General features: G+C 45.7%; 5 protein-coding genes, 1 long non-coding RNA gene and 1 pseudogene across 7 annotated transcripts; 3 read left to right on the forward strand and 4 right to left on the reverse strand.

The window, feature by feature from the left end:
- Positions 1-4,699: 4,699 nt before the first annotated feature.
- LOC100281473 (uncharacterized) lies at positions 4,700-7,566 on the reverse strand. The gene is made up of 8 exons (NM_001196170.2): positions 6,933-7,566; positions 6,297-6,823; positions 6,118-6,168; positions 5,925-6,032; positions 5,585-5,680; positions 5,399-5,500; positions 5,260-5,319; positions 4,700-5,151 (listed from the first exon to the last, which is right to left on the reverse strand). Exons 1-8 carry the CDS (start codon positions 7,456-7,458, stop codon positions 5,086-5,088), a joined length of 1,536 nt encoding a protein of 511 aa, NP_001183099.1. The 5' UTR covers positions 7,459-7,566; the 3' UTR covers positions 4,700-5,085.
- A 243-nt stretch (positions 7,567-7,809) lies between these two features.
- LOC100272874 (ankyrin-3) lies at positions 7,810-10,748 on the forward strand. The gene is made up of 3 exons (NM_001147327.1): positions 7,810-8,458; positions 9,539-9,713; positions 10,233-10,748. The coding sequence occupies exons 1-3, from the start codon at positions 8,345-8,347 to the stop codon at positions 10,442-10,444; spliced, it is 501 nt and encodes a 166-aa protein (NP_001140799.1). The 5' UTR covers positions 7,810-8,344; the 3' UTR covers positions 10,445-10,748.
- Positions 10,749-11,991: 1,243 nt separating this feature from the next.
- Positions 11,992-13,642, reverse strand: LOC103628261 (AP2-like ethylene-responsive transcription factor CRL5). Its single transcript, XM_020538007.1, has 2 exons — positions 13,523-13,642; positions 11,992-12,602 (listed from the first exon to the last, which is right to left on the reverse strand). The coding sequence occupies exons 1-2, from the start codon at positions 13,640-13,642 to the stop codon at positions 12,069-12,071; spliced, it is 654 nt and encodes a 217-aa protein (XP_020393596.1). The 3' UTR covers positions 11,992-12,068.
- Positions 13,489-15,599, reverse strand: LOC100285722 (uncharacterized). The gene is made up of 4 exons (NM_001158613.2): positions 15,240-15,599; positions 15,048-15,167; positions 14,830-14,886; positions 13,489-13,776 (listed from the first exon to the last, which is right to left on the reverse strand). Exons 1-4 carry the CDS (start codon positions 15,396-15,398, stop codon positions 13,714-13,716), a joined length of 399 nt encoding a protein of 132 aa, NP_001152085.1. The 5' UTR covers positions 15,399-15,599; the 3' UTR covers positions 13,489-13,713.
- Positions 15,600-23,311: 7,712 nt separating this feature from the next.
- LOC103626507 (uncharacterized) lies at positions 23,312-24,531 on the reverse strand. Its single transcript, XR_002261958.2, has 3 exons — positions 24,428-24,531; positions 23,457-23,614; positions 23,312-23,378 (listed from the first exon to the last, which is right to left on the reverse strand). It is a non-coding gene; the product is annotated as an uncharacterized lncRNA (long non-coding RNA).
- Positions 24,532-26,853: 2,322 nt separating this feature from the next.
- On the forward strand, positions 26,854-34,294 carry LOC103626508 (protein ENHANCED DISEASE RESISTANCE 2). Of its 2 annotated transcripts, XM_008646920.2 has the most exons (23): positions 26,901-27,435; positions 27,521-27,595; positions 27,705-27,758; positions 27,843-27,908; positions 28,263-28,363; positions 28,443-28,498; positions 28,604-28,720; positions 28,810-28,850; positions 28,938-29,038; positions 29,114-29,209; positions 29,298-29,362; positions 29,450-29,521; positions 29,652-29,707; positions 29,771-29,807; positions 29,917-30,119; positions 30,298-30,361; positions 32,544-32,689; positions 32,785-32,886; positions 33,053-33,097; positions 33,185-33,325; positions 33,415-33,510; positions 33,735-33,836; positions 33,960-34,294. In XM_008646920.2, the coding sequence occupies exons 1-23, from the start codon at positions 27,121-27,123 to the stop codon at positions 34,143-34,145; spliced, it is 2,337 nt and encodes a 778-aa protein (XP_008645142.1). In that variant the 5' UTR covers positions 26,901-27,120; the 3' UTR covers positions 34,146-34,294. The 2 variants fall into 2 exon arrangements, with proteins under 2 accessions (XP_008645141.1, XP_008645142.1); XM_008646919.2 differs by having other exon boundaries at positions 26,854-27,435; positions 29,652-29,807.
- Positions 34,295-41,926: 7,632 nt separating this feature from the next.
- Positions 41,927-98,171, forward strand: LOC103628262 (ruBisCO large subunit-binding protein subunit beta, chloroplastic-like; annotated as a pseudogene).
- The last annotated feature ends 46,008 nt before the right edge of the window (positions 98,172-144,179 follow it).

Here is a 144,179-nt window from a genome sequence, read left to right on the forward strand (position 1 = left end):
TCTAGAGCATATGATATACATGTGCATAAAGGTTCAACACAAACCAATAAAAGATTGAATAAAGGGTTCAAATTCAAAAGGAGCAAGAAACTGAGTGTGCCCTGGTCTGGCGCACCGGACTGTCCGATGCACCAGGACTGTACAGCCTTCAACTCGCCACTCTCGGGTTTCTCAAGGCGCGCTCCGCTATAATTCACCGGACTGTCCGGTGTGCCACCGGACTGTCCGGTGCACCAGCGGAGTAACGACTATCCAGCGTAACGGTCGACTGCAACGGACACCCTGCAATGCTACAGTGCGCGCAGAAGTCAGAGCAGTCGCTAGAGGCGCATCGGACAATGAACAGTGCATGTCCGGTGCGACACCGGACTTTCCGGTGCCACTAGAAGACAAAGCCTCCAACGGTCAGAAGCTCCGGAACCCTAACGTTGGGTGACGTGGCTGACGCACCGGATAGTGTCCAGTGGCGCACCGGATAGTGTCTGGTGGCGCACTGAACTGTCCGGTGCGCCCATCGACAGCAGCCTGCCCCAACGGTCATTTGGTGGTTGAGGGCTATGAATACCCCCAACTACCACCACTCCAAGAATTCCACACATTGCATTCAATACAAGAGCAATAGACTTCACTCCAAGACACAAATCAAAGCGATCGATCCGCTCAAAGTCCCAAATTCAACTCTAGCGCATTAGGGCTTCTGAGAGGATCACTTGTGTTTCTTGTTGCTCTTGTTTGCTTGGTTGGCTTTCTTTTCTTTTCATTTGTTAATCTCAAGTGCTTTGTAAGCAAGGCAAGAGACACCAATTGTGTGGTGGTCCTTGCGGGGTCTAAGTGACCCGTGAGAAGTAAGAAGAAAGCTCACTCGGTCTAAGTGACCATTTGAGAGAGGGAAAGGGTTGAAAGAGACCTGGTCTTTGTGACCACCTCAACGAGGACTAGGTTCTTTAGAACCGAACCTCGGTAAAACAAATCACTGTGTTCATCCGCTTTTATTTCTTGGTTGATTTGTTTTCCCCTCTCTTTCAGACTCGAATTTAATTCTAGCGCTAACCTCGGCTTGTAGTGTGTGCTTAAGTTTATAGTTTTCAGATTCCGCCTATTCACCCCCCCCCCCCCACTCTAGGCGACTTTCAACCACTCGATCTCGAGTTGCTCATTTTTGTGAACATTACTCTTTTGTGTCTTCTATTGAGCCATACAAGATAGAGGATGCACTTAGAGATCCGGACTGGGTGGTGGCAATGCAAGAGGAGCTCAACAACTTCACGAGGAATAAAGTATGGCATTTAGTTCCACGTCCTAACCAAAATGTTGTAGGTACCAAGTGGGTATTCCGCAACAAACATGATGAGCATGGTGTGGTGACTAGGAACAAAGCCCGACTTGTTGCCAAAGGTTATTCACAAGTCGAAGGTTTGGATTTTGGTGAAACCTATGCACCCGTAGCTAGGCTTGAGTCAATTCATATATTACTTGCCTATGCTACTTACCATGGCTTTAAGCTATATCAAATGGATGTAAAGAGTGCCTTCCTCAATGGTCCTATCAAGGAAGAGGTATATGTTGAGCAACCTCCCGACTTTGAAGATAGTGAGTATCCTACACATGTTTATAAGCTCTCAGAGGCGCTTTATGGGCTCAAGCAAGCCCCAAAAGCATGGTATGAATGCCTGTAAGACTTTCTTATCACTAATGGCTTAAAAGTTGGAAAAGCTGGCCATACTCTCTTCACTAAAACTATTGCTAAAGACTTGTTTATATGCCAAATTTATGTTGATGATATTATATTTGGGTCTACTAACAAGTCATCTCGTGAAGAATTTAGTAGAATTATGATACATAAATTCGAGATGTCTATGATGGGGGGGTTGAAGTATTTCCTTGGATTTCAAATCAAGCAACTCCAAGAGAGCACCTTCATCAGCCAAACTAAGTACATTCAAGACATTCTCAAAAAGTTTGGACTGAAGAATGTCAAACCCATCAAGACACCCATGGGAACAAATGGGCATCTCGACCTCGACATGGGAGGTAAGTCCGTAGATCAAAAGGTATAATGGTCGATGATAGGTTCTTTACTCTATTTATGTGCTTCACGACCGGATATTATGCTTTCTGTATGCATGTGGTAAGGTTCCAGGCAAAACCTAAGGAAGTTCACCTTAGGGCCATGAAAAGAATCATGAGATATTTAGTTTACACTCCTAAGTTTGGTCTTTGGTCCCCCAAGGGATCTACCTTTGATTTAATTAAGTATTCTGATGCCGATTATGACGGATGTAAAATTGACAGGAAGAGCACATCAGGGACTTGTCAGATTCTAGGAAGATCTCTGGTGTCTTGGGCTTCAAAGAAACAAAACTCAGTAGCTCTAACCATCGCCGAAGCCTATATTGTTGCAGGCCATTGTTGTGCACAATTACTCTGGATGAGGCAAACTCTTAGGGAATATGGCTACAAGTTGACCAAAGTCCCTCTCCTATGTGATAATGAGAGTGCAACCGCATGGCGGATAATCCCGCTGAACACAGCCGCACTAAGCACATAGACATCCGGTATCACTTTTTGAGAGATCACCAACAAAAGGGGATATCAAAATTTCTTATGTTAGCACCCACAACCAATTAGCCGATATCTTTACCAAGCCCCTAGATGAAAAGACTTTTAGCAAGCTTAGGAATGATCTAAACATCCTTGATTCTTGGAACTTTGATTGAAATCTTGCATATATAGCACATTTATATACCTTTGATCATGTCTCTTTCATTTAGTACGAATGCAAATTTATTATTCTTCTTGTGCCAAGGCTAAGACTAATGTGCTTCCATGAGTATCTCTGTGATTAGTCTTAGATTGAAAGGGAAATGGAGTATTTGACAAAGGCAAGGCTTGCACTACAACTCTGTCGGTATTATTTATCTTTTGCCCTCCTCATAAACTTTCATTCATATTCATTGGGGGAGAATTAATAGGCCTCTCAAGTTTCTTCATTTTTGACGATTAATACCAAAGGGGGAGAATTAGTAGGCCCAAAGCAAAAGGATCGCACCACCACCCCTATTTTTCAAAAAAAAAACTATTTCACAAAGAGGGAGAAAATATTTCAATTACAAAATAAAACCCTCTTGACAGCTAAGGGGAGAACTTCTTTAAGGGGAGCTTTTATTTAGCCAAAGCAAAAGCATTTGAAACAGAGGGAGATTTTTCAAAATCTTGAAAATGCTCTTTGAAATCATACTCTTATACCATTGGTTATTTGTAAAAGAATTTGAAAAGGCTATTCCAAAGGATTTGCAAAAACAAGCTAAGTGGTGCAAATGTGGCCCAAAATATTAAAATAGAAGAAAGCAATCATACATACTTAGAAATACTTTCAGTTGGTTTAAATTCAAAGAAACTTATGAACAATTGTCAAAATGCAAACTAGTTACAATTCTACACTTTATATTTGCTTTGGTTTGTGTTGGCATCAATCACCAAAAAGGGGGAGATTGAAAGGGAAATGAGCTTGAAACATTTCCTATAATCGATTTTGGTGTTTGACGTCCATCACAAACCACGTGGACTAACTAGTTTGCCTAATTATCATTTATCTCAGGTGCATAAAGTTCAACATAAACCAACAAAGAAAATAAGTTGGGAACTCTTCAAAGTTTGGAGCAAAGCCAAGCATTGGTGATGCCAGTGGCGCATCGGATAATAATGTCCGATGTGCACCGGACACTATCCGGTGCCTAGGCCAAGGCACCTACGAATTGGTCGCTCTCGGGTTTTTCCCAGAGTCGCTCCACTATAATTCACCGGACTGTCTGGTGTACACTGTACATGTCCGGTGCGCCAACGGAGCAATGATCAACTGCACACAATGGTCGACTGCAGTGAACAATGCACAATGCACGGTGCAGAAGTCAAAAGTCAGAGCTGCGAAGTCAGAACGCACCGGACTGTCCGGTGTGTCACCGGACTATCCGATGCCGCAAAAGGACAAAGGACTTCAACGGTCAACCTCTCCAAACCCCAACGAGCAGCTGACGTGGCACGCACCGGATAATGAACAGTGCCATGTCCGGTGTGCCATCGACGACAACGACTAGAATAGTGATTGGAGTTATAAATACTCTCCAACCACCACCATCCAAGCAATTCAAGTTTTCTGAACTCCACATTCAAGACAAGAGCAAAATAGTCTACACTCCAAGACACAATTAAAAGATCAAATCCTCTCGAAGTCTCAAACTCAACTCAATTACTTAGTGACTTGAGAGAGGGTATTTAAAGTTTCTCTTTGTTGCTCTTGTTGCTTGGATTGCTTTCTACTTCTCATTCTAATTCTTCTAAGTGCTTTGTAAAGCTAGCAAGAGACACCTAAATGTATGGTGATCCTTGCGGGGTCTTAGTGACCCAAGTGATTAAGAAGAAGCACTCGAACGGTCTGTGTGACCGATTAAGAGAGGGAAAGGGTTGGAATAGACCTGACCTTTGGGGTCTCCTCAACGAGGACTAGGTTCTTTAAAACCAAACCTCGATAAACAAATCGTCGTGTTCATTTATCTAATTTGTATCTACTTATACTTGTATGTAGATGTGGTGCCAATAAACCAAACGGATGGTATGTAAATGCCACAATTAACAAGACAATACAGCTGTAGCATTCTGGGATGAATAACCCGTCCTACTACTTTCTCACCTGTCCAACCAGTTCAGGAGAAATTAATATTCAATTAAATTTATCATCCAAACAACAGTATGTAGGGAGAAGAAGCTATGGTAACAAAACAAAGGCACGACGAGGCAATTCTGATCTTGACCTTGATTTATACAAGAACCCTCAAATGTGTTTCTGTCCCCAGGTTCATTCAAGTTCTACAAACAAAGGGTCAGGGAAATACCATCTATTTATCCGATTACTGTTGACACTGACATTCTTGCCACTTCAACATCAATGGTCTGGTCAACATCACCACCAAAAGTCCAAAACAAAGAGGGCTCACGTTGGTTGGACCTGGCATTTGCCTCTTTGGTCTTCTCATGGCAAAACCTATACAGGCTCCGCTCGCCTCTGTGTCCTCCAAACAATCATGATGATCACAATAAATATGACTCGACGACAGTACGCCCAAACTTCTGTTGGACATCCTTCGGGGTTTCAATCTGGAAGCAAAATGATTGAAAAATTTGAGAAGATGATCTATAAACAAATAAATATCAAGGATGAGGAGATTGAATTGGGCAGATTTTGAGCAAGAAATGGGCACATACAGCATTCAAAGCTATGAAGAGAGCTTTAATCACATTAAGTGGGTTCCTTGATCCGATAATCTGCAGAAGAAAAAAATAGAAAGGAAATCACAATTTTGAAAAAGGACTGATAGTGATAGCTGGGACTCAAGAATCACACCTTTGTCTTGACATTGCTGAAACCAGCCAAGTACAGCACAGTCTCAACAGTCCTACCAGCAGCAGACATTCCACTCCTCATTGGCCCAGGCCAGAGATATATCTTAAGATACACAATCAGGTCCACCAGAGTTACCACAGCAGGATTGACAAATATAAGAGAAATTCGGTATTTCCATGTGTTCACCTTTGTTTTCTCATATTTGGCCTGGATAGCATGAGCGATTGTGTGATCCTCGTATCGCTCCATGTAGTGGAGATTCTGGAAGCATTTCTCATACGCCTGGTGAAAAGAATAATTAAAAAAGACACTTCCTGTCAGACCTAGATGCCTCAGTTGACTCAGCTAATTCCGAATGAAGCATGAAACCAGTTGCTCAACCATCTAGCATACATGAGAGATCCCAGGTAACTATCACATATTTCTGAGATCAACGATTCTACACACACACACACACAATGCTACTGCCTTAAATGGCACCATGAACGAGTTTAGTAATTTGTTTGGAAAGGTAAATCATCCATACTCTCTGTATTGCAATCTTGGCTGTTGGGCCTTTAGCCTTAGCGAAGCCAACAACACCATTGTAATTTCCAGTGGCCAATAGCGCTGTGAATTTTGCTATTTGGCCTCCCTGATAAACAAGATGTAAAATTAGGCAACAGAGTTGGCGAAAAGACTAATTATCAGTTGAAGTCACTCAAACAAAGAACGATAACCTTTGTGACTTTGCATGTCCTGTTAACATCGATAACTTTCACATCAAAACCCTGTAAGGTGTGTCATGATGATATCCATGTTAGCACATAAAGCAACATGAAAGACATCGATGGAAGATATATCCAATCAAAAGATTGCTAGGCTGATTGGACTATTTTCAATTGATGATTCTACTTACTTTTCTGTACATAGGTCTCCTGCTCTTCTCGGACAGGGAATTGCGTTCCTCCACCAAATCCTTGATTTCCTCCTCCAAAGCTCTGCCTTTCTTACCGAAGGTATGATCCAACAGTTCTAGCTTCCCCTCAATCTTCTTTTCAATAGCATCGAGTTTATCTATGAGAATATCATCCCTCTCCTTCACATCATTGAATTCCTCGTCGACATCCTCAAGTTCTGCCCCTTGGATCATCTGCTTCTCCTTATCAAAGCCGGCATTGAGCACGACATCCTCAGGAGAACCAACCTGCTGGTGCTGGATGATCCCAAAGTTTGCAGGGTTACTGGGGTCGTAGGCTTCCTTGATTTCCATGATCCTGACGGCTCGGTTGAGCTTCTGAAGGAGAACGAAGCGCTCTTTCCCCGTGGCATCCTTGAGACGGTTCATCATGTCGCCGATGACCCTGTACTCCAGTGGCAGCTTGAGATGGCGCTCCTCAAAGTTGTTGATTTTGGTCATCCATTTGTGAGCCTCGTCTAGGGTGTCTGTCACATTTGGCCATGGCAGCAAAAGACAGAGAATTGTTGAAGGAATAAACGAGGCGGAAATGGATGGAGGACGGGATGAGATGAGGCTGGTAAGTAGGTTCATTACCGGCCTCTGCGAATGATTGCAGGAACTCCTCATGGCGCTTGCACTTGCGCTCGAACTCGTCGACGCGCTGCTTGATGGCATCGGGCGTGTAGCGCTCGTCGTCCTCGTCGCTGTCGGAGTCGGTGGGCTCCCAGAAGCCTTCGCCGGCGGCCATATCCTTGGTCTTGCGTCGCTCGAGCTTCTCAATGAGCGGCTTGACGCCCATGTAGTCCTCTTCGTCTTCCTCCGGCTCTTCCTCCTGGTCTTTGCCGTCCTTTGCGCGGCGGTCCTGTCGCTCCCGCTGGCGCTCGCGCTCGACCTCAGCGAGCAGCTCGTGCACGACCCACTCGCTCTGGAACTTCTGGTGGGGCCTGGCGTCCCCGGATGAGGCGGAGAATGCCAGGTGGCGGCGCGGCGGCGTGATCCGCGAGCCTAGGTGATGGCCGTGGCGTGGGAGTGCGGTGGAACCCGCGAGGCTATGCGGACGCAAGGAAAGGAGGCGGACCCACGCCGCGGCGGCGCGGGAGCGTGCGACGGCGGCGGCCATGGCGGCGGCGGCGGAGAGAAGAAGGAGAAGAGGGTTTTTGCCGGCGGGTGGGATTCTGCACCGCAACAAAATGGAGTGGGAATCATCGTCCGTCGCAACCGTAGCGGAATGAAATCTAGGTGGGCCCTTCATGGGCCTCCATTTCCTAGTCCATGGGCTACCTCTTGCGTCATCTGAGCAGCACGGGCACCCGACGAACCCTGGCTTGGTCGGCTCGGGTCGTTTCCGTTTTGGCCGCTCGGGGGCAATTCTGTCTATCCATCCACAAATAGAAGTTTGTCTCAGAAAACAAAAATAAGAAGGATGGGAATTGGATTCTGATTTGTTGTTCTTCTTCCTAAATAATAAATTCTAGGGTTTGCCTCTTCCCTCTCGGCTCTCGCTCCCACCACCACCACCAGGCAGACGCAGATCGGCGGCGGGATAGGCTAGCAATGATCCCCAATTCCGACTTCCTCTAGACTGCCTGGCGGTCGAATTCCGATTCGATTGGAGTAGGGAACGAGAAGGGAACAAATACACCGGCACCACCACCAGACCAGACAGCACGTGCCTCCATACTATGGTTTACGCCCCGTGCCGCTCATCGACGCCGCCGTCTTCCTCGCCGATGCTCCACAAGAACCTCCGCGCCCTCGGACCCGGCTTGAATCCCTTGGCTCCCTTCGGCATGGGCAACTACTCCCGCTAGCCGTTTCCTCCTATCCCTCTTTCTCCGATTCCGATCTCTGAGTGCTTCCGCCTCCGCCCCCGGCCGCTTCCTCCATCGGAACCGATCCCCGCTATTTTACTCCCGTTCGTTTCATTGTTCCGTTGCTTTGGATCTGAGTCTCGAGATCCTCCCCTGTCCTGCTGCTCGAGGAGCCGCCAAGGATACCAAAATACCATGGTGCAGGTGCGCAGGTCGCTCAGCATGAGCCGCCTTCGGAGCTGCCACGACGCGGACGACCGTGGCTGGAACCCGCTCCATGTTGCTGCTCGCAAGGGAGACCTCAAGGAGGTAACCATCATTCATACATAACCTCTCTACCTTTGTATTTCTCTTAATGATTGATGATACATTGCATGCTATACCAAACTAGATTAGATTGTGAACCCATAAACTAGATTAGATTGTGAACCCATACAATTTACCAAAACGTTTGAAGGGGGAAAAGGAGCCCGCCATTGTATTGATTGATGATCTGGTATATAAAATATTGCCAAAGGTGGCCAGCAAATGTCCAACTTAGGGCTAGTTTGGGAATCCCATTTTTCCAAGGGATTTCTATTTTCCTAAGAGAAATTAGTTCATTGTTCCTTAGGAAAATAGGAATCCCTTGGAAAAATGGAGTTCCCAAACTAGTTCTTATTATGTGTAATATACGATGGAAATAGAGTGTAACCGTTTCTATCCATATCGTCAGATACCATATACAGATTCCAGCACGTGTTGGTTCACATGGATTGTGTGCATGCATCACACACAAAATAACACTAAATACATAAAATTGCACTCAGGTCAAGGCAACCAGTATTTCAGGAATCCTTTTTGTCACCACCCTGAAGCTAAGCAGAGCAATCCAAACAAACAACTACTTCTAGATGTATAATTAGTTTTGTTGGCCGTCACCTTTATAATTATATATCAAAATTCTGTGCCCATCTTAAGCCCATATGACCATGTTCAAAATTCTACTATCTCGAATCGTTCTGAATTAGCTGGTTCTCAATTCTAGTTTTTCATCAAATATTGTTCCAATCTTCATCTGTGACTGGCTGTACATAACTATTTCCCTTTTTCTTATTCCTTGATTTCATGTGCTTCCACTAGCAATAAATATACTGCGTTGACTCATTTGGCAATTGTTATAGACACATTTGGGAAGAAATACCACTGTTTTTAGTCCTTTAGAATGGTATTCATCCTAGGCCTTTACAATGATACTCATCCCTGGATATATATTAACCTTCATTAGTAATGGTGTCTTTCTATTTCTCTTGTTGCCTGTTGGTGCGACGGTGCCTAGTGCCAAATGTTTTTGCTTACTCACCTATCTAATTAGATAATAAATATGGTTTTCTCTCTCTCTCTGCCTAGGTCCGACGTCTCCTGGATGAGGGGGGGATGGATGTGAATGCACCTGCATGGGGACCAAAATGTCCTGGTGCTACCCCACTCCATCTGGCTGCTCAGGGTGGGCATGTTAAAATCATGGATGAACTACTGGAGCGTGGTGCCAATATTGATGCTCGAACAAAAGGGGCATGCGGCTGTAAGTTCACACTTCCTCTGACCCATTGCTAGAGAGCAAAGGTTTTGAGTATGCACATTTCGGTGTCATTAATCTTGTTTCCTGTTGGAGTTGATGCTGCTTCATGAACATATCATTCCACCATATGCTGTCTGTGCTATGCAATGACTATGAATCCGCGTAGTTGTCCTTCCATCTATTATCGGCGGAATTGCAATCCCCCTCCACCGAGACCTGGATGTTACATTCTTGTGGACAAGTATATGCAGTAGTGATGCCTCCCTGGTTATTCTGGGCCTCAAATTCATTCAGTTTCAACCGAAGTTGCATCCTAATGATTTAACATGGTTTCAGTTCATGCCTAAGGACATACGTGTCAGTTTTTGTATGGTAGAAACTATTTCTTGATTAAATCATATATATGCCTCTACTTCTCTAGCAATAGTGGGCGCAAAACATGCTTATACAGAATAACGATATGAGTGGACCTGTTATTTTTATCCTGGGAGTCTGATTGGCTCTTTTCTTGGTTGAGCACAGGGACTCCTCTACACATTGCTGCCAAGGAAAGGAACAAGAAGGCTGTGAGATTCCTGATTGAGAATGGAGCATTCCTTCCTCCTGAGATGAATGACCATAGGTTCAATCCCCCCCTCCATTACTGCTCTGGGTTAGAATGGGCGTATGAGATGAAGCGCATGCAGGATGAAAGCGATTCGCCTGGCGAAACTTCGTTGAGCTCGGATAACTAGAGAGAAAGCAGCAGGTGCATGCAGCTTGAGAACGATGAAGTTAAGTCAAGTCATTGAGTACATTTGCTTGATGTCTGGATGATGGAGATGTTCTGTTCTGTGACTTTAGAATAATTGTTGAGTGGTACCTGTAATATACGACGAGTGATTTGTTGAATAATAATCATACACTAGTGTATAGCGCGCACATGCGCGCATGCCGTTCTGTGGTGTAAAATCTTGTTATAAGCATGTATAACTTGATATTGTATCGTGAACATGCATATATGCAGAGTAGTCATTATTGAGACATGAGTATCAGATCAAATTTAGCATTAAAGTAACGTGCACCAAGAGCTTAAGCAAGCAATGGTGCTAGACTTAGCACATTTCTTAAGATTTCAAAGAGTGGAATGAACTCAACATAAATTCATCCTAACAAACATGTCCTAACCGTTCCTTCTTTAGTTCTTCAGCTACTCCTTTGAAGGCATAAGAATAATCAATTGCAGTATGAACAGTGTAAGGTAAGCGATTACGACAACATTGTTCTCAACATATGGATATTTTGATTTTACAATTCTTTTCCAATGTCCAACATCTGTAGGTATCTGCTTTATTTTTGGGGGTGGAGCTAGCAAAGTTGTAGATCCAATTTTGCACCATTATAACAGGATATAAAGAAAAAAAACAACACCTATCGCGATTAAAGCCTTATTTGGTAGTATACAACCACTAACCAGTACCCTCATCTTCCTACCCTCATCTTCCTGATGAGCTATATGATTTCTCCACTCATGTAGAACCTAAAATTGTGGGGAGAACAAGATATCTGAGATAAGAAATTGGATACAATAAGATGTCTTAATATGAATTTATAAAGGTAAAAATGTCCAAAAGTTACCAAGTCTAACAGTGATTAAAAACATATATATGAACAAACAGTAGCATGGAGAGCGCGCGCGGGCCGGCCCCATCCCCACCACCCTCTGGTGGACGTCCGGACCCTGCTACGCTGTGTCTTCTGCCATGCTATGTGGTGTGGCGTGGGATCTGGAGCCGAGCGAGCTACTGGTGGCGGGCCGTGGCCCTAGGGTTCAGATGACGCGGAGGGTTACAGGTTTCGGATCCTGCCATCCTCTAGAAGCAACCAGGCTACGCCAAATGTCGTGTTGTGCGGTGGCCGTTGGAGAACAATCTAATGGCTGCAATTTTAAAGGCGACGTGGATCTCACCAAAGCAGCCGTTTTGAACCAGCTTTGTAATATAGTAAATGAGTGAGAAGCTATAACTTAGCAATAGTAGTGGATTAGTTGTGGATATATTTTGGAGGAGACGCGCAACAATCTCCGGCCCCATTTTACAAAACCCCTCCTTCGGCCACGTCGCAGTCGCCAGTCCTCGACGACGGAGCCGGAGAAGGAGGAAACAGCAGAGGTCGCGCTGCGCACTCCCGCCCTTCTATCATATCGCCTACTAGCATCACTAACCAATATCTCTGATGGCTATTACCTAATTAACTTGCTGCCTTCCAAGAACCCTAATCCCTTAAATTAACTAACTGAGATCTGAAGAAGTCCAACAACGAGTCGAGAGAGAGATGGACATGTGACTCGATCGTGGATCGATCGACTGATACGGCCTGTCAGGCGTTGAACACGGGCATGTGCGCGATGGAGACGGCGGCCCTGGCCGACGCCGCCGTGGACGCCCAAGAGCCGAGCGGGCTGACCAGCTTGGCGGCGTGTGCCGGCGGCGGCTTGGAGAAGAGCATGGACAGGCCGCGGTCGGGGCAGCCCTTGTGGTAGTTGCCGTTGCCGATGCTGGTGAGCAGCGACGACGATGCGCTGGACACGGGAACGTGTTGCGCCGCGTGGCTGTGGTGGCCGCCGTCCGCGGCGGTGGCCACCAGGTCGTGCAGCACGGAGAAGCAGGCCTCGCCGGAGAGCACGTCGTGGTGGTGCTGGTGCTGGCTTCCGTCCCTCGGCGGTGGCGGCGGCGCCGCGGCGGCAGCAGCCTGCTGCACCAGGGCAGCCGTGGCCATGACGCCGCTGTCGGGGTCGTCGTCCTTCCTGCGGCGCGTGAGGTCGGGCAGCAGCAGCATGCTGCTGGCCATGATCCTGTCGGCGTCGTAGCGCGTGATGTCGGGGTTGTCGCCAATGATACTGTTGTGGGCGCACTAGAAGCGTCCATTGGAAATCGAACGATTCTCAATTTTCTGATGACGTGGATAGCCTCGTTGCTTCCGTTTTGAACCGGCTTTAAAGATCTGCTATTGCACTTGATCTGCAATCTGCTACTTCGAATTACATGTGATTTTGGTCCTAAGATTTTAATAACATCTGAGCAGATATATTCTTATGTTGTTTTTGTTCTGAAAAAGCGAAGCATATGAAGCAGCAACAGCATACTATGGCCCCTTTGTTTGGGTTTTTTTCAGCTTATAGCCATCAAAAGCTATTGCAGATAAATGTTAAGCTTTTCAGCTCACTTAACTAAAATCGTTTTGGTAAAAATCGTTTAAAATCAACATGAACATAGAATTGATCGAGTCCTCACGATAGTCGGAATCCATAGATTTCTAGATACTAAACCCTTTAGACCACTTAATCTTCCTCCGCATATAATCCTCACAATATTTATGCCTGTTTATTTCAGCTTTTTACAGCTCTTAGCCACCAAAACTGCTGCAGACTATCAAACACTCAGCTTTTCGGCCAACTTCTATAAAAATCGATTTGTTAAAAACCATCCAAATCATCATAAACACATAATTTGTGGAGTGATTGTAATAATAGTATGAATTCATCAATTTCTAAATCCTATCTTCATTTGCATGTAATCCCAACGATAGTCAGATTCTCTCCACAGCTAGATTCTTCCCACACTCAGGTAAGAAAAGAGCTAAACCAAACAGGATCTTAGATTCTTTCTACAGCCAAATTCTCAAAAAAGCTGGTGAGAAAAACAATTCGTTTATTAATGTATTTATTTTATATGTGTGTCTAGATTCATTATCGTTTATTTAAACATAGACATAAAAATCAAGAGCATATTTTGGAATATTTTGGGACGGAGGGAGTATTATCCAAATCAGACCCTCAATAGCAATATAGCATCGTCGAAACTGTCCACAGTCTTCTCGTGCAAAGTTACACAAAGTCCTGCATCTATGCTGTAAACATGAACTGCTGCTGATAAGCTACCCTTAACAACCATATAGCATCGCTGCTCAAGCAAAGTTTTTGCAACTAGGGCAAAAGCTTGATTTGCCACATAGCGCGACAGATCTACCTCCTCACAGGGGGTGCACCACCTCGTCCAACAGGACCACCGCCACGACCAGCAGCAGCCTACATCAAGTGGCAGGGAGAAGGTTAGAACATATATGTATAGCGGCCAGCATATGGGTATCCGTTTGGGTAAACTGCTGGACGACGCGTTGGGTTACCCATAATTCTATGGAAAGTCAATCTACCCATCCCACCCCATATGGGTATGGATATAAATAAACTGCTGGAGTTGGTCTAAGTGCACACAAATGAAAAGATCCAAATGTGTGCAGGCATATATCAGATCCATGCAAATACAAAGATGCTTCACATTTCCAAATTTCCCGTGTGTTCAAATTCCCATATGTGAAGGTGCTGATTGGTAGGCAAGACATATGAACTGAGATACATGCCTTGTTTTGATCAAAGCCAGAACAGTTCATGTTCTTTCTTGCTTTCTTGTGCAAAATAAACTAGACTGTGTAAATACATTTGTTCTAAATTTCATGCTGCACTCACACATTTTCTGGACAGGAAGATTTCAAGATCAAACAGTTGAAACAGAGAAGGCGACTTTGAACACAAGATACTCTTTTCGTTTCTAGTGTAAATTCACAAGCTCAAGAGGAAGTAGACTATTACCTATCTTGAAGAGAGGGCGGTAAGCAAGGAGAACATTCAATGGTAGAAACACCGTGTCTCAGATTTAACACGAGATCAACTACAGGAGAAAGACATTCTAATATGTGCAGAAGCAATAAGTAAGGAACACGAACAGTCTAGCTAAGAGATGCCTCAAGCTGCTCGCCTTGGTTCAAATGATCATGCAAATAGTGACGTGTGAGAATTGCGGCAACAGGGATTGAACAACACTGTCAAAGGCATGCCTGGATATGAAGAATTGCTCTACGATGTTCTGTGACTTTAGTAAAAGCATGCCCAGAACTAGAATTTGGATAATGTTGCATGTGCTGGACTGCATCCAGCATCACGTACTACATCTACAAAGCAGTTGAAGATTTATTCACAGGAGCTAAGAATCTTGTAAATCCAAAATTTATGGATTCACTGAATGAATAAAATCCTTCAAGATTAACAAGTGGTGCTTGTGGAAAGAAAGCAAGAGCTGATTACCCTAGCCCGCATGGCGACCGCGCGGCCTCGGCCGACACCAACAGCTGAGCCTTTACCCTGCAGGAAGATGAACCATGGTAGCAATTAACCATGTGCTGGTATTTCTTTAGATGAGAAAGAAATTGGAGCAACGGCGTCCCAAATAAATACTTCTAGTATTGAAGAAACTAGAGTGGTGATGTGAACAAGAAGGGAAGAGCAGGTGTAAGAGTGCCAACCCTAATCCTGGCCTCAAGGCGCTTGAACATTGGGGCGTTCTTGAGCATGTCGGGTATAATCATGAACCTGACCCTGCTCCCCCTGATGAAGACGTGCTCCAGCTGCGACACCTTGCCGTCCTGGAATTATCAATCCATTGGTTGAACATTATTCGACTGAGATTATTGAGAGACGAGGCAAACCAAACCAACCTTTGCCGTGAAGGTGATGTTTTCGAGCTGGCAGTTCCAGTTGTCCTCGCACTCGACCATGGAGCCGCGGTAGACCTCGCCGGTCTTGAGCTCGACCGTGACGACGTGGCCCGCCGCCTCATGCAGCAGCTTCACCGGGATACCGAGGCTGCGGCTCATCGTCTAACTGGGCGGTCAGGCTCGCACGCGGCTGGATGAAGCCCTTGCCCTGTGGTGGTAGGCTCGGACGGAGCAGGAGTCGGAGGCGGCGGCACGGCGAGGGTTTGGTTTGGTTGGGGGATTTCTCTGCTCCCTCCGCCTCCAAACAACTCAAGTTTGCTTTGTTTAGTCTTGGGCTGGACCGATTCTCTATTGTTGGAGTTTCAGCCCACTCGATTAAGGGCACGACTGTTTCAGCTTATAGATTACTAGGTGAGTGCCCGTGCGTTGCAACGGAACCGTATAATAACACGATAATCAAAGAATGAGATAGAGATTTACCTGTTTCCATTATACGAGTGTACTGAATATACATGTAAATGAAACAATTCCTGAACTAATGGACCAAAAACTGAAACCTGTATCCTGTCCAAGAATTGTACACCACCAATCAAGTAATCTCTTCCCAACTCATCAGTCACAACCTCTAACCTAGGGCCTAATGAATCAATCTGTATCATAGTGCAAAATGAACAAGAATTTGGCTCACTGTCCTATACAGGGCATGGCGATTCTGTATCTTCTCTAATGCACAAGGCATGGCGTTTTAGTCACATACAACTGGACGATCGATCATCCACCAACGCGGTGCTGCACAGGCTACTTCACCAGCAGCCATTAGACCAGGGATAACAGCATCTGGATTATCACCCTTGATATCCACTACCTGTTATGCAGAATAGCAGAATATATTTCTATTACAATACACGGGTTTTGACCCATATTTGTTTACTACATGCTCAATACAAACCTCCTTATGGTAGTTCGTTGGGATACCACCCATATTGTAGTGCACAGTAGGCAAAACTGGAATGGGCTCCTTGGTGACGTCAACACCAGCAAAAATAGCAGCAGTTTCAGAAATACCAGGGAGCCTTTCTTTGAGTACCTCAGGCGGCAGATGGTTTTGATGCAAATAAATGTGGTCCTTCAATGGCCCTGTAGTAATCAGATCAAAAGATAAGTTCCAAACAGAGGAAGAAAAAAATAGGCACCTAGCAAGAATACATACCTTCACTATTTCTAAGGATACCACCCTCACCACGAGAACCTGGTGACACAACGAGAACAGGACACAAATTCTGGTAAGAACAAAGAAAACATATACATGTAAAAGGACCTTCTAGTCTAAGCTCCCTTCTAATACACAACAAGAATTATAACAACTAAATTAAGAACCTTTGAGATACTGTTTTGCAGTTCACAGAAGTTGCTAATGTTCCAATAGCAAATTGAACACCTTCCCATACTCAAAATTACGAAAACAGAACCCATGACAAAACAAACAGAAAATTGACATAAGGCAAACTATATTAACCGTAATGACATTTTTAAGAACCATTCAGTTTCAGTCAAATATACCTTGGTCATCCTCTGGCCCAGAAACGTGATCGAACTTAAAGGGCTTCCTTTCTTTTTCACTCGGACAAACTGCAGCTCAGTCTCGTGTGATGGGTCAATCTCAACAACAGATAAACACCCATGGTTGACCTCATCAGAGCTCAGAGGTCTGCATCTGCAGAACACCCTAATGTTACCTCTTAGCTCAATAAGCTCATTATACAGACGTCGCCTCTCTGCACACTCGTCTGTGTACTTCTTCTTCAGGCCATTATATCTTGGTTCACACTCCTAGGAACACTTGACTACCTGCTTCTTGTACCTCTCTATGAGGTTATTATACTTCTCCCCTACACACGAACAAATGACAAAACACAACAGATAATAATAGGAATCAAAATGCTTCAAATGCTTAAGCAAAGCACGTGTATGACAGTTGCGTGTACCTAGGAAACGGAGGGCAGCAGGGCGGTCAGGAGTACTAATCTCCTTCAGCCACGGTGACAAGATAATGGAGTCCTCTCCTTGATCCCCAAACTCCTGAAGAAAAAACACAATGAAATCAGAAGCGAACAGCCCTACCATATTTCTATGTCTTATGAATTGGAAGGAATTGAAAAAAATTATGAAGAATTTTGACTTGCTATGGATTGAAAACCACCCAATCTTCTCCAATCCATATGGATTTTGTTACAGTTCTTGTGACGCTCGATGGTTACGGGTCCCCGAGAAGCAGGTGCGATGGAAATCTCCAAGCACAAGCACCTCTTTTTATGGGCGCCAATCGGATGGATGGGACCACGGCTTCTTCCCCATCCTATCTATCCTATTGGGTGGAACTCTCGACGCTGGCAACCCACAGGTCAAGCAAGGCGTCTCTTTTCTTTATGGCGCGAAAGATTGGGTCATGGCCTCATTTTGACCACAGTTACTCCACTATATAGCAGAGCAGAGCCAATCGGCGAGAAGTCTGGCTTTGATTCTGCATAGTGCAGACCCAGGCTGATCTGCTTCAAGCAAGAGTCTGCATGCTGGTGGTGCTTGCAGAAAATAAATTTCAGAACACCACTGTGGATCAGAAGGGCATAATAATTACTTTACTTAGTCGATTTGTCGGTTAGCTTCCATTTGTCTCAAAGTTATCTGTAAGAGGAGATGTTGGATATTAGTCTCCAACTCTCCATTAGCATTGACATGAATTGGTCACCCCCAATCAATAGGGCATTTTATATATTGCGCCACTTTTTACTCACAACTTCACTCTGAAACAAATTGTAAGATCTTTGATCAGCGATGATGTCTACAGGCTAGAACAACACCAGAGTTCTTTAACCTCAAATCTAGCTAGCGGTCCATGTATGGCATCCTTGGAATAGCAGGCGCCATGAGCCAAAGCCTAGAACGAAATGAGCTATCACGAGCCCTTCTTGCATCTAGACAAAAGGCCCAGGTCGCACTCCAGCTTCCTTGCAGAGACAATGGAGGGTCCATCAAAAAGTCATGAGAGGCCATTGGTGTCATGGTGTGCATGCAGTGCAGGCAACTTCTGTTGGCGTGGTTCTTGTGCGCAACCAAACCAGACACCTCGCACCAGTCACCATTGCACAAAGACAAAGAGCCATCGCCTCTGCTGCCTTGTAAACAACCTTTCTTTAGCGGCCAGCCATGACAGATCCAGATCTGCCTGCTTCAGCGGTCAGTACCATGCTACTAAAAATAGCCAGGCGAGATGAAGTACGAGGCAGCTCTACTTGGTTGTTTGTGACCGGCCGGATTAGCCGGCAACCACTGGCTGCAAAATGCCATAAATAATTGTAGCTAACTGTTTTGACTATAACTCGACATATTGTTATTAGATGATGATGATGATACTGGAATGGCAGATGCCAAGTTAGTGTTATATATGAGTGATGAATTCAAGAATGTAATAATTTATTAGGATTGTTTGGATAGTGAGCAAAAGATCACACCAGACCAGACATATATATAGCTTTGGTTGCACTCATGGCTAATGTTTTTTTACGGGAACGGATCGGTAAGGCACCTCATCACAAATCCTCCGATTATTTCTCCTCAGGGCTGATTTTTGGCCTGAAGCAGTTTAAGAATTTTGGCCTAAATGTGTGTTGCATTCAGGATTTGTTAGCGGGAGATATTTACACTGATACACAAAGCAAGAGATATTTACACTATTACTATGACAACAACACTACCAGGAAACAAAAATAGAAGGGTTGAAATAGACAGTGGAATAGGAATGTGATACGATTCAGCATGTGCGAGAACAGTCTCAGTATTCGTGACACTCCTTGCAAGCAAGGAATTCAACATCTAAAATGCTAATGATCTCAACAGTTATGCAGCATGTTACCACACTTGGGACATGTAATGTGAATGTGGAGAGGTCAATCCGATTAACACCAGTTGTTACTTAGAATTTATGGTCCGGACACTGGATTGCCAAAATTTGCATCCCAGTATTGTCAAACATCGAACCAAGTGTGGTAACATTATTCTTTCACTTGTATTACTTGCAAAAAAAGGATAACAAACACTTCTTATATCTGAATGAGCATTAAACATAAGTGGTTTGCTCAATTGTGTGTTCAAATAAATACACACAGATTGAGCACTGAGTTTTGGAAAGAAAATTAGAGGAAGCAGGGATATATTGTTATAAAGGGTACTTACAAGGTTTGGAGCATTCCCCTTGAAGGTCAGTATTCAAACATCTGATGACTAAATCAGCAAGGCAGTAAAATCAAGCAACAGTTAAGCTAGCCTCGCTAACTTACAGAGACTAAGGACTAAATCATGCCTACTGACAGAAACAGAAAAAATCCGATTATGAAAACAACAACAGAATAAACTAAAGCAAATAATCAAATCTGACAGTGAACAAACTGAAAGGGAACAAGAATATAAAGAAACAATTATGGTGATGGCAAACATTCACTACCTTGTAAATGTAGCCCTTTATTCTTTTTAGCACTGATTCGTCCATTATTTCTGTCAAAATATAACAAGCATGCTAAATGCAGGTAAGGTAGAGACAGACCTGGTTCTTGGAGATCACGTGTTTCGACTCAAAATATAACAAGCATGCTAAATGATGAGCAAGAGACCCTGAAAAGTCCCTCTTACACGGAAGCCATCACTTGATTTTGAGACTGCTTGCTTTGAACCTGAAGGGACAAAGTCTTATGAGTGGTGAACAAACAGGAATCATAATCAAAATAAAATTTAATAGATTATCAGTGCATGGAATACAAGAATTGCACATGCATTTGTCTCCGACCAACATCTACTGGATAAGTGAGGGTTTGTCCAAATAGACCAGCGGCTAAAGCTCCGCAAGAGAGCTTCAATATAACAGAATCCTTGTTAATCCTATGGAACTTAAGATTTCAGATCTTCATATATGTAGAACTTTAAGCCAGCATATAGAAGAATACCAATAAGAGTTGGGCCTGCAATTCATTTAAAGGATCTTTAATCCTACCATCATGTTGTAATAATATAATCTAAATAAATACTACAAACATCTAAGTAATGTAATTTAAACTAAAATTTTCAAGATATTCATATGTTAACTCATGTTAAATTAATATGTTAAACCCAGACAATAGTGTTTATGTTCAACTATTAAACCAGCACTTGCATTTAAAGTAACTAAACACGTATAAGTAGAACTTTAAGCCTGCATATGGATGAATACCAATAAGAGTTGGGCCTGCAATTCATTGAAAGGACCTTAATCCTGCCCTCATGTTGTAATAATATAATCTACATAAATACTACAAACAGCTCAAGTAATGTAATTTAAACTAATATTTCCAGGGTATTCATATGGTAATTCATGTTAAATTAATATGTTTAAGCCAAGGCAATAGTGTTCCCGTTCAACTATTGAGCCAGCACTTGGCATTTAAAGTAATTACACACCTTGTTTTCAGCAAAACCAAGAAAGAACCCAAGATGCCTATTTGGTATAAACCTAAGCCATTGTCAAGCAAAGTTATCCCCCGCGTCCATCGAAGGTGGTTGTATGGTGGTCTATCTCTGTCTTCAATAATTTCTATCTCTGTGAGTAAAGCAGGGCATCTTTGACATAAAATGCTCTTCGACAAGTCACCCCTTCGCCTCCCAGATGATAAGCTAGAAGAGGAGGAAATGAGTTGAGATTTGAGAAAAAGGAAGGGCCTTGAGTGCCGCTGCAAAGTCATCCCCCACGTCCAAAACAAGTTCCCCAATTCTTAATAACCAAAGAGTTGCACAGAACTAAGCGATTGGAGGGAAATTCACCTCTGCTCACCATGGTCCCAAATCCCCATGCACCTCGGCATGACAGCATTAGGCAATGCAGGTTGAGAACCCCACGCGTCGGCTGACCATCAGGCTTGGTCGCCGCCGAGCCAAGCCGCATGGATTCCTGAACGCCTCAGGGAGCCATCAGCAAGGGTCGCCATCCGGCTGACGAACCTGGAGGTGGTGGCAGCGGCGTCTGGTTGCGAACGAACCCTTAGGGGGGCTACGACCCACGCGCGGCGGACGGAGGAGCGGCTACGGCTCGCGTGTGGGGAGGCGGTGCTGCGGCGGCTGCAAAGGGAGTAACGAGAGACAACAGGTAGGGTTGTTCGCGTGGTGGACGCTCAGAGGGTGCGAGGTGCACGCGGAGGTGGGCAGCGAACACGGACAGTAGAGATTATCGGAAGGCAGAACCAAAAGGAGGCAGACTACCCTTGCAGCCTTAATAAGTAGTAGAGATATATAACGAAAATATCAAATTTGGTAAATAGACATGTCATATGCATAGTACTATCATATGAGAAGTGCGAGAAGGATGTGCAAATCAGACATCATTAATCTCAACTTCCCCATCCTTTTTACTAAAAAATGAACAACATTATTTAAAGGTACTATGCGCTGCTATTGAATAAGCAGAACCACTCTAGATATCTGATAGACAAAAGAACTAAAAATTACATCCATGGCAACACGCCTTCAAATTACTAATTTCGAAAATTTAGAGAGAACACATCGATATAGAATAAATTAAGAAGAGCTAATCATAAGGCTCACCAATTTCTCCTTTGAATAGTAACAGATCCGAGGCAAGCCTACAACTGATGTTGCAACTCAATCAACAATAGAATCCACAAAAAGACCACTTGTGTACCTAGGAATATAAAGCATGGTTATTTAGACAACGTACCAAAATTAAACTGGCTTACAAACAGAGGGAGTAACTGGCAGCCACAACAAACAGTGAACAACCTAGCGTATACTCCATTATTGGGAAGATAGTTTAAAGAACTTCTGTTTTTTCATATTATGCGCAGTCATTTAATTTATAGTATTAAACCTAGAAGTATCTTCTGCAAAATGCACAGGGACTTGAGAGAGGAAGGAAAACATAAAACAGACATGACGGTCAGGGAAACAACAGTGACTCTGATTATATCAGACTGAAGCAGGTGAAAAATATCAGATATATACCTTCTTGCCCTGTTCTTCTCTTTCAGCACTTTCTTTCTTTTTCAAGTCCTTGTCAGAGCCCTACAATCGTTCAAAACCGGCTGTGACCAACATGGGTAAAAAAGAGAGGAAAGAGCAGTATGCACACACGTAGCGTACCAGCTTGATAAACACTTCATCGCCATCCTTTTTAACTGACAGTTGGTTTGTTTTAACCGATGCCCTACGATTATGTTTGGTCTTCCGATCACCCGGACACAGCCAGCGCTGTCGATTGGCAACATGGGGCAGCTCGCCGTCGACCTTCTCATATCCTCGTCGCGGGCGAGGCGGGTGGCCTACCTCGACGAGCCCTCCGTGCTGCCCTGCGCCGGCAACGACGCCTTCGGCCCTGACGACGTCGGCGACCTCGCACTCGCTCTCGAAGGTTGGGTGCTCGATCCTTGTTGTCACTCTGTGCTATTCCATGCTGTTTCAGCGTTGCTGCTTGCGTTCCTTCTGTTAGTCTCTTTATTTCCTGAGCACCAACTGCTCGATAAAAATCGTTAGCGCTCTGCTGGCGCTGCAAACAGTTCTGTTATGCGCACAAGATGTCTGATGGAGTAACCTACTGAGTTTCAGTTGGAGTACGATGGCCCTTAGTATTTTTCGTTTAATCTACACACACCTTAAGTTATAAACATACATCGAGTCAGTCTGACCACCTCTCTCTCTTCCTCTTGGCAGCTTATGAATCTACATCTCATAAGCTGGCTTTCATTCAGCAAAGGTCTCCAGTTACTACAGTACGTTGATCTCAACCTTTAGTTGTATGGTGGTATTGGACCCTGTTTACTTCAATCTAATTGATACATATTTTCTTTTGTAATTACCTTTTGGTTGGGACAAGGAAAATGGATGAAGCTTTAGCGCCAGTGTGCCACTGTATCTGATAACTATATTCCATCTTTCTTTGTTAAATTACACGAAGACATTAATTTGCTTTGTGTTGTTAACTTCAGACTATGTGACTTGCAAACTTATATCAGACTGAAGCAGGTGAAAAATATCAGATATATATACCTTGTTGCCCCGTTCTTCTCTTTCAGCACTTTCTTTCTTTTTCAAGTCCTTGTCAGAGCCCTACAATCGTTCAAAACCGGCTTTGACCAACAGGGGTAAAAAAGAGAGGAAAGAGCAGTATGCACACACGTAGCGTACCAGCTTGATAAACACTTCATCGCCATCCTTTTTAACTGGCAGTTGTTGCATGGCCTGTACTCCTTGTCAATTTCAACTTTTCTCTACTCAGCCTTAAGGGAGAGTAAAGCTTTTCGTTTTTCCTCCAGTACCTTTTCATATTCCTCCAGAGTCATCTCCTGCGTCATGGTCGGAGCAAACATCATTCCACAGACTACTTTATTTTGATGCAAAAAAACATCCCAACTTAATTCCAGCAAGTATGCAGGTTCTGGATTGATCAAAGCATCATTTTTTCTCTAGATATATCAATTGTGCAACAAAAACAGTTCATTCAATATTAAGTGGCATCACATCACATCTGATGCATCAAATCATGAACTGGTATGAGTGAAAATGAATATCAACAATCCATTTCTTTTGTGTGTGCTACAGTTGGTCATATCCAGAAACATTGAAAACAGCGAATCAATGGCTCACCATAGTCAAAGTTAGGTGCTAGTACAATATCTGAGATACAACATGAATCTCGCATAACTGGAAAACTGACGTGAAAGCATACACTCTAATATATGGCCATTGCATTCGGCAGAGAAGAGCAAAAAGTAATGGATCGAAAAGCAGAAGAGACTCTAAATACAAAAATAATGCAATCACCAAGAAGCGCCCCATGTTGGCACTGTGGCACAACAGCACTGATTTTAAAGCAAAAGGTTCTAGAATAAATAACTATACTACCGAGCAAGGATTGACATGAATGAAACTAAAAGAATCACAAAATATTTCCACCAATCTACTACACATTTTTCCATATATATAAACAAATGTTAAGAACATTGTAAGTGTCACAGTACCCAAAATCACAAGACGTGCTAGGCAAGTTAAAGGGTGCTACCATCACCCTTACATAATGTGCTAGGCATACTACAACCATACACATTGCAACGCGGAATATGGTAGCAAGAGCATCTTAGTACAAACCAGAAATATACCTTATCCTCAGGTTCCTTTTCTTCTTCTTCATTCTCCGCGCCCTCCTTGTCCTTCTCAACCTCAGACTGTGGTGCATCTTCAGGTTTCTTCTCATCCTACACTGAAATTGCAATGAACAGGACGTCACAAGTCAGCATACATTTGTTTGTCCTTCGCTGCGCGAACAAGTATTATTATTACACAAGCAAAATGTCTACAAAGATTTCATCACACTATACAAATGGTACCGGCTTTCACCAGCTCATGCTCAACCAACCTAATCATCCCCGTCCTATCCGATGACTCTGGTCAAGATTTCACTCGCCAAAAATTTCCTGGTACCATAAAGAATATTAATTCCAAACTTAACCATCTACAACTCCAATGAGGTTTCCGCCTCTGCTTACACATGAACATATCAAATCATCATCTAAGCTCTCTGCCAAAAAAACATTTCAGTAGCTTCCCATTGGTGGCATTATGTAAACCTTTAACCAAACAAACCACTCCATATGGTAGGAGCATTATGTAAAATCAGTAACCTGGCCACACGATAGATTGAGATGTCGTCGCCCTACGAGCCAGCCGTGTCGCGAAGAGGAGGATCTCGTACAGATCCATGGCACGCAACCTATCACCCATCGCCATCGTGCTGCGGATCCAGTCTTCTCCCTCGTGCGTGAGGCATTGGCTGGGAGGAGTTTTAGGGTTGGGGCGGCGGCTGGGAGGAGTTTTAGGGTTGGGGCGGGGTGGAGCAACGCCTGGTGCCTGTCGGGGGTGGAGACCGCACGATGACCAGGGGCACCGGATCCGGGGAGGAGGGGCGGGGGTGCCGAGGCAGGCCGTCTCGCCGGAAGTAGAGCACGACAGCGTTGGCGGTTGAGGAGTTTTAGGGTTCGAGGCGGGTGAGGGCGGCAGGGCTTTGTTGGGCGACCCGCTCACGATGTCTGCGCGGGGGGCGCCTGTTGCGGCGAGCGCCATGGGGGGTGGGGGAGGGGGCTCTGGCGACACGGGCAGATGCGGGCGGGGCACGGTGAAGGTGCGACATTGATGGGAGACGCGACGCGGGGATTGGGGAAGGGGATGACTCCGGCGGCGAGCTCCTGGTCTCGGAGGAAGGGCCGCCGCCACGCCGGAGAGCGTGCTGATGAGATCCTCGGAATGGAGTGGAGGTGAACGATCCGCGGGAGAGCGGCGTACTGAAGGGGGAGGCAGGGCGGCGGCGGCTCACGTGGGGTGGGGGAGTGGGAGGCGGGGGGACGAACGTGGGGTGGGCGGGCGGACGGTGTAGATTTACGGAAGCGAGTGGACGGTGCAGATTGGCTGAAGGCAGAACCAGGGGAGGCAGCCTACCCCTTAGAGCCTTAATAGGTACTCCCTCCGTTTCTTTTTATTAGTCGCTGGATAGTGCAATTTTGTACTATCCAGCGACTAATAAAAAGAAACGGAGGGAGTAGTATAGATATAATCTGGATTGTAATCTAAATTATATATTCTAGATTATAACCTAGATAGATTATAATTTATATGTAGGTGTTTGATAGTCTAGATTATACAAATGTAGATTATTCATACAGACAACATTATTCTTGTTTGTTTATATGAGGTGAGGAAATAAGATGACATATATTGTAATTTCTATTTACATAATCATGGGTAGTGGGTCTTTTACCAAAAATAATCTCAAATAAGTTACTCTTGAGAAGATTATGAGATTATCATAATCTGGGCTTTAGATTATATAACCTGAACCCATAATCTATGTGTTTGTTTAACTGTTGGATTATTTGCGCTGAATTATATAATCTGGAGAAATTATAATCCGAAACAAACATGGCCTTAGTTTCATGTCTCGCTCTTCTAGATATTTTACTTCTGCTTTTGAATGTTTTGATCAGAATTGAACATAAGAAGATGGATGAGACACACGAAATAGTGTCCTGTTTTTGTGTGTACGTGTGCAATAGACGAGAAAAGACAAAAAAAAAAGACGACCAAACCATGCAAACCTAGTGTCACTACAATTTCAACACTAGAGAGATAGCACTAACAAATTGTGCAAGAGAGAATGACCTTAGCTCTAGCTAGAGGCAAAACAAACAAAAATCTCATCCAGAAAGTAATAAAATCTAATCGAGAGAAGATAAAGATAAGTGAGGATGTGGGTGAGATGTTTTCATTCAAACAAAGTATGCGTCTTCAATAATCCTCACCATATTATTTACCGTTGATAACAAAGATGTATGTATGTAGTAAGTTAGTAACTTTGTTAATTTTAAAATCTGCTCGGCTATTTTTGGCGTTGGTATTTGTGTTTAAAAATGAGTACTTTTTTCGAGTTAAAAATAGAATAGCATCAAGTTATTTTTGGCCCCCACACTAACAGACAGAGAGACGAGGAGAGAAAGGAGCGCTTGACTGGCCATGGCAACCGCCCGTGCTGAGTGCGCGCATCTCTCGCGCCGCTACCCCTCCAAACCCTCCGTTGTCGTAGCCATGCCCAATGCCTTGCTCCTCCTCCTCCCGTGTCGCCACCTGCCGTGTCATACCATCCATCCACCCACCCAATCATCATGCACTCGCATTCTTTACGAATCATATCGATGGACTACTCTTCCGGTTGATCGGAATCAAGAGCGGTGGTGGGAGCATTGATCAGAGAAGGAGAGAGACGTAGGTGATCCCTTGTTTGTCACACGCGCGGGTGCCCAAGATGCTCGGTTCGTCGGCGTCCAGGCGGGAGAGCAAAACCAGCAACCTCTTCTGGGCCGCCGCCATGGCCTTCCGGGACGCCGCCAACAAGACCACTGCCATCGAGCCGGCCAAGGCGGTACCCAACAATATGCTCGACGCCACCAAGCCCGCCGAGCCGACCACGACAGTGTCCAACGCCGCTGCCGTGCGCCACGAGGGTTGGATGGTGCGCTATGGCCGCAGGAAGATTGGCACTTCCTTCTTCCACACGCGCTACTTCCTGCTTCATAGCAAGCTGCTCGCGTACTACAAGAAGAAGCCAAAGGACAACATGGTAAGGCATGATTGATTTTCTTCTGGTCTAACATCATCTCGTTAGATCTTATGGATGCAATTTGTGGAATTATATATGCATCCAGGTTCCACTCAAGTCGCTGCTAATAGACGGGAATTGCAGGGTGGAGGATAGAGGGCTCACAACATACCATGGCCAAGTGGGTTCATTTTTATTGTGACTCCATCTCTTCCTTTTGTTCTATTAATTGCTTATTAATTGATTTCTATATATAAGTTATCATACCTTCTTTCTGTTTTTTATTTCAGATGATTTATGTCCTGTGCATTTATAACAAGAAAGAAAAGGAGCACCAGATAACGGTATGTTCTATAGCCCAACCCTTCAACATATATATCCCTGTTTTGTACCTACACCGTCAGATCACAAATGAACTCAATTCACAGATGGGCGCTTATGATATTGAGGATGCAATGACATGGAAAAAGAAGATAGAGCTCATCATTGATCTGGTGTAGTATCAGTCTGTGCTTACCTGTTTTTAATTTTATAAATTTGATGCAGTATTTGTGAGACATGTCTGAACAAAGATTGAGTTTCAACACCCACAATAATCCTTTTCAACTATAGAACAAAGCTTGAGTTTAAACACCAACAATAATCCTTTTCAACTATAGAGTTAGGATGTGCTATGTGCTTAATTAGATCCCCTGCCTATCTCATATTCTTAAAACGAATGCAACTGAGCAATCACAATGGACCACTATCCAGTATTGTATCTGAACTCATTTTGGATTGCAGCAAGTTGCAATGTCCTAGTTATTTTTTATTGAACAAAATATTTTCCCTTTTTTGCATTTGTGCAGCAACAAGACTCTATCACAGCTAAGAACCGTAGAGCCTTTGCTTCAGTGGACTTTGACAGGGAACTTGGAGGACAGTTTCTGTTTTCAGATCATGACAACACGTAAGTGACATTCCATCTGTCAGATTATCTTCTTCTAACCCTTTCTATGATTTAGCTAGAATATTTGTTACAATTCTAGAGCGGAAGATGACGACGAACGATCCACTTTGACTCACAGGCCTACTATAGGGAACGGTAAAAAGATACATTAATGATTACACAGTGCAGTTTACCGTTGTTATAATATTTATTTTCAGTTTTGAACATTATAGAAATCCACAATGTCATTTCTGGTGCTAGGCCCTCCTGATTCAATACATGACTGGACCAAAGAGTCTGACATTGGTGTGACCAATCAGAACGACCCCATTCAATTTTGCTCCAAGAAGAATTGGCGACTACTTAGATGCCAAAATGGCAAGTCTTTTCATTTCTACCCTTGGGTCAATAATCCTTCCTCTTAGGATTATTTGAAGCTGAAGTTGTCACTGTTTTGGTATTGCCAGGGTTGCGCATATTTGAAGAACTTCTGGAAGTAGATTACCTTGTATGCTCCAACTTCTCCGGGTTTTTTGGTGATTTATATACTGTCTAAAACCTAATTATTTTTTATTTTTACTCTCTTGTGCTGTAGGCACGAAGTTGCAGCCGAGCTATGAAGGCTGTTGGTGTAGCTGAAGCCACATGTGAAGCCATTTTTGGTCTTGTAATGAGCATGGATGTAACAAGATACGAGTAAGTATGTTTTTTCTAACATTCTATTTACCTTACCATTGATTTTTATCTCTTGTTCTTCATTATTCATTATAGGTGGGACTGTAGCTTTCGTCACGGTAGTTTAGTTGAAGAGGTTGATGGTCACACTGCAATACTATATCATAGGTTGCAGCTGCACTGGTGCCCAATGTAACTAAATTCTCAACATTGTCAACTTATGATTTGATTTTGCTTCTGACTGTTGCCAACTGATTTTATATCACCATTAACTATTTAGGTTAGTTTGGCCTCGGGATCTTTGTTATGCTCGATATTGGCGTCGTAATGATGATGGAAGTTACGGTAATTGTTTGATTGTTCTTTTTTACTATCACCTTAATTTGATGTCAGCAATGCCTTCTCTTTGACACATTGTGTGCACATATGCAGTTGTGCTGTTCCGGTCTATAGAACATCCTAATTGTGGTCGGCAACGAGGATTTGTGAGGGCATTCATTGAAAGTAATTTTCTTTCGGCACATATTAAACCTTCATCTACCTTAGAGTATGAAACACTTCAAATATAAACTAGACAATAATGTCAGCTTCTGGTCCTTTGTTTTTTCTTTTCCTAACATTTCTGCAAGCACAGGTGGAGGTTTCAAGATTTCTCCTCTCAAGTGTCACAATGGAAGACCTCGTACTCAGGTACAACACCTTATGCAGATTGACCTGAAGGGATGGTTCCTGAACTACACTCTTTCCTTTCAGTACCATTCTTTGCTGCAGATACTGAACTGTGTTGCAGGTATTAAAGTATTGTTATTTTAATGCCATAAACTAAGTTTGTAGTGTGACAACATAGTCTGGTCTCCAACTGATTCTTTTTGGTCCTTATGTTCTGAACCTACTCCCAGGATTGCGTGAATATTTTTCCCAAACAGATGAAATCCATATAATCCCAAGAATTCATGTAATGGAAACCATGTTTGATGTGGATTCAAAGCCAAAATTTCATAAGCTTCAAGAAGTTGAAACCAAGGAAAATAAAAACATGGGAATCATTGATGAAGAATCAGATGATGATGATGATTATCAAGTTCCTGAAGCTAATATAGAGGTGCTTGCTGTACTAGACCACTCTATGAGAACACTTCTTATGACTTCTTAGTAAAAATTGTAATGATGTCCAACCCTATTGAGTTCCATATCCTTAGATATAACCTACAATTTCAACATGTTCTCCCTGTCATATGTTTTTGAAAAAAAGTTTAACATGTTTTCTATCATCATACCAGACCTTGACCAAAACCAATATACAGGAAGACCCAAACACATCTGACAATGATAACAAGCACACAGGTTTGATTCCCCATCTTACCCTATATTATTCTGTTGGTTTATTCTCATGTCTACTATCAAGTTATCGGGACATGTATCATTACTTTTTGCTATAACAGTGATAACTGTAGAAGGGTGAATTGTTGATTGTATTGCATAGAGGTGGACTACAATATATAGATACAGGGAACCCTAACCCTAATAGGCCGGCAGCCCAACAGTGGTGCCGGCCCACACACACTTACACACACATAGTCTAACATCCCCCCGCAGTCGCAACAAGGGCACCACACACGATGGGACTGGAGTAGAGGTCGAAGGTAGGAGCCGACGAGTTGAAATCCCCCCGCAGTCGCAGCGTCGTGATGGTGCGAATCTTGCGGCTGGAGTAGAGACCGGTGTGTGCTCCAAGAAGACGATAGCCCCTAGATGCCGAGGTAGCCGAAGTCGAGGTGGTCGCGGTCGGAAGACGCGCAGCAAAAGCCTGATCTTCGGGAAGGGTCGACGTTCGAGCGTCAAAGGTCGGTAGGGCGACACATCAAAAAGGCACCAGCAGGCCGACCTTCCTGCTTCTTCGATCGACCAGACGTCAAGGAGCCCCGCCAGGGAGGCCGACAGCAGCGCACGCGGCTGCGCTGGTCAAGGTGTCCGCGCCCGCGGCAGAAAAGAAGGGGAATGTCGGATCCGGCCGGGAAGGCCACGGCAGCGACGGATCCGGACGGGGAGACGCGATCCAGCCAAAGGGACGGCGGATCGAGCCGAGAAGGACGCAACAACGTGGATCCGGCCGGGAAGGCCGCGGCAGCGACGGATCCAACGAAGGCGAGGAAGGGGAGGGCGACGGGGCGGTTCCAGCCAGGCAGGGGCCTGCGCCGGACCTAGCAAAGGGTGTTGACGGCACCAGCGACGGGAGAAGCTCGAAGGGGAGGCGCTGCTGGGGCGTCAGCGCAAGCAAGTAGGAGGTAGCAAGCGCGATGACAAGGGGCTGCATGGGCAAAGACGCCGACACAGGGGAGAGGAGCGCAGGGGAGGCGGCGACTGGGAGAAGGAGGCCGCCGGCTGAGAAGTCCGCGCCCGCGCCTTGGGCGGAGCTGGGGAAGGGGGACCCGGCCGCCGCTGCTCCACTAGAGGGCGCGCAGGCAGGCGAGCCGGGCCGCCGCTGCACCACAGGAGGGCGCGCAGGCAGTGCGGGTGGAGGTCCCGTCGAGAACACCCGGCGCCGTGGAGGTCGGAGACCGCGCACTGCCGAGAGGCCAGCGGTCAGTGAGGGAGGGAGGAGAACACCCGGCGGATCTGGGCCGGCGGCTGACCCGCGTGCACGCCAAATGGGGGGGAAAGCGGTCGTCGCGGAGGGGCAGAGGCCCAGCGCGGCGGGGTCCGGGGCGGTGTTGCGCGGGCCCGAGGCGGATCTGGGCCGGCGGCTGCCCGGCGCGGCCCCGCACGGCGGCGCGGACACGACCCTCCATGGGCGGCGAGGGCGCGGCCGGTCCCGGGCGTGGGGGCGCGCGGGTTCCTCCCGGCGGCGCGGTAGCCGCCGTCCCGGCCCCGACGCATGCGCAGCGGCCAACACAGGCCCGGCGGGGTGCGCGACCCGCCGATGGCCGCCGGGAGGAGAGGGAAGGAGGAGAGGAGTCGCGGGCGCGCGCGGTCGTCCCGCGGCGGCGCGGGCTCGGCAGGGAGCGGCGCGGGCGCGGTCGGTGGTGGCGAGCGCCGAGGCGACGGCGACGCGGCGGAGGTTGACGTGGACGCGGCGGTGCCACTTGCGCCAGATCTTGGTGGGCGCGAACGAGGCCGTGGGGTCGTCGGGCGCGAGGAAGGGCGGCTGCGGCTCCACCGTGGCCGGGCGTTGGCGGCTACGCGGCCTGGGCGCGCTCCTGGCGCGGTTGCGCGGGATGGCCGGGTCGCGCCCGCGCCCTGGCGGGAGGAAGGGGAGGAGGCAGCGGCTGCAAGGGAGCCGCCCCGGGAGGGAGGGATGAGCCTCCCGGGGCGGCGGCTGGACGTGGGGCAGGCGGTGTAGGGGTTGGAGGAGACCTAGTCCTCTGATACCATATAGAAGAGTGAATTGATTGTATTGCATAGAGGTGGACTACAATATATAGAGACACAGGAAACCCTAACCCTAATGGGCCGGCAGCACAACAGTGGTGCCGGCCCACACACACTTACACACACATAGTCTAACAATAACACATCCTTGTTACAGATGAGCCTCCAGAAAAAATTGATTTATCTTGTTTTTCGAGTATTCTTCATCGTGATCCCGAGGAGAAAAGCCGTAATTGTTGGACAGTACCTGATAGCAAAAACTTTAAAGTTCGTAGCAAGAATTTCCCACAAGACAAATCAAAGGTCAAAATCTTCCAACTTCATAATTCATTGTTTGGCAGTACCTAGAAAAAGGCTTGCATGAATAACTTTTATACACACTTGTATCCAAGTTACAGATACCTGCAGCAAGTTATCTAATGGAGCTTGCAGCCATTGACTGGTTTAAGGACACCAAACGTATGGATAACGTTGCTAGGCAGAAGGGTTGTGTTGCTCAGGTAAACAAAGAACAACTTAGAACCTTCTGAAGGTTTACCAATTGGTAAAATGACAACAATTGTTAGAAGTAGGATGACTGAACGTACTGAGTTTATGGTTCCTTGTGTAATCCACGCCCTCAAAACCAATGCTTACTTGCATCTGCCCATTTTGCCACTTTCGTAGGTTGCTGCTGAGAAAGGGATGCATACATTTATTGTCAACATACAGGTAAGTTGAAATTCACTAAGACTTGTCTTATTATCTTTATTGTTGTCATATTTGAGGGATTTTGGTGAAGTTAGTGTCCTCTCGTAGATTCCTGGATCAACTCAGTATAGCTTGGTCATGTATTTTGTCACAAATACCTTGAAGAAGGGATCATTACTACAACGTTTTTTTGATGGCGATGATGAATTCTGCAATAGCAGACTAAAGCTTATACCATCCGTTCCCAAGGTCTTCTCTCACACAACAATTATCCACGGTGCAGCAGTAGTTTTGTATTATTCGGTTCCTATTTACTTAACAGTATAAAAATTGTTCAGGGCTCCTGGTTAGTGCGACAGAGTGTTGGAAGCACCCCTTGTCTGTTGGGAAAGGCTGTTGATTGTAGTTACGTTCGAGGTCCTGCATACTTGGAGGTGAATCATGTTTATAACAACTAAAAGATTTTGTATTTTGTATCTGTGGAACGAGCTATGCATGCATAGTATGTTGTTTCATCTTCACATCCAAAAGGCATGGAAGGACACAAAGATGGTGTGTTTGAGTCGACCCTTTTGGGTTGGATGTTCTGCTTAGCGAACAATGAGGCTGCATACTAATATTGCAAAACGAATCCAACCTAATTCGTCTCATCTTTTAGGTGGACGTTGACATTGGATCTTCGGCGGTAGCAAATGGAGTTTTGGGTCTTGTTTTTGGTGTGGTGACAACATTAGTAGTTGATATGGCCTTCCTAATACAGGTGACTCTAATAGCTACCCTGGTCATCTTTTTTATGTTAGTATTCTACTGAGATCAATAATAGTGCAATGCATGTATTGATCTTTGCACTAACTGACTGGTATACTTTGAACCTTCTCGTCAGGCCAACACATATGAGGAGCTACCAGAGCAAGTGATAGGCGCAGCTCGACTGGCTCATGTTGAACCGGCCACAGCAGTAGTTCCTGATCTTAGCAACACATCAAATGACAGTAGCAACAGCAACGACGATAATAGCAACAACAACATTGGTTCCTCAGAGGATGATGTGTCCAAGAAAACAAACTGATTTTATTTTAATTTAGTATCAGGGTGTTTTGTTGGTTATCACTTTAATTATATCTGCTAGCTAGTCATTCAGGTAAAGTTGTGTACTAACCTCAGACAATGGAATCCAGAGAGCTCGAGAGGAGAGCCGATAATATATATTTTTGTGTCTGTCCTTTAATAATTATTGGGAGGAACTGGTGAGCAAGGTTAACCTCCTTGAAGGCCCTCATACAGTGACAGAGCCCGATTCTAAACAACGGTGATTTCTCAGGAGACTGTGTAACAGCTACAAAGCCTTCCATTGGCTCTCTTGACTAAAATCTATTAGCTCTCTTGTTTAGATGCACTAGAGTTAGTTTTTAGCTACCTGGCTATTAGCACCTGTAGTCAAAAGCCCTAAGTTTAAGTATTTCTTGGCCAACGCTCCAAAGTATTATGGGAATGTTTAGATGGTGACCCGAGCCGGACAATGATCCAGACCCTTAGGAAGATGAAATCAACTGCCTGGTCCATTCTGCCTACATGCTCTATATCTGTTTCCTAGGAGATGGAAACAAGTCAGCATCTGAGCAATGCCTTTTTGGCATTGGTAGGACTAGGAGACATGCCTATCTTTATTTCACATTTGCCTTTATCTTTGAACTACTCAAGTTTACAATGCATGTGATTTGGATTATCAGTCTAGGCTTAAACAAACTGAAATGCTACTTTAATTTGCTTTTTTCTTTGTCTTTTGAGCTTAATAACTTGCTAGGTCTTGAAGGAAGGCATATGCTATTGGGCCTGCAACTGTCATTCAATCTTGGCGTTGCACTTACTTTCTTTAATTTTGCTATGCCAAAATGGGGTCAACAAGCTTGCAGATCTCGTTGGGGTAAGTCTTGGACCAAAGGGGTGGAATGTAGTCCTAGAGAGCAAGTATGGCTCACCTAAGATTGTCAATCATGGTGTCACTGTGGCAAAGGTGGTGTGTGTTGAGCACTAAATTGAGCGGCCGGACGGTCCGCACCGATGGTCCGGACGGTCCGCGCGTACGCAGAGCCACTTAGGATCCTGAGTTTCTTACTACAGTTGTTGGCTAGATTTTCGGAATTAACTCGGGGAATTTATTTGTAACGGGTCCAGCCCCCCTCCTCTATAAATACAGAGGATTATGGCCGATTAAGTGTCATCAATCGAATCAATAATCAATTTATCTCGCATTTATTTCTTGTACATTTAGGAGTAGTTCTAGTCTAATTCTAGTTTAGCCTTCCAATCACCAAATTCTCCATTTCTCTTCGACTCTACGGCGATTAGAGAACTCTAGGTCGGCCTGTCGAGCCTAGACAACACTTAGGGTCTCTCCTCCCCGACGGGGTCTTCCCGGGAGCGAGATCCAGGCGCCGCCGGCGACCTTCGCCGCCCTTGTGCATGCGTGGACCGTCCGGTCTGTAGGCGCGGACCGTTCAGCCCGTCAGGCAGAAAACCCTAGCCCTACCCCAGGTCGCGGACCGTCCGGCCCCTGGTCACGGAACGTCCGCGCATGTGCAAAGAGCACCGCCGCCGGTTCTCACGTAGTGATTGACGCTCGAAAAGGCACCAACACACTTTTGGCGACTCCGCTGGGGATAACACATATAAACTCATCAGATCGACCCTTAATGGCCAGTTCAAGGGATAGCTCTGGCATCTCTCCCAGCAATATCATAGAGCCGACTTGGGAGACCTTGCCGGCTGACGAACAGCTCCAGTTCGAGGAGCACAAGGAGTAGCTGATCCAAGAAGCAAAGGCGAAATTCCTGGCCAACTTCAAGGTGGACAGGAACAACAAGGTCGTTCGCAACGGGCGACTGATCTGGCTTCGCTCCGACCCATAACGGATACCCCCAATGTAAGTAACACCAACAAGTTCCAATCTCTTAAAGCTTACATAAATGAACAACGAGAACAAATCCAACATATCGTAGGGGGTATACAAAAAGATTATAAAAGGCTAGTACAAGCGTTTGACAAATCCATTGTTGCAAATTTTCCTTCGCACGAAGTTGAATTGGAGGAAAATACATGTAGGCTACAGGTTGTCATGACCAGTCACAACCCCTTTATGGGATGTCGATGGACACATACTCTGAGCAGCCACAAATCGCCAGTAAATTAGTCGATCTGCACATGTCCGGACCGTCCGCACGTGAGCGCGGACCGTCCGGACCAGCAATGGTCGGTCCCATTTTTAATGAGTTATCGAGATATGCGTCCGAGCCGCCACATGTTGCACAAGCCCTAAACCACCCAGACAGACGGTCCGCATATGATCACGGACGGTCCGCATATCCGACCAGACGGTCCCGTATCCGACAGGACGGTCCGGCACAAGGTTGATTGAGGAGAATTGTTACATAAATCCTCGCCTGTCCCAGCAACACTTCCCATCACACTATACAATGCATCAGTCCATTAATACAGAATCTCAAGCCCGTGGGGGTGAGTACTTTCTGGCCCCACTTAGAAGGCCGGAAAGAAATGGTCAATCCTATAAACTATATAGGGCAAATAGTAATGCACCACAGAACTCAAACCAATGGGGGGAAGACAACAAACTAATGTTCAAACAACCTCACCTATGATGGGACAAAGAGTCGGTGGTCTCCCGCCGGCTGCTATTGACATAGTAAGGGAAGAAATAGCTGGGGCGTTCCGAGATAAGCTCGGAGTAAGCATGGTCCCTGGGGGGCAGTCATATCGGAGGCCTTATGACAACCGATTTGACCACCACTCATACCCACAGGGAACCAGGATACCCGAATTCGCAAATTTTTCGGGTGCCCAAGGAAAAGGCACACGTGAACACATAGGCCAGTTTCTAGCACAATTTGGAGAATTGGCCGACACAGTGGCGTTCCGCGTGCGTTTATTTTCGTTATCTTTAACAGGAACTGGATTCGCATGGTACGCCACATTACCCCCTAATTCTATTTTGTCATGGGGGATTTAGAACAAAAATTCCACGATCACTTCTTTTTGGGTGATTATGAATTAGATTTGGTAGACCTAGTTGCCCTGCGACAAGGGAAAGACGAATCGGTTAATGAATACATCCAGAGGTTCCGGGATACAAGAAACCGATGCTTTCAAATTCATTTAGCAGAAAAAACAACTAGCAGGATTAGCCTTTAATGGACTGTGATATTATTTAAAAGAAAGATTAGAAGGTATCCAGTTTTTTACGCTAGCACAATTACATCAGAGAGCTTTGGCTTATGAAAGCCGAAGCAAAGAAACTACTAAAACAATTCGTCACAACGTGCATATAGTAGATTACGACCAAAGCAGCTTGGGTGACGAATCAACAAAAGTATACACATCTGAAATGGTTTGGCCAAAGCAGGCCAAATCCTCGGCTTGTTCCTCCTTACATCCGGTTCAAAAGAAACAACAAGAGGAGGTTAAGTTTACATTTAATGTTGGTAAATGTGACAAAATATTTGATGAATTACTCAAAAATGGCAACATTAAAATAAATCATATTGTTCCATCTGTCGATGAGCTAAAACGTCGTGCATACTGTAAGTGGCATAACTCATTTTCTCATACCACTAATGATTGTAATGTATTTCGACAACAAGTTCAATCGGCCATTAACGAGGAACGATTAAAATATCAGGAAATGCAGGTGGATATAAAGCCCTTCCCGGTAAATGTGATCGACTTCGAGGGCAAGAGGGTCCTAATTCGGCTAAGCACAGCCGATAAGGGCAAAGGCAAAGAGATAATCATCGGCGACGCGCGGGAGGCCGATGGGAATAATAATTTTTCTTGTAGGAAAGTGGTGGCTGAGAAGAATCTTGATGGAGAAGAGACCCTTAAAGTGACCATCATAACCTCCGGCACTGGGAGGCAAGCACAGACCAAGAAACGGGCGCAGGAACCCGTACTGCGCAGCACGGACGGTCCGATGCCTAGGCGCGGACGGTCCGGGACGACGCCGGACGGTTCGGAGAATTCCAGCAGATGGTCCGGCAATACTCAAGACCCACAATGTCTGCGTACCTTCAAGCCATGACGACCAGAGATAGGTACGTGAAAAACTAATACATTTAAGGCAGCTGGCCGGCTGGTCAAATCTGGCCCAACCTTTGATCAATTATTATCCAAATATGTAAAAAAGAAGGTCGGTCCAAGTGACCGGCCAGCGAAGCGACCTCGCTCACCCACTCAAGAGCGACAGCAGGTAAGACCGATTGGACCACCTCACCAATCAGAAAGAATGGCAGGTCATAATGTCCAATTACGGCCCAACATACCTGCATGGACACCTCCACTCCCATGTCTACCTATGTCGTATCCATATACATACATACCACCACCATATACCCCGAATCAAATATGGAGCATGCCACCATATCCATTTGGGATGCCATAGTACCCCGCTTGGGGGCACCCCAAACATCCGTATTCAGCAGGTTGGCACCTCCAGTACAAGACCGATTGAGCGCCACTCAATCCGGTCACCAGGCACCAGCCCAGCAAGATTGTCGGACCACTCGGCCGCAAAGGCTGACCAATCCGACAGGGGGCATAGACCTACAGCAACCGAAAGAACGACAAAAAAGGAGATCATCAAAATAGGTACAACATATATCGTCATACAAGAAAATAATGAAGGGCCGATGCTTTTGGTGAATCGGCCAACACAACCAAAAAAGAAGATACGGTTACTATCAAAATAGCCGATCCAAAATACTCCATGCCTCGATGGTGCCCATCGGGATTGACACGGTCCCAAAAGAAAAAATTACAACTCCTAAGAGCGAAGGAGAACCAGGAAAAGGAGGCGGAAAAGATATTTAATGACACACATCCACAGTACCCACCACCGCAAAAGAGGTGGAAGCCAAAGGTCGTTGAGATAAATCAAACGGCCACAAAGACAGAGTGGAGTTTCTTGGGTCAAGGAGATAATGGAGTGGAGAGTACCCACTACAGTTACGGAGATTCGGAGTTTCTTGGGACTTGCAGGATATTATCGGAGATTTTTTGAAGGATTTTCTAAGATTGCTAAGCCTATGACCTCGCTTCTGAAGAAGGGAAGAGAGTTCAAGTGGGACGAGAAGTGCCAAGACAACTTTGATCAATTGAAGAAGAGATTGATGTCACCACCAGTGTTGGTTATGCCAGATCTACAGAAGGGATTTGACATTTATTGTGATGCATGTGGCCAAGGCTTGGGATGTGTGCTCATGCAAGAAGGACATGTGATCGCCTACACGTCTCGTCAGTTGCGGAAACATGAGTTGAACTACCCACTCATGATTTAGAACTAGCAGCCGTTGTGCATGCACTTAAAATTTGGAGACATTATATCATGGGAACCAAGTGCCAAGTGTACGTGGATCATAAGAGTTTGTAGTACATATTCACTCAGAAGGATCTCAATATTAGGCAACGCCAATGGTTGGAGCTTATTAAGGATTACGATTTGGAAATTCACCATCACCCAGGCAAGGCGAATTTGGTTGCAGATGCCTTGAGTCGAAAGGAGCACGTCCATTCAGCTATTGTTGCCCAGCTACCCGATGAGATTGTTGAGGATTTCATGAGACTTAACCCGGGGATAGTTGCTCACATTGAAGGAGTTACTATTGAAGTGGAACCTACCTTGGAGCAAGAAATCCGCAAAGGACAGACTGGCGATGCTAGGATACAAGAGATCAAGGATCTTATTACGGAAGGTAGAGGTACGGAATTCATGGAGGATGAGCAAGGCACTGTATGGTTCAAGGACAGGATATGTGTTCCTGAAATTGATAACCTTTGAGAAACTATACTAAAGGAAGCCCATGACTCACATTATTCTATTCATCCTGGGAGTACCAAGATGTATCAAGATTTGAAGCTGAAATACTGGTGGTATGGATTGAAGTGAGATGTGGCTAGACATGTGGCTATGTGCGAGGTGTGTCAAAGAGTTAAGGCCGAACACCAAAGACAAGCTGGACTATTATACCCATTAAAGATACCCGAATGGAAGTGGGAAGAGATTGGTATGGATTTCATTACTGGATTGCCTCGCACCTCGAAAGGATATGATTCTATATGGGTTATTATGGATAGATTGACCAAAGTGGCTCATTTCATTCTGATCAATTGGTAGAGTGATATATGGCTCGGATTGTGTCTCTACACGGTGTACCAAAGAAGATCGTTTCGGATAGAGGATCACAGTTTACCTCCAGATTTTGGAAAAGTTTTCATGAGAATATGGATACGAAGTTGAATTTTAGTTCGGCCTACCAACCTCAGACTGATGGACAGACTGAAAGGACTAATCAAGTGTTGGAGGATATGTTGAGAGCTTGTGCCCTTCAGCATGGTAGTAGTTGGGACAAGAGTCTACCTTATGCTGAGTTCTCATATAATAATAGTTACCAGACCAGTCTGAAGATGTCACCGTTCGAGACTCTATATGGTAGGAAGTGCATGACTCCTCTATATTAGGACCAGATTGGAGGAAGATAGTTCTTTGGACCTAAACTTATTCAAGAGGCAGAAGAACAAGTCTATATAATCAGGGAGAACTTGAGGGTAGCTCAGACCAGGCTAAAGAGCTACGCTGATAATAGAAGAAGACCACTGGAGTTTGAGGAAGGCGATCATGCGTACCTCAAGATGTCACCACTTCGTGGAATGAGGAGATTTAAAGTCAAGGGCAAATTGTCCCCTCACGTTATTGGACCATTCAGAGTTTTTAGGTGAGTTGGAGAGATGGCCTATCAACTCGAGCTACCTGATAATCTATCGGATGTACATGATGTCTTTCATGTGTCACAACGGAAGAAGTGCTTCAGGGTACCTGAAGAGCATCTATCAGTGGAGGATCTTAGTGTTCAAGATGATCTGACTTATGCTGAGTATCCTATCAAGATTCTTGATACACTGACTTGTGTCACGAGGAAAAAGGTGATAAAGATGTGCAAAGTACAATGGAGTCACCACGGAGAAGATGAATCTACTTGGGAGAGAGAAGAAGAGCTTCACATAGATTTTCCCCATTTTTTCCTAGTCCTTCCTAATCTCGAGGACGAGATTCTTGTTAAGGGGGGTAGGATTTGTAATACTCAAAATTGTATAAAAGGAATATATAGAGGATTTCCTCATTTTATGTGCCTTATTTGCATCATGAAAAGAGCATACATAAAATTAAGAGTGATTAATTAAAAACAAATGATACAAAAATAAAAGAAAGTGCATCTTGTTGGAGTTTTATGTGTTTGTGCATTACATAAAATAATAAGGATAAAAACAAAAAGATAATAAATACTAGAAGTGGAATTAAACCCTAAATTTGAAAGTAGGGTTTTAAAAATAAGAAAGAGAGAAAGGTGATATAAATAATATATATAATTATATTCCTAAAATTGGTATTTTAACTTCACAAAAATCATAGAGAAATAAATTTGGCACAAATTCGAATTTAAATTCGAATTTGAACTAAACTTAGAAATGAAGAAAATAAAAAGAAAATAGAAAGAAAAGGTAAAAGAAAAAGAATAAAAGCTTCTTGGGCCGACTACCTCCATTCAGCCCATTTCCCCTCTAACCCCGCACAGCCCAACTCCCAATTCACCACGCGCGCGCTTGACACCCTCTGCCATGCGGGCCCCTGGGGTCAGCCATCTCCGCGCGCGAGACCGCACACTATCGCGTGGGGCCCAGTTGTCTGTCCCTCCGGCGCGCGCTGTTGTGATGTGTCGCTGGCAAGTCGGCCCCAATGTCAGTTGCTTCAACCGCTCCGCAGACTCGCCTCAATGGAGTCTGGCCATGGCAGAGTGCGTTGTGAACCCCGGAGCATGTTGCGTGGACCCTTTCATCTCCCCCGGTCGTTATAAGGTGGCCCTGGTCGCGGTCCTCCCCTTTCTTTTCGCCTTGCGCGCACCAGTAGCCACACCATCGTCGAGCTCTAAGAAGGACGCTGCCGCCGCGCCATACCCTGATTTGGGGGTGTTCCGGTACCAGGGTGGGTGTCTGGAGCTTCCTCGCGTGGGAGCAAACATGGTAGCGTCAACCTGGGAGATCGGCAGCCACCGTCGCGCCCGTAATTGCTCGTCGTCGCACTTCTGGACGGTGGATCTACATGGTGCGAGGGCAGCTGTCTCCGTCACCTGGTTTCTGGTGAGTCACCTTATATCCATTTTGCCTTAGTTCAGTGATCAAGTAGCATAAATCAGGGCGTGTGCTGGTGCGGGGTGACGCCGGGGCGGGTTGCCGGAGTTTCGCCGCCCTGGCCTACGCGTCGCCGTGCTTAGTCGTTGTCGGGTTCGTGTGAGGAGGGAGCGCATGCCCCGTCAGATCTTGATGGACAACGTGGATTAAGAATAGAATACCAGTTCGGCTTGGACTTGTCCTGGCCGTTGGATTGTTGACGTATGGGCGAGATCAGATCGTGCTTATAATAGATCGCAACCCTTGATCGCGGATCCGATGAACCAGATCACGTACCGATTCATTAAAGACCAGATCTAATCCAGAGCGCTGAATTCTAATCGTACGGCTATCACGCACGCATACCCCTTTGCCATACGCGCTTTACAGAAAAGCCCCCGCAGAATCACGAAACCAACCCGCCGTCCATTGGGGGCGTTCGTCTGAGTCTTAGGATTAATTGCATCAGGGCCCCTGAGCTTTCCAGGAAATGTGGCCCAGTCTAGAAAGGATTAAAAATAGAGAAATAATTATAGAAATTAGTTTTTAATACAAAAACAATTCTAGAAACTTGTAAAATACATAGAAAATTTATTTTTAATCCAAATTGATCCATTCCAGTCTCTAAAACTTTGTAATATTATTGTCTATCATTTAGTGTCTCTATTTTGGCATAAAAACAATAAGAAAATTAATTTCTCATTCAATCCTATTTCAAGCATATAAAACCTTTGGAAATTCATAACTTAAAATCCATAACTCCAAAATTAATGATTCCTGTTAATTTTTGCTATACTATGTATGTATTGTGTTGATGCGAGTAGACGAGCAAGCCACTGTGGATCCTGAGGTTCAGCAGATAGAAGTAGCTGAGCAGGAGCTCATTGAAGGCAAGTTGTGCCCTTGATCACTTCCTTTTTACCCAGTCATGTTCTTATTAATCATAATGATCTACATAGGTTAATTTTGATGGGACCCAATAGGTTACCCTAGATTTGACTATCTTTATACCTTGTTTCACCACTGGTTTTACAACTAAATTTTTGGGTAGTACATGCTATTGCTTTATGTGGTTTTGGGTATAGAGATATTTATTATTCATGATTACACTTTTTATTATATGTTTATTATTTATTGTTCATGATAAGATCATTATGTTAATGGGAACATGGAGAACCACCCGGGAAAATAGTGCTACCACAAGGGTTTAATGGGACGCCCTTGGCTGATTAACTAGGAAAGCTTGTGGATGACCACCTTACCCGAAAGGGGCAAGGGCAGTAGGGGAGTGGTCAGTGTAGGGAGGTCCTTGGGTTGATTTTGCTGTGATGGCGGTCAGGCGAGGGATTCCTGCACTGGAGCTTCCTATAAACTGTAGCGGGTTTTCTAAAGCTGGTGGAACTTTGTAAAGGCCTCGTAGTGTTGCCCTGCCTCGCCTCCTCGGTAGAGGTGTATGGGATTGGCCGTCTCTTGGCAGATGGGTAACATGACTTGTGGGTAAAGATGTGCAACCTCTGCAGATTGTAAAAATGGTATACTAGCCGTGCTCACGGTCATGAGCGGCTTGGACACTCACATGATTAAGTTATGGAACTTAAACTCAATTTGTCATTTCATTGCATTGGGATTATGAAAGTTCCCTTTGCCCGGGAACAAGATCTGGATGTCGCCTAGAGGGGGGGTGAATAGGCGAATAATAATTATCACTTTAAAACTTAAATTCTTACTCTACTCGAAGGCTGGATCGCAGTGGAATGAAAAACCCTTCGAGTACGTTGCAGCGGAATAGAAGATCATGTCTTAGAATGTCATGAACTTCAAATATAACTTGTACCACAAATAAGTATTGAAGCACAGATATAAATGGTAAGAAAGAAAGAGAATAAGCACACAGACGTAGGGATTTATCCCGAGGTTCGGCCAAGCCTGAAATGCTTGCCTTGTCCTCGTTGGAGTTAGCCACACCTGGGCTTGGAGTCTATTTCAACTTCTTTCTCCGTTTGCTCAGATCTGTCAGTATGACAGATAGAGCCTTCCACTATGTTGATATTGGTTACAACAACGCTGTGGCTGCTTACAGTCTTCTTGACATCACTCCGGCAGAGTAACAATGCGCTCAAGACTTTGCTCTAGCTCTAAGCAACACTTCTCCACTCTCTAAAGGCTTATAGCTTTGCCTCTACACAAACTAGAGAGATATACACGAGAGGGAGAGAGAGAATTGATCCAAATGATGTATACAATTGTTGGCTGCACTTGTGTCACTGTTGGAGGCGCCTAGGGGTCCCTTTTATAGACCCAAGGGGCCTAGGAGCTGTTGGAATTCCTTTTAGAAGGCAATCCTTGCATTCTGTCGGGTGGTGCACCGGACAGTCCGGTGCACCACCGGACAACTCCTGTAGCTTGTCCGGTGTGCGATCTCCTTCCATATCGGGCTCAGCTGACCGTTGGAGCAACGGTCCTCTTGGCTCACCGGACACTGTTCGGTGCTCCAACTAACCGTTGGCTCAGGCCACGCGTTGCCCGCTGATTGCGCTGCCGACCGTTGGCGTGGGCGTCGTTGGCTCACCGGACAGTCCGATGCACCACCGTACATTCCGGTGAATTTTAGCCACGTCGCCTTCCTCTTTTCCCGAGAGCGCCTAGTTGACGCCGAGCCAGCCTGGGGCACCGGACACTGTCCGGTGCGCCACCGGACAGTCCGGTGTGCCAGGCTGGTGCTGGTTTTGGCTATACAAAGCCATATCTTCTCCAACTCTTTTCTTCTTTTCTTGGCACTGTTTCTAGCACCCAGATAACCATGTTAGTGAACAAAACAATTTACTGAGTCCAGAAACATACCTTGTTCACTTCTAGAGCTTGATCTTGAGCTTTATGACTTACACCACATTATTGTAGATGTTACCTCATTGGTTGTAAGTCATGTCCTTATGTAGTGATCCTTGATGCACCATAACTCTTCTTAACTCGATCAACCTTGACTTTGCAAGTCTTCTTCTTCACCCCTGGCTTTGGGTTCCTAGTCTTCTTGACCTTCTCCCGTGCACTCGGTACCTCGAAGCTCTTCTTGCCTCCATCCTTGGCTTGATCGGTTGTCTCTGAGTTACGCACATCGAGTCTCACTTAAGCAATGTCCATCTTACTTGTGATGTCCATTATCCGGTCTTTGGACCATCACATTATTGTTCACTTGTGTTGAACCCTGTTAGCTTTGCATTAAGCACCTGTTCAACACTTAGCACACTTTTTAGTCCTTTAATTGGGTTGTCATCCAAACACCAAAACCTACAAGAGAGCTTTCAATCTCCCCCTTTTTGGCGATTGATGGCAACATAATTAAAGCTTACACAAGAATAAGATTTAAAGCACAAGCTTTGAATTCTAAGTTTATAGAATGCTCCCCCTAAATATGTGCTTACATTAAAATCTCATCTTTGGCCTTATATGCCAAATTGCACATACTTAGGCTAATTCGAAGCGTAACTATACCTTATCACCAGTGGGATACATTGTGTCAACAATTAAACCGTGATACGTATAACACACAAATGCACAGAATCAGAGTTAAACACCATTTAAATGGATATACCATAGGAATATCAACCTACCACTATTCACATTTAAGATACCAATTTAAAGCACCAGAAGCACATGAATATCTATTATAGGACAAACACAATAGATACCAATTGATTCATGTCAACGGAAGCACTAATTATGCATTATCACCATATAATACAACAAGAAGCATATGATAAGTATTATCAACAAAACTAACACATTCTTCCTTAAGATCAAAGGAATTCAAGGAAACCATTAATCTTCACCCTCTTCACACTTAAGATAAGCTTTCCTCTTAGGTCGAGGTAAGCTTTAATGCACAAATTCTCCCCCTTTGACATCAAACACCAAAATCATATTCAAGCAAGAATGTACGATGATGTTAAGGGACAACAGGGTATTAAGCAGGTAAAATGCAACACACTAACATTACTCCCCCTTACACATTAAACATATGCAACATAAGCATTGGAGGAAAATTAATATACAAATACGCAAGAGGTCAATACCTCCTTTTGTACCTTTACCATGTTATGGTGTACTTTCCATCTAGGTAGTCGGAGTTCCTTTTTCCATCAATTTAAGATTTCCATCTTGAAAGTTTTATCTCTACGGAGCTCCTTCACACTTGTGGCTGGTCCTTTATCCTGACCTTTTCTTGTTGCTAAGACACCAAAGCTTAGAACAAGTTATAGTATTGTGGCACAAGATGAAGCTTCTACTCTAGTGATTACCAAAAGATACCAATTGAAGCATACTACCAAGGCTACTAATTGAAAGATCATCACTGTCATAGCTCCATGATATTTAAAGATAAGCATCTAGGATCATCAACTATTATAGAGCACGAGCAATCTTTAAATATGCAATTACTCACAACTTTAGATACCAATTACTCGACTTGTGGAGGTACCCAAGTCCTAATTGCTCCATTTCTTGCTCATCTTCCCTTTTCCACCTTGAGACTATATAGGATCACTTAAGAAATTGTTAGTCTCAAAAGACACAAGTTATGTTTGCTCCCCCTAAAGTTGTGCATCAAGTATTTGAATGACTCGCACCTTGCACATTCTAGTGTCCTTAGAACTAGAGGGGATCACAACATTCCTTGGTCTAGGCATAATATATCAATTGCATCACAAAAAGATACCAATTGAATAGATGACATAATTCAACTTATGACTAGTGGAAACAATGCATGCCTCAAGATATATAACATTTTAAAAGCAACGTAGGCAAACTTCACACATGACGATCATTGCAACACATATACCAATTGAAAAACGACAAGATCATGCATATAAAGCACAATGTCTAAGCACACCATGATTAAGAGGTATTTTCTTAGGTACACCAAAGGAAACAACATTTTAAAGCACAAGGCACCTCAGCCAAGATAATACCAGTTGAAAGGCAAGAACATAACTATGATCACAATCAACGAAACTTCAAGATATTCAATGAAATCGCATAGTTCCATTCTTCATACCTTTGCCTTTTACCTGAATGACATGAGATTCATTCTTTTAGGTAGTGTGGAGTGAGAGCACCTGTTGTCACCAATTTAGGGCTCCTTTTGCTCATGCACCTCATAGCTCGAGAAGGTGCATTAGAGACATAACATGGATTTCTTGTTTTGGTATACACAGAGTACCAAGACAAAGTAATCATGTAAACATGGACTAAACAAAACTTCTCATGCTTGCACATAGGTTAATCATTAAACATCACATAACATGACTTACAAAAAGATACATGTTTATCCACATACACCAAGAGAGTTAATCATGGTTGATATATCAATTGAAAAGCTATCCATTGAATGATTCAGGAGATATAACCTATAAAGCACACAGTCACGATTGAGCAAGCATGATTATGATCTTTGGAAATCATGTATCATTAATTGAAGGGTATTCAACACAAGCAATCTCAAAAGCATAACTACTCCAAGGATAGGCATAGCACGACAATTCAACTTAAAAGCAACACTGATTATAAATAATGCACTTAAGATACACGGGTACCGTCCTTTGGAGAACGAGTTGCAGATTCTCATCAAGGTCCTTTGCTTGATTCACCAATAATGATTGAGGACCGCTACACTTTATTTAACTCGAGATGAACATGAGATTAGTATTGCACAATAATTCAACCTTGGGTCAATAAATAGACAATAAAATTGACAGCTTAAGCATAGAGTTTGAATTAACCATCTTAAGCTCTCCCAAGGTCTCAAGTCCATCTCGAGGCACCTGCATGGTCTAATTGGCACAGTTTGGTACCCATCTCATGATGGGTCCATAACGTTCATCTAGAAGACCCTTTGGTACCCAAATAGCAGTTGTGCTAGTTCTAGGTGATCTCGTTACTGATCTAGCACAAGTGTATGATTTGGGTCTCCTAACCGAATAATATTGAGATAAATTTACTTGCTTAGGAACCTTACCCTTATTACATACCTTAGGTAGATGACCATGCTCACCCCACATGTAGCTAAAACGTCGCTCAACCTGACATGACGCTTGCTGTTTCTCTTTTCTCTCAGTGAGGGTCAGCCTGGAGGGTGCACATGTTTGATTTATCATGAACGGACATGAAGTGATCATATGGTCCTTGTCATTGCATCCAAAACATCTCCTTATCCCTTCATCCTTGTCTTTGTGTGGACAAGATGCAATGAGGTGGCCTGACTCATTGCACTTGAAGCACCTTCTTTTTCCTATTCTCTTTTTGCTCTTGGATAACATAGAGAGATGATCAGTGCAAACAACATGACTAATTGAATCTTTACCTTTTTCTTTGTTCATGTTGATTGCTCCACTTGTTGCCTTAGGAGCTTCTTTCTTGCGGAGTTTGACCCTTGCTGCGGTTCCTCCTTCCTCAAGCTTATTCACCACATGTTTGTAAATATCTTGAGGAAGTCGAGCATGGCGTCTTCTCCTCAATTGTCTTTGTTTCTTGTTCTCAAGCAATTTTCTTTTTGACCCTACAGCTTGTTTCTCAATCAAAGACTGGCCTTTCTTGGGGCAGTAGAGGTCAGCACATGATAATACTTTAACTAATTGATCACTTGTGCAAGAATGAGGTTCACATGAGTTTAAACTAGTAATTAATACCTCATGAGCAATATCGAGCATGATATGGTCATCAACTAATTTACTATGAGAGTATGACAACATATCATACTTTTCACCTAGAGCAAGCTTTTCTAAGTTCATCATTTCTACTTGACTTCTAAGCATAGAATTCTCAGTTTTAAGTTGAGCAACATCAGATAATACATCATGATTATTTCTTTGCTCAAATAAAACAGATCCATACCATTGGACCAAATTATCATGAGAGCACTTTAGCTCCTCATGTTCTTTGGTCATCTTCTCCAGGCTTTCGTTGGTTTTGATGAGAGTTTCCTCTAGCCTGAGAAGCGTCTCGCCTTGTTCCTTGTTCCTCCTCAATAGCTTAACCAAGAGCACTTTGTCTTCTTTGTTGAGATGGGTGTAGAACTGGCGTATCTCCTCTTCTTCCACATCGTCGGTCTCATTTTCCCTGTCATTATTATCAGTGGAAGCAATACAGGAAAAGTACCTTGTGGTGATGAAGACTCATCCTCGCTATCATCCTCATATTCCTCCTCATTATCGCTTCCGTCTCCACTATCATTGTTAGCAATAAGACATTTATAACTAGTGGGAGACACATCTATCAGTGAGGTGGATTCATCGTTTGGTTGCAATTGTTTTTCTTCTCCCTTTGAAAGGTTAGTACCACAAGCAACATAGGGAGTAGAAGTAGTAAAATTGGACTCAAGATATCTTATTTTAATTCTAGTCCATAGATCATGAGCATCAACAAATAGATCACTATCACTACTCATGATGGAAAAATAAGCACATCTAGAAAGAGAGTCAACTAAGATGTTGCAAGCATGGTGATTGAGAGATAGACATCTTAGTTCAGCATTAGAAGGATTTTTACTAATATCAGAGGGAAAAATACTTCTACTAAAGATCTGTCTCAAATCAGGATCAATATGCATGAAAGCATTATAAATAGATACATACCAAGATTTATAATTAGAACCATCGCCTAGAAGAAGTTCTAGAGTTACCTCTTGTGACAACATCGTCATCTCCGGACGGCTAAGCCCACACTGGAGAGGCCTAGCTCTGATACCAATTGAAAGTTCCCTTTGCCCGGGAACATGATCTGGATGTCGCCTAGAGGGGGGTGAATAGGCGAATAATATTTATCATTTTAAAACTTAAATTCTTACTCTAGTCGAAGGCTAGATCGCAGTGGAATGAAAAACCCTTCGAGTAGGTTGCAGCGGAATAGAAGATCCTGTCTTAAAATGCCCTGCACTTCAAATATAACTTGTACCACAAATAAGTATTGAAGTGCAGATATAAAGAGTAAGAAAGACAGAGAATCAGCACACAACACAGAGCATAGCACACAGACGCAGGGATTTATCCTGAGGTTCGGCCAAGCCTGAAATGCTTGCCTAGTCCTCGTTGGAGTTAGCCACACCTGGGCTTGGAGTCTATTTCAACTCCTTCCTCCATTTGCTCAGATCTGTCAGTATGAAAGATAGAGCCTTCCACTATGTTGATATTGGTTACAACAACGCCGTGGCTTCTTACAGTCTTCTTGACAGCACTCCGACAGAGTAACAATGCGCTCAAGACTTTGCTTTAGCTCTCAGCAGCACTTCTTCACTCTCTAAAGGCTTATAGCTTTGCCTCTACACAAACTAGAGAGATATACACGAGAGGGAGAGAGAGAGAATTGATCCAAATGATGTATACAATTGTTGGCTGCACTTGTGTCACTGTTGGAGGCGCCTAGGGGTTCCTTTTATAGACCCAAGGGGCCTAGGAGCCGTTGGAATTCCTTTTAGAAGGCAATCCTTGCCTTCTGTCGGGTGGTGCACCGGACAGTCCGGTGCACCACCGGACAACTCCTGTAGCTTGTCCGGTGCGTGATCTCCTTCCATATCGGGCTCAGCTAACCGTTGGAGCAACAGTCCTCTTGGCTCACCGGACAATGTCCGGTGCACACCGGACAGTCCGGTGCTCCAACTAACCGTTGGCTCAGGTACGCGTCGCCCGCTGATTGCGCTGCCGACCGTTGGCGTGGGCGTCGTTGGCTCACCGGACAGTCCGGTGCACCACCGGACAGTTCGGTGAATTTTAGCCACGTCGCCTTCCTCTTTTCCCGAGAGCGCCTAGTTGACGCCGAGCCAGCCTGGGGCACCGGACACTGTCCGGTGCGCCACCGGACACTGTCCGGTGCGCCAGGCTGGTGCTGGTTTTGGCTATACAAAGCCATATCTTCTCCGACTCTTTTCTTCTTTTCTTGGCACTGTTTCTAGCACCTAGATAACCATGTTAGTGAACAAAACAATTCACTGAGTCTAGAAACATACCTTGTTCACTTCTAGAGCTTGATCTTGAGCTTTATGACTTACACCACATTATTGTAGATGTTACCTCATTGGTTGTAAGTCATGTCCTTATGTAGTGATCCTTGATGCACCATAACTCTTCTTAACTCGATCAACCTTGACTTTGCAAGTCTTCTTCTTCACCCCTGGCTTTGGGTTCCTGGTCTTCTTGACCTTCTCCCGTGCACTCGGTACCTCGAAGCTCTTCTTGCCTCCATCCTTGGCTTGATCGGTTGTCTCTGAGTTACGCACATCGAGTCTCACTTAAGCAATGTCCATCTTACTTGTGATGTCCATTATCCTGTCTTTGGACCATCACATTATTGTTCACTTGTGTTGAACCCTGTTAGCTTTGCATTAAGCACCTGTTCAACATTTAGCACACTTTTTAGTCCTTTAATTGGGTTGTCATCCAAACACCAAAACCTACAAGAGAGCTTTCATATTATTTTATTATTATTTTTACTTATTATTACTAAGGTTTGGTATTTACTTACACTTAGTAATTGCTATTAAAATTTTGACCAACTTATAAAAGCAATGCTCAGCTTCAGCCTTTTTTTTATTGATCAGCCTTACACTTCACATGAACTCTCACCTTTGGTGAGTTCATGCACATTATTCCCCACAACTTGTTGATCTATGATCGTATGCGAGCTCACTCTTACTGTCTCACACCCCCACTCCCCATAGGAGAAGAACAGGTGGTCGAAGAGGAGCCGCCTAACACTGAGGCTTTCGACTTGATCTAGGTGGTGTCTCCCAGTTAGCTTTCTGGCGCCAAGGATGGATTTTAGATCCTGTTATATTTATCTTTTATTTTGTAAGACTTCCGCTATGTAATAAGTACTCTGATTATATTGTGACACTTATCTCTATACACTATGTTGTTATATATGTTGTCTTCTTTGGCGCATGTATGAGATGCACCTGACTTTGTCCCTTAAAACCGGGTGTGACAGAAGTGGTATCAGAGGAAATGTTGACTGTAGGACGAAACCTAGATAGAATGGAAAAAACCCTTATCTACTTACCTTATTCTGATTCCTTCTATACTTACCTTACTCTGATTGTCTCTATACTTATCTTGATTATGTCTCACCTTCTACTGTTCTACTCTGATCATTCTTATCTTTTCTACTCCAAGACATGATGGATTTCACACCTTGGAATCCTACACTTATGATCTTTTTAAGAGATAGGAGGCCTAAGACAAAATTATAACTATTTTCTATATTTAAAAATGTTGGTTGATTGTTCTGATGATCAATGCCTGATTTGCTTCTTTGATTGATTGGAATAGTATAGACGGGCATCTTAACATGTACCACCATAAGGTAATGTATTAGCTTTAGTAGGTGACACACTTAGCTAATAAATTCCCCAAAGTAACATGCTTCGTAATTACATGCCTTGTCTACAAGCCTTTCTTTCGTACCCTATGTTTCTAACCCAGATGGGCTACCCCTATAGTGTTAGAAGAGAGCACTATAGACGTGATCCTTGGTATGTCATGGTTAAGAAAGGCAAAGGTAGTTTATACACTGTGCTAAAGGAACCATTGAACTCATCAGTTCCAAAGGAGAAAGATTTGAAGTTGGAACTGCAGTAACTACCGCCACCGGACTAGCGACATTCTTAGTAGATGGGAAGTTTGTTGGTGACAACATTCGTGTGGTTAAGGATTTTCCGGATGTCTTTCCAAAGGAGTTACGAGGGATGCCACCAGATAGGGAAGTTGAGTTTGTCATAGATCTCTTACCTGGGACTACTCTTACTTCCAAACGGCCATACGAGATGTCTGTAGAAGAGTTAAAAGATCTTAAGGAGCAGTTGATAGAGTTGCAAGAGGCTGGGTACATCTGACCGAGTTCTTCACCTTGGGGAGCAACTGTTCTATTTGTACAAAAGAAGGACGGATCACAGCAGATGTGTGTGGATTATAGGTCCCTTAATGATGTTACCGTGAAGAACAAGTACTCGTTACCCCGCATTGAGGGTTTATTTGATCGGATGAGAGATGCTAGGGTATTCTCGAAGATTGATCTCCGATCGGGTTACCATCAAATGAAGATTAGGCCATCGGATTTTCCCAAGACAGATTTCTCAACCCGATATGGATTATATGAGTTCATTGTTATGTCGTCTGGATTAACAAATGCACCAGCTTATTTTATTAATTTGATGAATAAGGTGTTCATGGAGTATTTGGACAGATTCGTCGTAGTATTTATCGACGATATTCTTATCTATTCTAAGAGTGAAAGTGATCATGAGGAACACCTGAGATTGGTGCTACAAAAGCTAAGGGATAATCAACTCTACGCCAAGTATGGCAAATGCGAGTTTTGGATTGGTGAGGTGCCATTTCTTGGACATATCATTTCTAATGGAGGGATATCAGTGGATCCTGCTAAGGTCAAGGAGATAATGGAGTGGAGAGTACCCACTACAGTTACGGAGATTCGGAGTTTCTTGGGACTTGCAGGATATTATTGGAGATTTATTGAAGGATTTTCTAAGATTGCTAAGCCTATGACCTCGCTTCTGGAGAAGGGAAGAGAGTTCAAGTGGGATGAGAAGTGCCAAGACAGCTTTGATCAATTGAAGAAGAGATTGATGTCACCACCAGTGTTGGTTATGCTAGATCTGCAGAAGGGATTTGACATTTATTGTGATGCATGTGGCCAAGGCTTGGGATGTGTGGTCATGCAAGAAGGACATGTGATCGCCTATGCGTCTCGTCAGTTGCGGAAATATGAGTTGAACTACCCACTCATGATTTAGAACTAGCAGGCGTTGTGCATGCGCTTAAAATTTGGAGACATTATATCATGGGAACTAAGTGCCAAGTGTACACGGATCATAAGAGTTTGTAGTACATATTCACTCAGAAGGATCTCAATCTTAGGAAACGCAGATGGTTGGAGCTTATTAAGGATTACGATTTGGAAATTCACTATCACCCGGGCAAGGCGAATTTGGTTGCATATGCCTTGAGTCGAAAGGAGCATGTCCATTCAGCTATTATTGCCCAGCTACCCGATGAGATTGTTGAGGATTTCATGAGACTTAACCTGGGGATAGTTGCTCACATTGAAGGAGTTACTATTGATGTGGAACCTACCTTGGAGCAAGAAATCCGCAAAGGATAGACTGTCGATGCTAGGATACAAGAGATCAAGGATCTTATTACTGAAGGTAGAGGTCCAGAATTCACGGAGGATGAGCAAGGCACCGTATGGTTCAAGGACGGGATATGTGTTCATGAAATTGATAACCTTCGAGAGACTATACTAAAGGAAGCCCATGACTCAGATTATTCTATTCATCCTGGGAGTACCAAGATGTATCAAGATTTGAAGCTGAAATACTGGTGGTATGGATTGAAGAGAGATGTGGCTACACATGTGGCAATGTGCGAGGTGTGTCAAAGAGTTAAGGCCGAACACCAAAGACAAGCTGAACTATTATACCCATTAAAGATACCCGAATGGAAGTGGGAAGAGATTGGTATGGATTTCATTACTGGATTGCCTCGCACATTGAAAGGATATGATTCTATATGGGTTATTATGGATAGATTGACCAAAGTGGCTCATTTCATTCTGGTCAAGACTACTTATAAGGGATCTCGATTGGTAGAGTGATATATGGCTCGGATTGTCTCTCTACACGGTGTACCGAAGAAGATCGTTTCAGATAGAGGATCACAGTTTACCTCCAGATTTTGGAAAAGTTTTCATGAGAATATGGATACGAAGTTGAATTTTAGTTCGGCCTACCAACCTTAGACTGATTGACAGACTGAAAGGACTAATCAAGTGTTGGAGGATATGTTGAGAGCTTGTGCCCTTCAACATGGTAGTAGTTGGGACAAGAGTCTACCTTATGCTGAGTTCTCATATAATAATAGTTACCAGGCCAGTCTGAAGATGTCACCGTTCGAGACTCTATATGACAGGAAGTGCATGACTCCTCTATTTTAGGACCAGATTGGAGGAAGACAGTTCTTTGGACCTAAACTTATTCAAGAGGCAGAAGAACAAGTCTGTATAATCAGGGAGAACTTGAGGGTAGCTCAGACCAGGCTAAAGAGCTACGCTGATAATAGAAGAAGACCACTGGAGTTTGAGGAAGGCGATCATGCGTACCTCAAGATGTCACCACTTCATGGAATGAGGAGATTTAAAGTCAAGGGCAAATTGTCCCCTCGCGTTATTGGACCATTCAGAGTTTTTAGGCGAGTTAGAGAGATGGCCTATCAACTCGAGCTACCTGATAATCTATCGGATGTACATGATGTCTTTCATGTGTCACAACTGAAGAAGTGCCTCAGGGTACCTGAAGAGCATCTGCCAATGGAGGACCTTAGTGTTCAAGATGATCTGACTTATGCTGAGTATCCTATCAAGATTCTTGATATACTGACTTGTGTCACGAGGAAAAAGGTGATAAAGATGTGCAAAGTACAATGGAGTCACTGAAAGTCGCCTAGAGGGGGGTGAATAGGCAAATCTGAAGTTTATAAACTTTAAACACAATCTACAAGCCAGGTTAGTGTTAGAAATAAAAGCGTGTCCGAAAGAGAGGGAGAAAACAAATCACAAGCAAATGAAGAGTGTGACACGGTGATTTGTTTTACCGAGGTTCGGTTCTTGCAAACCTACTCCCCGTTGAGGTGGTCACAAAGACCGGGTCTCTTTCAACCCTTTCCCTCTCTCAAACGATCACCTAGACCGAGTGAGCTTTTCTCCTCAATCAAATGGGTCACTTAGACCACACAAGGACCACCACAACTTGGTGTCTCTTGCTTTGATTACAAAGGTGTTGAGAACAAGAAATGGGGAAGAAGAAAAGCGATCCAAGAACAAGAGCTCAAAGAACACGAGCAAAAACTCTCTCTCTAGTCACTATTTGCTTGGAGTGGAAATGGGACTTGGAGAGGCTTTGATTCTATTTGATTTGTGTCTTGTATTGATTGCACTAGCTCTTGTATAGAATGTGAAGTCTAAAAAACTTGGATGCCTTGAAGTGTGGTGCTTGGGGGGGGGGTATTTATAGCCCCAACCACCAAAGTGGCCGTTGGAGAGGCTGTCTGTCGATGGGCGCACCGGACAGTCCGGTGCGCCACCGGACACTGTCTGGTGCGCCAGCCACGTCACCCAACCGTTAGGGTTCGACCGTTGGAGCTCTGACAGGTGGGACCACCGGACAGTCCGGTGGTGCACCGAATAGGTACTGTTCACCGTTCGGTGCGCCTTCTGGCGCTGCTCTGACTCTGCGTGCTCTGTCCGTGCACTGTTCACCTGTCAGCCGACCGTTGAAGTCGACCGTTGCGCTTGGAAGCCGTTGCTCCACTGGCACACCAGACAGTCCGGTGGCACACCGGACAGTCCGGTGAATTATAGCGGAGTGGCTCTCCAAAAACCCGAAGGTAGCGAGTTGGAGTTGATCCACCCTGGTGCACCGGACACTGTCCGGTGCGCCAGACTAGGGCAGCCTTCGGTTGGTTTTGCTCCTTTCTTTTTGAACCCTATCTTGGACTTTTTATTGGTTTGTGTTGAACCTTTGGCACCTGTAGAACTTATAATCTAGAGCAAACTAGTTAGTCCAATTGCTTGTGTTGGGCAATTCAACCACCAAAATCATTTGGGAAAAGGTTTGACCCTATTTCCCTTTCAATCTCCCCCTTTTTGGTGATTGATGCCAACACAAACCAAAGCAAATATATAAGTGCAGAATTGAACTAGTTTGCATAAGGTAAGTGCAAAGGTTACTTGGAATTAAACCAATTTTATTTTCATAAGATATGCATGGATTGCTTTCTTCTTATTTAACATTTTGGACCACGCTTGCACCACTTGTTTTGTTTTTGCAAATGTTTTTTGGAAATTCTTTTCAAAGTCTTTTTGCAAATAGTCAAAGGTATATAAATAAGATATCGAGAAGCATTTTAAAATTTGAAATTTTCTCCCCCTGTTTCAAATGCTTTTCCTTTGACTAAACAAAACTCCCCCTTAATGAAATTCTCCTCTTAGTGTTCAAGAGAGTTTTTACAAATTGAAAGAAGATCAAATATTTTAGATACCAATTTTGAAAAACTCCTCCTTATAATATAGATATCAAATGAGATAGAATTTCTTAGAGGAATACTAATTTCAAAGATACCAATTGAAAAACATTTAAAAACTTAAACTTGTTTCTAATTTTTTTGAAATTGACATGGTGGTGCGGTCCTTTTGCTTTGGGCTACTACTCTCTCCCCCTTTGGCATTAATCGCCAAAACGGAGTCTTTGGAGCCCTTTTTAAATTCTCTCTCCCTTTGGCAAACAATATATGACTGAAGGATTATACCAAAGTGGAGAGCGATGCGGAGTGACGACGAAGGGTAAATAATACGATGGAGTGGAGTGGAAGCCTTGTCTTCGCCAAAAACTTCATTTCCCTTTCAATCTATGACTTAGTATGAAATATACTTGAAAAACACATTAGTCATAGCACATGAAAGAGATATGATCAACGGTACATAAATGAGCTATGTGTGCAAAGTGATAGTCGCCTAGAGGGGGGGTGAATAGGGCGAAACTGGAATTTACAAATATAAACACAACTACAAGCCGGGTTAGCGTTAGTAATAAAGAAAACGAGTCCGCGAGAGAGGGTGGAAAACAAATCGCAAGCAAATGAAGAGTGTGACACGCGGATTTGTTTTACCGAGGTTCGGTTCTTGCAAACCTACTCCCCGTTGAGGAGGACACAAAGGCCGGGTCTCTTTCAACCCTTCCCTCTCTCAAACGATCCCACGGATCGAGTGAGCTTTCTCTTCTCAATCACTTGGAACACAAAGTTCCTACAAGGACCACCACAAGATTGGTGTCTCTTGCCTCAATTACAAGTGAGTTTGATCGCAATGAAAGAATCAAGAAGGAAGAAAGCAATCCAAGCGCAAGAGCTCGAAAGAACACAAGCAAATCACTCTCTCTAGTCACTATGGCGTTGTGTGGAATTTGGAGAGGATTTGATCTATTTGGTGTGTCTAGAATTGAATGCTAGAGCTCTTGTAGTAGTTGGGAAGTGGAAAACTTGGATGCAATGAATGGTGGGGTGGTTGGGGTATTTATAGCCCCAACCACCAACTTGACCGTTGGTGGAGGCTGTCTGCTCGATGGCGCACCGGACAGTCCGGTGCACACCGGACAGTCCGGTGCCCCCTGCCACGTCATCACTGCCGTTGGATTCTGACCGTTAGAGCTTCTGACTTGTGGGCCCGCCTGGGTGTCCGGTGCACACCGGATAGGTACTGTTTGCTGTCCGGTGTGCCAGTATGGGCGCGCCTGCCTTCTGCGCGCGCAGAGCGCGCATTAAATGCGCTGCAGGTAGCCGTTGGCGCGAGTTAGCCGTTGCTCCGGAGTTGCACCGGACAGTCCGGTGCACACCGGACAGTCCGGTGAATTATAGCGGACTAGCCGTTGGAGATTCCCGAAGCTGGCGAGTTCCTGAGGCTGACCTCCCTTGGCACACCGGACACTGTCCGGTGTACACCGGACAGTCCGGTGAATTATAGTGGAGTCGCCTCTGGAAATTCCCGAAGGTGGCGAGTTTGCGTTGGAGTCCTCTGGTGCACCGGACATGTCCGGTGGTGCACCGGACACTGTCCGGTGGCACACCGGACAGTCCGGTGCGCCAGACCAGAGGTGCCTTCGGTTGGCCCTTTGCTCTTTTGTTGAATCCAACTCTTGATCTTTTTATTGGCTGAGTGTGAACCTTTTACACCTGTACAATCTATACACTTGGCCAAACTAGTTAGTCCAATAAATTTGTGTTGGGCAATTCAACCACCAAAATTAATTAGGGACTAGGTGTAAGCCTAATTCCCTTTCAATCTCCCCCTTTTTGGTGATTGATGCCAACACAAACCAAAGCAAATATAGAAGTGCATAATTGAACTAGTTTGCATAATGTAAGTGCAAAGGTTGCTTGGAATTTGAGCCAATATTAATACTTACAAGATATGCATGGATTGTTTCTTTCTTAAATAACATTTTGGACCACGCTTGCACCACATGTTTTGTTTTTGCAAATTCTTTTGGAAATCCTTTTCAAAGTTCTTTTGCAAATAGTCAAGAATAAGATTTTGCAAAGCATTTTTAAGATTTGAAATTTTCTCCCCTGTTTCAAATGCTTCTCCTTTGACTAAACAAAAGCTCCCCCTAGAAGAGATCCACCTCTTAGTGTTTAAGAGAGTTTTGATATACCATTTTTGAAATACTACTTTCTCCCCCTTTTGAACACAATAAGATACCAATTGAAAAATATTCAACACTAAGTTTTTGAAATTGGTGGTGGTGGTGCGGTCCTTTTGCTTTGGGCTCATTTCTCCCCCTTTTTGGCATGAATCGCCAAAAACGGAATCATTAGAGCCCTCGAAGTGCTATCTTCCCCTTTGGTCATAAATAAATGAGTTAAGATTATACCAAAGGCGAAGTCCGGTCCTTTTCTTTGATGCTCATTTCTCCCCAAAGAATAGAGAGTTGCTTGGAGTGATGGCGAAGTATGAGTTACGGAGTGGAAGCCTTTGTCTTCGCCGAAGACTCCAATTCCCTTTCAATATACCTATGACTTGGTTTGAAATAGACTTGAAAACACATTAGTCATAGCATATAAAAGAGATATGATCAAAGGTATATAAAAGAGCAATGTGTGCAATTTAACAAAAGAAGTTCCTAGAATCAAGAATATTGAGCTCATGCCTAAGTTTGTTAAAAGATTGTTCATCAAGAGGCTTGGTAAAGATATCGGCTAATTGATCTTTAGTGTTGATGTATGAAATTTCGATATCTCCCTTTAGTTGGTGATCCCTAAGAAAATGATACCGAATGGCTATGTGCTTAGTGCGGCTATGCTCGACGGGATTGTCGGCCATTTTGATTGCACTCTCATTATCACATAGCAAAGGGACTTTGGTTAATTTGTAACCGTAGTCCCGCAGGGTTTGCCTCATCCAAAGCAATTGCGCGCAACAATGGCCTGCGGCAATGTACTCGGCTTCGGCGGTGGAAAGAGCAACCGAATTTTGCTTCTTTGAAGCCCAAGACACCAAGGATCTTCCCAAGAACTGGCAAGTCCCCGATGTGCTCTTCCTATTGATTTTACACCCCGCCCAATCGGCATCCGAATAACCAATCAAATCAAATGTGGATCCCCTAGGATACCAAAGCCCAAACTTAGGAGTGTAAGCCAAATATCTCAAGATTCGTTTTACGGCCGTAAGGTGAGCTTCCTTAGGGTCGGCTTGGAATCTTGCACACATGCATACGGAAAGCATAATATCTGGTCGAGATGCACATAAATAGAGTAAAGAACCTATCATCGACTGGTATACCTTTTGATCCACGGACTTACCTCCCGTGTCGAGGTCGAGATGCCCATTAGTTCCTATGGGTGTCTTGATGGGTTTAGCATCCTTCATCCCAAACTTGGTTAGAATGTCTTGAGTGTACTTCGTTTGGCTAATGAAGGTGCCCTCTTGGAGTTGCTTTATTTGGAATCCTAAGAAATATTTCAACTCCCCCATCATAGACATCTCGAATTTCTGTGTCATAATCCTACTAAACTCTTCACAAGTAGACTCGTTAGTAGACCCAAATATAATATCATCAACATAAATTTGGCATATAAACAAGTCATTTTCAAGAGTTTTAGTAAAGAGTGTAGGATCGGCTTTACCAACTTTGAAGCCATTAGCAATAAGGAAATCTCTAAGGCATTCATACCATGCTCTTGGGGCTTGCTTGAGCCCATAAAGCGCCTTAGAGAGCTTATAGACATGGTTAGGATACTCACTGTCTTCAAAGCCGGGAGGTTGCTCAACATAGACCTCTTCCTTGATTGGTCCATTGAGGAAGGCACTTTTCACGTCCATTTGATAAAGCTTAAAGCCATGGTAAGTAGCATAGGCCAATAATATGCGAATTGACTCAAGCCTAGCTACGGGTGCATAGGTTTCACCGAAATCCAAACCTTCGACTTGGGAGTATCCCTTGGCCACAAGTCGGGCTTTGTTCCTTGTCACCACACCATGCTCATCTTGCTTGTTGCGGAAGACCCATTTGGTTCCTACAACATTTTGGTTAGGACGTGGAACTAAATGCCATACCTCATTTCTAGTGAAGTTGTTGAGCTCCTCTTGCATCGCCACCACCCAATCTGAATCTTGGAGAGCTTCCTCTACCCTGTGTGGCTCAATAGAGGAAACAAAAGAGTAATGTTCACAAAAATGTGCAACACGAGATCTAGTAGTTACCCCCTTATGAATGTCGCCGAGGATGGTGTCGACGGGGTGATCTCGTTGGATTGCTTGGTGGACTCTTGGGTGTGGCGGCCTATGCTCTTGCTCATCCTCCTTTTCTTGATCATTTGCATCTCCCCCTTGATCGTTGCCATCATGTTGAGGTGGCTCATCTTTCTGAACTTGTCCTTCATCAATTTGAGCCTTATCCTCATTTTGAGTTGGTGGAGATGCTTGCATGGAGGAGGACGGTTGATCTTGTGCTTTTGGAGGCTCTTCGGATTCCTTAGGACACACATCCCCAATGGACATGTTCCTTAGCGCGATGTACGAAGCCTCTTCAATTCCTATCTCATCAAGATCAACTTGCTCTACTTGAGAGCCATTAGTCTCATCAAACACAACGTCACATGAGACTTCAACTAGTCCAGTGGACTTGTTAAAGACCCTATATGCCCTTGTGTTTGAGTCATAACCAAGTAAAAAGCCTTCTACAGTCTTAGGAGCAAATTTAGATTTTCTACCTCTTTTAACAAGAATAAAGCATTTGCTACCAAAGACTCTAAAATATGAAATGTTGGGCTTTTTACCGGTTAGGAGTTCATATGATGTCTTCTTGAGGATTCGGTGTAGATACAACCGGTTGATGGCGTAGCAAGCAGTGTTGACCGCCTCGGCCCAAAACCGATCTGAAGTCTTGTACTCATCAAGCATGGTCCTTGCCATGTCCAATAGAGTTCTATTCTTCCTCTCCACTACACCATTTTGTTGAGGCGTGTAGGGAGAAGAGAACTCATGCTTGATGCCCTCCTCCTCAAGGAAGCCTTCAATTTGAGAATTCTTGAACTCCGTCCCGTTGTCGCTTCTTATTTTCTTGATCCTTAAGCCGAACTCATTTTGAGCCCGTCTCAAGAATCCCTTTAAGGTCTCTTGGGTTTGAGATTTTTCCTGTAAAAAGAATACCCAAGTGAAGCGAGAATAATCATCCACAATAACTAGACATTACTTACTCCCGCCGATGCTTATGTAAGCGATCGGGCCGAATAGATCCATGTGTAGGAGCTCCAGTGGCCTGTCGGTCGTCATTATGTTCTTATGCGGATGATGAGTGCCAACTTGCTTTCCTGCTTGGCATGCGCTACAAATCCTGTCTTTCTCAAAATGAACATTTGTTAGTCCCAAAATGTGTTCTCCCTTTAGAAGTTTATGAAGATTCTTCATCCCAACATGGGCTAGTCGGCGGTGCCAGAGCCAACCCATGTTAGTCTTAGCAATTAAGCAAGTGTCGAGTTCAGCTCTATCAAAATCTACCAAGTATAGCTGACCCTCTAACACTCCCTTAAATGCTATTGAATCATCACTTCTTCTAAAGACAGTGACACCTATATCAGTGAATAGACAGTTGTAGCCCATTTGACATAATTGGGAAACAGAGAGCAAGTTGTAATCTAAGGAATCAACAAGAAAAACATTGGAAATAGAATGGTCTGGAGATATAGCAATTTTACCCAAACCTTTGACCAAACCTTGATTCCCATCCCCGAATGTGATCGCTCTTTGGGGATCTTGGTTTTTCTCATATGAGGAGAACATCCTTTTCTCCCCTGTCATGTGGTTTGTGCACCCGCTGTCGAGTATCCAACTTGAGCCCCCGGATGCATAAACCTACAAAACAAATTTAGTTCTTGACTTTAGGTACCCAAATGGTTTTGGGTCCTTTGGCATTAGACACAAGAACTTTGGGTACCCAAACACAAGTCTTTGACCCCTTGTGTTTGCCCCCAACATATTTGGCAACTATTTTGCCGGATTTGTTCGTTAACACATAAGATGCACCAAAAGTTTTAAATGAAATGTCATGCTCATTTGATGCAATAGGAGTTTTCTTAGGCAACTTAGCACGGGTTGGTTGCCTAGCACTAGATGTCTCACTCTTATACATAAAAGCATGATTTGGGCCAGAGTGAGACTTCCTAGAATGAATTCTCCTAATTTTTCTCTCAGGATAACCGGCAGGGTACAAAATGTAACCCTCGTTATCCTGAGGCATGGGAGCCTTGCCCTTTACAAAGTTAGACAATCTTTTAGGAGGGGCATTAAGTTTGACATTGTCTCCCCTTTGAAAGCCAATGCCATCCTTAATGCCCGGGCGTCTCCCATTATAAAGCATACTTCTAGCAAATTTAAATTTTTCATTCTCTAAGTTATGCTCGGCAATTTTAGCATCTAAATTTGCTATATGATCATTTTGTTGTTTAATTAAAGCCATATGATCATGAATAGCATCAATGTTAACATCTCTACATCTAGTACAAGTAGATACATGCTCAACAATAGATGTAGACGGTTTGCAAGAATTAAGTTCAACAATCTTAGCATGTAGAATATCATTTTTATCTCTAAGATCGGAAATTGTAACTTTGCAAACATCAAAATCTTTAGCCTTAGCAATCAAATTTTCATTTTCTAATCTAAGACTAGCAAGAGAAATGTTCAATTCTTCAATCCTAGCAAGCAAATCATCATTATTATCTCTAGGGTTGGGAATTGAAACATGGCAAACATCTGAATCAACCTTGGCATTTAAACTAGCATTTTCATTCCTAAGGTTGTCAATCATCTCACGGCAAGTGCTTAGCTCACTAGATAATTTTTCACATTTTTCTACTTCTAGAGCATAAGCATTTTTAACCTTAACATGTTTCTTGTTTTCTTTAATTAGACAATCCTCTTGGGAATCCAAAAGGTCATCCTTTTCATGAATAGCACTAATTAATTCATTTAATTTTTCCTTTTGTTCCATGTTAAGATTGGCAAAAAGAGTACGTAAGTTATCCTCCTCATCACTAGCATTTTCATCACTAGAGGTTTCATATTTAGTGGAGGATCTTGATTTTACCTTCTTCCTTTTGCCGTCCTTTGCCATGAGGCACTTGTGGCCGACGTTGGGGAAGAGAAGTCCCTTGGTGACGGTGATGTTGGCGGCGTCCTCGTTGTCGGAGGAGTCGCTTGAGCTTTCGTCGGAATCCCATTCCCGACAAACATGGGCATCGCCGCCCTTCTTCTTGTAGTACCTCTTCTCCTTTCTTCTCCCCTTCTTGTCGTCGCCTCGGTCACTGTCACTTGATATAGGACATTTAGCAATAAAATGACCGGGCTTACCACATTTGTAGCAAACCTTCTTGGAGCGGGACTTGTAGTCTTTCCCCCTCCTTTGTTTGAGGATTTGGCGGAAGCTCTTGATGACGAGCGCCATCTCCTCATTGTCAAGCTTGGAGGCGTCGATTGGTTGTCTACTTGGTGTAGACTCCTCCTTCTTTTCTTCCGTAGCCTTGAATGCGACGGGTTGAGCTACGGATGTAGATGGATCATCAAGCTCGTTGATCTTCCTCGAGCCTTCGATCATGCACTCAAAACTTACAAAATGCCCGATTACTTCCTCGGGGGTCATTTTAGTATATCTAGGATTACCACGAATTAATTGAACTTGAGTAGGGTTAAGGAAAATGAGTGATCTTAGAATAACCTTAACCACCTCGTGGTCGTCCCACTTTATGCTCCCAAGGTTGCGCACTTGGTTCACCAAGGTCTTGAGCCGGTTGTACATGTGTTGTGGCTCCTCCCCTTTGCGAAGCCGGAATCGACCGAGCTCCCCCTCGATCGTTTCCCGCTTGGTGATCTTGGTGAGCTCATCTCCCTCGTGCGCGGTTTTGAGCACATCCCAAACCTCCTTGGCGCTCTTCAACCCTTGCACTTTGTTATACTCTTCTCTACTTAAAGAGGCGAGGAGTATCGTTGTCGCTTGAGAGTTGAAGTGCTCGATTTGGGCCACCTCATCCTCATCATAATCCTTATCCCCTACGGATGGTACCTGTGCACCAAACTCAACAACATCCCATATACTTTTGTGGAGTGAGGTTAGATGAAATCGCATTAAATCACTCCACCTAGCATAATATTCACCATCAAAAGTTGGTGGTTTGCCTAATGGGACGGAAAGTAAAGGTGCATGTTTAGAAATGCGAGGGTAGTGTAGGGGGATCTTACTAAACTTCTTACGCTCTTGGCGTTTAGAAGTTACGGAGGGCACATCGGAGTCGGAGGTCGATGTTGATGAAGTGTCGGTCTCGTAGTAGACCACTTTCCTCATCCTCTTTTGCTTGTCTCCGCTTCGATGCGGCTTGTGGGAAGAAGATTTTTCCTTCTTCTCTTTGTGGTGAGAAGAAGATTTCTTCTCCTTCCCTTTGTTGGAGGAGATCTTCTTCTTCTCCCTTCTCTTGGTGCGGGACTCTTCCGATGAAGTGTTCCCTTGGCTTGTAGTGGGCTTTTCGCTGGTCTCCATCTCCTTCTTGGCGTGATCTCCCGACATCACTTCGAGCGGTTAGGCTCTAATGAAGCACCGGGCTCTGATACCAATTGATAGTCGCCTAGAGGGGGGGGGGGGGGGTGAATAGGGCAAAACTGAAATTTACAAATATAAACACAACTACAAGCCGGGTTAGCGTTAGTAATAAAGAAAACGAGTCCGCGAGAGAGGGTGGAAAACAAATCGCAAGCAAATGAAGAGTGTGACACGCGGATTTGTTTTACCGAGGTTCGGTTCTTGCAAACCTACTCCCCGTTGAGGAGGCCACAAAGGCCGGGTCTCTTTCAACCCTTCCCTCTCTCAAACGATCCCACGGATCGAGTGAGCTTTCTCTTCTCAATCACTTGGAACACAAAGTTCCTACAAGGACCACCACAAGATTGGTGTCTCTTGCCTCAATTAAAAGTGAGTTTGATCGCAATGAAAGAATCAAGAAGGAAGAAAGCAATCCAAGCGCAAGAGCTCGAAAGAACACAAGCAAATCACTCTCTCTAGTCACTATAGCGTTGTGTGGAATTTGGAGAGGATTTGATCTATTTGGTGTGTCTAGAATTGAATGCTAGAGCTCTTGTAGTAGTTGGGAAGTGGAAAACTTGGATGCAATGAATGGTGGGGTGGTTGGGGTATTTATAGCCCCAACCACCAACTTGACCGTTGGTGGAGGCTGTCTGCTCGATGGCGCACCGGACAGTCCGGTGCACACCGGACAGTCCGGTGCCCCCTGCCACGTCATCACTGCCGTTGGATTCTGACCGTTGGAGCTTCTGACTTGTGGGCCCGCCTGGGTGTCCGGTGCACACCGGACAGGTACTGTTTGCTGTCCGGTGTGCCAGTATGGGCGCGCCTGCCTTCTGCGCGCGCAGAGCGCGCATTAAATGCGCTGCAGGTAGCCGTTGGCGCGAGTTAGCCGTTGCTCCGGAGTTGCACTGGACAGTCCGGTGCACACCGGACAGTCCGGTGAATTATAGCGGACTAGCCGTTGGAGATTCCCAAAGCTGGCGAGTTCCTGAGGCCGACCTCCCTTGGCACACCGGACACTGTCCGGTGTACACCGGACAGTCCGGTGAATTATAGCGGAGTCGCCTCTGGAAATTCCCGAAGGTGGCGAGTTTGCGTTGGAGTCCTCTGGTGCACCGGACATGTCCGGTGGTGCACCGGACACTGTCCGGTGGCACACCGGACAGTCCGGTGCGCCAGACCAGAGGTGCCTTCGGTTGGCCCTTTGCTCTTTTGTTGAATCCAACTCTTGATCTTTTTATTGGCTGAGTGTGAACCTTTTACACCTGTACAATCTATACACTTGGCCAAACTAGTTAGTCCAATAAATTTGTGTTGGGCAATTCAACCACCAAAATTAATTAGGGACTAGGTGTAAGCCTAATTCCCTTTCACAAAGTATCAATCAAAATTTCGAGAATCAAGAATGTTTAGCTCATTCCTAAGTTTGGTAAAGGTTTTCTCATCTAGTGGTTTGGTAAAGATATCGGCTAATTGTTCTTTGGTGCTAACATAAGCAATCTCGATATCCCCCCTTTGTTGGTGATCTCTCAAAAAATAATATCGAATGGCTATGTGCTTAGTGCGGCTGTGTTCAACGGGATTATCCGCCATGCGGATTGCACTCTCATTATCACATAGGAGATGGACTTTGGTTAATTTGTAACCATAGTCCCTAAGGGTTTGCCTCATCCAAAGCAATTGCGCGCAACAATGGCCTGCAGCAATGTACTCGGCTTCGGCGGTAGAAAGAGCTACTGAATTTTGTTTCTTTGAAGCCCAAGACACCAGGGATCTTCTCAAGAACTGACAAGTCCCTAATGTGCTCTTCCTATCAATTTTACACCCTGCCCAATCAGCATCTGAATATCCTATCAAATCAAAGGTGGATCCCTTGGGGTACCAAAGACCAAACTTAGGTGTATGAACTAAATATCTCAAGATTCTTTTCACGGCCCTAAGGTGAACTTCCTTAGTATCAGCTTGGAATCTTGCACACATGCATACGGAGAGCATAATATCCGGTCGAGATGCACATAAATAGAGTAAGGATCCTATCATCGACCGGTATACCTTTTGATCTACGGATTTACCTCCCGTGTCGAGGTCGAGATGCCCATTGGTTCCCATGGGTGTCTTGATGGGCTTGGCATCCTTCATTCCAAACTTGGTGAGTATGTCTTGAATGTACTTAGTTTGGCTAATGAAGGTGCCCTCTTGGAGTTGCTTGACTTGAAATCCTAAGAAATACTTCAACTCCCCATCATAGACATCTCGAATTTTTGAATCATAATCCTACTAAACTCTTCACAAGTAGATTTGTTAGTAGACCCAAATATGATATCATCAACATAGATTTGGTATACAAACAAATCATTTGCAATTGTTTTAGTAAAGAGAGTAGGATCAGCTTTGCCGACTTTGAAGCCATTAGTGATAAGAAAATCTCTTAGGCATTCATACCATGCTCTTGGGGCTTGCTTGAGCCCATAAAGCGCCTTTGAGAGTTTATATACATGATTAGGGTACTCGCTATCTTCAAAGTCGGGAGGTTGCTCAACATAGACCTCCTCCTTGATTGGTCCATTGAGGAAGATACTTTTCATGTCCATTTGATAGAGCTTAAAGCCATGGTAAGTAGCATAGGCAAGTAATATACGAATTGACTCAAGCCTAGCTATGGGTGCATAGGTTTCACCGAAATCCAAACCTTCGACTTGTGAATAACCCTTGGCCACAAGTCGGGCTTTGTTCCTTGTCACCACACCATGCTCATCTTGCTTGTTGCGGAAGACCCACTTGGTTCCTACAACATTTTGGTTAGGACGTGGAACTAAATGCATACCTCATTCCTCGTGAAGTTGTTGAGTTCCTCTTGCATTGCCAACACCCAATCCAAATCTCTTAATGCGTCTTCCACCCTGTATGGCTCAATAGAAGACACAAAAGAGTAATGTTCACAAAAATGAGCGACACGAGATCGAGTGGTTACCCCCTTATGAATATCACCGAGAATGGAGTTCACAGGGTGATCTCGTTGTATCGCTTGGTGGACTCTTGGGTGTGGCGGTCTTGGACCCTGATCATCTTCCTTGTCTTGATCATTGTCATCTCCCCCTTGATCATTTACCTCCTCTTGAGGTGGCTCATCTTCTTGATCCTCATTCTCATCATTTTGAGCTTGATCCTCATCTTGGGTTGGTGGAGATGCTTCCATGGAAGATGAAGGTTGATCTTGTGCTTGTGGGGGCTCTTCGGATTCCTTAAGACACACATCCCCAATGGACATGTTCCTTAGCGCGACACATGGAGCCTCTTCATCATCTAGCTCATCAAGATCAACTTGCTCTACTTGAGAGCCGTTAGTCTCATCAAACACAATGTCACAAGAAACTTCAACTAGTCCAGTGGACTTGTTAAAGACTCTATATGCCCTTGTGTTTGAGTCATAACCAAGTAAAAAACCTTCTACAGCCTTAGGAGCAAATTTAGATTTTCTACCTCTTTTAACAAGAATAAAACATTTGCTACCAAAGACTCTAAAATATGAAACATTGGGCTTTTTACCGGTTAGGAGTTCATATGATGTCTTCTTGAGGATTCGGTGAAGGTAGAGTCGGTTGATGGCGTAGCAAGCGGTGTTGATTGCTTCTACCCAAAACTAGTCCGAGGTCTTGTACTCATCAAGCATGGTCCTCGCCATGTCAAGTAGAGTTCTATTCTTCCTCTCCACTACACCATTTTATTGAGGTGTGTAGGGAGAAGAGAACTCATGCTTGATGCCCTCATCCTCAAGGAAGCCTTCAATTTGAGAGTTCTTGAACTCCATCCCATTGTCACTTCTAATCTTTTTGATCCTTAAGCCAAACTCATTTTGAGCCCGTCTCAAGAATCCTTTTAAGGTCTCTTGGGTTTGAGATTTTTCCTGCAAAAAGAACACCCAAGTGAAGCGAGAATAATCATCCACAATTACAAGACAATACTTACTCCCGCCGATGCTAATGTAAGCGATCGGGCCGAATAGATCCATGTGGAGTAGCTCAAGCGGCCTGTCGGTCGTCATGATGTTCTTGTGTGGATGGTGAACACCAACTTGCTTCCCTGCTTGACATGCGCTACAAACCCTGTCTTTCTCAAAATGAACATTAGTTAGTCCCAAAATATGTTCTCCCTTTAGAAGCTTGTGAAGATTCTTCATCCCAACATGGGCTAGTCGGTGGTGCCAGAGCCAACCCATATTAGTCTTAGCAATTAAGCAAGTATCGAGTTCAGCTCTATTAAAATCAACTAAGTACAGCTGACCCTCTAATACTCCCTTAAATGCTACTGAATCATCACTTCTTCTAAAGACAGTAACACCTATATCCGTAAAAAGACAGTTGTAACCCATTTTGCATAATTGAGAAACAGAAAGCAAGTTGTAATCTAAAGAATCTACAAGAAAAACATTGAAAATAGAATGGTCAGGAGATATAGCAATTTTACCAAGTCCTTTGACCAAACCTTGATTTCCATCCCCGAATGTGATAGCTCTTTGGGGATCATGTTTTTTCTCATATGAGGAGAACATCCTTTTCTCCCCAGTCATGTGGTTTGTGCACCCGCTATCAATGATCCAACTTGAGCCCCCGGATGCATAAACCTACAAAACAAGTTTAGGCCTTATTCTTAGGTACCCAAACGGTCTTGGGTCCTTTGACATTAGAAAAAAGCACCTTGGGTACCCAAACACAAGTCTTGGAGCCCTTGTGTTTGCCCCCAACATATTTGGCAACTACATTGCCTGATTTATTAGTTAAAACATATGAAGCATCAAAAGTCTTAAATGAAACAATAGACTCATTTGATGCAGTAGGAGTTTTCTTTTTAGGCAGTTTAACATGAGTGGATTGCCTAGAACTAGATGCCTCACTCTTATACATAAAAGCATGATGAGAGCCAGAGTGAGACTTCCTGGAATGAATTCTCCTAATTTTGTGCTCGGGATAACCAACAGGATATAAAATGTAACCCTCGTTATCCTGAGCCATGGGAGCTTTGCCCTTAACAAAGTTAGACAATTTTTTAGGGGCATTAAGCTTGACATTGTCTCCCTGTTGGAAGCCAATGCCATCCTTAATACCAGGGCGTCTCCCACTATAGAGCATGCTTCTAGCAAATTTAAAATTTTCATTTTCTATCTCATGCTCATTAATTTTAGCACTAAGTTGAGCTATGTGATCATTTTATTGCTTAATTAAAGCTAGGTGATCATGGATAGCATCAACATTAAAGTCTCTACATCTAGTACAAATAGTAACATGCTCAATGGTGGATGTAGAGGGTTTGCAAACATTTAATTCATCAATCTTAGCATGTAACATGACATTTTCATTTCTAAGATTGGAAACAATATCATTGCAAATATTTAAATTTTTAGCCTTAGTAATCAATTTATCATTTTCTATCTTAAGGCTAGCAATTGATTCATTCAACTTGTCAATCTTAGCAATCAAATTAGCATTATCATTTTTAAGTTTGACAAGAGAATCATCACAAACATTTAATTTCTCAACCTTAGCAATTAATTTAGTATTCTCATTTCTAAGGTTGGAAATAGTATCATGGCAAGTGCTTAGCTCACTAGTTAATTTTTCACATTTTTCTACTTCCTGAGCATAAGCATTTTTTAACCTTAACATGCTTCTTATTTTCCTTAATAAGGAAGTCCTCTTGGCTATCCAAGAGTTCATCCTTCTCATGAATAGCACCTATCAATTCATTTAATTTTTCTTTTTGTTGCATGTTTAGGTTGGCAAAAAGGGCAAGCAAATTATCTTTGTAGGAAACGGGTGACGCCTAAGAGGGGGGGGGGGGTGAATTAGGACTTCTAAAACTTTAACTAAACTAGGCCACAATTAAATCCCTAGAGCAAAACCTATGCAAATAATCAAACTAGAAAGTGCAAACTAGGTTTTTTCTAAGTGTTGCTATCTCTACCGCAATGGCTAAGTTTCAATCTACACTAAATAAGTATGTATACAAGATTGAAACTTAAATGCTTAATATAAATGCGGAAACTTAAAGAGAAAAGTAGAGAAGCAAACTCTCGTGGATGACGCCGGTATTTTTACCGAGGTATCCGGAACCACGCAAGGTCCCGACTAATCCTCGTTGGTGCCCCTACGCAAAGGGAAGCCCACGCGAGGGCCAAGCACCTCGGTCGAGTAACTCCGTAGAGAGCCACGGGCCTTCTCCACGCGCAAGTGGTGCTCCGCTTCCGGCTCCTCTCGGACGCTCCCCGCCGTCTCCACTATCGAGCTTCCGGCCGAAACGCCGCGGGCCTCGTTCCCTCCGGTACACGGTGGCGGCCGTGACACAAACACGGTTGTCACGGTCTCGCAAGACTCTCGCCCCACTCGATACAATTTCAACGGCCCACGCAAGAGCCGAGGGGTTGTGTGGTTTGTCTAAACTCACTCAACTAACTAGGATTCACCTAGAGCAAGCGCTAATGCGGTCTAACTAACCTAAGCACTTCGCAAAGCACCTACGCTAATCACCGAGTGATTCTATTAAGCACTTGGGTGTTTGAGCACATGGAAATGTCTACAATATGCCTTGGTATGTTGCTTGGGCTCCCACACCTTCAAATGGTTGATTGGATGAAGTATATATAGGCCCCAACTCAACTAGCCGTTGGAAAGCAGACTATTGTAAGGGTGGCACACCGGACAGTCCTGTCAGCCAACGGTGCGCCAACTGTGTGCCAACTGTACGCCAACGGTGAGCCAACGGTGCGCCAACAGTGTGCCAACGCTGTGCAGCCAACGGCTAGTTCTGACACACCGGACAGTCCTGTCAGCCAACGGTGCGCCAACTGTGTGCCAACAGTGCGCCAACGGTGAGCCAACGGTGCGCCAACAGTGCGCCAACGCTGTGCAGCCAACGACTAGTTCTGAGCTAGCCGTTAGGTGCACCGGACAGTGAATAGTGACTGTCCGGTGCACACCGGACAGTCCGGTGCCTTCTCTCAGAAAACTCTGTTGGATGTCCTGTGCGCCAACTGTGTGCCACCGGTGAGCCAACTGTGTGCCACCGGTGCGCCAACTGTGTGCCACCAGTGAGCCAACTGTGTGCCACCGGTGCGCCAACTGTGCGCCACCGGTGAGCCAACTGTGTGCCACCGGTGCGCCAGCTGACAGCCCATCTTCTAGGTCTTCTGTATTTTATTCTTGGGCTCCTTTGGTCTTGAGTCTTGGACTTCTAAGCTCTTTTTATGTCTTCATTTGAGGTGTTGCATCCTCAGTGTCTTAGTCCAATCCTCTTCGCATCCTGTGAACTATAAACATAAACACTAGCAAACACATTAGTTCACAGGTTGTGTTAATCATCAAACACCAAAACTCATTTAGCCAAATGGCCTGGGGTCCATTTTTCCTTACAATCTCCCCCTTTTTGGTGATTGATGACAACACAACCAAAGCAAGCAAATATAACAAACATTTGAATGAAAATATGCAATCTACTTGCTAGGATGCATGTTTTATCCCCACTTAGTGATATTATGGACTTAAGCCTCCCCCTAACTCCATAATTCACTTACTTCCTATTTTAGGACCAAATAACCAAAACCACTTGAAATACCATTTGTAGATATAAAATTTTAAATTTGTGGTGTTTGCTGTTTGATATAGTTTTCATTGCTTTGGTCCCTAAACTTCTCCCCCTTTGGCATCAACCACCGAAAAGGAAGACATTAAAAGCATGTAGGAAGTAAATAAAAGCTTGTCCTCAAAAGATTACTCCCCCTAAATGAGTATTCTCCTTTAGAAAGAGTTTTCTCCCCCTTTAGAGATGAAGAAAAGCTCCCCCTGATAGAGATCTTAGGAAAAAGCATGTGAAAATTAGAGGTGCAAGACATGATTTGAAAAGACTAACTTCCCTTATGCATAGGTAACAGAATATGAGTTAACCACTTATGCATTTTTAGCAACATGGAAGTATATGATATGAAATATAGTCTAATCAAATATTGGAGAAGACATGTAAATGATACTAGATGTAGTCTCAAAAGATACCGATTGAAATTCAATGGCGAGCTTGAGAGACATGAGAGTTCTTGGAGATTTTGCAGTGGAAGATTGTTGTCTTTCTCCGGGGACCTCATTTTCCTTACAATGAGACTATCACATGAAATAGACTTGAAAAGGTGTTAGTCTCAAAGTATTAGATTATAGAGTAACCTCCCCCTGAAGATGTGCATACAAGTTTTGAATACTTGTTGGAGACATGCACTTTGATTTGATATCAAGAGGGGCAAATTATCTATAATCCGAACTTTGGCACATATAAGTTAAATGATACAACTTGTAGAAATCAAAATTTTCAATTGATGCATCATTTACTATGGAGTGATATAGAAGCTATGTGTCGTGCTTAAATAAATATTTTAAGCCATGTAGGTTTGCTTAAGTGTATGAATTTAAAACAAGCAATCCTACCATATGATTCACCTAGTATGCATAATTTAAAACAAAGGTAAATAACAAATGTAATACTAGGCAAGAAAGGTAAACTAGATACAAGGTAAATAGATACGCATATCTAAAAACAAGAGATACAATAAATCTAGTTACCTTAGTCATGGGTGGGAAATTTGGGTCCAAAATTTTCACTAACCCACTTGGCAATAAATTTGATCCAATATGATGTATCCCATGATATACATCCCAACTTTGCCAAGTCTCCAAATTTCCCGCAGACCTTCGGTCCACTCACTTCCCTTTTGGGATCCAAACCTTCTTGGTGCTTTTCATGGTTGAAATTATTTCCTTTGGCACCCAGATGCGTTTGGCCCCCTTTCCTTTGTTGCCTTGCTTGTTGGCCTTGATTGCTATCACCTTTCCATTCTTTTTCTTCTTGATCAAATATGGTGTAGCATCCTTTTTGTTCACCTTTTTGATGTAGGTGCTGGAGATTTTGCTTGATGGCTTTTGCTGGAGCTTTTGCCTTTGATTATCCCCGGTCATCACCTTGCATTGGAAAGACTTGTGGCCTTCCATGTGGCATAGCCTACAAATCACAGTTTCTCCCTCTACAAGCTTGTTCACTCCCGCAGTGGTGTTATCCTGTGGAGGTCGGATTTGTTTGGCTTTGCCTTTCTTGTCATACAAAGCCTTTCCAAGGCGAGCCACTTCTTGCTTTAATTGTTCATTTTCCTTTGCAACCTCATCAGAACATTTCTCTACAACAATATTCTCAACAATGACTTGGTTGCAGGAGTTAGAATCATCAATTAAATCAAAGCAGGAAGTAGAAGCATCTTTCTTAATTATTTCAGGTATTTCAACTAAAGATGCTGCTGGGGTGCTACCAATGTTTTCTAGCTTAGTAGTTAGCTCATTATTGTGTATGCTAAGAATTTCCATTTTCTCTAGCAAATTTTCAATAGCTTCTTGGGAGCTAGCTAACTTAGCCTTAAGTTTTTCATTCTTTTTAATAAGGCTATCATCGGTAGCAGTGGATGGAGCACTAGATTCTAATAGTTCAATTTTAGTTGACAACTCACTATTTAAGTTTGCAAAAGTTTCAAATTTTTCTAGCAAACCTTTATAATCATTTTGGGAGCTAATCAACTTATTTTTCAAAGTTTTAAGTTGAGCTTTTTGCTTAGTGCAAACATCCTGGAAAAATTCTACGGCTTCCGCAAGCTCATCTACAGAGGGCTTTCCCTCACCTTCATCATCACTACTACTTTCATCACTAGAGGATGGAATGCTTTGGTTACCTCTTGCCATAAGGCATTTGTGTGATGACCGTGATGAGCGTGATGAGGACCGGTGGCTACGCGTCCTTGGAGGTTCATCTTCACTTGAAGAATCATCCCAAGTTCTAACACTTGTTAGCGCCTTGCCTTTGCTCCTCTCCTTTTTGGGTTTGGCCATATTTGGACAGTTGTCCCTGAAGTGGCCCTTCTCCCCACATGCGAAGCATCCTCTCTTCCTTTGCTTTTTCCTGTCAATGTTAAAGAGAAGATCCTCGACCTGCAGGGGCACACCCATTAGATTAATCTTGCGGATCATCCTCATTACCTTTCCGACGCGTCGGATTGTTTCTTCGTCCTCGGAGGATGATGTGCATGGCTGATTATCTTCATCATCATCACTTTCTTCTTCCTCCTCTTCTTCGCTTGAGGAACTTGGAGTGGGAGCCTTCTTTTTGCCCTTCCTATCATCACATGCAAAAGCATATGGTCTTGAGGATGTTGGCTCCTCTCCCGACTCATTTTTCGCGACATCTCAAAAGCCGCGATTTTCCCAATCACAATGGTCGGGGTCATGTTGCTCAAGTCCTCCATGTTGTGAAGGATGGTGATGATGCTCCCATATCTTTGTTGTGGTAGCAGGGAGATAATCTTCCTCACAATGTCCGCATCACCTAGCTTATTAATGCCAATCGAATTGAGCTCATTGATAATTAGATTCAAACGAGAATACATGTCTCTAACAAGCTCATCATCTTTCATAGCAAAAGAATTATACTCATTTAAGACAAGGCAATGTTTTTGCTCACGGACATTGGATGTGCCGTCATGGAGCTCATGCAATTTTAGCCAAATCTCATTAGCAGTTTTTAAGGTAAATACTTGATTAAAAATATCCATGCTAAGAGATTCATACAAGCAATTTTTGGCTCTAGCATTTAAATGAATTTCTTTTTCCTCACTCGTGGTGGGTTTCTCGGGATTCTTGAGGGGTTTCATCCCATCACGAGTGACTCTCCAAACACCTAGATCAACGGCCTCTAGGTAACAAGCCATTCTAGCACTATAATATGGGAAGTTAGTGCCGTCGAAGTGTGGTGGCCTATGGGTATCCATCCCTTCCTCCAAAAAGCGTCGGCTCTTTTAGCGGTGAAGCTAAAGCGTTTCAAATGAGCCAAACCGGGTTCTGATACCACTTGCAGGAAACGGGTGACGCCTAAGAGGGGGGGGGGTGAATTAGGACTTCTAAAACTTTAACTAAACTAGGCCACAATTAAATCCCTAGAGCAAAACCTATGCAAATAATCAAACTAGAAAGTGCAAACTAGGTTTTTTCTAAGTGTTGCTATCTCTACCGCAATGGCTAAGTTTCAATCTACACTAAATAAGTATGTATACAAGATTGAAACTTAAATGCTTAATATAAATGCGGAAACTTAAAGAGAAAAGTAGAGAAGCAAACTCTCGTGGATGACGCCGGTATTTTTACCGAGGTATCCGGAACCACGCAAGGTCCCGACTAATCCTCGTTGGTGCCCCTACGCAAAGGGAAGCCCACGCGAGGGCCAAGCACCTCGGTCGAGTAACTCCGTAGAGAGCCACGGGCCTTCTCCACGCGCAAGTGGTGCTCCGCTTCCGGCTCCTCTCGGACGCTCCCCGCCGTCTCCACTATCGAGCTTCCGGCCGAAACGCCGCGGGCCTCGTTCCCTCCGGTACACGGTGGCGGCTGTGACACAAACACGGTTGTCACGGTCTCGCAAGACTCTCGCCCCACTCGATACAATTTCAACGGCCCACGCAAGAGCCGAGGGGTTGTGTGGTTTGTCTAAACTCACTCAACTAACTAGGATTCACCTAGAGCAAGCGCTAATGCGGTCTAACTAACCTAAGCACTTCGCAAAGCACCTACGCTAATCACCGAGTGATTCTATTAAGCACTTGGGTGTTTGAGCACTTGGAAATGTCTACAATATGCCTTGGTATGTTGCTTGGGCTCCCACACCTTCAAATGGTTGATTGGATGAAGTATATATAGGCCCCAACTCAACTAGCCGTTGGAAAGCAGACTGTTGTAAGGGTGGCACACCGGACAGTCCTGTCAGCCAACGATGCGCCAACTGTGTGCCAACTGTGAGCCAACGGTGCGCCAACGGTGCGCCAACAGTGTGCCAACGCTGTGCAGCCAACGACTAGTTCTGACACACCGGACAGTCCTGTCAGCCAACGGTGCGCCAACTGTGTGCCAACAGTGCGCCAATGGTGAGCCAACGGTGCGCCAACAGTGCGCCAACGCTGTGCAGCCAACGGCTAGTTCTGAGCTAGCCGTTAGGTGCACCGGACAGTGAATAGTGACTGTCCGGTGCACACCGGACAGTCCGGTGCCTTCTCTCAGAAAACTCTGTTGGATGTCCTGTGCGCCAACTGTGTGCCACCGGTGAGCCAACTGTGTGCCACCGGTGCGCCAACTGTGTGCCACCAGTGAGCCAACTGTGTGCCACCGGTGCGCCAACTGTGCGCCACCGGTGAGCCAACTGTGTGCCACCGGTGCGCCAGCTGACAGCCCATCTTCTAGGTCTTCTGTATTTTATTCTTGGGCTCCTTTGGTCTTGAGTCTTGGACTTCTAAGCTCTTTTTATGTCTTCATTTGAGGTGTTGCATCCTTAGTGTCTTAGTCCAATCCTCTTCGCATCCTGTGAACTATAAACATAAACACTAGCAAACACATTAGTTCACAGGTTGTGTTAATCATCAAACACCAAAACTCATTTAGCCAAATGGCCCGGGTCCATTTTTCCTTACAATCTTCATCATCACTAGAGTTATCCTCATCACTAGATGTTGCATATTTAGTGGAGGCTCTAGATTTTACCTTCTTTTTGCCATCCTTTGCCATGAGGCACTTGTGGCCGACGTTGGGGAAGAGGAGGCCCTTGTTGACGGCGATGTTGGCGGCATCCTCGTCGGAGGAGGAGTCGGTGGAGCTCTCATCGAAGTCCCATTCCCGACACACGTGGGCATCGCCGCCCTTCTTCTTGTAGTATCTCTTCTTTTCCTTCCTCTTTCCCTTCTTGTCGTCGCCCCTGTCACTATCACTAGAAAATGAACACTTAGCAATAAAATGACTGGGCTTACCACATTTGTAGCAAACTTTCTTGGAGCGAGGCTTGTAATATTTCCCCGTCCTTTGCTTGAGGATTTGGTGGAAGCTCTTGATGATGAGCGCCATCTCCTCGTTGTCGAGCTTGGAGGCGTCGATGGGAAGCCTACTCGATGTAGACTCTTCTTTCTTCTCTTCCGTCACTTTGAATGCGACGGGTTGCACCTCGGGTGTGGAGGTGGCGCCTCACTCGATGATTTGTTTGGAGCCTTTGATCATCAATTCAAAGCTCACAAACTTTCCTATAACCTCCTCGGGAGACATTAGCTTGTATCTAGGATCACCACAAATTAATTGAACTTGTGTAGGGTTAAGAAAAACGAGTGATCTTAGAATAACCTTGACCATTTCATGGTCATCCCATTTTGTGCTCCCGAGGTTGCGCACTTGATTCACCAAGGTCTTGAGCCGGTTGTACATGGCTTGTGTCTCCTCCCCTTGATTGAGCATGAATCGACCGAGCTCCCCCTCGATTGTTTCCCGCTTGGTGATCTTGGTCACCTCATCTCCTTCGTGCGTGGTCTTGAGCACGTCCCAAATCTCTTTGGCACTCTTCAACCCTTGCACTTTATTATACTCCTCTCGACTTAGGGAGGCGAGGAGTATAGTAGTGGCTTGGGTGTTGAAGTGCCGGATTTGGGCTACCTCGTCCGAGTTATAGCCTTCATCCCCCACGGATGGTTTCTGCGCTCCAAACTCAACAATGTCCCAAATGCTAGCATGGAGTGAGGTTAGATGGTGCCTCATTTTATCACTCCACATACAATAATCTTCACCGTCAAAAACCGGTGGTTTGCCTAGTGGGATGGAAAGTAAAGGAGTGCGTTTGGAAATACGAGGATAGCGTAAGGGGATCTTACTAAACTTCTTGCGCTCATGGCGCTTATAAGTGACGGACGGCGTGTCGAAGCCGGAGGTGGAAGGCGACAAAGAATCGGTCTCGTACTATACCACTTTCTTCATTTTCTTCTTCTTGCGCCACTCCGGTGCGACTTGATGCGAGGAGGTGATTCATCCCCTCTTCTTGTTGCCGGACTCCCCCGATGGAGCTTTCCCGTGGCTTGTGGCGGGCTTCTCGCCGGTCACCATCTCCTTCTTGGCGTGATCTCCCAACATCACTTCAAGCGGTTAGGCTCTAATGAAGTACCGGGCTTTGATACCAATTGAAAGTCGCCTAGAGGGGGGGGTGAATAGGCAAATCTGAAATTTATAAACTTTAAGCACAATCTACAAGCCGGGTTAGCGTTAGAAATAAAAGTGAGTCCGAAAGAGAGGGCGAAAACAAATCACAAGCAAATGAAGAGTGTGACACGGTGATTTGTTTTACCGAGGTTCGGTTCTTGCAAACCTACTACCCGTTGAGGTGGTCACAAAGACCGGGTCTCTTTCAACCCTTTCCCTCTCTCAAACGGTCACCTAGACCAAGTGAGCTTTTCTCCTCAATCAAATGGGTCACTTAGACCACACAAGGACCACCACAACTTGGTGTCTCTTGCTTTGATTACAAAGGTGTTGAGAACAAGAAATGGGGAAGAAGAAAAGCGATCCAAGAACAAGAGCTCAAATAACACGAGCAAAAACTCTCTCTCTAGTCACTATTTGCTTGGAGTGAAAATGGGACTTGGAGAGGCTTCAATTCTATTTGATTTGTGTCTTGTATTGATTGCACTAGCTCTTGTATTGAATGTGAAGTCTAAAAAACTTGGATGCCTTGAAGTGTGGTGGTTGGGGGTATTTATAGCCCCAACCACCAAAGTGGCCGTTGGGGAGGCTGTCTGTCAATGGGCGCACCGGACAGTCCGGTGCACCACCGGACACTGTCTGGTGCGCCAGCCACGTCACCCAACCGTTAGGGTTCGACCGTTGGAGCTCTGACAGGTGGGACCACCAGACAGTCCGGTGGTGCACCGGACAGGTATTGTTCACTGTCTGGTGTGCCTTCTGGCACTGCTCTGACTCTGTGCGCTCTGTCCACGCACTGTTCACCTGTCAGCCGACCGTTGAAGTCGACCGTTGCGCTTAGAAGCCATTGCTCCGGTGGCACACCGAACAGTCTGGTGGCACACCGGACAGTCCGGTGAATTATAGCGGAGTGGCTCTCCAAAAACCTAAAGGTAGTGAGTTGGAGTTGATCCACCCTGGTGCACCGGACACTGTCCGGCGGCACACCGGACAGCCCGGTGCGCCAGACCAGGGCAGCCTTCGGTTGGTTTTGCTCCTTTCTTTTTGAACCCTATATTGGACTTTTTATTGGTTTGTGTTTAACCCTTGGCACCTGTAGAACTTATAATCTAGAGCAAACTAGTTAGTCCAATTGTTTGTGTTGGACAATTCAACCACCAAAATCATTTGGGAAAAGGTTTGACCCTATTTCCCTTTCAGTCACCACGAAGAAGATGAAACTACTTGGGAGAGAGAAGAAGAGCTTCACATAGATTTTCCCCATTTTTTCTCCTAGTCCTTCCTAATCTCGAGGACGAGATTCTTGTTAAGGGGGGTAGGATTTGTAATACTCAAAATTGTATAAAAGGAATATATAGAGGATTTCCTCATTTTATGTGCCTTATTTGCATCATGAAAAGAGCATACGTAAAATTAAGAGTGATTAATTAAAAACAAATGATACAAAAATAAAAGAAAGTGCATCTTGTTGGAGTTTTATGTGTTTGTACATTACATAAAATAATAAGGATAAAAACAAAAAGATAATAAATACTAGAAGTGGAATTAAACCCTAAATTTGAAAGTAGGGTTTTAAAATAAGAAAGAGAGAAAGGTGATATAAATAATATATATAATTATATTCCTAAAATTGGTATTTTAACTTCACAAAAATCATAGAGAAATAAATTTGGCACAATTTCGAATTTAAATTCGAATTCGAACTAAACTTAGAAATGAAGAAAATAAAAAGAAAATAGAAAGAAAAGATAAAAGAAAAAGAATAAAAGCTTCCTAGGCCGACTACCTCCATTCGGCCCATTTCCCCTCTAACCCCGCACGACCCAACTCCCAATTCACCACGCGCGCGCTTGACACCCTCTGCCATGCGGGCCCCTGGGGTCAGCCATCTCCGCGCGCGAGACTGCACACTGTCGCGTGGGGCCCAGTTGTCTGTCCCTCCGGCGCGCGCTATTGTGATGTGTCGCTGGCAAGTCGGGCCCAATGTCAGTTGCTTCAACCGCTCTGCAGACTCGCCTCAACAGAGTCCGGCTATGGCGGAGTGCGCCGTGAACCCCGGAGCACGTTGCGTGGACCCTTTCATCTCCCCCGGTTGTTATAAGGTGGCCCTAGTCGCGGTCCTCCTCTATCTTTTCGCCTTGCGCGCACCAGTAGCCACACCGCCGTCGCCGCCACGCCATACCTTGATTTGGGGGTGTTCCGATACCAGGGTGGGTGTCTGGAGCTTCCTCGCGTGGGCACAAGCATGGTAGCGTCAACCTGGGAGATCGGCAGCCACCGTCGCGCCCGTAATTGCTCGCCGTCGCACTTCTGGACGGCGGATCTGCACGGTGCGAGGGCAGCTGTCTCCGTCGCCTGGTTTCTGGTGAGTCACCTCATATCCATTTTGCCTCATCTCAGTGATCAAGTAGCATAAATCAGGGCGTGTGCTGGTGCGGGGTGACGTCGGGGCGGGTTGCCGGAGTTTCGCCGCCCTAGCCTACGCACAGTCGTGCTCAGTCGTTGTCGGGATCGTGTGAGGAGGGAGCGCGTGCGCCGTCAGATCTTGATGGACGGCGTGGATTAAGAATAGAATACCGGTTCGGCTTGGACTTGTCCCGGCCGTTGGATTGTTGACGTATGGGCGAGATCGGATCGTGCGTATAATAGATCGCAACCCTTGATCGCGGATGCGATGAACCAGATCGTGTACCGATTCATTAAAGACCAGATCTAGTCTGGAGCGCTGGATTCTAATCGTACGGCTATCACGGGCGCATACCCCTTTGCCATACACGCTTTACAGAAAATCCCCCACAAAATCACGAAACCATCCCGCCGTCCATTGGGGGAGGGGGGTTCGTCTGAGTCTTAGGATTAATTGCATCAGGGCACCCGAGCTTTCCAGAAAATGAGGCCCAGTCCAGAAAGGATTAAAAATAGAGAAATAATTATAGAAATTAGTTTTAAATACAAAAACAATTCTAGAAACTTGTAAAATACATAGAAAATTTATTTTTAATCCAAATTGATCCATTCCAGTCTCTAAAACTTTGTAATATTATTGTCTATCATTTAGTTTGTCTGTTTTGGCATAAAAACAGTACGAGAATTAATTTCTCATTCAATCCTATTTCAAGCATATAAAACCTTTGGAAATTTATAACTTAAAATCCATAATTCCAAAATTAATGATTCCTGTTCCTAGGTTCTTATTTTAATGTGTAGATTTTATTGTATATTTTATTTACCTATTTGTTGTGATGTTAATTTTTGCTATACTATGTATGTATTGTGTTGATGCGAGTAGACGAGCAAGCCACTGTGGATCCTGAGGTTTAGCAGATAGAAGTAGCTGAGCAGGAGCTCATTGAAGGCAAGTTGTGCCCTTGATCACTTCCTTTTTACCCAGTCATGTTCTTATTAATCATAATGATTTGCATAGGTTAATTTTGATGGGACCCAATATGTTACCCTAGATTTGACTATCTTTATACCTTGTTTCACCACTGGTTTTACAACTAAATTTTTGGGTAGTACATGCTATTGCTTTATGTGGTTTTGGGTATAGATATATTTATTACTCATGATTACACTTTTTATTATCTGTTTATTATTTATTGTTCATGATAAGATCATTATGTTAATGGGAACATGGAGAACCACCCGGGAAAACAGTGCTACCACAAGGGTTTAATGGGACGCCCTTGGCTGATTAACTAGGAAAGCTAGTGGACGACTACCTTACCCGAAAGGGGCAAGGGCAGTAGGGGTGTGGTCAGTGTAGGGAGGTCCTTGGGTTGATTTTGCTGCGATGGCGGTCAGGCGAGGGATTCCTGCACTGGAGCTTCCTATAAACTGTAGTGGGTTTTCTGAAGCTAGTGGAACTTTGTAAAGGCCTCGTAGTGTTGCTCTACCTCGCCTCCTCGGTAGAGGTGTATGGGATTGGCTGTCTCTTGGCAGATGGGTAACATGACTTGTGGGTAAAGATGCGCAACCTCTGCAGAGTGTAAAACTGGTATACTAGCCGTGCTCACGGTCATGAGCGGCTCGGACACTCACATGATTAATTTATGGAACTTAAACTCAATTTGTCATTTCATTGCATTGGGATTATTTTATTATTATTTTTACTTATTATTACTAAGGTTTGGTATTTACTTACACTTAGTAATTGCTATTAAAATTTTGACCAACTTATAAAAGCAATGCTCAACTTCAGCCTTTATTTTATTGATCAGCCTTACACTTCACATGAACTCTCACCTTTGGTGAGTTCATGCACATTATTCCCCACAACTTGTTAAGTTATGATCGTATGTGAGCTCACTCTTGCTGTCTCACACCCCCCAGGAGAAGAACGGTCGAAGAGGAGCCGCCTAACACTGAGGCTTTCGACTTGATCTAGGTGGCGTCTCTCAGTCAGCTTTCTGGCGTCAAGGATGGATTTTAGATCCTGTTATATTTATCTTTTATTTTGTAAGACTTCCGCTATATAATAGGTACTCTGATTATATTGTGACATTTATCTCTATACACTCTGTTATTATATATGTTGTCTTCTTTGGCGCATGTATGAGATGCACCCGGCTTTGTCCCTTAAAACCGGGTGTGACAGTTCCTTGGTAGTCTGTTTATCTTTGCCATTGAACAATCTCTTCACTACAATACATTCACATTAAACACCTAAAAATCTTATGGCTTTGTTGCACTACATACAATCTACGGATAGGGTGCTTGGCTGACCCTGATTAATGTCAACGAGACACCTGAAAAACTGATGGCTTTACTGCACTGGATACATGCTACAAATAGGGTGCTTGGCTGACCCTGATTAATGTCAACGAGATGTTTACTGCTATACATCTCGATATGAGCTTCATGTGGAACAAGACTTGCTTGTGTGTCTATATATTGATTGAATATGCGTAAGTCCAGAGTGAATAGGGTCTTGTTATGAAGCCACCATGTTTCATAGACACATGCTACACCAGTTCATTCAGATGCCTTCTTTAAAGATATATGTTGTCTGATCTGTATTTTTTATTTCATTGTTTCCCTCCAGAGTTATATGATTATTGTATGGTGTGCTATTGGCATACTTCTCTTCGAGTGGAACTGCGCATAGATTCTAAAGACTTGATGTTTTGGTACTTTTTACAGTCAGTTGTAGTTGTGATCATTGATCCCCATTTGAAATATTCATTTCAACTTTCAAGAATACTATCCCCTCTTCAAAATTTTGAATATGTTGGACTATCAATTTGGCACTATAGGTTGCAGACAGTGAGCTTGCCGATGTTGTTGTAGTTAGTGCTAGAAATAACTATAAGATTGCGAATATGATAGATGAGGCTATGGAAAAGGTTGGGCGACATGGAGTGGTCACACTCATACTCGAAGAAGAAAAGAATGCTGAAAATAATCTTTATGTTGTTGAGGGAATGTAGTTTGACCATGGCTATATTCCTCCCTACTTTGTAACCAACATTGAAAAAATGATAGCTGAATATGAGAACTGCAAGGTTTAATATCCCCTTCATCACTGTACTAAAAATTATGTAGTACTATCTAGTAATGGCAGTTTTTATGACTTCTATATGTTACGGTCATATATGTTCATGGGCTGTTCATGGGCCTGGCCCATTAGGTCTGGTTGTACTGTAGCCGAGAGTTGCTAGGGTTTCTGTATTGTGCAGTCTCTCTCATGGTATCAAAGCCTCCCGTGCGGCAGCCGCCGCCGCCTCTCCGCATCTGCGCCCTACCCGGCCGCCGGCAGCCGCCGCTGCCTCACCATGCCCTGCTTTCCTCTCTGCCCACCCCACTAACCCTGCTTCGACGCCTCATCGGCGAGCGCAGCCTCGCGCACGCGGAAGAGTAGGCGCACGTGCCACGCCGGTCGTCGCCGGGTCGAAGCCACCACCGCGGCCGCCTGCAGCCGCCGTTGCGCTCCAGGCCCGCGGCCATCCGCGGCCTGCAACGCGCGCTCCGCGTCCCCCACTGACCCGCCGTCCACCTGTAGCCGCCGCTGCTCTGCAACGCTCGCTCAGCGCCCCTGCCAACGCGCCGCACTATTCTGCGCCCGCCCTCCTGCGCGCGCTGGCCTCTGTCCGCAGCCGCCGTTCACCATGGCCGGTCGTTCCCCATTCCCCACCTCCTCTGCCGCATCTCCCAACTCCGGCGACTCATTCCCCCTCTCCCTCTCTCCTACCGGGCCACCCTCACCGCGCCCGGCTCCACGTGCGCCCCTGCCCCTGTCCTTGTCGCCGCTGCCGCGCTGCCGCCTCCTCCGGATGCTCCGGTTGAACCGGCCCTCCCCCCTCGTCGGCACCACCCTCATCCATCTCCCTGCTGGCCCCTACCCCGGCGGCCACAGCCCTCCACCCCGGCTTCCCTTCGAGCACCCTCTTCCTGCCCGACGTGGCCCTCTTTCGCTCTCAACTGCTGGCACTGGGTTTTCCCCATGTCCCACTCGACATGCCTGTTGGGGCCCCCGTGCGTGACCATCCACCACCGCCGACTGTCTACAGCCAGCCTCGGCCATCACATCATCCCTGCGTGCTCCTTTGGATGATGTTGTCGCCCTCCTCATCACCACTCGGGCCGCCATTACGGCGGCTCGCCAGCGTGCCCAAGACGCCACCCGTGCACTTGAGCATGAGCAGGCGATTGTCGACGCCATCGAGCGCCAGTACACCGAGACCTACCACCATCTCGCCAGCAAGGCCGTTTCGGATGGCTCTCCCACGTCCGCTCGACGCTATGCCGACACCTTCGAGCCCACGGCCGCCTCGAACTCGACTCTTCGCGCCTCTCTTCATGCTCAGGCAACAGCCCTCACCAGCATCCGAGCCACGGTCACCGACGTTCTCGTGCCGGACTCCACTCAGTACCCTCGATGGCGCAACCAGGTCCTGCAGACCCTGCGTCGCTACACCCTCGCCGACCACGTCCTCTCTCCGGTCTCTGACCCGACGGAGGATTGGCTCCTGATGGATGAGGTGGTGCTTTCTTGGATCCATGGCATCCTCACCGCGAACTCTAAGACATCGTTCATGTGACGAACGATACGAATCATTGGATCTGGGGTGCCCTTGAGGCTCAGTTCCTCGGCAACCGCCAGACTCGGATTCTGTACCTCGAGATTGCCTTCCGACAGCTTGCTCAGGGCGATCTCTCTGTAGATGATTACTGTCGTCAGATGAACACCATGGCGAACACTCTTCGCACCCTCGGTGCCCCATCACTGATGAGAGTCTCGTCCTCAACCTCCTACGCGGTTTGAGCCCTCGCTTCGATCGCGTGACTCCCATCGTCACCCACATGAGGTCGTTTCCCACCTTTGCAGAGGTCAAGAATGACCTTCTTCTCAAGGAGCTTCGCCTCTCTTCCACTTCGACCTCCACCCCCGCCACAACGCTCTACATCACCCCTCGGACTACCCCCTCTGACTCCGGGCGGCTTCACCGCACCTCGGCACCACCGTTCCCTGGAGCTCTTCGACATCCTCTTGGCTTCGAGGGGTCGCGGTTGTGGCTGCAGCCACGGTCGCAAGGGTGGTCGCGGTGGCACGTCTAGTGTCCGAGGCGGCTCTCCAGGTGGCTCTCAGTGGCCATACCTCTACAACCCATGGACTGGCACCATCCACATGTGGCCCAGGTCATCCGCGGGTGCCTCGACTCCTCGCCCCCCTAGTTGGTCTTCTTTGCCGCTCCACCGCCTGCTGCGCCTTCGGCCCCTCCTCCACCTCAGTAGGGGCTCCTTCCCCTCCTGAGGCCTCCAGCCTAGCCCGTGTGGGGGCCCTGGATCAATGTGTGGGATACCTAGTCTCTCGCCAGGTCCTTCTCTATGATGACGCTGGCCCCACCCACCGCGGTGTCTGACTGGGTGGCTGACTCCGACGCCTCCTATCACACCACCCAGACGCAGGTATACTAGTTTCCACCTCTCTAGCCCACCCATCCCTTCCTTCTTCCATCGTTGTGGGAAACAACTCTGCCCTACCCTTCACCTCCGTAGGTACCGTGGTTCTTCCTGGTCATTTCTGTTTAACCAACATCCTTGTCACCCCCAATATCATTCAAAATCTTCTTTCCGTTCGTCAGTTCACTACTGACAATTCTTGCTCTATGGAATTTGATTTGTTTGGTCTCTCTGTGAAGGATCTTGCCACCAGGACCCTTCTCGCTCGGTGTGACAGCCCCGGGCCCCTCTACACGCTCCGCTTGCCTGCTTCCCCTACATCGACTTCTGCATCGCCTATCCTTGCAGCGACCGCCTCCTCTGTGACTTGGCATCGTCGTCTCGGTCACCCCGGGCATGATGTGATGTCCATGCTCTCCAATAGTACCTCTATTTCTTGTTGTAGGGGATCTTTTGAGCACCTCTATCATGCTTGTCAGTTAGGTCGCCATGTTAGGCTCCCGTTCCCCACCTCCTCCTCTCAGGCTGCAGGCATTTTTGATCTGATACACTGTGATGTATGGACATCTCCTGTAATCAGCATTTCTGGCTATAAGTACTATTTACTCGTTCTCGATGACTTCTCGCACTATTTGTGGAATTTTCCCTTACGTCAGAAGTCGGACACCTTTCCCACCCTGTCTCACTTCTTCGCTTGGGTATCCACTCAGTTCGGTCACACCATCCGGAGTTTTATAACAATACGTCCCGTGACTTCTTTCTCTCCCACGGTGTCCACCTTTGTATGTCGTGCCCCTACACGTCCCCTCAGAACGGTAGGGCTGAGCGCATGATTCACACAGTGAACGATGTCATGCGCTCTCTGCTTTTTCAGGCCTCCCTTCTTGCTCACTACTGGGCTGAGGCCCTGACCACTGCCACCTACCTCCTCAACCGCCTGCCCACCAAGGCGGTTGCTCACCCCACTCCTTACTTTGCTATCTTCGGCACCCACCCCTACTACGATCATCTCCATGTCTTTGGGTGCGCTTGCTATCCTAATCTCGCCTCCACCACTCCTCATAAGTTAGCACCCCATTCCACTCGATGTGTCTTCCTCGGGTACTCCCTCGACCATAAAGGGTACCAGTGCCTCGACCTCACCTCACATAGAGTCCTCATCTCTCGTCATGTCGTCTTTGACGAGCTGGATTTCCCCTTTTCATCTTTCTCCTCCACTGCCTCTCTCACCGAGCTAGACGTGTTCCTTGATCCTGCCCCTATGTCCCCCACTGTCGCCCCCTTCCCTGCAGGTCCGTTCACCATGCCTCCCCGCGTGGCCCCGCCTGCGACGCTCTCCCCCACACAGCCACGTGCGGCCTCGGCATCCCCAGCGTCACCTCACGCGACCCCACCAGTGCCACCCTCCCCCGCATGGTCACGTGCGGCCTCGGCGTCTCCTCTGTTGCCACGTGTGGCCACGACGTCCCCTGCGTCACCTCATGCCACCCCACTGGCACCAACCCCCCCGCACAGCCACGTGCGGCCTCAGTGTCTCTCGCATTGCCTCGACCGGACCTGTCATCTCGCTACACCAACCCCATCCAGATGTACCAGCGCCGTGGTCGTCGCGGTGCACCAGCTCCCCTCGCGCTGACCCCCCGGCCTCTCACCCCGTCATCGTCCACTAGGACCCTCGCCACATCCACCCGATGGTCACCCGACGCTCGTCGGGTGTCCTTCAGGCCCCCGATCGCCTGACTCTCGCCACGATCTCCTCTCCAACCCTACCGCCGACTCCCATGACTGTCCGTGGTGCGCCTGCCGATCCGCAGTGGTGGCGTGCCATGGAAGAGGAATATGACGCTCTCCAGGCCAACCACACCTGGGACCTGGTGCCGCGTCCCCATGGTGCCAACGTGGTTGCATGCTGATCAAGCTGAAGTTGCATGCCGATGGGTCCCTGGAGCGGTACAAGGCCCATTATGTGCTCTAGGGATTTACCTAGTGCCCAGTGTTCACTACGACGAGACCTTCAGTCCGGTGGTCAAGACTGCCACCATCCGGACTGTCCTGACTCTCGCTCTGTCCTAGGACTGCCCAGTCCACCAACTCGACGTGAAGAATGCTTTTCTCCACGGCACCCTGACGGAGACACTCTACTGCACTCAACCCGTTGGGTTCGTTGACCCTGCTCACCTCGACATAGTCTACAAGCTCAACAAGTCACTCTACGGCCTCAAGCAGCCCCCCCGGGCTTGGTACAGTCGCTTCGCCACTTTCTTGTGCTCGTAGGGCTTCGTCGAAGCCAAGTCGGACACGTCCATGTTCCTCCTCCGTCGTGGCCTGGACACTGTGTACCTCCTCCTCTATGTCGATGATATCGTGCTCACCACCTCCTCCACTGGGCTCCTACGTCGCATCATCTCCTGCCTTCAGTAGGAGTTTGCGATGAAGGACCTAGGGGCGCTCCATCACTTCCTGGGGATCACCATCGAGCGCCGTCCCCAGGGCCTGCTCCTTCACCAGCGCTAGTACATCGTCGACCTCCTCGAGTGCACTGGTATGGCCGAGTGCAAGCCCTACGCGACCCCGGTGGACACGCAGGGCAAGGTCTCTGCTGCCGGCCCCCTGGTCGCCGATCCGACCGGCTACCGGAGCATCACCGGGGCACTTCAGTACCTCGTCTTCACCCAGCCCAACATCTCCTACACCGTCCAACAGATATGCCTCCACATGCACGATCCTCGGGAGCCGCACCTCACCGCAATGAAGCGGATCCTGTGGTACTTGCATGGCACCCTCGACTTCGGGCTCCTTCTCCACCGGTCCTCGACCACGGAGCTTCGCGTCTACACCCATGCCGACTGGGCAGGCTATCCCGACACACGCCGGTCCACCTCAGGCTATGCCGTGTTCCTCGGGACAACCTCATCTCCTGGTCGTCCAAGCGCCAGCCGGTTGTCTCCCGCTCCAGCGCCGAGGCTGAGTACCGCACCATGGCCAACAGCGTGGCTGAGGCGGCCTAGTTACGCCAGCTTCTTCAAAAGCTCCATAGTTTGCTGGCCACGAGCATGCTGGTTTTCTGCGACAATGTCAGCGTCGTCTACCTCTCCACCAACCCCGCCCAGCACCAGTGCACGAAGCATGTCAAGATCGACCTTTACTTCGTCCGCGAATGAGTTGCCTGTGGAGCTGTTCGCGTCCTTCACGTCTCGACCACCTCCTAGTTCACCGACGTCTTCACCAAAGGGCTTCCATCTGTGGTGTTTGTAGAGTTTCGGTCCAGTCTCAACATCTGCAGTGGATAGAGTTTTGTCACACCCGGTTTTAGAAGGCAAACCGAATGCGAACCATGTATGTGCCAGGATTAGCAATTCACGTACACAGCAGTTACATATCATGGACATCATCACACAGTGCTCAAATAGTATTAAAAGGGAAATAATAGTCGATTACATCACATGTCTGAGACATCCACATAGTCTTTACAAATAATCAAAGTGCGAAAACGAAACGTAGATAAACGCGGCCTTCACAGGCAGCCGACTGGGGGTTGCCGCTAACCCACGCCTAGAACTCGTCGTAGTCTTGGAACTCCTGGAAGTCTCCTTCCATGGCTTCATCTTCTCCTGAGCAGTGGTTGCAATGTGGACAACCTGGGGAAGGGGGGGGGGTTGGTGTGTAGAGCAAGGGTGAGTACACATCAACATACTCAGCAAGTGTCCTGTTTGGCTGTAGTGGACTTGCTTTATGTGGGGGTAAGTCAAGCAGTTGCTTTTAGTTGGTCAGATTATTATTACTAGTAGAGAAAGCCAAGTTTTAGGATTAACCCACATTATTAACCCAAACGTACTCTTTCCAAACGGAAAGAATACCACTTACCATTACCAGAGTCATTACCAAGAATCATCAACCTCGTTGCCACCTATAATCCGAACATATCTGAACGAGTACCACTAATCACTGGAGCTCCCTTGGCCGCTCATAACCGCGAGCACGACTGATATATCAGTTTTCTAACACTCTGCAGAGGTTGCGCACTTTACCCATGAGCCGTGATTCCCTTTTTGCCTCGGGTTGTACGGACCCTTGAACACTCCCAAGGTGAGTAGGCAGGGTCTCACTACGTAGCCTTTACAAAGATTCCCCGGGGCTGTAGCCACCCGTTAGGTTTCCTAAATGTACTGCACTCCTCCCCAAGGGACAAATCAACCTTGGCAGAGCGAGCCGCATACACCGAGCCCCATTGACGGCACGACGGCGAAGCGAACTACACCCCGGATCCTCTAGTTATTCAGCTAAGGGCACCCCATTCCACCCTCATGGTTGCACTGTTTTCCCGGGCGGTCATCCAACGAACAGGTCCTTACGGAGAGGCACTCGAGAAACCGCTCGAGCCCCCTTAAAGGCCACAAGTATAACATCATAATAAGAAGAGGGAAAACAACGTATCATTGATCATTCTCATCATGTTCATTGATTAGAGTTGAGCAATAGAAGCAATAATAATCCAACCCAAATGGGTAAACAAGGACAAGGATAACAAAAACTAGTCAATCCTTAGGTATAAATGTGTAATGCGGGAGGTGAATTAAAGTATGTATAGGACAGAGATAGGTCAAGGGACACTTGCCTCCACCAACCGACTGCTGCTCAGGGGCTTCTCCTGCGAGTTCCTCGGGTTCCTCAACCAGATCGTTCTCTATACGAGTCCAAACATGCATTCACATCTCAAATCAGAAAGTAAACGTACACCATACAAAGAGATGAATCCAATAATTGTACATCCGTCAACATGGTTAGCGCTTACGACCGTATGAACAGTAAGAATAACATAACTATTACTACGATCGACAACTCGCTATACTCGTGCTAATTGAAGGAATGAACTTAACTATTTAATTTCATGTAGTTCTACTAACCGATATTTATTGTAGGTGCAGTTATAGTTGTTATCTAGCCTTAATTAGCTTTGCGCTTAGTTAACATGTCGCTTTCTGACGTAAACCAATTAGCGCTAGCCATTTTAAGTGGTGCAGGGAGTCGCCGCGCGACACTACTCATAAAAACAGAACCAAAACCTGCGCGTCGTCACGCGAACAACTCTACAAGCCTCTGCGCATGGGTTGCCGCGAGCTGGGTCACGTCGGCTGACCAAGTCACGTCGTGCCAAGCTGCGCGCATAGACGAGCAAGCTGCGCGAGCGAACTGGTCGAGGCTGCAGGCCGCGCTAAGGGCGTCCGCGGCGGACGCGCCACGCGCCGAGCGTCATGGACGAGCGCTGGACGTGATGGGCACGCCGCGCGGGGTTGCCGCGAGCACGGGGACGCGCCACGGCCGCGTGCCGGCCGAGCAGATGCGTCGCGCCGCACCGCGGGCAGCTGCGCCGGGGCCGAGCCGGACCGCGCAGGCAACGGGGGCCGCGCGGGGGGCAGGGGGCCGCGCGAGCGCAGAGCCGGCGTAGGGGCAGTGCGCCGCGCCAGGCGCCATGGATGTCGGGGCAGGGACCGCGCCGAGCCGCCGCAGGCAGGCTGCACGAGCAGGCCACGCCGGGCAGCCACGGGCACGCCACGCCGCGAGCCGACTGCGGACGCGAGGAGAGAGAGAGGGGGAAGTCCGGCAAGCCCGAGCCGCGTGCCGCGGACGTGAGTAGGGGAGCGCGCGCAAGCCAGGGGCCCGCGCTGGGGCAACGCCGAGCGGCATCGCGCCGGGGAAGCGGGGGGAAAGGGCTGCGCGGGTCGCCCAGGCCACGGGGCGACCGCCATGGCTGAGCTCCAGCCACGACGAGCCGCGAGGGCGATCAGGTAGAGAGGGGGAGGGCGAGGGAGGAGAGAGAGGCGGGACTCACCGTGGGGCGAGGACGATGGGGTGGGCGGTTTCAAAGGGCTGCGAGCAAGAAGATGGCGCGGGGAAGGAGCAGAGAGGATTGCGCGTCGTGGGCGAGGGAAGATGAACATGGGGCGACCACATGGACTTACAGGCGGGCCCCACGCGCGGAGGCGGCGGCTGCCAAACCGCCTTCTGTTCCAGCCGGGCGAGCGCGCCGTGCCCACGCGCAGGTGGCCGGGCCATGCCGAGCTGGGCCGCCACGGACACGAGACCGGCCTAGGACAGGGGAGGCGTGAGGGGGCCGCGGGGTGGGGAGCTGGGCCGCCGAGCCAGCCCAAGGCGGGGGGAGAGGGCGTGAGCTGGGCTGCGCGGGGGGAAAGCGAGGCAGGCCGCGGCTGGGCCGTGACCAGAAGCCGGCCCAAGAGGGCGGGGGGAGGGGGAAATTCCCTAACCTATTTATTTTCCCTATTTTCCATCATTCATTTCCCTCCAACCCCCTACTAAGTGTAAACTTTATGGAATCAAGCAAGTACTTATAAGGAAAATTGATGCGTGGATCGGCATGATGCAACAACCAAAAAAGATAACTCTAGGGTTTACTATTATCACACGCCATAGAGTTTTGAAGACGGGTGAGGTTCTAGCGAAAAGAAATGGGAAAGAGAGGTAACGCCCGAATTTAGCGAGCGATAGAGAAAGAAAAGGGTGGGGGGTGTTACAGTCATATATGTTCATGGGCCTGGCCCATTAGGTCTCGTTGTACTGTAGCCGAGGGTTGCTAGGGTTTCTGTATTCTGCAGTCTCTCTCACTATATGCTTCCGGTGATTTTAATTCTATTACCAGCTGCTCCATTTGGACAAGAAAATTAATAATACCAGAGATCTTATTACTACTCTTGAGGATGTTATTAGAAGTGGATATCCAATTCTAATAAACACAGAGGACATTGAGCAGGAAGCTCTTGCAACCCTTGTGGTTAATAGGCTTAGAGGTGCACTGAAGATTGCTACTATAAAGGCACCAGTTTTGGAGAGCAGAAGAGTCAATATCTTGATGACATTGCTACTCTCACTGGAGGTGAACTTTATCTTTAGTTATGATTTGATATACTTTTTTGTTTTTGGTGCCAGTTGATCATATTCATCGGCCATACTTCACGTAGGCACTGTCATCAGAGAAGAAGTTGGATTATCCTTTGACAAGGCAGACAATGAGGTCCTAGGTGTTAGAGTGGACACACTAACTAGTTCAACCCAAAGCTTTTGGGTTGAGCTGGTTAGTGTGTCCACTCTAACATGGTATTAGAGCAGAGGTCTCAAGTTCGAGTCCTAGTAGAGACTTTATTTGTGCCTCCACCCATTATGTTTGCGCATTTCTCTATGGCTACACATGAGTGGGGGTGGTGAAGTGTATAAGTGGATTGACTACCTTCTCCCATCAGCTTAAACTTTTGGGTTGAACTAGTTAGTGCTTCCACTCTAACACTAGGAACAGTTGCCAAGGTTGTAGTTACTAAGGATTCAACAACATGTTGGAGATGGTACTACATAGGAGGAAGTGAAGAAAAGGGTGACACAAATCAAGAACCAGATTGAGGTTCGCTAAAGCTGTTGGAGGCCTTTCATGCCGAAGATCACATGTTTATGAAGAAACAATCACTTGTCTAACATGTTTCTTCGGCATGAATAAGTGTATTGCAGGAACATTTCTGGCAGATGAAGCTAGTCGCAAAGATGCTTCGACTATGCGCAAGTAGCAAAGATGGTTGCCGAAGGCAGCAACTTAGGCACAAGCCAAAGGGGAGGTTACCGAACAACAAAGGTCGAGACCCGCAAAGCCAAAGACGGAGAAAATACGTTATTGTCCTGATATCATTTGTAAATGACTTATGTAAAACCTCGATGGGCATTATTGTAAATCTATACAAAGGTGGTTCGTCTCCCCTATAAATAGATGAATAGTGCCCTGCATAAGGTACCTTTTTCAACGGACATAGCCTCGTGTTGCTTAGCCTTTGAAGAACCTTTGTGCCTCCCTCTCTCCAGGAGCCGAAGGTACGCTTGTAGATCTATCTAGTGTAATGAGGGACACAATGAAATTGCTAGGGCAATGGAGATAAGTTCTCATGTATCATTCAACTGTCTTATTCCATTACATGTCATCCCCGTTAACATTTCTGTCCAAAGATTTTCTTCCTTCGTATTAATACTTTAAAGGACTGTTAAATCCAGGACGAAGGTCTCCATTCATAACTTGTGTTGCCTTGATTTTCAATGTCTTTAGAGGATTGAGATCAAGTACCCAACAAAAGCCTTAAATTCTATTCATCTATTATCTTTCAAAATTTTCATTTCCCTCTTTTCTTGTGGTTCTGCCCTGCTTATCAACTCCCTTTCAACATGCCTCATTTGCTAATAAACATAACCTACATTCCCTTCTCTTGCATGTATCCATAGGTCACTTTTATTTGGATGAAATTGTTTTTTATTAATGGTCAGTTCCAAAATGTTCATTTTTCAGGCTGCTGAATAAGAGTTCGAGAGAGAAACTAAACGAGAGGATAGCTAAACTCTCTGGTGGCGTTGCTGTCATTTAGGTAAACCCCAATGTTCAACCCTAGTTGCTCAATTTTTCAAGACCTTAGTTTCCTCTTGGCGTATTTAGGATGCTTAGCAGAATAAAACAACTAGAACATGATATGCCTTGCTTTGTATTGTAGGTAGGAGCACAAACATAAATCGAGATTAAGGAGAAGAAACTGATGGTTGAGGATGGCCTGAATGCTACAAAGGCAAATGCTATTAGTTTTTCTGAAATTCATTTTATCTCTAGTACAATATAACTGTATGTCCTCATTCATATAGCGTTCTAATGCACAATTAGCACCATGTTGATTTCTTAAAATCCTATTTGCAACCGGTCCTTATTAGTTGATAGTTTTCTATAGGGTTTTTAAGCTGGTGCCCTTGGTTTTGCTGGTGTGCTCATTTTTACCCTTAGTCGTGTTTGGAAGGGCAAAACTTAGCAAAAAACATGACTAAGGGTAAAAATGAGCAAACCAGCAAAACCGAGGGCACCACCTTAAAAACCCTTTTCTATACTTACATGCATCAGTCAAGGACGAAGGCATTATTGTAGGTGGTGGGTGTACCCTTTTGCAGCTTGCATCAAAAGTTGATGACCCTTGAGAACGAGGAATAGAAGGTAGGTTTGAAAGTTTAGTTTCTCATGTTACCCTTTGATTATGGTTCTATTTTATATTCCATTGATAGTGACCTTATTGCCCTTGTTTCCCTTTACAAGGTTGGGGATGAGATTGTAAGGAAGTCCTTGTGCTATCCATTTAAATTGATTGCAAAGAATGCAGGTGTTGATGGTCGTGTGGTTACTGAGATGGTTGTGTTCAAATTGTGCATGTTATTAATAAGTGGTTGTGCAACATGTGCTTAACAAGTTTGGAACTTGTTGACATTTAAGTTCTTGGCAATGAGAACTTCAGGTATGGGTGCAATGCGGCTACATGAAAGTACAAGGATTTGATGGCTACTGGTATCATCAATCCCACCAAGGTGTGTTTGTGCAGAAGCAATGCCTTGTGTTGCTATGAAAAAGGAGGATTTAGTGACATGTTGATGATTTTCCTTTGCAAAAACAGGTTGTGAGGTGCTGCTTGGAGCATGCTGCATCGATGGCGAAAACCTTCATCGCCTCTGATGTCGTTGTCGTTGACATCCAGGTGCTTGAGCAAGCACCTGCTCCGATAAACCCAATGTGTGGTGGATCAGGTATGTGAGGTTGACAGTCCATCCGATCCGATGTTTAGTTTGTTGAGCAATGGTGTTTTGAGCAATCAGCAGTAGTGCAAAGAATGTTTGTTACCTTAGGTCAGATATTAGTTGGATGTTATTATTGTTTCAAAGTATGAAAATCAAGTGGAAGTAACCAAGACGGATGAAAATATTTTTGGTTCTCTTATATTGGTTATATCGGTGTTGGAAATGTATGTATTTGTCTATGTTCCCTTGGCAAGGCTAAGCAGCAACCATTGTTCAGCTATGCACTTGCCATCCTCTAGCAAAGACATCATAGCACAACTGGCACTGGCCAGTCAAAAAAATCACAAACCCAAATTTTAAAATTCACAAGCCCAATTTTCAACAACAGGACGTGTGTACGTTGATGTTGGCAATGAACGATCCATGTTGTTCTCTTTCTATAAAATAGCAATGCAACAACATATAAACAACAATAGTACTAATAACACATCCATTCATCATTCATACTAGAAATACACACAACCAATACCAGTTGCGGACGCAAATGAATTGACAATATACAGTGATAATGATAGGTTATTTAGCTCTGATGAATAGGGAGGAGCTCATCTCAGTGGTGCTGTAGAAGGATTCCTCCTGGGAGCCTACCTTGCCAAAGATCCTCAAATCACGTCACCTTTGGTTGGAGAAAGTGTGTTTCAGGTGCAGCATGAAGTAACAATGAAGCAAATCTTTGTCAGGAGCAGTGTACAAACCAGAAGGGAGAAGTTGTGGACCTTCGCACGAATATAGAAGCCAAAGACAAATACTTTGTGGCCGAAGGCTCTTACTTATGAAGCAAACAAGAGTAGGAACCTAAAGTATTGTGCAACAAGAAAGAAGATGAATAAGAAAAGACAATATTGCCCATGTGTAACTTGTAAATAGCACCTGTAAACTTTGTGGGCATGATTGTAATTTTCTACGAAGTTGTACCCCTCCCCTTATATAAATAGATGAATAGTAGTGCCATGCATAAAGTGACCTTTTGAGGGCCATACGCTTCGTATAGCTCAACCTTCGAAGTATCTTTGAGCCATCCTTTTGTGCAAGGCCGAAGGTATGCTTGTAATCACATGTAATATTGCAATAGATGGAAAGATAAGTGCTAAGGCATGGAGATGAGTCATATGCTTTGTCTTTTTACATTCTTTCTACACTCATTACGATATATTTAATCCTATGTTACACCTTCTCCCTTGTATTGCTCTTCAAAGGAAGAGAAGCCAAAGGGAGATGGTATTAGTCTTCTAATCTGTGTTGCCTTGATTTTGATTTCATATAGTAATTAAAAGCGAGTAATCAACAACAAGCGGGATGTAAACCTGACCGTTACTGCCGAGAACTATGGGGGGTTCTTGGAGAAGACATCATGCTTGGCGATTTCTCCGGCTCCTGCCACATGTGTCACCCCATTTCTCTGGTGCTACCAATGACGCCTGCCCCTTCCATTTGAGCAGGGGTTGCAAGGGTAATGTGTGCTTTGCTCTCCCCATCACTGGGACGTCTGCCATCACTGCTCGTTGGGGAGACATCGTCTGATTCTAAGTTCGAGCAAAGGGCGTCGAAGATGAGGTCCTCGCCGCTTTCAACCATTCCAACAAACTCCAATTCATCGGTAATTGGGAGATGGCCGAAGGCTACGAGGGATGTGATCACCCCCATGATATCTCTGGAGGGGTGGATATTCCTTTCCCGCACAGTGTGAAGAGGCTTGCATAGGACAAGAAGAAGGCCCACAGATCATTATATGATGGACCAGGCCCCATATGGATCACGATCTGTTGTCTTATCTTGTCGCCTTGGGCGAAGTCGATCTTCGGTCCCTGTGTTGCCTCCGCAGAGAGAGGTGGAAGCCGCTGAGGGCCTTTGTGACGGCGCTGAAGGAAACGGTGACGCCTAAGAGGGGGTGAATTAGGACTTCTAAAAATTCTCTCTAAACTCGGCCACAAGTAAATCACTAGAGCAAAACCTATGCAAATAAATAATCTAGAATGTGCAAACTAGGTTTTGTCTAAGTGTTGCTATCTCTACCGCAAAGGCTAATTTTCAATCTAAATAATTAATGTAAATGCGGAAGGTAAAGAGCGAGGAAGAGATGCAAACTCTTGTGGATGATGCCAATATTTTTATCGAGGTATCCGGAACCACGCAAGGTCCCAATTAATCCTCGTTGGTGCCCCTACACAAAGGGAAGCCCACACGAGGGCCAAACACCTTGGTCGAGTAACTCCATAGAGAGCCACGGGCTTCTCCACACGCAAGTGGTGCTTCGCTTCCTGCTCCTCTCGGACGCTCCCCGCCATCTCCACTATCGAGCTTCTGGCCAAAAACACCGCAGGGCTCGTTCCCTCCGGTACACGGTGGCAGTCGTGACACAAACACGGTTGTCACGGTCTCTCAAGACTCTCGCCCCACTCGGTACAATTACAATGGCTCATGCAAGAGCCGAGGGGTTGTGTGGTTTTTTAAACTCACTCAACTAACTAGGATTCAACTAGAGCAAGCGCTAATGCGGTCTAACTAACCTAAGCACTTCGCAAAGCACCTACGCTAATCACCGAGTGATTCTATTAAGAACTTGGGTGTTTGAGCACATGGAAATGTCTACAATATGCCTTGGCATGTTGCTTGGGCTCCCACACCTTCAAATGACCGGTTGGGTGGTGTTTATAGTCCTCCCCCTCAATTATAGCCGTTGGACAGAAAGTTGTTGTTTCTATCGACAGGCGTACCAGACAGTCCGGTGCACACCAGGCATGCACTGTTCACTGTCCGTTGGGGTATATAGGAGTCGACCGTTGGATTCAACTGTTGCCAGACTGTCTAGTGCACACCGGACAGTTTGGTACTATAGCCCAAGAGCGCCTAGTTGCAGGCCTCTCTGCGCAGACTGTCCGGTGTCCCACCGGACAGTCTGGTGCACACCAGACAGGTACTGTTCACTGTCTGGTGCGCCACTATTGTGCTGGCTAACTGCCCACTTCATGGATTTCTTCGCTGTTTCCTTGGGCTTCTTTTGTTCTTGAGTCTTGGACTTCTACGCATCTTTTATGTCTTCTTTTGAGGTGTTGCATCCTTAGTGCCTTAGTCCAATCCTCTTTGTATCCTGTGAACTACAAATACAATCACTAGCAAACACATTAGTCCACATGTTATGTTGATCATGAAACACCAAAATCACTTAGCCAAATGGGTCGGGGTCTATTTTCCTTACATGCGCTGAGATCACTGGGTGGAAGAGATCAGGCTTCCGAGGCCTTGATCACCTCCCCTTCATTGTTGATAGAGTCGAGGTTCCTAGAACAGACGATTGCTACGGGGGCTCGACATCATCACGGCCTGCCATCCAGATTCGAGAGAAGAAAATTATCAAGAACGAGCAAGCCCCCTACCTGGCACGCCAACTGTCGGCGTTTCGAACCTTCGCTCTGACAGTTAAATTTGTCTGTGCGTGTTCTGTGGTCCGGATGGTGTGCTCGGTGGGCGTAAGGTTTATACTAGTTTTGGCAAAATGTCCCTACATCCAGTTTTCAGTGGCTCACGCTACCGACACCTTTGTTGCTCAATGCTCGTAGTAGGGGTTTACAAGCAGGCGATGGAGGGAGGAGCTCTCAAGTCTCTTGTGCATGGATGGACCTACAGACTATGAAGCTAGAGTTCTAAGCTAAGCCTTGGACGTCGTGCCTTGGCTCTGGCCTCCAGGTCTTCTGGTCTCGTCGAGTGTGTATGTTTGCCTTCCATCGAGTGTCATCTTGTTGTTCGTGGCCAGCCTCCTCCTTTAATAGGCCAAGGTGGGTCGGCTGCCGGTAGGTTCCTTGAGAAGGAGCTATGATGTCGTGGTAATACTGGGTGTTTTAGCCCGGTAAGGCTGTGTTTGTCCATATACACCTCGGTCGTCCGAGTGTCTCTAATAGGGCTATTTATGGTGGGCGACGTGGGCGGATGAGGGTCTTGATGCCATCATTACCGTCCTTGTGCTGCGTCGACCCCTGGCCATCGTTGCCTGGGTCTTGGTACAACTCGTTGTATTTGCGGGGCCTATAGGCGTCCAGTGCGCTTAAGTCTAAGCTCGGTAGGTCATGAGTGAGCCATAGGTCTAGGAGCCTGTAGATCATGAGTGGAAACTAGACCGATTCGCCCTCTGTGTCTCGGCACTAGACGTAGTTAATGCGGCATGTTTGGTTAGTCTTTGTCAGGCGTAATCCACTCGAGTGGCTTCCCCTCGATTCGCCTGACCCCCCTTGCGGGCCCACCTCGTTCGACCCTCGGTTCGGTGCCTCGGGTTTGTCTAGGGGGTGGGTCCTTCAGGGGTGGACCTTTCCCACGGTCTCCTACTGACTTGTGGGCCCTGAATGGTCCGAGGATCATTTCCTCGACATCGGGGCTATCTTCAACAACTAACAATCAAGATAAGAACCAGTCTCTAACAAACAGTAAGCAACATAGTAGGCAACAATAGTGATCTCTGATCATTTTATTTGGATAGGTACACCCTTTCACTTTAGTCAAAGATAAGGGCGCGACACGAATCAGTGCAACCATGAATGTAGAAAATGATAAAGTGTCTTGATGATGAATGATACTTTACCATCAATAGAATAAATATAAAAGATTGCACCAAATACAGATCTTTTCGTATGCCATAAGACATGTCATATAACTCAGCAATGACATGCAACACTGCAATCTACTCAGACTACCTTGGCCAAGGACTGAAAAACACATTTGCACCTTGGAGATGTTTTTCCCCAAATATACCTCAAAGCTTATATATAGAGGGTAACATGTGAATAATTTTTCTTTTTAGATTATGTTGAAGATCTTCGAGCCAATTGCTGCTCAATGTACCTTGAAGTTTGGGGGTTGTACCATGCATATGGTGCACATCTAGTAATGCACCGTATAATTTTCAACTCGGTTCTCATTCAAGATCTTCAATATATATGATTCTATAAATCCTCACGAAGCTCTAAGGCTTGCGAGAGTTATATCACATATATATAGGATTCCTTAAGCACATAAAAACTAAACATCTGACTGGTGGATTAGCCCTATAGATGAGCAAACGGGCCGCCCGGCACGGCCCGGGCCCGGCCTAGGCACGGCCCAATTACGCACGGCACGACCAGGCCCACGGGCCAGGCCTGCACAGTCCTGCGTGCCTTACAAGAGGCCTAGGCACGGCCCTTTGGGCCGTTTTTCGGGCCGGGCCAGCCCAAAAAGCCCTGGCCCAAAACAGTGTCGGGCCAGCCCGAAGCCCGATAACATAAAAAATACAATTTGCACAAAAAATACACAAATATTGAGTTGTTAGTGCAATGTCGCCTCATTAAAAACCTTTCTAAGTAAAACTCACACCTCGTGAGAAACCCTAGAAAGGAAAAAAGAGTACGACCAGCTCAGTTTATAATTCAAATGTTCAAAGTTATTACAATTTATAAGCCAAAGTGTCAGGACAGATCAGAAATCAAAAACACTTTACATCCAGCCAAAGTCTCAACTCTCAACCCAAATCAAGCCAAAGTGTAAGTAGCACCAGCACCTTCATCCAGCCAGAGGTCCTCGAAGGACTCCTCTAATTCATTGTCCACCACAACATGTTGTGCCCGCTGTTGGCCTAGCTCCCAATGTTTGATGCACACCAACATCTCCACTGTCTCTGAGTTCAAGCGCCGTCGTCGATCCTCAACAATCCTACCAAACAAACTGAAAGTAGACTCCGAAGTAGTTGAGGCAGGAACAAACATAATGTCTCTAGCCATAATTGAAAGAATTGGATAGGTTAGTTTATGCTCATGCCACCAATTTAAGATATCAAAATCATCCTCATAGGTAGCCACATTGTCACTGTCAAGGTAAACAGTTGGCTCACAAATACCCACACCGTCCACTACTACCTGAAGAACCTGATGCAGTTGAGGATCTAGAAGCACGTGTTCCTCTAAAAATTTTACCCCGTGCCTGTTTTCTCTTACCTGTCATACCTGATTGATGTTTGGTTCTAGATGGCCTAGCAGCACCAAACTTAGTTTCATACTTGGCATATAGCTTATACAACTCAGTCTTAACATCAGCAAAATAAGTACTGTAATTATAATTGTTAGATTGAGAAAGCAGTTCAAGAACATTATACAAACCCATCATTTTAGCTCTAGGGTCTAGAACAAACGCAAAGGAATATAACATTGGTATAGACTTCCAGTACTTCATGAACTTAGGCTTCATTGGAACAACAACATCACTTACATTAGTATCATGTTCATGTTCATGCAGGTGGCTAGCAAATTCAAGTATGTGATGGATTACCAAAGGACTGGTGGGGTAATAAACACCAGACAAGACAACAGTTGATTCATAAAACAGCTCAAGGAACTCCAAAACCTTTTCAGCTACATACCAATGTTGTTCATTTAGTAGAGGATAGCCATAATGTGTATTAATGAACACAGAAAACACAAACTTATATGGCAAGAGATGTTTTAGCATAAGATATGTTGAGTTCCATCTAACATCCATGTCTAAACCAAATTTTCTAGGTCTTCAACCTTTTGCTTTGCAGTAATTACGAAATGAACCAATTCTCTGGTTAGAAGAGTTTAAGAAATTAATAGCAGTCTGTCAGTGTTTTGGGTCCGACCGTGCACCCAGGGTTGCCCCTCGAGGTGCTTTTTGGAGTAGGACGGTGTTACCGACTGTAGCTCGATGGTTCGTGCCAGATGCACGAGAGATAGTGGACAATTTTGTACAGGTTCGGGCCGCTTTGAGACACGTAATACCCTACGTCCTGGCGTGAATACTTTGTGTGGCGGGTTACAAGGGGGTTCTCTAGTATCAGGGATGTTAGAGAACTGAGTAGATGGCTAAGTAGTGAGATATGTTTTTGAGGGGATGCCCCCTAGGCCTTATATACTCGACCGTGGGGTGTTACATGCGGATATGATAACAACGTGAGCCTAAGTAATAGTGAACCGACTGAGCCTATCTTCCTATAATTCCGTCGACCTATCCCCATTCAGTTCCGATGTATGAGGACACTGTATGGGAAGGTCGGATCACTGATGCGGTCGTCGCTCAAATTCATCGGGCCGTCTGGGCTTGCGTTGATCCAATCTTGTGTCAATCCGCCTTATCAAAATGTTCCTCCCTATGCCCACGAAGGGATGGCCTTGCGAAACATTGGGCCCAAGGCCTTTCGCAGGGTCTTTCAGCCTTCTAATGGACCCGGGGGATATCCGTCCCTCACAAGCCCCCAATCTTTGAGTTGATTTTGAAACAATCGGCCCAAAGATTCTAGGTCCAGCTTGCAATTTTTTGATTTTGATAAGGAAATGCCCTGAAAACAGGTTTGTCGAGCCGTTGCTTCTGAACTACCACCCTGGGTAAGTCTAGCTGAGTATTAGTATACTCAGCCTTGCTTGTGGCATAATTTTGCAGGTACGCTTCAGGATATGGTTGATGGTGTGACTGGGCCTACCACCCTGCCACCGGGTTGGACGGTCGAGTGGGATGCTGCTCCGGCAGGAGAGGAGCACGAGGAGTAGTGGGCTAGGCCTTTCCCATTTCCTCGCTACCGACGACATCGATTATCCGCTGCATTTTATTTTATGAACTCTTATCAGCAACTTGAAAAACTCTGATTCATGTAATAACTTCAGTACTTAATTTGAGGTTTCCTGCTTTATTGTATTTCTTCTGTGACTCACCTTCGAGTGAGATTGTGGAATTTGATCCTGGTTAAGTGGCTTTATCAGACTAGATCTGAGGGACTGACGGGTTATTCCGATTTAAGTGTGTTATGGCCCCTGAGGCGTAACTTAGGCACTCAAGCTAGAATGATTCGGGCGGTTCCGCCACACGGATCACTGCTGCGGTCGTCGCTCAAATTCATTGGGCCGTCTGGCTTGCGTTGATCCAATCTTGTGTCAATCCGCCTTATCAAACGTTCCTCCCCAGGCCCACGAAGGGATGGCCTTGCGAAACATTGGGCCCAAGGCCTTTCGCAGGGTCTTTCAGCCTTCTAGTGGATCCGGGGGATATTCGTCCCTCACAAGCCCCCAATCTTTGAGTTGATTTTGAAACAATCGGCCCAAAGATTCTAGGTCCAGCTTGCAGTTTTTTTTTGATTTTGATAAGGAAATGCCCTGCAAATAGGTTTGTCGAGCCGTTGCTTCTGAACTCTGAGTGACTCGGTAAAAATGATCTTCTGTTGTTTTCTTCTGCCATTATTCATCGGCCTTCGCTTTATTCCTCAGAAATTGGTGCTCTGTCTCGGGTTTGTGCTTTGGAGATCGGCATTCTGCTCTTTGGAATTCAGGATGGTGCACCCAATGGGTGTAGCCCCCGAGCTTCGAGTGGATTACTGAAAATAATCCACTCGAAGGTCTTCATCTCAAGTCTATTCTGAAATCATTTTTATCTTCAACTCATGCTTTAGAAGTCAGCATTGTTTTATTTTCATCTCATGCTTTAGAAATTAGCATTCTGTCTTTTTGGGGTTCATGATCCATCGGAGGTGCACCCAATGGGTGTAGCCCTCGAGCTTTGAGTGGATTACTGAAAATAATCTACTCAAAGGTCTTCATCTCATGCTGTTTTTAGGAATCATCCTTTTAGCTTCGCCGAATCCCTTAGAAACCAACATTATATCATCAACTTTATGCTTTAGAGGTCAGCATACAGTTTTGCCTTTGAGATCGAGCATGCGATCTGCCCATGTCCTGTTAGGTTTGAAATTTATTTGATCTGCGACAGATTGGACGTTCGGTAGATGACTCTTGGCTAGTCTTCATATCACTTCGTGCTTCAATGCTTCTGTTGATTAGTGTAACACCCTGAATTTGGGGGTATAAAATTTCTTTTCTAATATCCACCAAATTCAGGTGTTACTCTCTCAGTTCTTCGCTTTCCTTTCTCTTTTCCCTAAAAATGGAGAATCATTTTGTTTTATATTAGCGTAAACCTAGTGGAATGAGCCCTAGAGGCACTTTGGTTGTTGCATTCATGTTGTTGCATAGTGTTTCTAAGTGCAAAATGTGTTTGAAATATGTTAACATATCTTATAGAAGCGCTCGGTAAATTTTCATATTTTTCGGAATATTTTTCTATTTTCCGGAAACCAAAATCCATTTATTTGTGGAACCTAAAAATGTTTTTAGAAACTCTAATTATGTTTTTTGAGTTCATTAGGTGCCAAAACATTTATAGGAATTTTTTCTGGAATTTTTGAAAGTATCTATAATATTTTGAGCACAAAATATGGATTTCTAGGCTTTTTCGAATTTTAAAAATAGTAAAATCCGAATTTTAACTGAATTTTTATCTCGTCCAAACCCTAGGTATATATACATGTCCGGCTTCATCTCGTCGAGCCCGTTCCAGAACACCAAACGTTTCCCCCAAATCCAATCCCTAGCTCCCGGTATTGCTCGCCGAAGTTCGGGGCGGTTCCAACTCCGGCGAGCAATTACTCCCAATCCGTGCATCGTCTGCGGAATCCGAGGGTACCGCTGCGTTCGTCTCGTCGAAGGATTCGTCGCAGCGCGTTCGGTTCATCGATTGGATCCCCGAATCTCCGGCAATCGACGGATTTCTCCTCGGCTCCGGCGAGGGTCTTCTTCCCCGGTGAGAAACCTCCATTGTTGCACCTAGAGTTTCTTCGTTTCTTCGTTTTCCCGTCCGTGCAGAGCCTCTCCCACTCTCCCCTCACCTTCCCCGGCGGCGGCGCCCCTCCCCCCTCCGTTTCCCCTCCTCGACGGCGCCCCTTTCTCCCTCCCCGGCGGCGGCGGCGGTGGCCGGCGGTGGCGCCCGCGTCCCGTGCTCCCGCGCCCGCGCGCACCCCTCCCCGGCAACGATGGCCGCGCCCCTCGCGCCCCGTGCGGCCGCGCCCACCCCGGCCGGCCCAACCCCGACCTCCCCTGCGCAGCCACCTCCCCTTCCTCTCCTCTCTCTTCCATGGATGGGAGGAAGAAGATGAAGAGAGTAAGAAGATGGCAATTCTGTAAATTTAGTCCGCGCGAATTACAGTATGGTTTAAAACATTCATAACTTTTGCGTTTTAAACCCGATTCGATCCATTCAAGTTGCGTTAGATTCGTATTAAAATTATCTTAATTTAGAAATATTTATCCCAATTTTTTCACATTTTATTTAATTTAGTTAAACGTTTGTTTAACCAGTGGCTACTAAAACGACATTTCAATTTAAAAATCTAATTTAGGAATTCGATTCGCGCATTTATAATTAGTCACCAATATGATTAACCTGAACTGAAATGTTACTTATTAATAATTGTTTAGTGTAACCACGTTGTCATTTATTTATTAGTTTCGCATGTCGGTCCGCGCGTACCGTGCGCGTGCCGCGGTGCTGTTTCACGCATGTCGTTTGCAAGTGTCGCGCGTGTTGTTCGTACGCGTTGTCGCGTGCCGTTCGCGTGTGTCGCGCGCATTGCCGCGTGCCGTTCGCGCGTATCGCGCGTTGTCCGCGTGCTAAGTCGTTTGTGTCCGCGCGTTGCGCACATCGTGTTTGCACGTCGTGCGTCGTTAATTCGTCTCGCTTAGAATCACTCATATTCATTAAGTTACTTGCTTAATTGTCAACTATTAAAATAGTAAGTTAGTCAAAACTAAGTAGTAGTATTAATTTACATTTGATTAATATCAATTAATATAATTATGTTGAATTAGATGTTCTAATTAGTACTTGTTTAACGTAAACGTGCTAACCCCTCGACCATAGCTTCGTCTATCATGGTTCTTTTTCTCGCGTAACCGTAGAAGCGCTCTCTATTTTATATTGCTCGCTTTTATAACATTTTATCTTGTATGGTGTAATGTTCTTATGCATATATATGTTTGTTTGCTTGTGTCTGTTTGTCTTCGCTTCGCGTTGCGATTGGATCGCGATTCGTTTCCGAACTTCGAGGAATCGACGGTCAAGCTTCGGCGACCAAGTGATCTAGCTCTTTGGGTTCCACGAAGTTGAAGACTCTGAGCATCTGTTTGGTGAAGGCAAGTGTCCTCTGACCCATTATGTCCCATTTACTTTATAATACACTGTCTCACATACTATGAACAAACTAAGGATTTACTAGCTTTCTATTTACCTTGTCCTTGATTTACCTTTTGGGTTACTATGGTTAGCTACATGCTAGCGCTTTACTTTAATCAATGAACATGATGAGATACAATGATGATACTATGATTTTATTCTGGATATGATGATATACTGGTGGCATTTAGGGGACTCGGGCTGTTTCCCGAGTACCTCTCCGTAAGGACCTGTTCATTGAGAGACCACCCGGGATAACAGTGCAACCATGAGGGTGAAATGGGATGCCCTTAGCTAATTAATTAGAGGAACTAGAGGTGTAGTTGCTTCGCCGTCGTGCCGTCAATGGGGTCCAGGCACAGTGCTTGCTCTGCCGAGGCTGGGTGCCGAGGTCCTTTCGTTTTGCTTTTGTTAGTCACCCTCCTGCGGGGAGGAGTACTGTGTTTATCAAACTGGAGAAACCTAACGGGCGGCTATGACCTCTAGGGAATCTTTGTAAAAGCTACGTAGTGATACCCTGCCGGACCACCTAGGAAGTGATCAATGGGGAGTCATGATCCCCGGGCAAAATGGGAATCACGGCTCATGGGTAAAGTGTGCAACCTCTGCAGAGTATTAGAAACTGATATATCAGCCGTGCTCACGGTTATGAGCGGCCTTGGGATCCTCTTTGATTAGAGATACATATGATCTGAGATACATATGATCTGAGATACAATGATTATGTTTATGGTTTTGGTTCGACTATGATGATGATGTTCCTCGATGAGGAAATGGTTCACGGGTTGGTTATTACTAAAACTTGGCTTCCACTGATAATAAATACCTGACCAACTAAAAGCAACTGCTTGAGCTTAACCCCACATAAAGCTAGTCCACTTCAGCCAAACAGGACATTTGCTGAGTACGTTGATGTGTACTCACCCTTGCTTTCACAAAACACCAGGTTGCCTTTGGTGCAATCTATGCTCAGGTAAAGAAGAAGGCGTCGAGGTGGATCTCCAGGAGTTCCAGGACGTTGATGAGTTCGAGGATTAGGCTAGCGACCTCCCCCAGTCAGCTGCCTGTGGTGGGTTGTTTACGTTGGCTACGTTTCGATTCTGTGTACTTTGATTTATATTATGTAAATGGCTCTAGTCTGTAATATTATTACTTACTCTTTATTGTAATTCGAAGCATTGTGCTATGATGAGTCATTTATGTAATCGCTGTGTACGTGAATAACTGATCCTGGCACGTACATGGTTCGCATTCGGTTTACCTTCTAAAACCGGGTGTGACATAAGTGGTATCAAAGACGTGCTGACTGTAGGACCGCTGACCTAGAGTAGCATTGGCCGTTTTAAGGACTTATTGATTATTACTTCACCCCATCCTTGATTCTGCTTCAAAATATTAGTCAGCTTGACTAATTCTATGTTGTTCTCCTATATGCCCCCTTGCCAAAAGTATTTTATTCTAGTATGGTCTATACTACTCTCAATCTATTAGATCTGATCTCACTCTTATGCTTGCGACATCTTTGTTGATGCCCCCTGACCATGGCCTTTAGTCTTTTGGGACTCTTTCCTCATCCATTATTAAATTGCTACCATTTGACAATCTCTATTCCATTTTGTTATTGACATGCTCGTATCCTTGCATTTTTAATACCCTTATCCCTTAATCTAAAGCACTTACCCTTGTACCTCTACTACCTATTTAAACATTTCAGTTTATATGTCCATGATCTTACTGTCTTTTGAGACCCTTTCCTATTCTATTGATAAGTCGCTATCTTTTTGGCAATTTGTACTTTCTTGGTTTTGGTATGCTCGTACCATTGGAATCTTGCATACTCTTATTTTATATATGCTTACTTTTATGTCCCAATATCTGTTTGAAATATTTTAGTTAACATGCCCTTGACCACCCTTGTTTCCTAATGATCCATGAGTGATCATTTTATTTTGCGCACCTGTGGTAATCTCGTTGTTTCCTTGTAACCTCCTTCGGTAATGAATTTTTACTTCAACTCTTCTGTCGGAACCTCACTTATCTTATCCTTGATTGTTTTCTCCACCTTGCCATTTGGTGAGTCTTGCCTTGACTCTGTCCATGGATTATGCTTTTCATCATTATCACATTTACCCTTATCACCTCTATATCTTACCTTGATGTTTATCTTATACTGGCCCTTTAAAATCTCCTCTTTTCCATCTCAATCTGAGCATTGTACTTTACCTACTGTTCCCTTGGTCGTATCCTCTTCCTCATTGCTTGTAAATCTTCAACTCCATCCTATGTTGTGTCTCTGTTTAGCGTTGCCTTGACCTTTCCCATCTCTCGACCATACCTTGGTGATGACATTATGTCTGTTATCTAAAATCTCCAACTTGTCATCTCATTTCGGGAGTGGTATTCTACTTATCCCGCCTTTTGGTCGTAACCTCATATTTGCCACGCGCCAGCCTGGCCTTAGCTTTATTCTTTGTTGTACTCGTACCCTTGGTTCCCTTAACTTCATTCTTTATTGTACTCGTACCCTTGGTTCCCCTGCACTTTCACCTCTTCCCTTACGCCCTTGTCTGTTATCGCCTTTAACCCTTGTAATATATGTATCTTCACCTAAATGCTTACCTTGAAATTATCCTTTAAAAGCCTCCCCTTCCTTTCAACCTAGTTTGAGAGTTGCGAGTTACCCATCTCTCCCTTGATTTCTTTTCACTTCTTGTCGCCTTACAAGTTTTGTGTTAATTCCATCTCTTGCTATGTTTTTATTTGCTATCACCCTCACCTTGTCGTCCATCGATCTTGCCTGGATACTCATCTTTATTCCTACTTCTTAAAACCCCCCTCTCTTCCACCTCAATTTCAGAGTGATAGTTTACCTATCGGGCCCTTAGACGTATCCTCTTCTTTTCCACTTGCAGATCTTGTCTGAACTTCATCCTTTGTGGTACTTATATCCTTGGTTCTTATGCACATTTACTTCCTCTCTTACATTCTTGTTCGGTATCACCTTTAGCCCTTGTAATATTCATACCCTTACCTTCATGCTTACTTTGAACCTCCCTTTAAAAGCCTTCTCTTTTCCATCCTTGTTCGAGGATAATGTCTTACCTATTTCGCCATTGACTGCTCCCCCTTCTTTGACGCCTTGCAAGTCTTGTCTAAAATACATCCTTGGTTGTGTTTGTCTGTTATCACCTTAACCCTTGTCATCCCTTGATCTTTACCATGATGCTTATCTTGCACCTGCATTTTAAAGCCTCCTCTCCCATTTCATTTCAAGAGTGACGTCTTGCCTATCCCGCTCTTGTTCATTCCCTTTTTCCTCTGTCGCGTTGCAAGTCTTGTCCTAACTCTATCTTTTGGTGTGTTTTTGCCTTTCACCTCCCTTACCTTTGTAATCTCTAGATCTTTCCATGATGCTTATCCTATGCCTACCTTTTGAAATATCATCTTTTCCATCTCGATTTGAGAATGGTGTTTTACCTATCCTGACCTTGGTTGCATTCTCTCCCTTGTCGGTTACAATCATTGCTTTAGCTCCATCCTTTATTATGCTCATGCCCCTAGCCTCCATGTCTTATTATTCCCCTTGCCTTTTGTTGGCCTTAGAGTAGTTTCCCTTTTTTAAGGAAAGACCACCATTTAATTAAAAGGAACGTATATCAACGAGATGTTTGTTGATGTGTGGTCATGATGTTTGTCCTTCTGCTGTGACTGATTTGCTTCTTTGGAATGAGTGTTGATGTGTTGTGGCCCTTGGACCGTAATGGAATCTGTTTACTAGGTGAGTGCCATAGAGTTAAGTAGTTGGGTTCTCCCCCTGCTCTCTCTAATCTGTCTATACTTACCTTTTCTCGTTATTCTTTCCTCTTGCACCTGTCCTTTTGGCAACCTCCAACTCCTCCAAATCAGTCAAGATCAGAGTCGGCAACATCTTCATCAAGTATGTATCAATGCTCTTGTTAAGGGGGTTAGCCGCTAACCCCCAATGAAGACAATGCAATCAACATCAACCAACAAGATCAGATTGGCGCAGCGAAAGCGTGTGTGGGTCCTAACCCACAGGTCCAGGAGATCCTCAAGAATTGCATCAATCGGTCTCAAGCATCTGATGGTCAAAGCAACCAATCCACAAGTCAAGCCGGCGGAGTCAAAGTTGAGTTAGAAAAAGCTATGAAAGACTAATGAACCAATCTCATTTTCCTGCTAGCCTCTTCTTGAATCTCGAGGACGAGATTCTGTTAAGGGGGTTAGATTTGTAACACCCTGAATTTGGGGGTACAAAATTTCTTTTCTAATATCCACCAAATTCAGGTGTTACTCTCTCAGTTCTTCGCTTTCCTTTCTCTTTTCCCTAAAAATGGAGAATCATTTTGTTTTATATTAGCGTAAACCTAGTGGAATGAGCCCTAGAGGCACTTTGGTTGTTGCATTCATGTTGTTGCATAGTGTTTCTAAGTGCAAAATGTGTTTGAAATATGTTAACATATCTTATAGAAGCGCTCGGTAAATTTTCATATTTTTCGGAATATTTTTCTATTTTCCGGAAACCAAAATCCATTTATTTGTGGAACCTAAAAATGTTTTTAGAAACTCTAATTATGTTTTTTGAGTTCATTAGGTGCCAAAACATTTATAGGAATTTTTTCTGGAATTTTTGAAAGTATCTATAATATTTTGAGCACAAAATATGGATTTCTAGGCTTTTTCGAATTTTAAAAATAGTAAAATCCGAATTTTAACTGAATTTTTATCTCGTCCAAACCCTAGGTATATATACACGTCCGGCTTCATCTCGTCGAGCCCGTTCCAGAACACCAAACGTTTCCCCCAAATCCAATCCCTAGCTCCCGGTATTGCTCGCCGAAGTTCGGGGCGGTTCCAACTCCGGCGACAACTCCGGCGAGCAATTACTCCCAATCCGTGCATCGTCTGCGGAATCCGAGGGTACCGCTGCGTTCGTCTCGTCGAAGGCTTCGTCGCAGCGCGTTCGGTTCATCGATTGGATCCCCGAATCTCCGGCAATCGACGGATTTCTCCTCGGCTCCGGCGAGGGTCTTCTTCCCCGGTGAGAAACCTCCATTGTTGCACCTAGAGTTTCTTCGTTTCTTCGTTTTCCCGTCCGTGCAGAGCCTCTCCCACTCTCCCCTCACCTTCCCCGGCGGCGGCGCCCCTCCCCCCTCCATTTCCCCTCCTCAACGGCGCCCCTTTCTCCCTCCCCGGCGGCGGCGGCGGTGGCCGGCGGTGGCGCCCGCGTCCCGTGCTCCCGCGCCCGCGCGCACCCCTCCCCGGCAGCGATGGCCGCGCCCCTCGCGCCCCGTGCGGCCGCGCCCACCCCGGCCGGCCCAACCCGGACCTCCCCTGCGCAGCCCCCTCCCCTTCCTCTCCTCTCTCTTCCATGGATGGGAGGAAGAAGATGAAGAGAGTAAGAAGATGACAATTCTGTAAATTTAGTCCGCGCGAATTACAGTATGGTTTAAAACATTCATAACTTTTGCGTTTTAAACCCGATTCGATCCATTCAAGTTGCGTTAGATTCGTATTAAAATTATCTTAATTTAGAAATATTTATCCCAATTTTTTCACATTTTATTTAATTTAGTTAAACGTTTGTTTAACCAGTGGCTACTAAAACGACATTTCAATTTAAAAATCTAATTTAGAAATTCGATTCGCGCATTTATAATTAGTCACCAATATGATTAACCTGAACTGAAATGTTACTTATTAATAATTGTTTAGTGTAACCACGTTGTCATTTATTTATTAGTTTCGCATGTCGGTCCGCGCGTACCGTGCGCGTGCCGTGGTGCTGTTTCACGCATGTCGTTTGCAAGTGTCGCGCGTGTTGTTCGTACGCGTTGTCGCGTGCCGTTCGCGTGTGTCGCGCGCATTGCCGCGTGCCGTTCGCGCGTATCGCGCGTTGTCCGCGTGCTAAGTCGTTTGTGTCCGCGCGTTGCGCACATCGTGTTTGCACGTCGTGCGTCGTTAATTCGTCTCGCTTAGAATCACTCATATTCATTAAGTTACTTGCTTAATTGTCAACTATTAAAATAGTAAGTTAGTCAAAACTAAGTAGTAGTATTAATTTACATTTGATTAATATCAATTAATATAATTATGTTGAATTAGATGTTCTAATTAGTACTTGTTTAACGTAAACGTGCTAACCCCTCGACCATAGCTTCGTCTATCATGGTTCTTTTTCTCGCGTAACCGTAGAAGCGCTCTCTATTTTATATTGCTCGCTTTTATAACATTTTATCTTGTATGGTGTAATGTTCTTATGCATATATATGTTTGTTTGCTTGTGTCTGTTTGTCTTCGCTTCGCGTTGCGATTGGATCGCGATTCGTTTCCGAACTTCGAGGAATCGATGGTCAAGCTTCGGCGACCAAGTGATCTAGCTCTTTGGGTTCCACGAAGTTGAAGACTCTGAGCATCTGTTTGGTGAAGGCAAGTGTCCTCTGACCCATTATGTCCCATTTACTTTATAATACACTGTCTCACATACTATGAACAAACTAAGGATTTACTAGCTTTCTATTTACCTTGTCCTTGATTTACCTTTTGGGTTACTATGGTTAGCTACATGCTAGCGCTTTACTTTAATCAATGAACATGATGAGATACAATGATGATACTATGATTTTATTCTGGATATGATGATATACTGGTGGCATTTAGGGGACTCGGGCTGTTTCCCGAGTACCTCTCCGTAAGGACCTGTTCGTTGAGAGACCACCCGGGATAACAGTGCAACCATGAGGGTGAAATGGGATGCCCTTAGCTAATTAATTAGAGGAACTAGAGGTGTAGTTGCTTCGCCGTCGTGCCGTCAATGGGGTCCAGGCACAGTGCTTGCTCTGCCGAGGCTGGGTGCCGAGGTCCTTTCGTTTTGCTTTTGTTAGTCACCCTCCTGCGAGGAGGAGTACTGTGTTTATCAAACTGGAGAAACCTAACGGGCGGCTATGACCTCTAGGGAATCTTTGTAAAAGCTACGTAGTGATACCCTGCCGGACCACCTAGGAAGTGATCAATGGGGAGTCATGATCCCCGGGCAAAATGGGAATCACGGCTCATGGGTAAAGTGTGCAACCTCTGCAGAGTATTAGAAACTGATATATCAGCCGTGCTCACGGTTATGAGCGGCCTTGGGATCCTCTTTGATTAGAGATACATATGATCTGAGATACATATGATCTGAGATACAATGATTATGTTTATGGTTTTGGTTCGACTATGATGATGATGTTCCTCGATGAGGAAATGGTTCACGGGTTGGTTATTACTAAAACTTGGCTTCCACTGATAATAAATACCTGACCAACTAAAAGCAACTGCTTGAGCTTAACCCCACATAAAGCTAGTCCACTTCAGCCAAACAGGACATTTGCTGAGTACGTTGATGTGTACTCACCCTTGCTTTCACAAAACACTAGGTTGCCTTTGGTGCAATCTATGCTCAGGTAAAGAAGAAGGCGTCGAGGTGGATCTCCAGGAGTTCCAGGACGTTGATGAGTTCGAGGATTAGGCTAGCGACCTCCCCCAGTCAGCTGCCTGTGGTGGGTTGTTTACGTTGGCTACGTTTCGATTCTGTGTACTTTGATTTATATTATGTAAATGGCTCTAGTCTGTAATATTATTACTTACTCTTTATTGTAATTCGAAGCATTGTGCTATGATGAGTCATTTATGTAATCGCTGTGTACGTGAATAACTGATCCTGGCACGTACATGGTTCGCATTCGGTTTACCTTCTAAAACCGGGTGTGACAATTAGACTTGTACCTCATCGGCTATTTTTGGCTTTCCTCTGATCTCCATCGATATCTTCCTTCTGTCTTGATACATTCATTGCGTATACTGTATGGATGTGACTGCTTGGGAAAATCTATTGAAAATTCCTAGACGTCCCCCCAATGGGTGTAGGCAAGGGACGGCTTGGTGCGCTGAGCGTTTAGCAAACTGCTCCTGAGTAGTAACTTGACGTGACCGCGGGTGTAATCATATCGTCCAAGCAGTTGACTTGAGTCCCAATGGGCGTCGTGTTACGTGAAATGACGCCAGCCGCCTGACTTGTTTCCAGACGATTTGAATTGCTTATTGAATATTTGCGACTGTTCAGTGACCGTGGTAGGAGGTGAGCGGTTGCCTTCTTCTTCTATAAATAGTGTGCTTGCTTCACTGGCGTCTTCACACATCTCTCTACCGCTTGTTGCTTACTCTCTTCTCTTCTTTTCTACTCCACCATGGGCAAGAGCAAGAAAGGCGGAAGCTCCTCACACCATTCTGGCGACAAGCGGAAGCGCGAGCCGACTCCTCCCTTGGAGGACTTCGGCGATTCCGAGTACTTGGAGGAGGAGTTCTCCTCCGAGTCCGAGGGGTCGCCGGTCCACGCCACTCCCCCGGCGTCGTTTGACGACTCAGACGATTCCCAGGGGATTGCTGCAGAGGTGTGGACATATATCCGGGCCGTCGAGCGCGCTGGGCTCAAGGGCTCGGATGAGTCGGAGGTCTCCTCAGACGAGGGGAACTCCTCTGTCTCGTCCTAGGAGGGGAGCGACGGTGACGACGGCGACGACGACGGGGGCGACGGCGATGGCGATGGCAACGGCGACGACAAGGGCGGCAGCGGCAAGGGCGGCAGTGGCAGCGGCAAAGCTAGTGGCTAGGTGCCACTGGCTTAGATGTTAGTATAGGTAAATAGCAGTAGAAGTAGTATTAGTAGAATAATGTAGTAGTAGTTAGTAGGATAGTGTAGTGAAATGTAATGTAGTAGTGTAATGTATCAAACAGTGGGAAGAAGACCAACTCATAATGAGTTGGTTTTTAAGTTTGTGGAAATACTTCCCCTCCTTATTAATGAAGAAGACTTCATCTCGTTCTGTGTGCATTTCTTGCTTTTCCACCGTTCCTTTTGCAGTCGGTCGATCGACTGTATTTGTGTTTAATGTAACTGTTGTTCTCAGAGGTAATGCGCGAGTAACGACTTGGAATTGTTGAGTCGCATTTTATGTCCGCCTGCATATTCATAGAGAAAAAACGACTGATTTACTGTCAGTATCTTCAGAGGTAATAGCCGAATGGTTTTTTGCGACGCTGGTGTTTTAGAGGTAACAGCCGAGTCCTTTTGAGCCACATCAGCGTTTTAGAAATAACGACCGAGTGATTACTGGTGACGTCGGCGTTTTAGAAGTAACAGCCGAGTTATATCGAGCCATGTCGCCGTTTTAGAAATAACGGCCGAGTGAAGACTGGTGATGTCAGTGTTTTAGAAATAACAGCTGAGTTACATCGAGCCACGTTGGCGTTTTTAGAACTAACAGCCGAGTGATGACTGGGAACTTTTAGAATCGGTCCTGACCAGAGAAAACCCCATTTGTACCGCGCCATCGCACGCCTCTGCATTCTGAGCCCTAGCCTTACTTTCTGCTTCCAGACCTTCTTTGTTTCCCTTTGATCTCGCTTCCGCTCAGTTCGCCGATGAGATTGAGATGGCGCCCAAGCGGAAGAATCAGAATTCCGCCGCTGCAATTATTCCTCCCATCGATCCCAACAGCCAATTACCTTTCGCAGGTAATCATATGTTTGTTGTTTCCGAGTCGGACCTTCTCCATCTTGTCTCTGTTGGAGTTCTTCCTCCGAAGGAGCTTTGCTCTTGGCGGATCTATCGTGGGGTTACTATCCTGACAGAGGATACCCATGAGTCCGTTATTTACATTCCTTTTCTCATCCGCGGCCTTGCTCTTCCTATTTCTCCTTTCTTTCGCGGTCTCCTTGATTTCTACCATCTAAATCTGACTCATCTGAATCCCAACTCTATTCTACAAGTTTCTGTTTTTGTTCACTTGTGCGAAGCCTACCTTGGAATTTTGTTTCATTTTGGCTTGTGGAAATACTTATATCATTGTCGGCCTGGAATGGCCGGGGGCAACACCAGCTCGTGGGTGGTGCGAGTTTGAAGATGCACCGTGGGAGGAAGACAGAATACCTCGACATCCCACTCAAGGACAGCATCAAAGGATGGCGCTTGGAGTGGTTTATTGTAGAAAATCATGGCAAGTCCCTCCCCCCTCGGTCAGGGAGACAGCCGGATGTTCGCGCTCCAAGTTGGACTGAATCCCCCACATACTTGGAGATAACAGAGGCCAGGGTTCTGCTTGCTGAAATTGGCTTGTTGAAGGAGAGAGGTCTGACTGCTGAAGCTGTAGTTGCAGACTTTGTTTTTAAGAATATTCAACCACTAAAGGATAGAGCGTACCCAGCTTATTTGTATAGTGGTGTCACTGATTCAACCTGGGTTACCAATAAGAGGATTCCTGCTGTGGATTTGGTAAGCCAACTGGAGATGATTCTTAGAGGCAAAGTATCAAATATTGGTGCTCCTATTGCATATTCTGCCTGGAATTTGCCTCCTTCCAAGACTTTTTTCAATTTTGTGTCCAATCCTCCTGTTAGTGACAGTGGCTTGGGTCTTAGAGTGCGACCCTCTCTCGAAGAAGTTGAGGCTCTGGTTGCTTCACTTGGTGATCTCCCTAATGATGAGAGGCAAGTTCACTTTGAGATGCCTATAAACCCGAGCGATGCAGAGATAAGTGCTATGCTGGACATGTTGGCTGAGGATTCTTCTGACTCCATCCCCGCTGAAACCATAGCTGTTGCAACTATCCCAGAGCCTGAAAAAACCTTGAATGCTCAAAAATCTGATGGTGCTCGCCCAAAGCGCCTTCGCCCGGCCAGTCATCCAACTGCTCCTGCCATGGGGAAGAAGAAAAAGAGGAGGCTTCGGCGAGTGTCGTGTTTGAATCAGGATGCTAGCCCTTCTGTTCCTACTGCTGAAGAAGTACCAGTGGAACTTTTCACTAGGGATGACCCCAATGGGTGTGACCTTGATGATGCTGATCCCAATGGGTGTGACCCTGCTGATGCTGACCCCAATGGGTGTGACCTTGATGGTGCCGATCCCAATGGGTGTGATCCAGCCAGGGCTGACCCCATTGGGTGTGTTGTTTGTATTGTTGACGAGGGTGAGGAAGAAGAGGAGGAAATCCCCTTAATTCGAAAGAACAGTCGGCGCTACCTAGTCAGTGGGGTGAGTAGTGATATTCCTTCTCCAGCTTTGTCTACTCTCGTTGGTCTGCAAGAGTTGTCCATAGCAAATTTTGATCAGGCTCTCGAGGATATGGTTCCTGAAGATCTGCTGTCTGAGCCAACAGATGGTGGTATGATGGACATTTGCTCTAACATTCCAGATGTGGGGTTAGAGTTATCTCGAGCAGCGTCTCGTGCCTCGTCGACCTTGGAGTGCGGTCTTCGGAGTCAAGAAGCTGGTCTAGGTTGCTCCATTCCCATGGAGGTGACTGAGAATCCTTTAGCCTTAGAGGTGGCTGCTGCAGAGAACCCGGTCCCCAAGGATGGCGCCAACGGTTACCCAGCCCCCGAGGGTGTTGTCGGTAATGATCCGGCTCGGGTGGGTAGTGCGAGCTGCAACCCAGCCCCCGAGGGTGTTGCCGATGGTGATCCAACTCCAATGGCCAGTGCGGGCTGCGACCCAGCCCCCGAGGGTGTCCAAGTGGGCTCCCCTTCTCATACCTCCATGGATGTCCACTTTGGGTCTTCTCCTCCACATTCTGATGGTATGGCAGCAGCACGTGCTTCAAATCAGGAAGTCGCCTTAGAGACCGGTGCACCTGATGCTAGAGTTCTGATTCCTGCTGGTGATGTTGAGTTGATCCCTGATGATGCTCTTCAGATTGCCTCGGTTGATATTCCTTCATCGAGTCACCAACTGGCTTCTCATGATTTGGGGCTTCCTTCATTCTTCTCCAATCTTCAGGTAATTTGGCTTTTCCCGATCTGGCTATACTCTAGGCGAAATACTATCTTTGCACTCATTTGTTTTCAATATCAGGCTTTGGTTGACGAGATGGCTGGTCAGCTGAGATCACAGGGTGCCTCTGTCCCAGAAAGAGCTCTGTCTCTGACACATTGGAATCTGATGCTGCTTCAGCGGCGAGTATCTGATTTGGAGATGACAAATGCTGGTTAGTGCCTCTGTTTCCTCCTTGGCTATTTGATTAATCTACTTTTTACTGAATATCTTTCTTCAACCATTTCTTGCTAGATATGGTCGGGCGGTACTCTGAGCTCGAGGAGAAGTATTCTCAAGGTCAAATGGACCTGGCTCGAGTTTCTGCTTCTTTAGATGATGCCAACTTATTGAATTCCTCTCTCAGTGCTCAGCTTGACTCTGAAAGGGTGGCTAATGAAGTAAGTTTACTTGACTTTCTTTGCTGCATTTTTACTGCCTGCTGGGTGTTTGAGAGCTGATTCTTGTCTGTAGGAAGAAAAACGTGCCCTTGCAGCTTCTCGCGATAACCTTGATAGGATGTATCGCGACGCCAACAATTCTTTGACTATCTTGGAGAGGAGCCATCACTTTACCATGGCAGACTTGGATAATCACCGTCACAAGCTGCAAGAGTCCCAGGATGAAATCCTTCGTCTTAGGCAATTGGTGTCGAGCAAAGATTCTGTCATCAAGGATTTGCGCGCTTCCAAAAGATCAGTCGTCCAGGAGCTAGAAGCTGCTCGGCTGGCTGTCAAGGTTGCTGAAGACACTTCCACTACTTTGAAGGCTCAGCGCGACAAAGCTATGGACAAAGCCATTCGCGTGGGGCGGATCTTGATGAGAAGGTCGGGCATGATTGTTCCTGATGACCTAATTGCTGATGTCAACGCTGCTCCTGACTCTTCGAGTCGCCCTTCTTCATCAGTTGCTCCTGAGAAAAACATTACCAAGTAGAAACACTGAATGCATTGTGTGTGTATGTGGTCAATGTGCTTGAATATTCTGTTAGAAAGTGTTCTTGGTACTGAATGCTATCATTATTTTCCTGTTGTTTGAATTCAACAGTTGTTACGATTGCAGAAGTAAGTGTAGTGTGATGGTTTTGAAACTTCATTCTATTTCGTGAGGCATAGAGATCGCCCTAAGACGAGTAATCACAAGCGTGCTTATGCTGGATCGAGTAGACGTGAGCATGTCGCACCGATTTAAGTCACTACCTGTCGAGGACCATAATTAGGGGTACCCCCAAGACTCCTAATCTCAGCTGGTAACCCCCATCTGCACAAAGCTGAAAAGGCCTGATGGGTGCGATTAAGTCAAGGCTCGGTCCACTCAAGGGACACGATCTCGCCTCGCCCGAGCCCAGCCTCGGGCAAGGGCAGCCGACCCCGGAGGATTCACGTCTCGCCCGAGGGCCCCCTCAAGCAACGGATACACCTTCGGCTCGCCCGAGGCCCAGTCTTCGCCGAGAAGCAACCTTGGCCAGATCGCCACACCGACCGACCGTATCGTAGAAGCATTTAATGCAAGGATGGCCTGACACCTTATCCTGACGCGTGCCCTTCAGTCGACAGAGCCGAAGTGACCGCAGTCACCTCGCCGCTCCACTGACCGGCCTGACAAGAAGACAGCGCCGCCTGCATCGCTCTGACTGCTGTGCCACTCGACAGAGTGAGGCTGACAGCAGCCAAGTCCGGCCTCGGGCACCATAGGAAGCTCCGCCTCGCCCGACCCTAGGGCTCGGCCCCTGTCTCGGCTCCGGAAGACGACGAACTCCGCCTTGCCCGACCCCAGGGCTCGGACTCGGCCTCGGCTCTGGAAGACGACGAACTCCGCCCCGCCCGACCCTAGGGCTCGAACTCAGCCTCGGCTCCGGAAGATGACGAACTCCGCCTCGCCCGACCCCAGGGCTCGGACTCGGCCTTGGCTCTGGAAGACGACGAACTCCACCCCGCCCGACCATAGGGCTTGGACTCGGCCTCGGCTCCGGAAGACGACGAACTCCGCCTCGCCCGACCCCAGGGCTCGGACTCGGCCTCGGCTCCGGAAGACGACGAACTCCGCCTCGCCCGACCCCAGGGCTCGGACTCAGCCTTGGTCTCAGACGATGGTCTCCGCCTCGCCCGACCCGGGGCTCGGACTCGACCTCGACCTCGGAAGACAGACTCGACCTCAACCTCGGAGGAGCCTCAGCCTCGCCCGACCCAGGGCTCGGACCGACCACGTCACAGGGGGGCCATCATTACCCTACCCCTAGCTAGCTCAGGCTACGGGGAACAAGACCGGCGTCCCATCTGGCTCGCCCCGGTAAACAAATAATGATGGCGCCCCGCGTGCTCCATGACGACGGCGGCTCTCAGCCCCTTACGGAAGCAAGGGGACGTCAGCAAGGACTCGACAGCCCCGACAGCTGTCCTTCCGCAAGGCTCCAGCGCTCCTCCGACGGCCACGACATCACATGAACAGGGTGCCAAAACCTCTCCGGCTGCCACGACAGCATGTACTTAGGGCGCTAGCTCCTCTCTGCTAGACACGTTAGCACACTGCTACACCCCCATTGTACACCTGGACCCCCTCCTTACGCCTATAAAAGGAAGGTCCAGGGCTCTCTTACGAGAAGGTTGGTCGCGCGGGAGGACGGGACGACGCGTAAAGTCCCCCGCTCTCTCCCACGCGGACGCTTGTAACCCCCTACTGCAAGCGCACCCGACCTGGGCGCAGGACAACACGAAGGCCGCGGGTTTCCCCTTTCGCCTGTCTCCTCCGTCCTTTCCCCCCTTTGTGCTCCGTCTCGCGCCGACCCATCTGGGCTGGGACACGCGGCGACAATTTACTTGTCGGACCAGGGACCCCCTGGGGTCGAAACGCCAACAGTTGGCGCGCCAGGTAGGGGCCTGCTGCGTGTTGACGAACAGCTTCCCATCAAGCTCCAGATGGGTAGTCTCCAGCAACCTCTCCAACCCGGGACGGTGCTCCGTTTCGAGAGTCTTGAGTTCATGTCCCTCGACGGCAACTACGACATGATACTCCTTCCTCCGCCGCGCGACAGCGACAATGGCGGCCGACAGCCCGCCCACCGGCGGCGGAATCAACGACGTCTTCCCCACGTGGCGGAAGAACAACATTCGGGTTTGTCCCGTCGCCTCCCCCGCCGACGGAGGAGGATGCGGGGCAACCAAGGCCAAGCAGGAGGCGGCACCTCGTCGGCTGTCGAGCGAGTCGACGGCACCGGCGCCCCAACGGGGGACACGTCGGGCATCGACCTCGCGTCTGAGACGAAGACGAGCGTCGTTTCCCCGCAACACGCCAACTCCAAGCGGACAAATGACGCCAGCACGTTCGTGAGGGACTTGCTGGGCGTCACCCTCGTACCTGAGACGACGGTGCAGTCCGCCCCTGACGCGACTTCGTCACCGCCCGTCGACCAAGAGGTACCGACCGATTCCCATCTCGTGCCTTTTGGATTCAGCCTCGACCCACCAAGGGACTTCGCTTCGGTGGGAGCCTTCATAGAGGCATGTCCAAACCCTCCGGGGTACGATATGCGGTCACCCTGGGACCGGCTGGCGGCCGTCTCGACCTATGGACCCTCGGGTTCCGAGGAAGACGACGAGCCCGACTTTTGTTGGGATTTTTCCGGACTCGGTAACCCCAGTGCCATGCGGGACTTCATGACCGCATGCGACTACTGCCTTTCCAATTGTTCCGACAGTAGCCACAGCTTCAGCGACGAGGACTGCGGCCCAAGTCGTGAATGCTTCCACGTCGATCTAGGGGGTCCCGGCGAAGGCGACCATCTTGGTATACCGGAAAACGGTGATCCCCCTAGGCCTGCTCCTCGCGTTGACATCCTTCGGGAGCTAGCTGTGGTCCCAGTCCCTGCGGGGGGTCAGGATGCAAAGCTCGAGCAAATCTGTGAGATGCAGGCCAGGCTCGACGAGGGAGCAGGAACACTTGAGGCGCTCCGGCGGAACATCGGGCAGGAATGGGTAGACCAAGCTCCGACCAGAGAAGCGCGTCATCTGCCCCAGGGCATCCAGCTCCGCATTACCGATGACGTCAGGGCAAGGCCGCCGCCGACTTCTAGTAGGGTCGGCCAGAACCTGGCTGCGGCAGCGATACTACTCCGCGCGATGCCGGAACCATCGACTACCGAAGGGCGGCGTATCCAGGGAGAGCTCAAGAATCTCCTGGAGGATGTCGCGGTCCGACGGGCCGAAATCTCTGCCTCTCGAAGGCAGGGATACCCCTCGGGGCATCGCGCCGTGACTTCCCGATTCATGCGGGAAGCCTTGGTCCACACCGGGCACACGCGCAACACAGCGCCTGCGGCCCCGGGTCGCCTCGGCAATGAGCACCACCACCGCAACCGTCGAACCCACATTGACGAGAGGGTGCACCGAGGCTACCACCCCAGGCATGGGGGACGCTACGACAGCGGGGAGGATCAGAGTCCCTCGCCCGAACCACCCGGTCCGCAGGTGTGACACCCCAGGTGTCAGTTTCGTGTTATGTCGGGAGATTTATCCTAAGCTTGGATGCTCAGTGAAAATTTCTATCTCCTTATCACATTTATCTCCATTTATCAAGTTACTTGTGAAGGTTTCACCGATTTGTGAATTTATTCGATCTCAAGAACAGCCCAATTTGGAGCCTGTTAAAACTTTTATTTCTCGAAGCAAACGCAAATTCGAAAGTCAATCTCGTCTCGCAACTCCCGTCCAGACTCATTTATCCAAACTCTCGACAATTGTGATGTTACCTAATCTATGTCCGAATCCGCTCTCTCGATAGCCAGTCTATGTCCAAATATTTAATCTGAATCCGCATTCTCCATCGGAATCTCTATAGTATCAACCTCTAATTATTTCTTATGCAATTCAGCTTGTTATATTTATGTCATCATCCATCTCTATCTATCAAGCGTATTCTAAAGATTTCTTAAAGTTTGAACCAAATATTCGTGTGAAATTATAAATCCTACGCTTACCTGAGACTGCTCGATTAAGTAAAAGCAAATTTACAAATTCAAACAAGTTATTCCAACCTTCCCAAAACACTCTATATCAACTCTACAACAAAAGTTATTGAGGGTTCATGTAGAGAAAATGCCAAGGAAATGTCGAGAAAATACCCCGATTGCCTTAAAAATATAATTTGAAGCTTTATAATGATGCTACCTTGACTAAAGTAAAACTTTAATTTATATTCAAGATATGAGGATTGACCTTCAATACAAATTGTAGAACCTGTGTTATACAACAAATTTTATATTTAAACCAAGCCTTGATTCAATTTCTAAGTATCTCAAACAGTGCCATCAAGACAGAATAAAAATCTGATTTCTGAATTCGAATTCTTCTAAGTCTGAAATCAGCATCGTTCGGGTCGACGTCTCGCGTTCCCAAATTTTTGTTGAACAACTCAAGTTTCCCCAAATACAAAAGTTGTTAATAACTAATAGGGGCACAACATATTAAAAGATGGCATTCATCTGATTCCGTTTGACATGCTTTGACATTCAGTTTTCACGAGTTTCCACTGATTTCTAACCCACTGACAAACCAGTTTTCGTGGTTCTATAACTTTCTAACCAGTGCCCGAATCACCTCAATCTCTATACACGATTTGTAAATTATACATCAAGGAAGATATTTTGTGCAGCAACCGAGATCCGAATCCAAGCAGAAGATGCCAAAAACGGGCAGCCAAAGTCGCTCTGCCACCTGCTGCAGCTGACTGACGCGACTAGAGCTCTGCAGCTGCCGCCCAGTGTCTGCCAATGGCTGAAGCCGCCCCGCCTCTATTTATACCGCGCTGAGAGCTCGCCAGCACGCCTTCCTCTTCTCCATGGCGCGCCCTGCTTCGCCCATCGTTCGGCTTCCTCATAGCATGGCGCTCAGGGCCCGCTCGGCCCTCTCGTTCGCGCGCAGGGTGCTCCTGCTTCCCCATGCCCGAGCTCGACGGACAGCAGAGCCAGGGCGCCATCTCCAAGCTCCAGCCCCTCCTCCCTGGCGCGCCTCGACAGCAGCAGGGAGCAGCCGCTCTCCTCTCCCTGCCCCACCTCGCCGGTTTCTTCTCGCCTGTGCGCTCGGCTCCAGGAGCAGGCGCCCCTACATCTCCCTGCGTACGTGCTCAAACAGAGGTAGAAGAAGCCACTTTGTGCCTATGACAGGTGGGTCCAGGTTCAAGTTCATTTGTGTTCCAAATTCCAGATTTTGTAATATATTCTAAAATTCATATCTTGAGTTTGGTAGCTCCAAAAATCACGAAATTTGTTTTGTTGGCTTCCTTATGAAATGCTCTAACTATTAGATCTATAGGTTGGCATGTTTTAGTGGAAAAGTTTTTCTGTAGAAATTCGTATTTAAAAACTGGTTTAGAAAACAAATGAACTTGCACCTCTCCATAGTTTTAATTACAAAAATCCAAAAATGATGAAACTTGTTTTGTTAGTTAGATGTTGTCATACCCCATCAAGGAAAAATATAAAACTTATATGTTGTTCACTGTTTTCTTGGTGTGCTAATTAAATCATGTTAAATAGGAAAAAGAAGATTTATTTGCTTGTTATTTTTGGATCTGTAGCTCTAGTGCTCTAAGTGGGTTGAAATTTTTACAGTAGACTCTTGGTGTGATGCTTGGTGACTGGTAAAAATTTCATGAATTGTGGTGCATGTATGATTAAGTTAGTAATTTAACTTGTTTAATGCACCTTAAATAGTTTTAAATGATTTAAAAATAATGTATAGATGCAAAAATGTAAAATGGTGTTCCACTGTCCTTGCATGACATTATAGTAGGCTAAGAAAACTTAATATGGTCATGCATCCACAGAAAATAATTAATTTTAGAATTAACTTGCTCTCACAAGCTTTATTGCATTAACAAATTGTTATTTTTGTATTAAATAAAATATAAAACCTGGGCATGTGAAATTTATACATTGGTCATGATTTGTTATTACCTATGCCTCATAAAAATTCCAGCCCCAAATTAGATAGTTTTATATGGTACTAAAATGACACACATTTTATAAGTATAAGAACAATTAGTGAAAAATTAGAAGTAAACAAGGGCATGCATGTTTCTTGAAATACTTAAGTGCCTTGATATAAATTGAAACTTTACAACTAGGTCATAATGGTTTGAATTTAAGAAATCGGTGATAGTATCTCTATGAGTTTGCTTGGTGATTTAGTTAAGTGCTCTTGTGCTAGCAAACTGAATTTTATGGATGTACAGTTTTGGTTGTGTGAGTAATCTAGTAAAGTAAAATGTGTTTTCTGTAGATATGTGCTATATAAAAGTTGTAGTTTACTTGTGTATGTAGCTTGTCCTAAAAATGCATGAGCTAAGGATTGATTGTTTAGGAGCTATACTTTTCACAAGTTCAGTAACTGAATCTGTCCAATTTTTTTAACAGATTTCAGAGATTGCAATGGTTGCTTAAGTTAATGTTGAAATCAGTTATTGGTGGTCACAATAAAGTTGTAGATAACATTATTATCTTACTTATGTTAAAATTTGACAGTCATACGTCTGATTGTTTAGAAGTTGTGCTTTTCACAAATTCAGTAACTGAATCTGTGCAAATTCTATACAGATTTCAGAAACTACATTGTTTGCCTAATTTAATGTTACAATCTGTTCATGGTCGTTATAAGAAAGTTGTAGATTCTTTTCTTATCTTGTTTGTGTTAAAATTTCATAACCAGAGGCCTGATAGATTAAGAGTTATGAATTTTATAAAATGGTTGCTCTGTTCTGTCCACTGACAGAACAGATTTCGAAAACTATATTGTTTGATTTAGTTAAATATGGAATCACTTCTTGGTGATTATAAAAGTTATGTAGTACTTTTTTAGGCTTTCCAAAAAGTCTGGGATCACTCTTTTTGGTGATCTGAAGATTTAGTTAGGGATGTTTGAAGTGTGAAGTCTAAATCTGTCCAAATCTGGACAGCAAAGCCTTCTAGTGTCTTTTACTCTTGATACACTTTAAATCAACCTGAGATGTTTATAAATAATTTGTAGAACGTTTAATTAGCTTTCTAAAAAGTCTAGGATCAATTGATTTGAATGTCTGAGTCTCTAGTTACGAATTTTTGAAGGCATAAGTCTAAATCTGCCCAAATTTGAATAAAGCTGTCGTTTATCACTATTTAACCTTATTAAGTGTCTAATCACCTTGAGATGATAATATCAAAGTTGTAGAACACTTTTTAAACTTTCCAGAAAATCCTAGTTTGATAATTTTGAACTAATATTTGAAGAGTTATGATTAAAACAAAAACTATTGTGTTGCTGTCCTAAATGTGTTAGAAGTGATTGATTGCTCTACTCTATTGTGTTTGACTTGAGTGATTGCTTGCTTGTTTTGGTTTTAAGTGAACATGAGTAATAATAATAAGTGACTAGTATAATTGGGGTTATATATAAGTAAGTAGTACACATCTCACTAAGTTAGTGAACTAAATTGGTTAAGGTCTAATAAGTAGCTTAGCTTAATCAACAGTTAGCAAGTGCAGTTATATATTAGGGAAACAAAATGAATAATGTCATGTCCTTGGCTTTCTGCTAATACTACTAAGTAACCAACGTCATTAAAGTAGTATAACATGTAATAACGATTAAACTATCTCCTCATGTGTGTTCTCTTTGGTGTGTGCTTGCATGAGAATATTGTGAATGATTGTAAAATCTCGATTAAATGAATATCCCTTTCTATCTAAGTCTGTCTAAATATATGAGTCATAGAAAACTTATGTGTACTTAACTAGTTTAATAATAAGTTGCCAATGAACGATTAAAGCGAACATGTTAAATTCTTGTACTCGTGATGTCATGTTTGTGTTGGCTAAATATAGGAAATGTTCATCGTCTTTCCAGTAATGTTGACTTGATGCGCCCAATGACGTATAGATAGCTAGCGTTAACGTATGGATGTTTATGTGTCTTACTAATTAATGTTAGTTCGTTGTCATGTACTTGGAGTATCTTGTGCTATTTCATCATGTTCATACATATGCATCCCGCATCTCATTTAGGACCGAGAGATGACGATCGTGTAAGTGGTGTGGTGCAAACAACAAGATGCAGTTGGTGGACGACCCAAAGAAGGATGGACTTAACCAGTGGATGCTCGCCAAGCGAGTAGCCCCCAGCAAACACTATCTAAGTGTTAAATTAAAGGCAAGCCCCGGTTTTATGCATAACCGTTTATGTATGCTATTTTACTACACTTAATGTTTGTAGGCTTGTACCGTGCACTTAAGTGTAGGAGTTGCCTGAAACCCTAGTTGCATGAACTCAGGATTCCTTTTGAGATGGATACTAGTATGCTAGGTCGAGTAGCTGCTATGCTAAATCAGGATCTCGGTAGAAGTCGAGTGATTTTTCTAGCACTCGCGCGAGGTCAGGAATTGGTTGTATCCATTTTTGATAACAGAATGATGATGGTCTATGGACACGGATCCATGGGGATGTGTTGTCTATGAGACAAAATTGGAATAAGGATTAACGTGCGGATACCTGTGTCAAGCGTTTGAACGTACTAAACACATGTCGGGAAAAATGGTAACCGGTAAACCTAGTACCTGAGTGAAGCCGGGCGCGGACTTTATCCCTCATGCGACCTGAGACTGGGTCTCCCATTCTAGATATAGTGGGTACAACTGCGGCCACTGCACGACGGCAGTCGGGGTTAGTGGAGCAGTGTATGCCAAGGCGGTGAGGCCTGGACGCGAACGGGGAATCGATGGGGACGGTTGACATGTGTGGGGACGGAGTGCCCTGACATGTCGTGTGTTTAGGTTTACCTTGCAAGGTTAAAACTCGATTCGAATCGTCTGCTTCTCGCAGCTAATGAGACTGCTTGATCCATTGTATTGCATTGAGTAATAAGTGGAAATGAGATACTGGCAAAAAATGTTGATTGATATAATGTTTGATACCATGTATGAATAGCTAGGTACTCATCTAGTTAAAAAGGATCATACTAAAACTTGAAAAGCTAAAACTTGATTTTAAACTCAGCTAGTGCTTTTGGCAAACCAAACCCCTCAGCCAAACAGCTGCATGTCTAGAGGTAGAGGAGTAGACTCCTCACACCGGGTAAGTCTAGCTGAGTATTAGTATACTCAGCCTTGCTTGTGGCATAATTTTTGCAGGTACTCCTTAGGATGATTTGTTGATGGTGTGACTTGGCCTTCATCCCTGCCACCGGGATAGACGGTCAGGTGGGTTATTGCTTCCGCAGGAGAGGACCAGGAGGAGTAGCGTGGCCAGGCTTCGCCATGTTACTCGGTTTTCTCCGTTAGTTATTTCCGCTGCATTAAAATTTATGATTATTATTTCTGAAACTCCAATAATGTAATCACTAATGATACTTATTAAATTTGTGGTGTTATGTTTTATTGTATTTCTCTGTGCCTCACCTTCGTGTGAGCTAGTGGTATTCGATCCTGGATAAGTGGCTTTATCGGACTCGATCCGAGGGACTGACGGGTTATTCCTGTTTAAGTGTGTTGCTGCCCTTAAGGGTGCGACTTGGGCACTTAAGCTGGAATAATCCGGGTGGTTCCGCCACAGCTGGCATCGGAGCGAATACCAGTACAGAGAAGTCAATAAGTCATGATTACCAACCTTTTCTAAAGTAAAACTTGCTTAGAAACCAAAGTTGGATAGATATCAGGACGATAAGGATAGACCTAGGACGTGAAGCCTTAGGAAATAGGTGGGTAGCTAGGTGGCTATTTATATAGGCCATAAAGGCTACTAATACTATTAATAGGGATGCTGTAGAAGCACCCAAAAAATTAGTTAGGTCTGAGAAGACGACTAGAATGAGCATGCATCATGATTGTCGCATTATCATTGTCTCTTGTGCACCAACATGCTTCTCTCACCTTTATTCCAATAATAAGAAATTGTGAATAATGTGCTGTATTGCTATGAACTGCAAAAAAAAATGTTTTATCCTGTGTGTCATGATAGTCTTAACTAGGTTGTGTTATGTGTTTCTCTTGTCTTGCTATCTAGGTGGTATTGTAATTGTTCAACCCTTTTTGCTAATAAAAATTGTTGCCTGTTTTGCCAAAAAAAGGACCCCCTCCAAACAACCTCAAGTTTAGCAAGTAAAATCTTCAAAAAATTTATCACATGCTTGTGTTAGTGTTTTTCAAACCCTTGCGTGTTTTACGCTTGAAGTTACACCTACACAGCTTGTAGATCTCTTTAGCTTGACCACTAGATCGACTAAAGCCTCCTTGTGCACTTGTTTCTGTCAAAAAAAACTTTTAGTTGGTGAATAATTGCGCAAAACAATATCCAACCCCAAATTCTTCTTGGAAAACCTTGTCCCAAAATCCTCATTAAATTCTCTTCTGCTCAACCTAGAAGCCATCTGGGTTGATGACCTCTCCTTTCACCTGGATCGAGTAAACCTTTACCTTTGTGAATCATGTTGGCTTTATCATCCAAATCTCCAGATCCCTTAATGATTCTGCCCTGTTATCTGGTTATCTGCTATAACCTATTCTCAAGTATCAGATGTTGATCTACCTAAATCTCTTATTTCTGGTCATTCTCATACCCCCTTCTTCCGAGGACCATGACACTTGTTTTATCAATTGTATCTCTAAACAGTGTATCCATTCGGTTCAATGGATTATGTTGTTGACATTAGTTCTCTCATGTCTCAGCAAGTTGCCAATCTTGATCTCATGGTTGGTTCCCCTCATATCCACTCTCGTATAAATCTCTGACCTGATAATCTCCGTGTTAATCATAAGATAATTCTCCGAGTTGAAGAAAATTCTCATGTGATGCCCTTTTGCCAACAATCTCTGCTTCAACTCCGATCACATTCTTATTTTCTGAGCCATACTCTCATGGGCTCCATCTATTTATGTCATGTGGATTTATCGTTGGTTGCGTTTGATAATGGTATTATGACTAACAACTGATGGTGCCGCGACGAAACCGAGAGCCTACTATGGTGCACACATGGTTGAGCTGCTCGGCACGCGCAGGTATCGCGGTTAATAGTCGTGATCCATTATGGAACTACACCGATGTGCTGTGTTTTGTGAACATTCTCTCAGAGTGGTCGTGGCATTTTGTCTCAATATGTCACGGTATTCGGTCCAAATCTATCTTCAGTATCTTGTCAGATGACATCTCATGAATTTCATTCTATCTTCAGCTTGGAAGTTACATGCTTCTCCACCCTTAAAGATCCTCATTCGAATCTCGGGACGAGATTCTTTTAAGGGGGGAAGGCTGTGACACCCCAGGTGTCAGTTTCGTGTTATGTCGGGAGATTTATCCTAAGCTTGGATGCTCAGTGAAAATTTCTATCTCCTTATCACATTTATCTCCATTTATCAAGTTACTTGTGAAGGTTTCACCGATTTGTGAATTTATTCGATCTCAAGAACAGCCCAATTTGGAGCCTGTTAAAACTTTTATTTCTCGAAGCAAACGCAAATTCGAAAGTCAATCTCGTCTCGCAACTCCCGTCCAGACTCATTTATCCAAACTCTCGACAATTGTGATGTTACCTAATCTATGTCCGAATCCGCTCTCTCGATAGCCAGTCTATGTCCAAATATTTAATCTGAATCCGCATTCTCCATCGGAATCTCTATAGTATCAACCTCTAATTATTTCTTATGCAATTCAGCTTGTTATATTTATGTCATCATCTATCTCTATCTATCAAGCGTATTCTAAAGATTTCTTAAAGTTTGAACCAAATATTCGTGTGAAATTATAAATCCTACGCTTACCTGAGACTGCTCGATTAAGTAAAAGCAAATTTACAAATTCAAACAAGTTATTCCAACCTTCCCAAAACACTCTATATCAACTCTACAACAAAAGTTATTGAGGGTTCATGTAGAGAAAATGCCAAGGAAATGTCGAGAAAATACCCCGATTGCCTTAAAAATATAATTTGAAGCTTTATAATGATGCTACCTTGACTAAAGTAAAACTTTAATTTATATTCAAGATATGAGGATTGACCTTCAATACAAATTGTAGAACCTGTGTTATACAACAAATTTTATATTTAAACCAAGCCTTGATTCAATTTCTAAGTATCTCAAACAGTGCCATCAAGACAGAATAAAAATCTGATTTCTGAATTCGAATTCTTCTAAGTCTGAAATCAGCATCGTTCGGGTCGACGTCTCGCGTTCCCAAATTTTTGTTGAACAACTCAAGTTTCCCCAAATACAAAAGTTGTTAATAACTAATAGGGGCACAACATATTAAAAGATGGCATTCATCTGATTCCGTTTGACATGCTTTGACATTCAGTTTTCACGAGTTTCCACTGATTTCTAACCCACTGACAAACCAGTTTTCGTGGTTCTATAACTTTCTAACCAGTGCCCGAATCACCTCAATCTCTATACACGATTTGTAAATTATACATCAAGGAAGATATTTTGTGCAGCAACCGAGATCCGAATCCATGCAGAAGATGCCAAAAACGGGCAGCCAAAGTCGCTCTGCCACCTGCTGCAGCTGACTGACGCGACTAGAGCTCTGCAGCTGCCGCCCAGTGTCTGCCAATGGCTGAAGCCGCCCCGCCTCTATTTATACCGCGCTGAGAGCTCACCAGCACGCCTTCCTCTTCTCCATGGCGCGCCCTGCTTCGCCCATCGTTCGGCTTCCTCATAGCATGGCGCTCAGGGCCCGCTCGGCCCTCTCGTTCGCGCGCAGGGTGCTCCTGCTTCCCCATGCCCGAGCTCGACGGACAGCAGAGCCAGGGCGCCATCTCCAAGCTCCAGCCCCTCCTCCCTGGCGCGCCTCGACAGCAGCAGGGAGCAGCCGCTCTCCTCTCCCTGCCCCACCTCGCCGGTTTCTTCTCGCCTGTGCGCTCGGCTCCAGGAGCAGGCGCCCCTACATCTCCCTGCGTACGTGCTCAAACAGAGGTAGAAGAAGCCACTTTGTGCCTATGACAGGTGGGTCCAGGTTCAAGTTCATTTGTGTTCCAAATTCCAGATTTCGTAATATATTCTAAAATTCATATCTTGAGTTTGGTAGCTCCAAAAATCACGAAATTTGTTTTGTTGGCTTCCTTATGAAATGCTCTAACTATTAGATCTATAGGTTGGCATGTTTTAGTGGAAAAGTTTTTCTGTAGAAATTCGTATTTAAAAACTGGTTTAGAAAACAAATGAACTTGCACCTCTCCATAGTTTTAATTACAAAAATCCAAAAATGATGAAACTTGTTTTGTTAGTTAGATGTTGTCATACCCCATCAAGGAAAAATATAAAACTTATATGTTGTTCACTGTTTTCTTGGTGTGCTAATTAAATCATGTTAAATAGGAAAAAGAAGATTTATTTGCTTGTTATTTTTGGATCTGTAGCTCTAGTGCTCTAAGTGGGTTGAAATTTTTACAGTAGACTCTTGGTGTGATGCTTGGTGACTGGTAAAAATTTCATGAATTGTGGTGCATGTATGATTAAGTTAGTAATTTAACTTGTTTAATGCACCTTAAATAGTTTTAAATGATTTAAAAATAATGTATAGATGCAAAAATGTAAAATGGTGTTCCACTGTCCTTGCATGACATTATAGTAGGCTAAGAAAACTTAATATGGTCATGCATCCACAGAAAATAATTAATTTTAGAATTAACTTGCTCTCACAAGCTTTATTGCATTAACAAATTGTTATTTTTGTATTAAATAAAATATAAAACCTGGGCATGTGAAATTTATACATTGGTCATGATTTGTTATTACCTATGCCTCATAAAAATTCCAGCCCCAAATTAGATAGTTTTATATGGTACTAAAATGACACACATTTTATAATTATAAGAACAATTAGTGAAAAATTAGAAGTAAACAAGGGCATGCATGTTTCTTGAAATACTTAAGTGCCTTGATATAAATTGAAACTTTACAACTAGGTCATAATGGTTTGAATTTAAGAAATCGGTGATAGTATCTCTATGAGTTTGCTTGGTGATTTAGTTAAGTGCTCTTGTGCTAGCAAACTGAATTTTATGGATGTACAGTTTTGGTTGTGTGAGTAATCTAGTAAAGTAAAATGTGTTTTCTGTAGATATGTGCTATATAAAAGTTGTAGTTTACTTGTGTATGTAGCTTGTCCTAAAAATGCATGAGCTAAGGATTGATTGTTTAGGAGCTATACTTTTCACAAGTTCAGTAACTGAATCTGTCCAATTTTTTTAACAGATTTCAGAGATTGCAATGGTTGCTTAAGTTAATGTTGAAATCAGTTATTGGTGGTCACAATAAAGTTGTAGATAACATTATTATCTTACTTATGTTAAAATTTGACAGTCATACGTCTGATTGTTTAGAAGTTGTGCTTTTCACAAATTCAGTAACTGAATCTGTCCAAATTCTATACAGATTTCAGAAACTACATTGTTTGCCTCATTTAATGTTACAATCTGTTCATGGTCGTTATAAGAAAGTTGTAGATTCTTTTCTTATCTTGTTTGTGTTAAAATTTCATAACCAGAGGCCTGATAGATTAAGAGTTATGAATTTTATAAAATGGTTGCTGTGTTCTGTCCACTGACAGAACAGATTTCGAAAACTATATTGTTTGATTTAGTTAAATATGGAATCACTTCTTGGTGATTATAAAAGTTATGTAGTACTTTTTTTAGGCTTTCCAAAAAGTCTGGGATCACTCTTTTTGGTGATCTGAAGATTTAGTTAGGGATGTTTGAAGTGTGAAGTCTAAATCTGTCCAAATCTGGACAGCAAAGCCTTCTAGTGTCTTTTACTCTTGATACACTTTAAATCAACCTGAGATGTTTATAAATAATTTGTAGAACGTTTAATTAGCTTTCTAAAAAGTCTAGGATCAATTGATTTGAATGTCTGAGTCTCTAGTTACGAATTTTTGAAGGCATAAGTCTGAATCTGCCCAAATTTGAATAAAGCTGTCGTTTATCACTATTTAACCTTATTAAGTGTCTAATCACCTTGAGATGATAATATCAAAGTTGTAGAACACTTTTTAAACTTTCCAGAAAATCCTAGTTTGATAATTTTGAACTAATATTTGAAGAGTTATGATTAAAACAAAAACTATTGTGTTGCTGTCCTAAATGTGTTAGAAGTGATTGATTGCTCTACTCTATTGTGTTTGACTTGAGTGATTGCTTGCTTGTTTTGGTTTTAAGTGAACATGAGTAATAATAATAAGTGACTAGTATAATTGGGGTTATATATAAGTAAGTAGTACACATCTCACTAAGTTAGTGAACTAAATTGGTTAAGGTCTAATAAGTAGCTTAGCTTAATCAACAGTTAGCAAGTGCAGTTATATATTAGGGAAACAAAATGAATAATGTCATGTCCTTGGCTTTCTGCTAATACTACTAAGTAACCAACGTCATTAAAGTAGTATAACATGTAATAACGATTAAACTATCTCCTCATGTGTGTTCTCTTTGGTGTGTGCTTGCATGAGAATATTGTGAATGATTGTAAAACCTCGATTAAATGAATATCCCTTTCTATCTAAGTCTGTCTAAATATATGAGTCATAGAAAACTTATGTGTACTTAACTAGTTTAATAATAAGTTGCCAATGAACGATTAAAGCGAACATGTTAAATTCTTGTACTCGTGATGTCATGTTTGTGTTGGCTAAATATAGGAAATGTTCATCGTCTTTCCAGTAATGTTGACTTGATGCGCCCAATGACGTATAGATAGCTAGCGTTAACGTATGGATGTTTATGTGTCTTACTAATTAATGTTAGTTCGTTGTCATGTACTTGGAGTATCTTGTGCTATTTCATCATGTTCATACATATGCATCCCGCATCTCATTTAGGACCGAGAGATGACGATCGTGCAAGTGGTGTGGTGCAAACAACAAGATGCAGTTGGTGGACGACCCAAAGAAGGATGGACTTAACCAGTGGATGCTCGCCAAGCGAGTAGCCCCCAGCAAACACTATCTAAGTGTTAAATTAAAGGCAAGCCCCGGTTTTATGCATAACCGTTTATGTATGCTATTTTACTACACTTAATGTTTGTAGGCTTGTACCGTGCACTTAAGTGTAGGAGTTGCCTGAAACCCTAGTTGCATGAACTCAGGATTCCTTTTGAGATGGATACTAGTATGCTAGGTCGAGTAGCTGCTATGCTAAATCAGGATCTCGGTAGAAGTCGAGTGATTTTTCTAGCACTCGCGCGAGGTCAGGAATTGGTTGTATCCATTTTTGATAACAGAATGATGATGGTCTATGGACACGGATCCATGGGGATGCGTTGTCTATGAGACAAAATTGGAATAAGGATTAACGTGCGGATACCTGTGTCAAGCGTTTGAACGTACTAAACACATGTCGGGAAAAATGGTAACCGGTAAACCTAGTACCTGAGTGAAGCCGGGCGCGGACTTTATCCCTCATGCGACCTGAGACTGGGTCTCCCATTCTAGATATAGTGGGTACAACTGCGGCCACTGCACGACGGCAGTCGGGGTTAGTGGAGCAGTGTATGCCAAGGCGGTGAGGCCTGGACGCGAACGGGGAATCGATGGGGACGGTTGACATGTGTGGGGACGGAGTGCCCTGACATGTCGTGTGTTTAGGTTTACCTTGCAAGGTTAAAACTCGATTCGAATCGTCTGCTTCTCGCAGCTAATGAGACTGCTTGATCCATTGTATTGCATTGAGTAATAAGTGGAAATGAGATACTGGCAAAAAATGTTGATTGATATAATGTTTGATACCATGTATGAATAGCTAGGTACTCATCTAGTTAAAAAGGATCATACTAAAACTTGAAAAGCTAAAACTTGATTTTAAACTCAGCTAGTGCTTTTGGCAAACCAAACCCCTCAGCCAAACAGCTGCATGTCTAGAGGTAGAGGAGTAGACTCCTCACACCGGGTAAGTCTAGCTGAGTATTAGTATACTCAGCCTTGCTTGTGGCATAATTTTTGCAGGTACTCCTTAGGATGATTTGTTGATGGTGTGACTTGGCCTTCATCCCTGCCACCGGGATAGACGGTCAGGTGGGTTATTGCTTCCGCAGGAGAGGACCAGGAGGAGTAGCGTGGCCAGGCTTCGCCATGTTACTCGGTTTTCTCCGTTAGTTATTTCCGCTGCATTAAAATTTATGATTATTATTTCTGAAACTCCGATAATGTAATCACTAATGATACTTATTAAATTTGTGGTGTTATGTTTTATTGTATTTCTCTGTGCCTCACCTTCGTGTGAGCTAGTGGTATTCGATCCTGGATAAGTGGCTTTATCGGACTCGATCCGAGGGACTGACGGGTTATTCCTGTTTAAGTGTGTTGCTGCCCTTAAGGGTGCGACTTGGGCACTTAAGCTGGAATAATCCGGGTGGTTCCGCCACAGCAGGCTTTCAGCCAGGCCATACGACGGGCACCGTTCCCGACCCGGTTCCGAACCCCGACTACCATCACAAAGTACTCGAGGGAGACGAGGCCGGAACTATGGCTCGCGGACTACCGGCTGGCCTGCCAACTGGGTGGAACGGACGATGACAACCTCATCATCCGCAACCTCCCCCTGTTCCTCTCCGACACCGCTCGAGCCTGGCTGGAGCATCTGCCTCCGGGGCAGTTCTCCAACTGGATGACCTGGTCCAAGCCTTCGCCGGTAACTTCCAGGGCACGTACATGCGCTCTGGGAACTCCTGGGATCTCCGAAGCTGCCGCCAGCAGCCGGGAGAGTCTCTCCGGGACTACATCCGGCGATTCTCGAAGCAGCGCACCGAGCTGCCCAACGTCACCGATTCGGATGTCATCGGCGCGTTCCTCGCCGGCACCACCTGTCGCGACCTGGTGAGCAAGCTGGGCCGCAAGACCCCCACCAGGGCGAGCGAGCTTATGGACATCGCCACCAAGTTCGCCTCTGGCCAGGAGGCGGTTGAGGCCATCTTCCAGAAGGACAAGCAGCCCCAGGGCCGCCAGCCGGAAGATGTCCCCAAGGCGTCCACTCAGCGCGGCACCAAGAAGAAAGGCAAGAAGAAGTCGCAATGAAACGCGACGCGGACCTTGTCGCCGCCGCTGAGTACAAGAACCCTCGGAAACCTCCCGGAGGTGCCAATCTCTTCGACAAAATGCTCAAGGAGCTGTGCCCCTATCATCAGGGGCCCGTCAAGCACACCCTTGAGGAGTGCGCCATGCTTCGGCGCCACTTTCACAAGGCTGGGCCACCTGCGGAGGGTGGCAGGGCCCACAACGACAACAAGAAGAAGGAAGATCACAAGGCGGAGGAGTTCCCCGAGGTCCACGACTGCGGAGGGTGGGCCAGTGGCGAACGCCTCGGCTCGGCAACGCAAGCAAGAGCGTCGGGAGGTCTGCTCGGTAAAGGTGGCGGCGCCAGTCTACCTAGACTGGTCTGACAAGCCCATCACCTTCGACCAGGGCGACCACCCCCGACCGCGTGCCGAGCCCGGGGAAGTATCCGCTGGTTGTCAACCCCGTCATCGGCAACGTCAGGCTCACCAAGGTCCTCATGGACGGAGGCAACAGCCTCAACATCATCTACGCCGAGACCCTCGGGCTCCTGCGGATCGATCTGTCCTCGGTCCGGGCAGGCGCGACGCCTTTTCACGGGATCATCCCCGGGAAGCGTGTCCAGCCCCTCGGACAACTCGATCTGCCCGTCTACTTCGGGACTCCCTCTAACTTCCGAAGGGAAACCCTCACGTTCGAGGTGGTCGGATTCCGAGGGACCTACCACGCAGTGCTGGGGAGGTCATGCTACGCCAAGTTCATGGCCGTCCCCAACTACAACTACCTCAAGCTCAAGATGCCGGGCCTCGACGGGGTCATCACCGTTGGCCCCACGTACCGACATGCGTACGAATGCGATGTGGAGTGCATGGAGTACGCCGAGGCCCTCGCCGAATCCGAGGCCCTCATCGCCGACCTAGAGAGCCTCTCCAAGGAGGCGCCAGACGTGAAGCGCCATGCTGGCAACTTCGAGCCAGCGGAGACGGTTAAGTCCGTCCCTCTCGACCCCAGCAACGATGCCTCCAAGCAAGTCCGGATCAGCTCCGAGCTTGACCCCATATAGGAAGCAGTGCTCATCGACTTTCTCCGTGCAAACGCCGAAGTTTTCGCGTGGAGTCCCTCGGACATGCCCGGCATACCGAGGGATGTCGCCGAGCACTCGCTGGATATCCGAGCTGGAGCCTGACCCGTGAAGCAGCCTCTGTGCCGATTCGACGAAGAAAAGCGCAGAGCCATAGGCGAGGAGATCCACAAGCTGATGGCCGCAGGGTTCATCAAAGAGGTATTCCATCCCGAATGGCTTGCCAACCCTGTGCTTGTGAGAAAGAAAGGAGGGAAATGGCGGATGTGTGTAGACTACACTGGTCTAAACAAAGCATGTCCAAAAGTTCCCTATCCTCTGCCTCGCATTGATCAAATCATGGATTCCACTGCTGGGTGCGAAACCCTGTCTTTCCTCGATGCCTACTCAGGGTATCACCAAATCAGGATGAAAGAGTCCGACCAGCTCGCGACTTCTTTCATCACACCTTTTGGCATGTACTGCTACGTTACTATGCCATTTGGTTTGAGGAATGCGGGTGCGACGTACCAAAGGTGCATGAACCACGTGTTCGGCGAACATATTGGTCGAACGGTCGAGGCTTACGTCGATGACATCGTAGTCAAGACGAGGAAAGCCTCCGACCTCCTTTCCGACCTTGAAACGACATTCCGGTGTCTCAAGGTGAAAGGCGTAAAACTCAATCCCGAGAAGTGCATCTTCGGAGTCCCCCGAGGCATGCTCTTGGGGTTCATCGTCTCCGAGCGAGGCATTGAGGCCAACCCGGAGAAAATCGTGGCCATCACCAACATGGGGCCCATCAAGGACTTGAAAGGTGTACAGAGGGTCATGGGATGCCTCGCGGCTCTGAGCCGCTTCATCTCGCGCCTCGGCGAAAGAGGCCTACCTCTGTACCGCCTCTTAAGAAAGGCCGAGTGCTTCACTTGGACCCCTGAGGCCGAGGAAGCCCTCGGGAACCTGAAGGCGCTCCTTACGAACGCACCCATCCTGGTGCCCCCCGCTGCCAGAGAAGCCCTCTTGATCTACATCGCCGCTACCACTCAGGTGGTCAGCGCCGCGATCGTGGTTGAGAGACGAGAAGAAGGGCATGCATTGCCCGTCCAGAGGCCGGTCTAATTCATCAGTGAGGTACTGTCCGAGACCAAGATCTGCTACCCGCAAATTCAGAAGCTGCTGTACGCGGTGATTCTGACGCGGCAGAAGTTGCGACACTACTTCGAGTCTCATCCGGTGACTGTGGTGTCATCCTTCCCCCTAGGGGAGATCATCCAGTGCCGAGAGGCCTCGAGTAGGATTGCAAAGTGGGCGGTGGAAATCATGGGCGAGACAATCTCGTTTGCCCCTCGGAAGGCCATCAAGTCCCAAGTATTGGCGGACTTTGTGGCTGAATGGGTCGACACCCAGCTCCCGGCGGCTCCGATCCAACCAGAACTCTGGACCATGTTTTTCGACGGGTCGCTGATGAAAACAGGGGCAGGCGCGGGCCTGCTCTTCATCTCACCCCTCGGGAAGAACCTACGCTACGTGCTGCGCCTCCATTTTCACGGCATCCAACAACGTGGCTGAGTACGAAGCTCTGGTCAACGGGTTGCGCATCGCCATCGAGCTAGGGGTCCAACGCCTCGACGCTCGCGGTGACTCGCAGCTCATCGACCAAGTCATGAAGAACTCCCACTGCCGCAACCCGAAGATGGAAGCCTACTGCGATGAGGTTCGACGCCTGGAGGACAAGTTCTACGGGCTCGAGCTCAACCACATCGCCCGATGATATAACGAGACTGCGGACGAGCTGGCTAAGGTAGCCTCGGGACGGACAACGGTTCCCCCGGACGTCTTCTACCGAGACCTACATCAACCCTCAGTCAAGACAAACGACACGCCCGAGCCCGAGAAGGCCTCGGCCCTGCCCGAGGCACCCTCGGCTCAGCCCAAGGCACCCTCGGCTCTGCCCGAGGCACCCTCGGCCCCCAAAGGTGAGGCACTGCGCGTCAAGGAAGAGCAGAATGGGGTTCCGCCTAATCGAGGTTGGTAGACCCCATACCTGCAATATCTCCACCGAGGAGAGCTGCCCCTCGACCGAGCCGAAGCTCGGCGACTGGCGCGGCGCGCCAAGTCGTTCGTCTTGCTGGGGGACGGGAAGGAGCTCTACCACCGCAGCCCCTTCGGCATCCTCCGGCGATGCATATCCATCGCCGAAGGCCAGGAGTTATTACAAGAAATACACTCGGGGGCTTGCGGTCATCACGCAGCGCCTCGATCCCTCGTTGGAAACGCCTTCCGACAAGGTTTCTACTGGCCAACCGCGGTGGCCGACGCCACTAGAATTGTCCGCACCTGCCAAGGGTGTCAATTCTATGCAAGGCAGACCCACCTGCCCGCTCAGGCTCTGCAGACAATACCCATCACCTGGTCGTTTGCTGTGTGGGGTCTGGACCTCGTCGGTCCCTTGCAGAAGGCACCCGGGGGCTACACGCACCTGCTGGTCGCCATCGACAAATTCTCCAAGTGGATCGAAGTCCGACCCCTAAACAGCATCAGGTCCGAACAGGCGGTGGCGTTCTTCACCAACATCATCCATCGCTTCGGGGTCCCGAACTCCATCATCACCGACAACGGCACCCAGTTCACCGGCAGAAAGTTCCTGGACTTCTGCGAGGATCACCACATCCGGGTGGACTGGGCCGCCGTGGCTCACCCCATGACGAACGGGCAAGTAGAACGTGCCGACGGCATGATTCTGCAAGGACTCAAGCCGAGGATCTACAGCGACCTCAACAAGTTCGGCAAGCGATGGATGAAGGAACTCCCCTCGGTGGTCTGGAGTCTGAGGACGACACCGAGCCGAGCCACGGGCTTCACACCGTTCTTTCTAGTCTATGGGGCTGAGGCCGTCTTGCCCACGGACTTAGAATACGGTTCCCCGAGGACGAGGGCGTACGACGACCGAAGCAACCAGACCGACTGAGAAGATGCACTGGACCAGCTGGAAGAGGCTCAGGACTTGGCCTTACTACACTCGGCGCGGTATCAGCAGTCCCTGCGACGCTACCACGCCCGAGGGGTTCGGTCCCGAGACCTCCAGGTGGGCGACTTGGTGCTTCGGCTGCGACAAGACGCCCGAGGGCGGCACAAGCTCACGCCTCCCTAGGAAGGGTTGTTTGTCATCGCCAAGGTTCTGAAGCCCGGGACATACAAGCTGGCCAACAGTCAAGGCGAAGTCTACAGCATCGCTTGGAACATCCGACAGCTACGTCGCTTCTACCCTTAAGATGCTTTCAAGTCGTTCGCACACCTCGTTTACATACAATGTCTAACCATCAAGGAAGGGTCAGCCTTGCCTCGGCAAAGCCCGACCCTCCCTCGGGGGCTAGAAGAGGAGCACCCCCTCTGCGTCAAAATTTTCCTCGAAAAAAGTCTTCCATCAAAAAAGACTTTCGCGTCTCCCGGCTATATCAGTAACAGGACCCCAAGAAACGAATAAGGGTGCATGTAAGTGGCAAGGCCGACCGAGCCGAGGGACTCCTACGCCTCTGGGATACGGATACCTCACTCGTCGCCTACCACAAAAAATAATTCTTACTTAGGCAAGTTACCCTGCTACTGACGAAT

The sequence above is a fragment of the Zea mays genome, chromosome 5 (assembly GCF_902167145.1).
Source record: "Zea mays cultivar B73 chromosome 5, Zm-B73-REFERENCE-NAM-5.0, whole genome shotgun sequence".
In the NCBI taxonomy this organism is placed as follows: Eukaryota; Viridiplantae; Streptophyta; class Magnoliopsida; order Poales; family Poaceae; genus Zea; species Zea mays.

Bases quoted from the DNA above. Each gene is read 5' to 3' on its own strand.
- LOC103626508 (XM_008646919.2), top strand. From the start codon at position 27,121: ATGCTCGGTTCGTCGGCGTCCAGGCGGGAGAGCAAAACCAGCAACCTC. The intron at 27,759-27,842 runs GTATGTTCTATA...CTCAATTCACAG, and splicing joins AAAAGGAGCACCAGATAACG to ATGGGCGCTTATGATATTGA. The intron at 30,120-30,297 runs GTGCTTGCTGTA...TCATCATACCAG, and splicing joins TTCCTGAAGCTAATATAGAG to ACCTTGACCAAAACCAATAT.
- LOC100285722 (NM_001158613.2), bottom strand. From the start codon at position 15,398: ATGAGCCGCAGCCTCGGTATCCCGGTGAAGCTGCTGCATGAGGCGGCG. The intron at 14,887-15,047 runs GTTGGCACTCTT...ATCTTCCTGCAG, and splicing joins GCCTTGAGGCCAGGATTAGG to GGTAAAGGCTCAGCTGTTGG. The intron at 13,777-14,829 runs GTAATCAGCTCT...CACTTGATGTAG, and splicing joins CGGTCGCCATGCGGGCTAGG to GCTGCTGCTGGTCGTGGCGG.
- LOC103628261 (XM_020538007.1), bottom strand. From the start codon at position 13,642: ATGGTTGTTAAGGGTAGCTTATCAGCAGCAGTTCATGTTTACAGCATA. The intron at 12,603-13,522 runs GTCTGATTTGGA...GGACGCTTCTAG, and splicing joins ATGCTATATTGCTATTGAGG to TGCGCCCACAACAGTATCAT.
- LOC100281473 (NM_001196170.2), bottom strand. From the start codon at position 7,458: ATGGCCGCCGCCGTCGCACGCTCCCGCGCCGCCGCGGCGTGGGTCCGC. The intron at 6,169-6,296 runs GTAAGTAGAATC...CACACCTTACAG, and splicing joins GGAGACCTATGTACAGAAAA to GGTTTTGATGTGAAAGTTAT. The intron at 5,681-5,924 runs GTATGGATGATT...TCTTTTCACCAG, and splicing joins CCAAGATTGCAATACAGAGA to GCGTATGAGAAATGCTTCCA.
- LOC100272874 (NM_001147327.1), top strand. From the start codon at position 8,345: ATGGTGCAGGTGCGCAGGTCGCTCAGCATGAGCCGCCTTCGGAGCTGC. The intron at 8,459-9,538 runs GTAACCATCATT...CTCTCTGCCTAG, and splicing joins GCAAGGGAGACCTCAAGGAG to GTCCGACGTCTCCTGGATGA. The intron at 9,714-10,232 runs GTAAGTTCACAC...GGTTGAGCACAG, and splicing joins AACAAAAGGGGCATGCGGCT to GGACTCCTCTACACATTGCT.